This window comes from Prionailurus viverrinus, chromosome E1 (assembly GCF_022837055.1).
Source record: "Prionailurus viverrinus isolate Anna chromosome E1, UM_Priviv_1.0, whole genome shotgun sequence".
In the NCBI taxonomy this organism is placed as follows: domain Eukaryota; kingdom Metazoa; phylum Chordata; class Mammalia; order Carnivora; family Felidae; genus Prionailurus; species Prionailurus viverrinus.
In genome coordinates this window covers 41689194-41814821 of record NC_062574.1, presented here as the reverse complement: position 1 = coordinate 41814821, position 125628 = coordinate 41689194, and the positions used below count along the sequence as shown (strand labels likewise).

The 125628-nt window shown below is 42.8% G+C and overlaps 1 protein-coding gene across 6 annotated transcripts; it reads left to right on the top strand.

The window, feature by feature from the left end:
• Positions 1 to 9819: 9819 nt before the first annotated feature.
• On the top strand, positions 9820 to 96725 carry ABCA8 (ATP binding cassette subfamily A member 8). 6 transcript variants are annotated; one of them, XM_047833032.1, is made up of 41 exons: positions 9820 to 9936; positions 13486 to 13768; positions 25039 to 25302; positions 32278 to 32379; positions 33539 to 33743; positions 37038 to 37202; positions 41325 to 41431; positions 42344 to 42570; positions 44601 to 44742; positions 45047 to 45232; positions 46249 to 46396; positions 49572 to 49740; positions 51844 to 51902; positions 52883 to 52993; positions 54038 to 54213; positions 54659 to 54778; positions 55024 to 55162; positions 55964 to 56054; positions 59362 to 59501; positions 62745 to 62864; positions 66127 to 66325; positions 66811 to 66977; positions 70660 to 70793; positions 71569 to 71706; positions 74423 to 74530; positions 78618 to 78791; positions 78983 to 79096; positions 81376 to 81498; positions 82361 to 82426; positions 82877 to 82968; positions 84617 to 84737; positions 85605 to 85722; positions 86407 to 86498; positions 89579 to 89739; positions 90918 to 90993; positions 91067 to 91161; positions 91812 to 91931; positions 92131 to 92271; positions 94239 to 94318; positions 96121 to 96176; positions 96308 to 96725. In XM_047833032.1, the coding sequence occupies exons 4-41, from the start codon at positions 32284 to 32286 to the stop codon at positions 96404 to 96406; spliced, it is 4875 nt and encodes a 1624-aa protein (XP_047688988.1). In that variant the 5' UTR covers positions 9820 to 9936; positions 13486 to 13768; positions 25039 to 25302; positions 32278 to 32283; the 3' UTR covers positions 96407 to 96725. The 6 variants fall into 6 exon arrangements, 5 of the variants coding, with proteins under 5 accessions (XP_047688988.1, XP_047688991.1, XP_047688992.1 ...); XM_047833035.1 differs by lacking the exon at positions 71569 to 71706; XM_047833034.1 differs by lacking the exons at positions 9820 to 9936; positions 13486 to 13768 and having other exon boundaries at positions 24937 to 25302.
• Positions 96726 to 125628: the final 28903 nt, after the last annotated feature.

Genomic DNA, 125628 nt, shown 5'->3' with positions numbered 1-125628 from the left:
GGATGATCATAAGATAATGTATAGTTTCAAGGCCCGCCCATACTTTGGCCTGCCTCCCACCCACCCCTTTCTTTATCATTTGAATCACGTTCATTGGGCAGTTTTCCCTTACAGCCATGATCTCCTAGCACACCCATTCTAAACTCCCAAACCTGGACCCATGAGCTTCCATCTGGGAGACTGAGCACTGCCAGAGAAAATCAGTTACCTTGCTCACCAAATGCAAGAGAACAGTGTGTATACTCATTCTGCTTATGTCCCTCAACATACTGTAGACTCAATATTCTTGGGCATTCCAGACATGTAAGAAAATTGCATATTTTCATGTTGTTTTAGCGTTGAAAAAATAGACCTTAAAATCTTGTAAAAACTCCTCATGTGTACATGTTTCTCAACCAGGACTTTGATTAAAATTTGGATCTATTACTCGAATTTAAAATCTTTCTCAATACTCTAAGGTGTTCTATGTTCCTGATTAGAAGACTGATACCCTATATATATATATATATTTTTTTTTTTTTTGAGAGATAGAGAGCACGCCGTGGGGGCGGGGGGCAAAAGGAGAAGGAGAGAGAACCCGAAGCAGGCCCCATGTTCAGTGCAGAGCCTGATGTGGGGCTCAATCTCATGACCGTGAGATCATGACCTGAGCCAAAATCAAGAATTGGGCACTTAACTGACTGAGCCACCCAGGCGCCCCAGAAGACTGGTATTCTTAATGCTCAACTGAACACGTGCTACGTTTATGAACAGTAAGATAACGAAGAAATAGAAAATATGTCCCACTTCTACCCGAAGGAAGATCGAGACCATAGGGAATTTTAAGAACGCCTCTGGAGTCACATGTGCTGCAGGTCAAAGCTGTTGCTGTGGTGTCATTACTGCCACGAGATACCTAAGACAATCCACTCAAAGGCAGTAACTGAAACTGACTACAGATCAATACTTTCCGAAATACCAAAACATGTTATGAGAGGTTGCAGAAATGTTAAATCTATAAAAGCTTCTAAAGCATACTCTCACATCCTTTGCTATTTTGACCTTGAGTAGTATCGCCTAAGTGCATGACATACAGTGCTTGAGGACGGTGTCTATAGCAAAAAGCACCCCTCATCAAGGAAGATTATAAAGGAGCATACATACCTTAGTCTGGCTCATATCATACCTACGTCCCCAGTCTTGCTACTAACCAAGACTCCAAAATAGTAAATAACATTTCTCCCCACATCCAGTTTCTCCTGCCCAAGCATGCTCAACTCGATTATCTTTAGTATGCCTTCCAGACTCAGATTATAATCACTCACTTTATAACCACGCCATTGTGATTCTCCCAGATGATCAAAGACAGGAAGCTTCAGGAGACAGATCAACAGGTCTTGGGTATTGAATCCAGCTAAAACGTGTCTAAATCTCAATTTCAGGGGGAGAATTCCCATTCCCTCAAGTATATCACGGCCTTCCCATGGCCACCGGTGACGTCCATTCTGATCATCAACTCAGCTTCTGATTTTAACAAGCCATCTCCTCTTGTGTATTATAAACAGAAAAGGTGGGACTCAAATTCCATGCAGCAATAGCACGGATGACGGTGATTGGAACTTCCACAAAGAGTTAAGGTATGTTGGAGTTGCTTTCTTATACAAGATGACAAAGACAGTAAGTCATGTCAGGCTTTGATAGAACAAGTTACAGGTGTGAAGGAACATTCCAAAATGTCAGGATTAAACACTGAAGGAATGAGATGATTCATTACTGAAATGTTGCTAAGATTTTTCTTGTCGAAGAAGCTTTCTGAGATGTTAAGATTTGGAAGATGTGGAAAGGTATATTAGGACAAGTTTGGCTGCGATATCGGATCAACCCAGAAGAGTAGAATGGCTCAAACAAACGAGATTATTCTTCCTCACAAAAGAATCCCAGGTGGCTATTTCTGGCCCATGGATATCTCTGCTGCAGGGGTGATTTCAAGAAGCAGCCCCGCCCACCTGTTGGCTCAGTCATCTGCTGTGGTATCCAGGAAAACCAGGTGAATCGGGCAAACCCCATTCGTAAAAGGTTGACTCAAAACTGGGTCCTGGGTGGATTTTTCCTTTGTTGTGGAAAAAGCTGCCACGGTTTTTGGATTTCAAACTGCTTGTGGCATCTGTGTTTAAAACACGGGATTATTTTCCTTTAAGCTCTGGATGATTGTTCTCAGAAAGATACCATTGTTTGCCTGGCACCTGAATTCTCTTAAAAATGTTCTTCAGGATAAGGCACAGTAAGAAAAACCATTACAGAGCCCAGTGGGAAAGATAGCCTTTGTTATACTTTGTTTCTTAAGAAAAGCTTCCTTCAGCTGTTTTTAATTTTTCCGTTTAAAAAAAATGTTTTTTTAACGTTTATTTTTGAGAGAGACAGAGCGTGAGCAGGGGACGGGCAGAGAGAGAGAGGGAGACACAGAATCCGAAGCAGGTTCCAGGCTCTAAGCTGTCAGCACAGAGCTCAACGCAGGGCTCGAACTCATGGACCGTGAGACTGTGACCTGAGCCAAAGTCAGAGGCACAGCTGACTGAGCCACCCAGGTGCCCCTGCTTTGGTGTTTTTAAAGTAGATTCTTCCCACCCGCCAATCAAGGAGCTTAGCTTTGAGGTGAGAAAGCAAGGTTAATCTCCCTTTTTTAAACATAAAAATATTTTCAAAATTATGAATATTTATCATTTTGGAATAAAATACCATTAAACTCTAAAAGAATAAGAAATTTTATAAAAGTGAAAGTTTAGATGAGTTTTCCAAACTTTTTTAACAAGTGAGAACAATTATCTCGCACTGTGTTTTCACGCAGGTGCGGGGAAAGCTCTGGGGGTTCAAAATCACCTCACTGGACAGTGATGAGGTTATGGGGCTTATAGACGATATAACCGAAGGCAGCTAATGAACACACAGAGTTGGTGCTAAGGACAAAGTGATTAATTCCTAAAGCACATATATGTTGTGTTTTTTCAAAGCACGTCCCTAAAAATCACCCCTTCGTACGATGTGCTTGTCATTTACGGACACTGGTCATTCTTGCCAGCTGCCTGCAAAGGAGCATACCGACCAGAACGATATTTTCCAGCACCGGAAGATATTTCTTGTCGCTTCCACTTTTGGCTAGAAATTTCCTCTGCGAGTTAAGGTCCTTGAACAAAGAGCTCCACGCTCTCAGAAGCTACTGCGATCTCTCCTGTAATGTGCAAGCTGGTCACCGACTATTTCTTTCCCAGGGAACATTGTCTCCTCCACTAGGGACCTAGTTACCCTGGACACCAAAACCACAAGCTTTCTTTTAAAAGAAACCATGGAAACCACAGCCTTTCGACTTCACTAACGCAATTGACTCCCTAATGGTCAGTACTGCCGTTAAAAAACTAAATTCAGTGGGTAAATGTGAAAGTCTAATTGGCCTTATTAAACCGTGAATTGGAATCATCGAACAAGTGGGGGGGGGGGAGGAGGCTTCTGCTGAGCTAAAAGAAAGAAAGCTTTCAAAGGCAGAGAGGGGACATCAAGAAAAGAAAGAAAAGAAGGAAGGAAGGAAGAAAAAAACAAACAAAGGAATTTAGTAGCAAGGAATGCCTTGCTTAGGAGAGGCTGCCCTCTTAAGGAGAGGGGAAGGGGCCTGTCAGTAAATTTCCGAGCCCTGACCAAGAAATTCTACGTTGACTGCTTAAAGGTTACATTCCGGGGAAGTTGAAACTGCAGGTAGGTTATGGATTAAGTCTGGTTTACTGGGAGACAAACCATCAGAGACTCTTAAATACGGAGAACAAAATGCGGGCTGCTGGAGGGGAGGTGGGGGTGGGTGGGGGGAGGGATGAGCTAAATGGGGGATGGGCATTCGGGAGGGCACTTGTTGGGCTGAGCACTGGGTGTTGCGAGTAAGTGATGAATCGCTGAATTCTATTCCTGAAATCGTGATTACGCTATACGTTAACTCGGATTTAAATTAAAAAATTAATTAAGAGAAAAAGCCTGGTTTTCTGTACATGCCCTAAGGGGCACTATGTGGGGCCTGTGGTTTTCTTCTTAGCACTGTTCACGAGGAAATTGCCTTGAGGCCTTGCGAGTACGTGCTGAAATGTTGACCAACCGTTACAAGAAGAAAGAGCCTATTTTGCTGACTTCTGCCTTCCTCCGTTCAACAAAGCTGGCTTTGCAAATGTGGCTGTCATTCCCCAAGTGTGCAAACTTGGGAAAGTAATCCTAACCCTGAGAGCTTCTGTCCCCGAATCTGTAAAGAAGGGATCATACGGGCGCCTGGGTGACTTAGTTTGTTAAGCATCTGACTCTTGATCTTGGGGTTGTGAGTTTGAGTCCCGCATTGGGCTCCATGCTGGGCATGAAGCCTACTTAAAATAAGTAGTAAATAAGGAAAGAAAGAAGGAGAGAGAGAGAGAGAGAGAGAGAGAGAGAGAAAAGAAGGAAGGATCGGAATCTTACCTCTCAGCTTGACAACTATATGAGATACTATATATAAAGCACGTAACATAGCTCTTGCCACATACTGAGACTTCTAATCTTTCCATTATCATTAATATATTTTTTCCAGGTGAGCTTTTAGGGTTATTAGGACATAACAGAGCCAGTAAAAGCACATCCATTAGAATGTTAACTGGAGACACAAACCAAGTGCAGGACAGGTAGATGGATGAGATAAATAATATGTAATCTAACATCACCCAGGATAAGTTTATAAGATATGGCACTCTAAAACAATGTTGCCACTCGGGCACCTGGGTGGCTTAGTCGGTTGAGCGTCTGACTTTGGCTCAGGTCATGATCTCACGGCTTGTGAGTTCGAGCCCGGCGTCGGGCTCTGTGCTGACAGCTCAGAGCCTGGAACCTGCTTCGGATTCTGTGTCTCCCTCTCTCGCTCTGCCCCTCCCCCGCTCATGTTCTGTCTCCCCCTCTGTCTCCGTCTCTCTCAAAAATAAGTAAAAAACATTAAAATAATAAAACTTAAAATTAAAATAAAATGTAAAAATGTTGCCACTCATTAGATGCTTAAAGCAATTTGGACAATTGATTGCTGAATACATAGAAAAATTCTTACTTGAAAGACACGAATATTAGTCACTCAATGGGAATACTTAGTAACTCTTTTTTCCCTGTAAGTAAATTAAGAGGGATTGTGGTTTATCCAGGACAAGACTAAGAATAATTATCAAAATCATGATAAATCCTATATATCGGGCCACACAATTCATAAAGTATAATTTTCAATGAGCAGTATCATTGGAGTTTAATCTTGAGTAGAATTGTATAAAAGATAAAATCTCTCACTGGCTTTCAAGAAATGCTGTTATTAGTACATGGATCTTTGAGCATATACAATCTTACTAGAAGCTTTTCTGGTACAAATGGATAAGGTGCTTCTTTGATTGACAGGACATTGAGGAACCAGGGTTTTGCCACCTTCATTGCCCACATCAGAAGCGAGGAGTCCAGGGGCGCCTGGGTGGCTCAGTCAGTTAATTGTCAGACTTCGGTTCAGGTCATGATCTTACGTTTCAAGGGTTCGAGCCCCACGTCCAGGCTCAGGGCGTGGAGCCTGCTTCGGATTCTGTGTCTCCCTCTCTCTCTGCCCCTCCCCCACTCTTTCTCTCTCTCCCTCTCCCTCTCTCTCTCTCTCTCTCTCTCTCTCAAAATAAATAAACATAAAAAGAAAAAAAGGCAATGAGGCCAAACCATCAGAAAGCTCAGGGTTGCCAGAGGGACAGAGATCACAGGATAGAGACAACGTATTTTCCCCTTGTTAAAAAACAAAATGCAAGGGTAAATTTGGAGATGTAATTGGCTTTACTGGGCCGCATCCCATCCGGCGGGAAGAGAGATACTCTTCCCACCTCTGGGGACAGTATCTGTGGTCGCTGTGACACCATTGTCTTCTCCAGACTGAGCACCCCAACTTTCTGGGCCATGTGGTCATTCACAGCGCTCCCCAGATCGACGCTGAGACCACTCTTGGCCTGGGACATGTGGCGGCACATTTCCAATCTGCTGGGCTCCTAGAGGGACCGTACCTGCACTTCCCTGTCTATTTTGTTAAACTCCAAGGATATTTTCAACTCGATTAGAGGCAAGTTGTAATGGCTTTTGGGAAAAAAAAAAAAAAAAGCCCGAGAGCCATCTATCTGTTCCTTCGATAGCCATAGCGGTCTTTTATAAACTTATTTATTTATGTATGTATTTATTTATTTTTAATGTTGATTTTTGAGAAAGATAGAGTGTGAGTGGGGGAGGGGGAGGGGCAGAGACAGGGAGACACAGAATCCGAAGCAGGCTCTGCACAGAGCCCGACGCAGGGCTCAAACTCACCGACCACAAGATCACGACCTGAACCAAAGCCGGAGGCTCAACCGACTGAGCCACCCTCTCTGCAATCTTCTGACGCTTCCCTTTTCTACGTGTCGTTTCCTCCCTTCCTTCCTTCTGGTGCCGAGTCAGCTCTGCTAAGCACTGGCTCACGTGCAGGGACGGAAACCTTGGGGCTGTTTCCCCCCTCAGAGATCTCAAAAAGTGGGCACCACGCAAGCGTAACCCAAGTGCCTTCCATCCCCCAGACCTAAGCAGACGTGTGTCTGTTAGCTAGAAGATGTGCTCACTACCGGGGTATGTGGGTGGCTCCATTGGCTAAGCAAATCAGCATGCTCTTGATTTCGGCTCAGGGCACTATCTCACGGGTCCATGGGTTCAAGCCCCGCGCCGGGCCCTGCACTGACAGTGTGGAGCCTGCTTGGGATTCTCTCTCTCCCTCTCTCTCTCTCCCCCACCTGCGCCCTCTCTGTCTCTCTCAAAATACAAACTTTAAAAAAAAAAAAAAAAGCAAATACATTGAAAACAGTAAACTTTGAAAGATGGGGCCGGTCGCTTCACCTCATTTAAGATTTGCCCGTATTTTCTGTTTGTGTCCTAAGGTGATGTAGTAACCACCCAGCTTTAAAATATACGAACTCCTAAAGCGTGCCCACCCTCCCGCAGTTAAACGGAGCTTCAGCCTGGAGGAGTATGGCCTCTCACAGCCCACCCTGGAGCAGGTGGGTCGGTCTCCGTGATTTTATTTACTTATTAATTTTTAAGCATTTAGTTTTATTTTGGGGAGCGTGCATGCAGGGGAGGGGCAGAAAGAGAGGGTCAGAGGATCCGAGGCGAGCTCTGCACTGACTGTCTGAGAGCAGCGAGCCCAACACAAGGCTCAAACTCATGAACCTCGAGATCGTGACCTGAGCCCAAGTTGAACGCTCAACTGACTGAGCCACCCACGTGCCCCAGGATCTGTGATTTTATATCAGCCGTGAATATAAAAGTACCATCTGTGAGTAGACACTGCACTCAGTCCAGAGCTACTGGAGGCCGTGTGGCCTCCTTCTATTCTATTCGTTTCCAGAAGAGGTTTTCTTGGACCTCTCCAAAGAGCAGGAACTGGATGATTTTGAGGAGGAACTTCAGCCCTCAGCCAAGTGCAAGCTTCTGCTGGAACAGCCCGGAAGCCTCAAATACCCTCTGTTTCTAAAAAAGAATTATGCTGTTTTAACTTACTGAAAATGTTTTGGAATGATAAAGCTGCAATATTATAATTATAATGTTATAAGTTCTCCGAGAAGCACAGCATAGTTCTTCCTGTAGTGGAGAGGCAGAGCAAGGGCTGGGCAATGGCAGTGACCACGTGAACAGAGGCACATGGCTGAGCCCGCCCCAGGGTCACAGCCTCTGTGTTGTGTCTCTGCACATCATATTTTTCCTTTTTTTTTTTTTAACTCAACATTATCTGTGAAATCGGCATGGCAATGGGTCACTTTTATTTGTTGTCGTGTGGTATTCCACTGTATAAATACACCATAATTTATGTACCCATTCAGGCTATTATGAATAAACCTGCTGTGACCATCCTTTTATAGGTCTTTCGATGGACGTTAGCACTCATTTCTAGGTATCTATGCCTACACTCCCAAGTGCTGGTCTTAGAGTGGACACTTACCTACCTGTAGTAGATACTATCAAACAGTTATGAAAAGTGGTCATACAAATTTACAGTCATATCAATAGTATGTGAGAATTCTGAGCCGCCCACATTGTTCTCGGTTTAATAACAGGCATTCTGGTGTGTGTACATGATTTTAATTTACGTTTCCAGACGACTAATGACGTTAAACATCTTTTCATACGTATTGGCCATTTGGAAGTTCTTTTGCTTGAATACCTATTGAGATCTTTTACCCATTAAAAAAATCAAATTGTATGCTTTTCGTTTATTGACTTGTGCTATTTCATGTATATTATTAATATGAATCCTTTGCTGAATAGATAGATCTACGGTGGAAGTACACAATGGGTGTGTTCTCTTATTTTGTGATTTTTAGTTTCTCACTCTTCCTTTTCACAAATGGAATTTCATTCGTGGATAGTCCTGCTTTATTTTTTTAAATGTTTTATTTTTGAGAGACAACACAAGAAGGGGAGGGGCGGGGGGGGGGGGGCGGGAGACAGAGGATCCGAAGTGGGCTCTGTGCCGACAGCAGCAAGCCCAACGCGGGGCTCGAACTCACAAACTGTGAGATCATGACCTGAGCCCGAGTCGGACGCTCAACTGACTGGACCACCCAGGCACCCTTGGATGGTCCTGCTTGAAAAATACTTTGTTGTTCCCAAGGTTATGAAAATATTCCTCTGAATAAGTTTTAACTTTTCCCTTCTAAAAATTATGACTTCGGGGCGCCTGGGTGGCGCAGTCGGTTAAGCGTCCGACTTCAGCCAGGTCACGATCTCGCGGTCCGGGAGTTCGAGCCCCGCGTCGGGCTCTGGGCTGACGGCTCGGAGCCTGGAGCCTGTTTCCGATTCTGTGTCTCCCTCTCTCTCTGCCCCTCCCCTGTTCATGCTCTGTCTCTCTCTGTCCCAAAAATAAATAAAAGTTGAAAAAAAAATTTTTTTTAATTATGACTTCTAAGTCATTTTTCTCCATTTGTGAACTGCTAAGACAACAATGCTGAATACCGATACTGATTGTGGACATCCTTCTTTTTCCCACTCACAGAGGTAAAGCATTCTCTATTTCACCATGAAGAGCGATATTAGCTGTGTTTTTTTTTTTAAATCCTTCATCGTATGGAAAGATTCCCTTCTTTTCTTAATCTGCAGATAGTTTTTATTATGAATGCGTAGGTAACGTTACGAAATGATTTTTTTCTTCTAGTGAAATCATCATTCATCATTAGTGGTTATGATGATTAATTAAATGGTTGGATTTTGGAATGCTAGCCAGCCTTGCCTTCTCGGACCAGTTCATGGCCAGTTAAGCCATGGTTACCGGGATTTGATTTGGTAACATTTGGTTAGGACTTTGCATCCATGCTGACGAGGCATGTTGCTCTATCATTTTCATTTCTTGACATGCCCTTGTCCGACTTTGGTATGCAAATAGTGCTGGCCTCCTAAAACACGTCGGAAACTTGGGTGGATCACACCAGGTCAGATGTCGGAAGGGACACTCAGACTCCTCACATAAGCTTTTAAAGGTAAAGGATATGCTAGATCAGAGAAAAGCATAGGCAAGCATTGGGCTCTGGAAATAGTGCCCTAGGCTTCTTTCTCAATCACATGGAATATGCTTCTTTGCCTGAAGATCCACCAAGATGTGTGCAAGAAATGTGACATCAGGGAAGTCTGGGAAAAAGTTTCCAGCAAGATCGTCTATACCTCACTGCTCATGACACCAAGCTGTCTTCAGGAGTTGGGCCAAGAGACCCTGGCCCTCCCATCGGTCCGGATCATAATTCTCTCCTTTGTCTCCCACCATATCAGGTGACTCTGGCTTTGCAGGAACTGTAGATTCCTCCTTTGAGTGCTCATCAAATATTTAAAAAGTCCCTGATGGCAGCATAAAGAGGAACCTTCACCAGTTCAGTTGCAGCTCTACAGGTTGGTGGAACATATGGATCATCTACTCTCTTTAGTTTTCCATTAAAATGTTAGCAATTACTCTATTCATTTCTTCCACTTTCAAGTCATTTTTAATTAAGCTTCTACACGGTCGACGGCTGAAGGAGTCTTCCATTTCCTATGTATGACTGGCGTTGTACAATTCTTTTTTCGTTATGCGTTATACAACCCCACATTTACCCTGGCTAATAAGCTGGGGATGCGGAGTCTGTCCCTTTATACAAATCTCTGCAAAAGCTGCTGCGACCTGAGGGTCTGATTGAGACCCTAACCTTCCCTTCCACTTGGGTGTATCTTTGACATTCATGTGTAAAATCTGCTTCAGTAGAGGGTCCAGGGAGTTCCTTGGGGCCCCTGGGTGGCTCAGTTGGTTAAGCATCTGACTCTTGGTTTCAGCTCAGGTCATGATCTCACACTTCGGGGGACTGAGCTCTGCATCGGGCTCTGTGCTGATGGCACAGAGCCTGCTTGGGATTCTCTCTCCCTCCCTCTGTCTCTGCCTCTTCAGTGTTCATGCTCTCTTTCTCTAAATAAATAAATGTAAATAAGTAAACAAATAAATAAAAAGAGGGAGTTCCTTAAGATCGTTCACAGAACACCCTAACTCTTTGACCACATCTCCCCATGTTTGGGTAGTCTTTATTGTCCTCCAACCGCCTGCTACCTATATAATCTTTTTGGTGATCATTGATGGGACAGGGACCCAAGCCATCAAAACAGATTTCCCCCAAACTCCTTACGATGTTATGTCCCTTTCTTACAGACTGAATCGCCAGCCGTAACTCAGCAATTCTGGCGGCCCACACTATTTCTTAGTTACTTTCATTTTTGGTGAATGAACCCAAAGCAACCAGGGTACCATTTTCTTGGCTGACCTCAGCCAGAATTTCTTTTGTAATGTACTTGTAATTCATAGAGATATACCAACACCAAAACCCCAGATAAACTTTTCCTTTTGTCCATGGCTACGGTGCTTTAGCGACAACCCCCAGGGATGGTTACAAAACCCAGCTGGCAACGGGAGTTCTTCAACAGGTCTTTCTTCTGCAAACTTTTGTATTTGTCTCTCTCCCAAACAGAGCCACGGCCATTATTAAAACCGTGGAGCCAGAGAGACTTTAAAAAATCTTCTACCACGGTGCTAATTCCATAAATTGTATAGAGGCAGATAATTGAAAGGACTCACAAGACCCTTTGGGGTGTGTATTTCTGTAAGGTACAGCAGGAGAAAATAAAGGAGGGGCAGGGAAAGTATCGGGGGCCTGAGAAAATTCCAGAAGTAGATCCCCATCATCCTTTTTCAATCACACAGGTAACTGTTTGTATTTGAATTATCAGCCACCAAGATAATACTCCAAGGAATACTCGTTCTAGGAAAGCCCAGGTAAAAGTATATAGCCGCATGTGTACCCCACCCGCTGGTGATTTAGCCAAACCAGGCTGTGTAACTGGTTAAATTAGAGGTAAACTATCAACCCAACATCGCTATACAATGAAAACAAGGTGGCCCCAGGTACTGGCAAGGGCGTTTCACACTTTAAGTGGCACATTGTAAACTACTAGCTGGCCCTTCTAGTGTTCTCTTGGCCAAGCGTCAGTAGTTAACTTCTTAGAAAAATTTTCCATCGAGACCTGGATGTGTCCCTCTTCTCCTCCAGGGAAAGGTTTGTGGTGATACATTCAACTCCTTACATTGTGAAAGAATGATTCAATTTTGAAAATATCTTCTTGCGTTACTTTGGGTAAGTGTACATGTGTGTGTTTTTTAAAGGATTTCTCATTTAATCCAAATTTTCAAATTTATTAAGACATGGTAGTTTATAACACCCCTGTTCCTTTTTTTTTTTTTAACGGAGTTTGTTTATTTGTTTTGAGAGAGAGACAGACAGTGCAAGTGGGTGAGGGGCAGAGAGAGGGAGAGAGAGAATCTCGAGCTGACTGGACACTGTCAGTGCAGAACCCCATTCGGGGCTCGAACTCACGAACCGTGAGGTCATGACCTGAGCCAAAATGGAGAGTCAGATGCTTAACCAACTGAGCCATTGGGCGCCCCCTTGTTCCTTTTCTTTTTTTTCAAATTTTTTTTTTTCAACGTTTATTTATTTTTGGGACAGAGAGAGACAGAGCATGAACGGGGGAGGGGCAGAGAGAGAGGGAGTCACAGAATCGGAAACAGGCTCCAGGCTCTGAGCCATCAGCCCAGAGCCCGACGCGGGGCTCGAACTCACGGACCGCGAGATCGTGACCTGGCTGAAGTCGGACGCTTAACCGACTGCGCCACCCAGGCGCCCCCCCTTGTTCCTTTTCTATATTAGCAGGATTGATAAAGAAACTTTCCTTTTGATTCCTGATAAGTAATTTGTCTCTTATTTTCTTAGTCGACCTAGTAGATTATAAAATTTTATTATTATTTTTCAAGAATCAAATGCTGACTTTGTCGGTCTTTCTCTTTGGGGCAACTAAACTTCTCTGTCGGGTTGAACTTCCTGTTGTATTTCTGGCTTCTTAAGACTGAAGCTTCAATCACTGATTTTCAAACTTTTTCTTTTCTAATATATCCACTTAGAGCTACAAATTGCCCCCTAATCATTACTTAGGATATAGTCACAAGTGGATATAGTCACAAGTCTGATATGTTGTATTTTCATTATCATTAAGAAATAATGTTGGGGCACCTGGGTGGCTCAGTCAGTTAAACATTCAACTTCAGCTCAGGTCATGATCTCGTGGTTTGTGGGTTTGAGCCCCGCCTCAGGCTCTTTGCTGAGAGTTCAGAGCCTGGAGCCTGCCTCAGATTCTGTGTCTCCCTCTCTCTCTCTCTGCCCCTCCCCCACTTGTGCTCTGTCTCTGTCTCTCAAAAATAAATAAACATTAAAAAATTTTTTAAAGAAATAATGTTTTCTAATTTTTCATTTTGATATCTTTTTTAGTAGCACTTTGATTTTTTTTTTTTTGGTACCATTTCTTATTTAGAATTGCATTACATTTGTGCAAACACATACATGTACATATACACATGTGCACGCATTACTATTATATTTTAGAAAATATTCATTTTAATCTATATTTTCTTTCAGGCCCCCCCAAATAATTAAGTTAGTTAGTGGTTTACATCTTTAAAAAAATTTTTTTTAATGTTTTTATTTTTGAGAGAGAGACAGAGCGTGAGCGGGGCAGGGGCAGAGAGAGAGGGAGACACAGAATCTGAGGCAGGCTCCAGGCTCTGAGCTGTCAGCCCAGAGCCCCAAGCAGGGGTAGAACCCATGAACCGGGAGATCATGACCTGAGCGGAAGTCAGACACTCAACCAACTGAGCCACCCAGGAGCCCCAACATATTTTTAAATATTTATTTATTTAAAAGTTTCGGTTCATTAGTGAGATCTGTCTTCCTGTTGTGCACTTATTAATTTTTACTTTTGTTTTTTTGGCTCTTTGATTTGGCTTTCTTTTTCATTTGTTTTGTTGTTATTTTTTCTGACTTTCTGTGCTGGACATTAAATTTGTATTTTTTTTTTTTTTTTTTTCAGATAGGAATATTTGTTGGAGGGGGCTATCAGGAAGACCCCGGGGTTGGCCGAAGCAGTCAGAGGCTGCTCGCCCCTCCCCTGTCCCTGGAACGTAGGCCCCATCCACCACGCCCACCACGGGAGCCATTTTGAAGGTCACAACCTTGAGAGAGCAATGTGCTGCTGAGACCATTTGGAGGGTTTACGTGATCGAACCCCGTTAAGGACTCTGGGTAAACATTTAAGATTCTGGCCTGGGTGCAGACATCTACTCGTCTGGAGGTGTGGGACACAAGCCTTATAAGTAAGTCCCTTTGCTTCTTAAACCTAATATATGCCACCGATTCTGATACGTAGTGTTTTGTTATCATTTCATTTTATAAAATGTTTAACTTCAATTTTTATTTCCCTTTCCACTCAAGAGATGTTTAATAAAAGGTTGGGCAGTTTCCATGTGGAATGCCTTTTAAATTCTGCTGCTAATTCTTAGTTTTATCACATCGCTTTTCGAGAATGTTGTTTATATAATATTTCTATTTGATAGAGAACTCGGTGACTGATTTTTGTGACCCAGTGGAGGATCACTGTACGTGACTGGTTCCTGTGCATGAGAGGTGAAGCTGTATTCTCTGTAATCAGGGCGTAAAGTTACTTATATTGACGTAGGATACATTTTGACATTAATTCAGATTTATGGAAAGGTTGCAGGAATATTTTCACACATGCAAAATACACAAACACAGGCCCAGCCATACATACGTACGTACATAGTACATGAAGTAACTTGTTCATTGTGATCTTTAAAACAGATAGAACTTTGTATAGGAATGACTATAGTTTTATGCATTGATATCTATATATCAATATAGAATGTGTATTTCTTTTTGAGAGAGAGAGAGTGGGGGAGGGGCTGAGAGAGGGGGTCAGAGGAGCAAAGCGGGCTCTGTACTGGCAACAGTAAGCCCGATGCGGGGCTCCAATTCACGAACCAGGAGATCATGACCTGAGCCAAAGTCCAGTCTCAAGCGACTCAGCCACCCAGGCGCCCCTATATATAGTACCTTTTTAATTATGGTGTTCCCATCTTCTGGATCCTTCCTATGTTTTGTCCATTTCCTCTGTCTTGTGCTCAAGGTGGTGTGTTAAAGTATTCTACTATTGTGATGCCCTGTTTCTGTCTCCTTGCATCTCTGTAATTTTTATTTTATAAAATTGGTTGCTGGGTTTTTGGTGAATAAATATCATAATTATTATACAGGGCATCCGAGTGGCTCAGTCAGTTAAGCGTCCGACTTAAACTCAGGTCATGATCCCGCTGTTCCGTGAGTTCAAGCCCCACATCGGGCTCACTGCTGTCAGCCTGTCAGCCCATTGCCCACTTCCGATCCTATGTCCCTCTCTCTCTCTGCCCCTCACCTGTTGGCACTCTCCCAAAAATAAATATTTTTTAAAAATCATAATTATTACAAATTAATTGTCATGTTCAGTTTTTTTTCTTTGAGTTGTATTTTGCTTGATATCAGTATTCCTACATAGGATTTCTTAATAATTTTTTTAATGTTTATTTGGGGGAGATAGAGTGGGGGAGTGGTAGAGAGAGAGGGAGACATAGAACCTGAAGCAGACTCCATCCAGGCTCTGAGCTGTCAGCACAGAGCCCTATGCTGGACTGGAGCCCACAAAGTACAGGATCACGACCTGGGTCAAAGTCAGACACTCAACCGACTGAGCCACCCAGGTGCCCACCTACATAGGATTTCTTATTACTAATCACCTGGTGTATTTTTGCCAATCTTTCATTCCTGCTAGTGACAATTTGCGTGTTTGTGTGTTTATTAATGGTTAGGTTAGCTAGCGCTCAACGATGTTATCAGTCTTCGCAAAGACTACAAATTCTAGTTTCATTGAATTTCTTTATTATTTTCCTATTTTATTCTAGTCACCAAAACTATAAATTGTCCTCTAAGTACTGTTTTAGCTGCTTCTCACAAATTTTGATACATTGCATTTCATTTTTATCTCTTCAAAATATTTTTCTTTTTAATATATTCTTTGAAAAATTCATTATTATAAGTATGTTGTTTAATTTCCAATTATTTGGGGATTTTCCAGGTATATTGCTATTATTATTTTCAATTTAATTCCCTTTTGGTCAAAGTGCACTTGTAAGATATTTTTAATTTATTAAGCTTATTGAGATTTTTTTTGTGTTTAATATATATCTACTATGATGAATAGTCGATGTGCATTTATTTTTTTTTTAAGTGTTCTGGGGGCACCTGGGTGGCTCAGTCAGTTAAGCATCCCACTTCGGCTTAGGTCATGATCTCATAGTTCGTGGGTTTGAACCCCACATCAGGCTCTGTGCTGATAGCTCAGAGCCTGGAACCTGCTTTGGATTCTGTGTCTCCCTCTTTCTCTGCCCCACCTCTGCTCGCTCTCAGTCTCTCTCTCTCTTAAAAATGAATAAAACGATAAAAAAAAAAAATCTTTTTTTAAAATCTGTTCTTTTTTTTTTTTTTTTTTTTTTTTTTTGCCTGGAGTGTTCAATAGGAGTCAGTTAGTTTAAGAAGCTTGGTTGTATTCAGATTTCCTATATAGTTACTTTTTATCTAATGATTTTTTCAGCTACTGAGCTACAGCTGTTGAAATCTGCAGCTTTAACTGTGGGCTTGTTTGTTGGCCTTTTCTGTTCTGTTTTTTTTCTTTTCTTCTTTTTTTCTCTTTCCACTCATTTTTTTATTAAATAAATATGGCTGCTAGTAGTCCTGTTTTTTTTTTTCATTCATGAGTTTTCAAGCTCTGCTCTTAGGTCTATATACACTTAGTTTTTCATGTCTTCTAATGAATTGATCTCTGCATGATTAGGAAAGACCCCTCCCTCACCAGCAATAATTCTTGTCTTGAAGTTAGTAGAGCCACACCAGTTTTCCGTGATGAGTCTTCCCAAGGTGTTTCTTTCCCAATGTTTGAGTTTTCATCTTTGGGTCTTTAAAGTGTGTTTTCGTTCCTTGCGGATTGCATGTATTTATGGCAGACTTTTCAAATTAAGTTCGGAAAGCTCTCTTATAATTGGAATGTTTTCATAATTTGTATTTGGTGTCATTATTGACATTGGTTGAATTCAAGCTACCATGATTTTGTATTTCCTATCTCCTCACTGATGTGGTTTTGGGGTGATGATGGGAATTTGGAGCCGAAGGCCAAGAAAGAATTCTTGAGACGTCTTGGGTGCAAAAAGATGGCTTTAGTAAAGCACGGGGACAAGGACCCGTGGCCAGAAAGAGCTGCCCGGGGAATTGTGAGAAGTTACTGATTATATACTTGGGAGTTGGGGTAGTTTCCAAAAAGATTTTCACGTGCTAAAGAAGACTCCCAGGATCCTGGAGGCCCAGCTGTTGTCAAGCCAAGGTTGTTTTTCCCTCCAGCAAAGCATTAATATTAAGACAGTAGGGAGTTCCTAGAGAAAAGTTATACTCGGCCTGCCCCAAGTATTTGTCAATGGGCTGCAGGTTATAAGGAAATTTAATTTTCTTTTGTTTTTATTTTTGCAGTTTTTAATGTTTATTTATTTTTGAGAGAGAATGAGAGAGACAGAGCATGAGCAGGGGAGGGGCAAAGAGAGGGGGACACACAGAATCCAAAGAAGGCTCCGGGCCCTGACCTGTCAGCACAGAGCCCACAACACAGGGCTCGAACCCCTGAGCCACAAGATCGTGACCTGAGCCAAAGTCAGATGCTTAACTGACTGAGCCACCCAGGCGCCCCAGGAAATTTGATTTTCTACCATTTCCTTCTGTCTTTGTTTTCCACATCAGTCACTATGTCCATTTGTTACTACTACTACTTTTTTTTTTTTTTTTACTGATTTTATACTGTTAGTATTCCACTTTCTCTACACAGTTGTCGTATTAGTTATATTTATCTATTTATTTTTAGTGGCTATTCTAGGGCTGACATTATGTACTTTTCATTTTTGTTTTGCAATGGTTGCATGGTTTCGGATAAGAAATTAACCTGCCTTTTTTGCAGAGTTGTAGTAGAAACAGTTCTCCGACACAGTCTCCTGCTTCCTGTCTAAAATCGGATGGGTCCAGCAAACTTCTGCTTGAAGTTCGTGAGCCCATGAGTATTTGCAAAAGGGCACAGGACTCAGAACTGAGTGGCTCGATCACCTGTAAATCATTCACGCATGAGAAAGGAAGGAATCAAAACAAACGAATAGTGGCATATGCTATTTGTGTGATCTCTGAAAATTTAATTGTAGCAAAGAATGAAAACACGGAGGAGTCATGTGGTCAGCTGGAGCTACTCCATGAACAGCTGCAGAAGGCTCTCCTTTCAATAGTTTAGCCAGAAAAAGAATTATTGAAAAGTTATCAGGTGTTTACTGTGAGATAATGCACCTGATTTTAGTAGCCTGATTTTTTTTTTAATTTTTTAAAATTGTTTTATTTATTCTTGAGAGAGAGAGAGACAGCCCGAGCAGGGGAGGGGCAGAGCGAGAGAGGGACCCAGAATCAGAAGCAGGCTCCAGGCTCCCAGCTGTCAACACGGAGCCCGCCACGGGGTCATGACCTGAGCCGAAGTTGGACACTTTACCGACGGAGCCACCCAGGCGCCCCCTTTGGTAGCCCGATTAAATACAAACTCCTCACCTAAGGGTTAAGAGTGCATTTTAGCCAGTGCTAGAATATAGTCATTGTATACAGACCTGAAATTGTCCGTAGACGTTATACCATCATTGGCTAACTTTACACGTGAAGAAACTTACCTGCATGTGTGAGAACAGGGAGACCTTTATTACAGGCGTGGGCTCTTGTGTGTAATTGAAGCGTCTTGGGGCTTCCAGGCCTGGTTTCCAGTTGTGTATTGCTGGGCCCCAGCTCTGGTGCGTTAACGGTGTTTAGCGATAGCCACCCGATATCGTCATTCTCATATTTACTTGCTGAGACACCATAGTCTCAAATGCCTCATAGATATGTACTTGCTAGTGCCTTCATTTCCACCGGTGCATTTCTTTTCTGGGACCGTTTCTGCTCTTAAATGTTAGACTCTCTGGTGCACGACATTGGAATTTTGAGGGCAAGATAATAAGAGACGAATATCTCTTAGAAGAAAGAGGGTGGGAGTGGTGATGTAAGAGTGAGAAAGCCTCAGGCAACCTGGTGGAGAGCTCTAGACGAGTTCTGCCATCCAGGGTTGTCCATATCAGGTTGGGACAGTTGGGCTTTGTATCCTAGCCTCACTCAGTTGCCACTGGATGCAAGTGGCCCTGAGGAAGAAGGTGACCTTGTGCAGCGAAAGCAGATCCAGAAGGAACTGACAGCCGAAGGAGCTCAGAGCCCGCTTTAGATTATCTGTCTCCTTCTCTGTCTGCCCCTGTCCCACCCATCCTCTCTCTCTTTCTCTCCCTCTCTCTCAAACATAAATAAACATTAAAAAAAATATATATACAAGTAATGGAATGTTGAAATTAGACTTTGGGAAGCAGAGAATTTCAAGCATTAAAATAATCCATGTATATGATCTATTGGATTTGGCCATCATATGGCAAATGTTAAAACCTCGAATTGAGGGGTGCCTGGGTGGCTCAGTTGGTTGCGTGTCCGACTTCGGCTCAGGTCATGGTCTCGCGGTTCGTGAGTTTGAGCCCCGCGTCAGGGCTGTCTTGACAGCTCAGAGCCTGGAGCCTGCTTCAGATTCTGTGTCTCCCTCTGTCTCTGCCCCTCCCCCTCTCACACCCTGTCTCTCGGTCTCCGTCTCTCTCCCTCTCTCAAAAACAGATAAACATTTAAAAAAAAAAAAACAATCTTAAATTGAAATTCAAGAGCGTGAATCAAGGAGGTGAGGTATTCTGTTCACCCATGTGTACGTTGTCGTTGGGATGGCTTTGTCTCTTGCTTTGTGCTTTTTGTTTTTGAATTTGATTTTTCATTGTTTTGTGTATTTTTTTGGTCCAAGATAAGACAAAACCCAATTACATACCTGTATGTATTTTTGTCAGAGGAGATTATCTTTTTTAGAGCATAGACACACACACATTAAGGACAAAATATAAGATACATCCCTTTGTTCCCAATATTATTTTATTGGTTTACACTATGGATTAAGAAACAGGCCATTCATCTAAGTGTGAATAACACATTCTCCTTTGGTTGGTCGCACTTTACATCTGGACATCCTGCATCATTCCCTCCAGCTCAGTCTTCTGCTTTTTTGTGTTTCTTGCTCCTCGAGCTCACGAGCTTTGCTGTTCACGACTTCCTCCTTGTGCTGTTTTCCTTCTCGTTGTTCGGTGGAATCCTTGCTTGTCACCTATTCCAAGGAAAATGTTCAGGTTTCCTGGTCCTGGGAGACTCTGATGACGCCTGTTGACAGCAGCTGGGGTCACAGTGACACATCTTGTCTTCATTCTTTAATTAAGCTGAGCACCTCGACTTTCTCAGTGACGTGGTCATTGGTCACTCTCCGACTGGCACTGTGGCTAGGACTGGCCCACCACTGTTGGTGGTGTATTTGGGGTCTGTTGGGCTCCACTTTGGGTTCTCACTGCCCTACCGAGCCAATATTTTGGTCAACAACAAGAGCATTTAACCCAACTTAGGGCAGTGGTTTCTCGAAAGAGAAGGGTATCTGTTCCCTAGAAAACCACAGATATCCAGCTGTATGATCTTCTGATGTAAACTTTTCCAAATGTCCCTTCCTCCTGCTTCCTACTGTTTCCTGCTGCTGTGCTGAATGTGTTAAAAACACTGGGTCGTGTACAGGGAAGGAGCTCCCTAAGCAGTATTTCCTTCCCTTGATGTGCAGTGGGTAAGCATTTATTATTTTCTCAAACGTAAGCAAACGCGTTCTACATGTCAACCCTGGGACAAACTCAGTCCGTGAATGTTTATTACTTTATCTTGTTCCTTGACTTTGTTACTTGTACTTGGTCGATTTTTCAGACCATCTGGATATAAGAATGTACCAAGACGTACAATAATTCTACCCTTTTGGAGTTAGAAATTCAACCTGGAAGAGGACAGCAGGGACAGAGCTCTCCACATAGCAGGACTTGGCTAATTTTGATGAGGAAGTTGATTGCTTGGTGAAGGGGAAGCTCCCGTAGGAAGACCCATAAAGCCCATGTACCCTATGGTTTTGTTTAAGTCTCTGCCATTTTCTAGGAGAGTTGTTTTCGTAGCTTTAATATTATGCCTTAATGTTTAACAGTCATACCAATTATTTGGTATAAACTATCGTGGAACTCATGTTAGAATTTTACATGGAAATGCTGGAATGAGTCTTCATGGCAGAAGAAGAGCAAGTCCAGAAGTAAAGTCAGTGATGACATTGAGAAGATTTCCGGGGCATAGCCAAGATGGATAGACATGGATGGGTGGGGAGAGAGAGAAAGAGAGCTAACAGACAGACAGATAACAGATAGTTATCTTTCATAACATGTTAAACTGGGAAATGCATAGGGACTGGACTGTAAAAGCATTGCACCTCTCATTTAGGCCAATGTTGGGTCTTGGCCTGATTGTTATACTCCGTGCCAAATATAAAAACTAAACACCAATTCTGGTTATTTCCTGGACACCCTTTTGGTTTATGATAAAAGCAAAAATAAAATAAAATGAACGGTGATCAGTTTTGAGTACAACGCTCAGTGATCTATTTGCTAATGCAGAAGATTAAGCATCTAATATGCCTTTGTGTCATTTGGGAAAGAGGTTGGAATTTGGAATCCCAGGTCATCTGAGACTGCATTGGCTTCTCCGGAGATGCGTGGTTGAGAGTAAATCCCGTAACCTTACTGAGCCTAGGGGCCTCTTAGTCCTGTTTACACGCTAGGTTGTATGGAAGTCAAATGGGAAGCTGCAGGTGGGAGCTTTTATAAACCCATAAAGCTCTTTATGCAAATTATCTACAGAAGCAGAATGCACGTTCATACAATGTGTGAAGTTGACTGAGCAAAATGATTTCCACTGACTCCTAAAATCTTCATTGGTAAAGAGGTCACAGACTGGTAAGTCTCTGATGTATTCCCCAAGGACCGGAAGCCCACACAATGGAACTTTCTCATTTTAACAGAATTCTCCCGCCCTTGACCCCTCTCCTACCATAGGGCCTGTAGATCACGTGACAGAATGGCAACGATTTGCAGGACACTACGTGCCTGCTGGAAAGTCCATTCCCACTCCAGCCCTCACTCAAAGATGGCATCCTTCCCTGTCAGGCAGTGTATGGGCCAGAGAAGTATTACTAGGTGTTGAATGTGTTGCCTCCAGAATCCAAAGAGACATACTAGGTGCTGGTCTTCTATCGGTAGGGGATACAAGATATGTCAAATTGTCTTTTACTTTGGAGGAGATATGTAGAGCGCCCCTGATCACTGGAGCCATCAAGCCTTCAAGTGATGGGTCATGGGTGATGGGTTCCTTATCCTCCACAGGATTTGTCCCCTACTCTCTGGAGCATTTGTGTCTTACCCATGTCATCTCTCGGCCTGATAGATCAGTTATCGATGTATCAATATGATGTTCTGTGAGACACTCTAGGTCTCTAACGACTATAACAGAAGCGAGAGAGTTAACATAGCCCTGAGGCAAAACTATAAAGGAATATTATTGTGTAATTCACCTGAGTGTGAACTCTTTTCTAATCAGAATAGAAAACAAGGCATCTGGTTAGTCACCAGCTGAATGTCATGGACCTGTTCTAGAAACAGATACCATGTCTGACAGAGCAGCTGTCACTACCTGTTTGAGTTTACAACAATCTGGTTGTTGTCCAGGACCCATCTGGTTTCTGGAGGGATGAGACTGGCAAATTAAATGAAGATAGATACACTCTCTTTGTATTCTTTTTTTTGGGGGGGGGGGGGGACAAGTGAGCGAAAGTCAGAGAAAGAGAGGAAGAGAGAGAGGGATAGAGAGAGAGAGAGAGAGAGAAGCGGGACTCACTGGAAGCAAGTCTCATGGAACTTGAACTCACAAACTGTGAGATCATGACCTGAGCAGATGCTTAACGACTGAGCCACCCAGAAGCCCTCTTTGTATCCTTTATGTCATTAATGGTCTCTACTTTCTCCCTCCTCAAGATACAGTATTGTTCTTGATTCAGTGTCTTGGCTGGGAGTGGGGTTGAAGGAATTGTCAGAAGTATCCACTTTCTCTACCCCATTATGAGACTTCTTACCCATAGGCCAAGGACCCAACATGGGGATTATTCCAAATACCAAGTATATTAGTTCGGATGCTATGCCTGGTGTTAGAGAACTGGCCACTGGGTGTGTTTGTGTTCATAGACTCAGTGGGACCCCATAAAGCTGGGTTTTAACCACAACTCCATGGATTACCTTAATTTCATGCACCCATTCTAACAATGGGGCCATAGTGACATTTTGGTTTTCTAGGTATCAATGTCCATTTAGGTCCTATGCCCAGTAGCTCTTGAAATGTCTGAGGATTTTTCTTTCTCCAGTGCACAGTCATCCAAGTAAATGGCTCTAGGTCCCTTTGAGTAAGGCCCAGGGGAAATCATCAGAGTATATACTTGTCAAGATGTTTGGGGATTCTTCTGACTGCTTCTTCAGACAATAGATTCTGGACCTTAAGACTAGCTCAGAGCCGGCAACTACACAAGTGATAAGAACTTTTTACTGGGGTGATAGTGACTGCCCTTAGCCTCTTACTCTCCATTCTTGACTCCTGGTTTTAGCTATTAAGCAACACCCTGTTGGCTGCGTACCTGTTTTGCCCCTATGTGATGGTAAGACTTCTATATTCTACTTAAAGTGGTAAAATATTGCTTCTTCTAAGTAGACTGTGTAAAGTTAAATGTGTCTTTTTTTTAATTTTTTTTTTTAACATTTATTTATTTTTGAGACAGAGAGAGACAGAGCATGAACAGGGGAGGGGCAGAGAGAGAGGGAGACACAGAATCGGAAACAGGCTCCAGGCTCTGAGCTGTCAGCACAGAGCCCGACGCGGGGCTCGAACTCACGGACCGTGAGATCGTGACCTGAGCTGAAGTCGGATGCTTAACCAACCAAGCCACCCAGGCGCCCCTAAATGTGTCTTTTATAATCCCTAGGGCAATCACTGAAATAAGTATACAAATATATGTAGTTTGCCATCGCAGTGGGTAAATTGGAAAACTAAAAATGTTCAGAGAAGACAAAAGAAGGCAGGAAATGGGAAACAGAAGGATGAAAGTCAGAGAAAACAAATAACAAAACGGGAGACCTGAATCCTAAAATAGTGTAGTCAGATGAAATGTAACTGCTCTAAAGACACCCATTAAAAGACATATATTATCAGGTTGGAATTAAACAAATAAATGAACAAAAAGGACCTCACTTGAGCTGTCTAAAAGAAGGTCACTTCAAATATAATGATATAGATAATTGAAAATTAAAAAATGGGAAAAATATACCATGGAAACACTAATCAAAAGGAAGTGGGAATGGTCCTATTAAAAGCAGGCAAGGTAGACTTGAGAACACGGAAAGTCACCAGGAATGAAGGTGGGCATTATTACATAATGATAAAAAGCCAATTTGCAAGGAAGACATACCAGTCCTCACTATGTAGGCACCAAACGACAGCTTCAAAGTACATGACACAAGACTAGTTAGACCTGAAAGGAAAAACGGAAGAGTCCACGATTGTTGTTAAAATCTTCAATACTCCTCTCTCAGTAATCAACAGACCAACTGTTGGTAAACAGAAAACCAACAAAAATATAGAAAAACTGAAAAACACCATCGACCTACTAGATCTCATAGATATTTATGTAATACCCCACTCAACAGTAGAACGCACCTCTCTTCAAGTGCATAAGGAATATTCACCAAGATAAATCATATCCTGGGTCATAAAACAAGTCCTAACAAATTTGACATACGCAGTAAATTTTCTGACCGCAGTAGACTTAAACTGGAAATCAGGGTGCCTGCATGGCTCAGTCGGTTATGCGTCTGACTTCAGTTCAAGTCATGACCTCACAGGTTGTCAGTTCGAGCCCCGCGTCGGGCTCTGTGCTGACAGCTCAGAGCCTGGAGCCTGCTTCGGATTCTATGTCTCCCTCTCTCTCTCTGCCCCTCCCCACTCCTGCGCTCTCTCTCTCTCTCTCTCTCTCAAAAATAAACATTAAAAAAAATTTAGAAACAAAAAAAGAATGAAACTAGAAATCAGTAACCAAAAGATAATAGGAACATCTCCAGGCATTTGGAAATTAAACAACACACTTTGAGATGATTCACAGGTCAAAGAGTAAGTCGTCAGGGAGACGAGAAATATTCTGAACCGAATAAAAATGAGGCACAGAGAAATGAAAACCCCGATTATCCAAGTGATGATGTCAATCAGGCAGCATAGAGCCGTGTAGAGAGGAGCTTTTCTCTGATTAAACGGTTGACTTTCCCTTCAAAGGCACTGCTTTAGATTTTGATATTAGTCCACAGTTATCTTGGCCATACCAGACGAAAGCTTAGAAATATCGGACCTCCTTGATAAGATTGCTCTTCATAATATGATACGTCCAGGAAACAGAGTGTAAATGTTACTCACTGCTCTACAGGAACTGGCTGAAAAGAAGTGAAAACATCCCAACAGTCCAAGAGAGATCATGTGAATGTGAGGTTTGGCAGGACCTGCGGGACTGAGGTCAGAACTTCTGAAGGCTGTCTTCGCAGGAACTTTTCACAGAAGTCAAACAGTTAAAGCAAATTGCGGAGAGGTGGTAGAGACCGGGGAGGAACATGTGAACTGTTTTCTTCTAAACAAGGATCCACGTCAGTGGATAAAGTGTGATTCTGGATTCCTTGCTTCAGATTTCTCGAGAGTAAGTTTGTTTTATTTTTTCTGGTCTGTGACTTGTGTTTCGGGGTTTTCTTTCTTTCTTTTTCCTTTTCTCCTTATCACACATTTATAAATTTGGACGCTACCCCTCTGTGGAGAAATTATTTTGAAAATTAATGGGCTGTTTTGATGTTTTGAGTACTCCGTGTTTAACATGATGAAAGCGACGGCATTGAGTTAAAATACAAAGTTGTAAAAATCATACAACTCTTAGTATGATTTTTAACCAGAAACTGAGTGTGGAAATAAGCTGAACTTTGCTTAACATGTTGATCGGGAAGAAGTAGGGATCTTGAGAACGGATTTGTTAACCTGAATTGTTTTTGAAGCGATGGTTCTTTGCTTTTATTGCGTAATAATTTGGGGCTATTGTGGATAAACTGTTCCATGACTTTTAGACTGTTGACCAAAAGCATTTACAGAAATATTTTTACTGTCTCTGGCTCTCTTACGCTGTGAGAATTTTGGAAGCGGAAGATGCTTTCTGTGCACACGGTGTGTTGAATCAAAATTGACTGTAGCATTTCCTTATCACAGTATTATTTCAAATGTGCGTTACTTCTATAAACAGAGATTTCAAGCTGCTCTGGTATAAGCGTTTTGCCCTGAATTTAACAACCATATAAAAGGAGGAAAATTAGAGCCCTTACAAAATGAAACTATCTACTGCATGTATAATGAGGAATTCATGTTATTGTTAGTCTTTTGATAAACTACAGAACATACGTGAATCAGGGCGGGGTGGGGGGGGGGGGGCGGAGGGAAGTAGGCAATACTAATTTCCAATGGAAAATCTAAGGGATGGGAGCCACACTGACGTTTCCAGGCTGAATTGGGCTGCAGCTGATTCCACAGCGAGATCACTTTTTGCCAGCTTACCCTCCTACGCAGCCATGCACAGTCCCCTTAAAAGTGTCCACACTGAATTCTCTGCACTAGGGACAGCCTATGGGATCCTCACTGGATACCTGACCTAATGCTTCCTCCAGCCCCCACCCCCCCCACCCCCGGAACTGTCTTCCTCCCATCACCTGCCATTCCCTGGGCTTTCTAACCTCTTCACCCAACCTGCTTCCACCTAGACTAGCCCCTCAGGCTCATTAGCCTGATGTGTAGGGTTTAACCCCGGAGCTCTCTGAGGCTTTCTTGGCCTCCCATTGGAACTGGCTTCTGGACATCTTCTATGAGTTTGGTCTCTAGGAAATAGCACAGCCTTAAGCGTCATCCCATGGCATGAATGGAATGACAGCTTCAGGCAAAGGCACAACCATTCCTCATCACTGCGGAGAAGTTCATGGCAACCGTGTGGTTTCTGTCCCTGGCCGGCATGAGATGCACGTGGGAGGAGGACAATGCTTGCACCAAATTCAGGACTTAAGAGCCAAATTCAAGGTGGAGCTGCTGACTCTGTGTTCTCAAAAGTCTCGACTCATTCTCCCAAGTCACGTCCCTGGCATGCTTTCCAGAAAACTGATGATCATTCCAGAATATCTTTACTCTCTTTAATCCAGCTTAGATAATACTGCTTGCTCCTACAGTGAGGACCTTTTGAAAGCCCTCAGTTTCCACGGTTTTCGGGAGAACCTCAGCAAATCGTATTTGTGTAGTATTGGCTGATTAGGGCTCTGGAACGATGTGGTATTACTATTATGCACTGAGAAGCTTCCTTCTGGGACGTATTTTGGGTCACTGCAAAAAAAAAAAAAAAAGCATAAATTTCCCTGCCTAATCCTCACCACCACCACTAGCTCTCACATATGCACACAGGTGCACACACACGTACACGTTCGTATATGCTCTTTGCCCAGGGGAACGGCCTGGTGTAATGCTATACTGTTCTCTGGTTGCTGATAGGGTATGTCGGGAAGAATACTGCCCTCTGCAGGCAGTTTTAGGTAGAGTCCATGGGCTGTTTTCAGAGTGAACTAGCCCACGTACAAGTCAGAGTCCTGGGTTCTTAATCTGGCTAAAGTCTATCCAAGCCTCGTTCAGGTGGAGTTTCTATCCCCCACCTCAAGAATAAGTTCAAATACATCACAGCCTTCCCATAGTAACCTTATGCAATCCATTGGCAGCTTTAATTAACTCTGGGCGGCTAAACTCAATCCACTTTATGTATCCTTTAAATTATATGTATTCTTTATATTAAAAATTGAACCAAATCTCTATAGCAGTAACCAGAATGATAGGGTTTGAAATTCAGCTGAGAGATAATTGTCTGGAAAGTCTCTGTTTGTAAGAGGGTCGTGATAATAAATGATGTGGAGTTTCCACTTGAAAAAGAAAGATATTTTCCTAAGAAAGTCCAAAAATTAGTAGTCATCATTAAAAGAATATAAATATCTTTTATATCTTTGGGACAGGAAAGGAAACATGGTGGGGGGGGGGCGTACCTTGATAAACTTCAATAGAAGGTTATTGAGACAGGACTAGAAGCAGACAATAAAACACAATGGAAGATCATCCACAACAAACATTCATACATGACTAAATTCACCTCTTAAAAATATAGTATCTATGAGTTTGAATTTCTAAAAAAAATGATGAATCTTTCCTACCTTAATCACACATCTTAAAATTTGGCAAAAGGCTAAAATAAAGAGAAGGATAAAGCGACATGAGGCAAAATATTAAGCTAAAGAAACTTCATGTCCCTATGCTGCTGTCAGAAGTAAAAACAACCTACCATTAAAATAAGAGTAGGGGCACCTGGGGGGCTCGGTTGAGCGTCTGACTTCAGCCCAGGTCACGATTTCACGGTTCGTGAGTTTAAGCCCCGCGTCGGGCTCTGTGCAGACAGCTCGGAGCCTGGAGCCTGCTTCGGATTCTGGGTCTCCCTCTCTCTCAGCCCCACCCCTGCTCATGCTCTGTCTCTCGAAAATAAATAAACAAAAAAAATTAAAAAAATAAAAAGATCAATAGAGCAAGGTTTTATGCACCTAACCACTTAGCCTTTAAATGCACTGACCAGGGGCACCTCGGTGGTTCAGTCAGTTGAGCATCTGTCTGACTTGATTTTGACTCAGGTCATGATGCCAGGGCCAGGGAATTGAGCCCTGGGTCGGGCTCCACGTTCAGCGCAGAGCCTGCTCAAGATTCTCTCTCTCTCTCTCTCTCTCTCTCTCTCTCTCCCTCTCTCTCTCTCCCTCTCCCTCCCTCCTTCTCCCCTCCCCCTGTCCCTCTCCCCCACTCACACTTGCTCTCTCTTGCTCTCTAAAATACTAAATAAATAGGGGCGCCTGAGTGGCTCAGTCAATTAAAAATTGGACTTCGGTTCAGGTCATGACCCAACAGTCTGTGTATTTGAGCCCCAGTTTGTATATTTGAGCCTGGGCTTTGTGCTGACAGCTCAGAACCTGGAGCCTGCTTTCAATTTCAATTCTGTCTCCCTCTCTTTTTTTCTTAAACTTTTTAAAATATTTATTATATATTTTTAAGAGAGAGAGAGACAGAGCATGAGCTGGGTAGGGGCAGGAGAGAGGGAGACACAGAATGTGAAGCAGGCTTCAGGCTCTGAGCTGTCAGCACAGAGCCCGATGCAGGGCTTGAACTCATGAATGATGAGATCATGACCTGAGCTAAAGTCACACGCTTAACTGACTGACTCACCCAGGCACCCCTGTCTCCCTCTGTTTCTCTCTGACCCTCCCTGCTTGTCCTCTCTCTCAAAAAAATAAATAAATAGGGGCGCCTGGGTGGCTCAGTCGGTTAAGCGTCTGACTTCAGCTCAGGTCACGATCTCGCGGTCCATGAGTTCGAGCCCCACGTCGGGCTCTGGGCTGATGGCTCAGAGCCTGGAGCCTGCTTCCGATTCTGTGTCTCCCTCTCTCTCTGCCCCTCCCCCGTTCATGCTCTGTCTCTCTCTGTCTCAAAAATAAATAAAACGTTAAAAAAAATTTTTTTAATAAATAAATAAATAAAAATAAACAATTTTTTAAAAGTTTAATAAACAAAATAATAAATAAATACACACAGTAAAAAGTAACAGAGGGGCACCTGGGTGGCTCAGTCAATTAAGCATCCAACTTCAGCTCAGGTCATGATCTCACGGTTCATGAGTTTGAGCCCCACATCAGGCTCTCTGCTATCAGCACAAAGCCTGCTTTGGATACTCTGTCTCCTTCTCTCTCTGCCCCTCCCCTGCTCGCTCTCTCTCTCTCTCTCTCTCTCTCTCTCTCAAAAATAAGTAAACATTAAAAAAAATTTTTTTAATGTAACAGAGACACAATAAAAAATTGGCAAGTCCATGATCGGTGGAAAAATTTAATAGAATTCTATCATAAAATGATTGCTCTAGCAAATAACATTCAAAAGGATGCTGAAGGTTCGAAGAACACAATTATGAAAGATACGTACAAAACAAACTAAAGGGTGACATATGACTATTTCAAGCATACATGGAGTATTTCCAAATATTAAAATATGCTGAACCACCAAGGAAGTCTCAAGGAATTTCAATGAAACAATATCTTACAGAGCAGCACTTCCTCAGACTACAGCATGATCAAGTTAGAGACCAAATATTAAAAAACCACTAAAACCAAAGAAATGCAATATTGTAGGGGCTAAGTAGGGGATCCTAAGTAACATATCTTGTCTGTAACTGTATTTACATTTCATAGCAAAACTAAAAAAAAAAAAGGCAACAACACACATCAATAAACATTTACGGCTGGGATGTGTGGGGTAGTTTTTAGGTGGTTCTGCTGATCTTGGATAAGCTTGCTCAGATCTCTGGGGTCTGGCTGGCCGTCCTCTGATGTTGGCTACTCTATACTCAGATGACTGGGATGAGTCCCTGTTTCATGTGCTTTTCATCCCAGAGGCTAGCCCAGGTACGCTCTGATAGCAATGGCAGAGCCACAGGAACAAGAAGATAGATTCAAGGTCTCGTAAGGTCTAGGCTCAGAACTGGCACAATTCTGGTAACAGAGTGCTCCCATCCCTCTCTACAGTCAAAGTTACCGTCTGCCTTCAAGGAAGGAACTCCAGAGTTCTCAGACAAAAGGTATGGACAAAAGTAGAGGTGAAGAATTGGAACTTCTATGTTGAATAGGAGTGGTAGGAGTGAGTGCCCTTGTCTTGTTCCTGATCTTAGAGGGAAAGCTTTCAACCTTTCACCATTGAGTTTGACGGCAGCCATGGGCTTGTGGTATATGGCCTTTATCATGCCGAGGTTTATTCTTTCTATGCTTGCTTTTTTGAAAGTTTTTATCATGAAAGGATGCGTATTCTGTGAAATGCTTTGCATCTGTTGAGATGACCATATGATTTTTACCATTCTACTCGTGTGCTGTATTACATTTATTGATTTGCATATATTGAACCATCCTTGCATCTCGGGGGTGAATCCCATTTGGTTGTGGTGTATGATCTTTTTAATGTGTGGTTGTGTTCAGTTTGCTAAAATCTCGTTGAGGGTTTTTACATCTATGTTCCTTAGGGATATTGGTCTGTAATTTTCTCTTCTTATAGTATCCATATCTGGCATTGGCCTTGGGGTAATGCTGACCTCATAGAATGATTCCGCAAGTATACCCTCCCCTTCAGGTTTTTGAAGTCTTTGAGAAGGACTGGCATTCATTCTTTTTTGAATGTTTGGTAGAATTCAGTGAAGCTGTGTGGTCCTGGGCATTTCTTTTTGGGGAGGTTGTTTAATTTTAATTTTTTATTTTTTTATTTGAGGGAGAGAGGGAGAGTGTGTGCACATGAGCGAGTCAGGGGCAGAGGGAGAGAGAGAGAGAGAGAGAGAGAGAGAGAGAATCTCAAGTAGGCCCCATGCTCAGTGCAGAGCCCACTGTGGGGCTTGATCCCACAATCGTGGGATCATGACCTAAGCCAAAATTAAGAGTTAGATGCTTAACCAACGGAGCCACGAAGGCACCCCTGTTGGGAGGTTTTTGATCACTGATTCAAAGTCCTTCCAGCTTTTCTTTTGTTACTCATTTCTAGTTTCCTATTCTCATGGTCAGAAAAGAAACTTAGTATAATTTCAGTTTGTTGAGACTTGGTTTGTTGCCTGTTGTATGATCTATCCTTGTATCTGTTGGGAGGTCTTGGATATGTGAAAGCATCCTCTGTCCTCCTTGGATGATAGCCTGTCTCTGCTTTGTATCAGTGCTGGATTCCCAAGCAAACCTCAGCAATAACTCACCTTTGCTTAAGAACGGGGGCAGAGAGGTTTCCCACCGCATTCTTAATGGTAGATGGCCATTGCTAACTCCATGCAAGGGTCATGTTGTGTCAAATAAGGTGTGTTTGGATGGATGTTGTTGCAGCCCACGGGATGACAGGGAAGCCTGAATGTCAAGCTATGGGCACAGGGACTGGAGTGCTGTGTCTTTGCAGTAGGAGAGCAGAAGGAAACAAAAGTCTGGGGGAAAGGCTCCAGCTGTCTCAGGCTCCCAGATGCATTACTGCTCTGTGGTCAAGAGCTGTTGGAAACACACAGTGAAACCTGTACCATCCAGATGCTTTGCGCTGGAGCAAATCATTTCCTCTGAGCGGGGGGGGGGGGGGGAATACATTCTGTAAGAACCAGGAAAATGAACCCCTCTGACACCAAAAAGAAGAGTCTCTTCTTCCCGAAATGCCTCTTCAGTCCTTTCTCCTGACAGTTTTACATCATGGCGGCTGGCAAAGGAAAATATGTCTAGGGCCCACATCCACTTTCACAGAGCGGGCTGCAAAGGATGACTTTTGAGCTGAGAGGCAAGAAAATGATGATGGACACAATGCATGATGAACAAATGAGGGAGTAAAGCGTTTGGACGTGGGAGGAAAAGAAAGCCAGGGCGGCGGGTTATGAAAAGCTAACTTTGGAACTCTCAATTCCTAGTGCTCATGTCTAGCGCTGCAACGATCAGCCTGCTCTGTTTTGATTGTTTGTTTGTGGGGAGATTTCTTCTCATTAAGGCCATTGCATTTACGTGATTGTCTTGTCTTTCTTATTAAACAGGGCAAAATGATTAAGAGGGAGATAAGCGTGTGTCAACAAACATGCGCATTATTATGCAAGAACCTTCTTAAAAAATGGAGAATGAAGAGAGAGCCCTTAATGGTATGCCTGTCCCTTCATATTTACAGGACGAAAATGTATATTCTTTGGGAAATAGCTATACTTTATCTCCCCTTCCAAAAACAAAACACAACCACCTTTCTGTTGCAGACGAAGCTGTTCCTCAAACTGCAATCTGTCTGCAGACATTTCTCTTGACATAGACCCTAAATCGAGGTCTTAAAGCACTGAAGCTGGCCAACAATAGAAAATCCAATAAGTGTTTTAGAAGGCAATGGTCACGGGGCACCTGGGTGGCTCAGTCGGTCGAGCGTCCGACTTCGGCTCAGGTCATGCATGATCTCGCGGTCGGTGGGTTCGAGCCCCGCGTCGGGCTCTGTGCGGACTGCTCGGAGCCTGGAGCCTGCTTTGCATTCTGGGTCTCCCTCTTTCTCTGCCCTTCCCCCACTCATGCTGTCTGTCTCAAAAAAACTTAAAAAAATTTTTTAAGTCAGTGGTCACATTTTTGCTAGCGTTCCTAGTCATGAGTCGTCAGGTCCAGATGCTGCGATTCTGAAGGCACGGTAAATCAACCCCCGGAAGTAGCTGGCGGGTATTTTCGGTTTTGAATCTCTTTCTCTTTTTAAAAGTACATTATTCTCTTCAAACAAGTGGAAAACTTGGAAATGCCATTAGTGCCAAGAACAAAATTAGTATCAGCCCCTATAATTCTACCATACAACAAAAATCCTGGTTAAACTCCAGGGTCTTTTTAAAATCAGGTAGTTACAGCTTCTCCGGTTGCCTGAATCGTATGGAGTTTCCAATACCAGACTCTTGCCTTGTAGCCAATGTATTATTGCTAAGGAAGAGGTGCCCTCGAACCGTCTCATGTAACGCTAGGCTTTGAGCAGAATCAGATACAGCGTGAGTAGTTCCTGCCCACTGGTAAAAATGTATGCTGGGTCGCCACTGTTGTGTCTCATACATCCATGATCAGTGCATGCTTTAGACTGGTGCTGTGGATCAATACATTTGAATTCCTACGAATAACTCAATGGAATTAGACTGCTGAAATTTGTAAGGTACATATTTTAAACAGTTCCTAATGTGGCATACATTGAGATCAGAAAGATGAATGAGACAAACTGTATGCCCAAATGATTGTGGATAACTGATTCAAACTCATAATTTTCTTTATTCTTTGTCTTGGATTGTGTAGGAATGGCTAAGCTCATTGCTCCTACTGCTTTTTTTGTATGAATATCCTATTTATCATGAAGCTCATGATTTTTCTTCACTGCCCTCCATGGAGCTGGGACCAGTAGGTTCATTCAATGATACTACATTTGCTATTGCATTCACACCGGTCACCAACGTAACCCAGCAGATCATGGACAAAGTAGCCTTAGCCTCCTTCATGAAAGGTGAGTTTTCTGGCAACCAAAGAGAAATGTTTCTGATGGCAATATTTGGTTCAAGTGACTTTAGATGCGTGCATTTAATTTGCATTTCAGTGGATAAACCACGTTACTTGTCAGATTTTCTAGATTATGTGAAATTGGAGTGCACAGTCTCTCAAGAGAGAACTCTTGATCTTGCATAGGATTTGGGGAAGCATGGAATATAGAGTTTGGCAGACTTTGAAAAGCCGGAGTGTTAAGGAAATCGTTGACATTGCCGTGGAAGCATTATTACTAAAATGAGGCTCTCCCTCCAGCGTTTGCTTGTGATGAGTGACAAAAACAGCTAGTCTTTCCTTGAGTTTGATTATAGGAATTCTTTCTCCACCTTTTTACTACCAAAAAACAGCTTTACTATATTTGAGGATTCTATGGAGGAGTGAGTATTCATTGTGTGTTTCAGATTTCCACGCTTCCGTGTTAAGATACTTATCGATGAAAAATAAGAGTAAATATGTGGATCCTGAGAAACTTAACAGAAACCCATGGGGGAGGGGAAGGAAAAAAAAAAGAGGTTAGAGTGGGAGACAGCCAAAGCATAAGAGACTCTTAAAAACTGAGAACAAACTGAGGGTTGATGGGGGGTAAGAGGGAGGGGAGGGGAGGTGATGGGTATTGAAGAGGGCATCTTTTGGGATGAGCACTGGGTGTTGTATGGAAACCAATTTGGCGATAAATTTCGTATATTAAAAAAAGAAAAAAGAAAAATAAGAGTATTATTACTGTCAGGATCACTTCCCTGAAAACTAATTTTTTTAAATCAGAGGAGAAGCAGCCTGGTGCAGAGGCAAGAGCACTAGTCTTAGAGTCAAAGAACGCTTGACTAAAAGTGTTTCTATGACTGGGTTTGCATTGCGTTTTGCAAGTCATCAACTTCTCTGAGCCACATTATCACCATAGTCAAGATACGATAAACAATGCTATGGTTTTCATGACTATTTCAGTTGAGAACGAGAGAATCCCAATTCAGCTTGTCTCAAAAAAAGGGGGGGTGCTAGACGCTTAAAGGAAAAGAGTACGGATAGAGATGTGTCAACAACAAAGGAAGAAATACGTCTCCAATTCTTAGGTCTGTAGTATTGTGTGCTGGCCTCATTCTCAGGTTGGCTCCCCCCAAACAGAAGCTGACTTAGTCTGTAGAATCTCCAGATTTAAGCCCTACCACAAACAACCCCTGTGAAAAGCGTACAGAACAGTTCAAAATAATTTCAGAGATTAGACCCGTTGGAAAAATGGTTACTGTGGATTAATGTTGGTCTCGGTCCACCAAGAACTAATCTCATTGGATAGAAGAATATACTATTGTCATTGCCCGTTGGCTGGCTTCCTACGTCACTTTGCAAACCACATCCAAACCACGTGGTATGTGAGTGGGAGAGTGGCAGTATCCCAGATGAATTTTGGAGTGTTTACTAGAAGGGGGACTGAATGTCAGGCAACTAAAAACAATTCTTTGCAAATATAAATGCATACCTCCAAGGGGAATCTATGGTGATTGCCTTATAATTGTGAGTTGAGTTATAATTTAAAAATGGATCAGAGCTTGCACAACTTTGTGAATATGCTAGAAATCATGAAGTTGTACAGTTTAAAGGATGAATTTTGTGTTCTATGAATTATATCTCAATTTTTAAAAAGAACATAAAAATCTGCCATGGAAGGTACTTCATGTTAATTTTGAACACCATAACTCTCCACCACAAGTATTACTGTGAGGAGAACTTTTGGGTCTTTTTCTGCCCAGTCCCTGGAAATCCATAAAATGTCTCTTCTCTTTGTCACCTTATGTCCATGATGCTGGTACAGCTTATGTAACCATTAATTTTGTGCTTGGATTCTGACTCCTTAACTGTATTGAGTATCCAGAAGTCCACCTGTCTGTAATCTATATTTGGAGGTTCTGTGGTCACAGTTCCCAAATTATGTTGGGCTTTTCCTTCCTGTCCATGCTTCGCTGCGCACTTCCAGGACAGGTGGATGGTTTACAGCCAAACTTGTTTTCCCATCACGCTTCACCAACCACCTCCGCCTTACTTCCCTCCAAATTGGAATGTTTACACTGTGCATCTCGCCTGCAAACACTGACCCCACTTCTGATTCAAGATCATAGCCTGATCGCTCTCCACCTAAGGTGTAGTCTCCTTGTCTATCCCAACACATGTTTGCCTTGGTTCACAGATGTCCTCCTAGGAAGTCACAACGCTATGAATTTGTGCCTCTCAGCAACACCCTGGTTCAAAGTCCCCTGCAACAGTTAATAAATATTCATTAAATGACTACTGCGCACAGGGTCTTTACATCAAGTTTATCTTTACAATGAACGCATTATCTTTGTGTCATAGTGTAACTAAAATTGTAAATATTCATTAAATGCTATCGTGTGCTAGATTTTTATAGAGACTTTATTCTGTAGTAATAGAATATGATTCTATCATATTGTTATTATGTATTTTACTTTTTTATACTCTAGTAATATTCTGTACTACTAAAAATAGATATTATTATGTTTATTTTACAAACAGTGGAGATTGAGTAATAAAGGTTATGTGACTTGCTCAGGATCACATGAGTTTAAGGAATAGATTCCAGAGAAAAAAAAGTAGTTTTATCAAAATACATGCTGCCTTCTTTTTTGACTTCATCTTCAACACTCCCATCCAACCCAGGACTCTCTTTGTATTCCTTCTCATCTTTTCAGTCTTAATGAGACATCTGTATGGTGTTGAATACACTATCTGCAGCAAAGAGGGATTCTTTTAGTGATGTCAACATAGTCGACATATTTTTTTAAATTTCTCACTCTTGTTTTTAGTCTATTTAGCATACTGTCAGGATTATTAAAGGAAAAAGAATTTTTATAATCATTTCTACCTGCTGTAAACCAGAGACTAAGCCAGAGACTAACTGTGATTTAAAAAAAAGATATATGCATGTGTTTACTACCATTGGAGATTTATTGCAAAGCTAATTCTTATGTGAATAGTTTAATTGGAATGGAGTAATATTGTACGTGATTGAAATTGGTTCAAGAACTACAAATGAAAATAAAATAACTAATTTTCATGGAGTCCTTCCGAATGTGTCTAGATGAACGTTAGCAATGTCTGTTCCCAAATTTTACTCCTCCTGACTTACTCAACGGTGATATTTGATTTTGTTTTATTTCCGGTGAAAGCTCTAATAAGCAATTTAACTTGGCCTCCTAAAGTTGATCTCTTGTAATTTACTAATCAATATATTCCTTTCTTGTAATGGCAGATAGAGAAGTCTTGGGACTGTCCAGTGAAGAAGATATTCAAGAATTAAGGACACATTATCTTGCAGAAATAATACAAGTCAGCTTTTCTAATACATTCTCGTATCATTTGAAATTCTCGCTGGGATACAGAATCCCAACAATCAAGGAACACAGGGAACATACAGGTAACTAGCTAGCTACCCAGTTCCACTGCTCTCGATTACAATTATGTTATAGGCTGTACATGGGAACATATGTTAGCACAGCAAATTTAAAAACCCCTGCCTGTGATGTGATGTCAGTAGGATAATCAACACATTTTAAAAATGTATAGTGGTTTTGGTGTTTATTAATGTCCTGTATTAGATGGTTATTATATATGGTTATACATATGTACATATATTTATACATGTATTGTACACGTGTATTATATGTACATGTATTATACACGTGTGTTATACGCGTGTATTATATGTACATATACCCATATGTACATATACATATATGTACATTATATACACGTGTATTATATGTACATATATAATATATTTACACAGATACGTGTATATGTATACACATGCATGTATATGTATACATATCTATTATATGTAATATGCAGTTGTAATATATTAATTTCAAAGGAAAGTATATTTGTTTATGGATAAAACAGAATAAACTTCTCTTCAAGTGTCTGAGTAAGTTTATTCTTGAGGGCCCAAAATGAAGAAGTCACCAAATCCAAACTGATTGATTATTATTAATACTGTATGGTTTTGCCAGTCTCAGTAACGAAGAGATTTAGGTTTTAGCTGCATGAGGAGAGGTGAGAAGATCTGGGGTTTAAATGAGATGAAAATTTCTATATTAATGTGGAACTTGAGGAGACTCTATACTCAGTGAAGAAGTGGACAAGAAAAAAAGCCAAGATGGTCTTTAAAAGAGTGAAATTATAAGTAATTAACACAGAATGCTATTGCCATAGTAAAAGACCAATGAAACAGAAGGAAACCTGGAAAAGTCTCACCTAAACATGAAAACTAACATATGACTGAGAAGACATTGTGATCAGTGCTGGGAAAATTCTCTCTCCATAAAGAATAAAATGAAATTATCTCATACTTAACAGTCAATTCCAAGTACAGAACTCAATGGAAAACAAATTACTATAAACTGTCTAGAAGTCAATATAGGAGAGTATATTTATAACTGTTGGATAAAATAGAATTCTTAAAGCAAAAAATGCATCAACTACAAAAGAAAAGACGGCTAAATTCAACTAGATAAAAATTAAAGAATTACCTTCACCAAAAGACCTCAGAGAGAGAGTGAAAAGTAAAGGCAAAACTTGTGATGAAATGTTTATACAAATAAAACTAACAATGGGGCACCTGGGTGGCTCCGTCGGTTAAGCATCTGACTTCGGCTCAGGTCATGATCTGTGGTTTTTGAGTTCGAGCCCCGTGTCGGGCTCTGTGCTGACAGCTCGGAGCCTAGAGCCTGCTTCAGATTCTGTGTCTCCCTCTCTCTCTGCCCCTCCCCTGCTCACGCTCTGTGTCTATCTCTCAATAATAAATAAAACGTTTAAAAAAAAATTTTTTTTAAACAAATAAAACTAACAAAAGGTCAATAACCAGAATATAGAAAGATTTTCTTTGGATGAATAAGGGGGAAAACACGTAGAAATAGGAAAGAAGTGAAAGATATAAATAGGAACTTTGTAGAAGGAGAAACACAGATCCAGAATAAACACATGGACAGATGTTTACCTGCATTAGCATTCAGGCAAATGCATTGTGAAACCACGTTTAACCAGATTGGCAAAGAACAGTAAATAGAACAATACAAAGTATTGACAAGGATCTGTAACAAAGAAAATCCAATTGTTATAAAGTATTTTAATTCCACAAAAATTGAGAACTTTAATTATTACTTTGAAGATGTGTATCACCCGTAACCCAGCATCATAGGAATTTTATTAGGGAAAATCTCATGCCTATTGAAGATTTGCAGCCTATTCTCCTCTCCTTCCTGAGGGCATAGAATAATTGTTTTTAGCTATAATTAGATACCTAGACTCAAAGCATTGAAAAGCAGATGTGAGTTCTCTACAACCTTTCCTCACATACTTCTGCAAGCTAGATAGAAACCCTGTCACCTTGGGACCCTTAGATGTGAAACAGAGGACCTTGCACCCCTCCTTCCAAAGATCTGTGCTGAATCTATAGCCTGAGAAGTAAACTTTTGCTGTGAAAAGACATTGAGATCTGAGGGTTGTTTGTTACTAGGCATATTGTAGACTATCCTGACTGATACACACATATTATGAGAAGACATATATAAGGACTTTCATAACAGTAACCTTTTTTTTTCTTTGCAATAGTAAAAAGAAAAAAAAAACCTAACCAAATTATCAATAAGAGAATGGATAAATACATTGAATTATTTTCTTTCAATGTGGTTCTACACAATCATAAGAAGAAAAAATAAGGCCATAAATTTCAAAATCATAATATAGAATAAATGAAACAAAATACAGAACGATCACTGTAATGAGATGCAAGATATAAATAATTTTTAAAAAATTAATATTTATTTATTTTTTTGAGAGAGAGAGAGACAGATTGCTAGTAGGGGAGGGGCAGAGAGAGAGAGGGGGAGACCCAGAATCGGAAGCAGGCTCCAGCCTCTGGCTGCCAGCATAGAGCCCAATGCAGGGCTTGAACTCACGGGCCATGAGATCATGACCTGAGCAGAAGTCAGACATTGAACCGACTGTGCCACCCAGATGCCCCAAAAGTTTTAAATTACATGTATAGTTTTGAGATACATTGTAAAAGCTTAAAGCCATACGTGAACACAAAGTTCAGGAAAGCAGTGAGCCAATTAGGAACTCGGTGCTGGGAAAAGCAATTAGATCCTAGGCAATATACTGGGGTTTGCAATTGTATTTGTAATGATTTGTTTATTTTTAAAATTTGGCCACGGGTACCTATGTGTTCATCACTTTAGGCCTGAACTATTTTGAAATGATTTTTAAACGGTTAAAATTTTAATGAAACTCACACATAATTCCAATATTCAATTTTAATTTTTCATATTAAATAATGTCTCTTTTTTTAAGGGTTTATTTAGTTTTGACACAGAAAGAGAGACACAAAATCCAAAGTAGGCTCCAGGCTCCAGGCTCTAAGCTGTCAGCGCAGAACCCAATGCAGGGTTCAAACTCACAAACTGTGAGATCATGACCCAAGCCGAAGTCAGACGCTTAAGTGACTAAGCCACCCAGGTGCCCCATAAATAGTGTCTCTTTAATGCAGTTTCATACTCAATGGACTGATCGGCTTTTTTTTCTTTTTCTTTTTCTTTTTTTTTTTTTTTTTTGGTAAGAGTTTTTTCTTCAAAAGATGTTCCGATTGACATGATTTAAACATAGTAGGTCATGCCCTCCAAACTCCCAGTTGCTCATTACTGCCTGTGGTGTATTTAACGCTAGGCAAAGCTTTAGTTCTCAATCCGTATGAGACCTACTAATCTTCGGAAACACAAAAGATTTTGTTTTGACAATACAAAATCGTGAAGAGAAGAGCTCAACAAGATTCTTTTTTTTTTTAATTTTTTAATGTTTAGTTTTGAGAGAGAGAGAGAGAGAGCACAGGGGAGGGGCAGAGAGACAGAGGGAGACACAGAATCTGAAACAGGCTCAAGGCTCTGAGATGTCAGTATAGAGCTGATGCAGGGCTTGAACTCACAAACCACGAGATCGTGACCTGAGCTGAAGTCAGACACTTAAGTGACTTGGCCACCCAGGTACCCCCTCAACAAGATTCTCGATGGGTGAAGAAGCACGGAAGGTAGTGGAAGAAAGCATGGTGAATTCTCATTTAATGCAGAATGTTCCCTACAAGGACTCTACCTGCCCTGCTTTGAGAATCATTACTCCCATTTATATTTTCTTTTTTTTTTTATTTTTTTTATTCTTTATTTTTGACAGAGAGAGACAGTGAGACAGAGTATGAGTGGGAGAGGAACAGAGAGAGAGGGAGGGAGATACAGAATCCGAAGCGGGATCCAGGCTCTGAGCTGTCAGCACAGAGCCCAATGCGGGGCTTGAAATCACAAGTTGCGAGATCATGACCTGAGCCGAAGTCAGACACTTAATCGACTGAGCCACCCAGGCGCCCCCCCCCCCCCCATTTATATTTTCTTAGGCCTTGAGTCAAAATAACATTTGGAATCTGTAGCCATTGTAAAGTGCACTGTCTCCTGCGATCCGAGCTGAAACCATCCATCATCTTTTTTCTTTAAAGGTCATTGTTTTGAAATGAGTACTGAAGAGGTTAGCTGCCAAGTTTCACAATACTGGGAAAAAGGTTTTCTGGCTCTTCAAGCCGCTATCAATGCTGCTATTATAGAAGTGAGTACAAATGTTCCCAGCTAACTAACGTTCCATGCAGATCAACGGTATGAGAAGCCTCAAAAGTTTCATGGAAGAATACAGAAATGGGTAGCCTTATTCTTTCGCTTGATCACTGGTTTCGTTTTCTTTTCTTTTTTTTTTTTTCCTAAGTTTTATTTATTTATTTTTGAGACAGAATATGTGTGTGCAAGCGGGGGGAGGGGCAGAGAGACAGTGAGACAGAGAGAATCCCGAGAAACCCAGGAGGGAATCCCACACTAACAGCATGGAGCCCAATGAGGGACTCGAACCCGCAAGCTGTGAGATCATGACCTGAGCCGAAATCAAGAGCCTGATGCTCAACTGACTGAGCCACCCAGGTGCTCTGATCACTGGTTTCTTTAGATCGAAGTGTATTTAAGTTGATATGCCATGGGGGCAATAGACATACATGGAAGAGAAATTTTCTCTCCCAAGGACTCAACCTTGTCAGGAAGCCAGGCATTTAATAAGAATCTTAGTAGAATGGGAGAAGGAGATATGAAGAAAGTAAACAAGTAAGTAAACAAGCAAAACTTCTCAGCCTAGAATGCCATGGAAGAATTCCTAATCGAAGTAACATTAAAACTGAAGCTTAAGGTAAGATTTGCCAGGTACGTAAGGTCATAAAGGCACTTCAAGCACGTTGTAGGGCAGTGTTAGGCGGGGTGGTGATAAAACACACAGTAAATTTGGAGAACTGTGAGAACCTCAGAATGCCTGGAATCAAGGCTCCAAGTGGGCCAGTGGTGGAAGAAGGGAGTAAAAAGTTAGGCTAGCGTCACAGCCAGACCGACCAGTTACGTATTCAGAGGAAAACAGACGATTGAAAAGGAAATGAACGTGCTATCCATTAAAATACAAATTTTGTTTACTGATGTATTTCCTCAGACCACAACAAATCATTCAGTAATGGAGGAATTGATGTCTGTCACTGGAAAAAATATGAAGATACATCCTTTTGTTTATCAAGGAGGTGTTGCCACTGATTTCTTCATTTTCTTCTGCATCATTTCCTTTTCCTCGTTCATTTATTATGCATCTATTAACGTCACAAGGGAGAGGAAGAAGATGAAGGGCTTGATGAGAATGATGGGTCTTCGAGATTCGGCATTCTGGTGAGTAAAGTGTAGCACAAATGAGTGAATGTCGGGATTCGGGGAAAGTGGGCTTCTTCAAAGCATCAGCACTCAAACTTAATGATTTTCCAGCTCTTCCCTATGAATGGGGTAAATTCTCCTTGATGTAATGCTTGTCAGGATAAGGCTGTGGATTACTAGGCTTTTTGGACTGAAGAAGAAACATCAGGGTTGGGTTTGTGAGGTGTCTGTGAGGTAGAAATAGTGAGGGACGGCCGTTGAGTCTACTGGTAAGAGACTCAAGGTAGAAATGGTACATTTGGGTATCTAAGCCAGGCGGCCGTGGAAGTCAAGCCAGGATGATACTGAAAGGGGAAAAAAGAAGTCAAGGATTAGAGCTCTCTTGAGACTGAAGATCTAGCATGATGGATATATTTGAGGGAACAAGTCAGCTGTATGAGATGGCGAATAGGGGCTGTGTAGTTTGAATTTAAAATCTTGGAAGCTGGGTAATTGCAAGGATGGACAAAGCCCTGTGTTGAGAGAGAACCTGAGCATGACTGAAAAAGCATAGACGTGATGTTCATCACGAGGGGAAGGTAAAATAACAGAGACACTAGGAGGCCAGGCGGAATATGGGAAGGGCGACAAATTTGGAATCTGGAAGAAAACCCTATGGATTAATATTGAACTCTTTTTTAAGTAAGTTTGTTTATTTTGAGAGAAAGAGAGCATGCGAGCAAGGGAGGAGGAGAGAGAGAGAGATCCTGATGCCGGGCTTGAACTCCATACCGTGAGATCATGACCTGAGCCGAAACCAAGAGTCTGATGCTTAACCGAGCCACCCAGGCACCCCTATTGAACTCTTCATTGAGTTAATATTGGAGGGAAGTATGGCCAAGCAGTGAAATCTAATGACTCTAGAGCGCGATGCCTGGACTTGAAACATAGTTACTTGACATCTTTGTTCAGTAGGTTCTTTGTGTATAAAATGAAGGAAATAATGGTGTTTCTGCGTAGAGCTGTGGTGGGCATAACGTGATTCGATATTTGCTAAGTTTGTAAAACACGGTCCAGCATGGAGTAATTGCTATATGTGTGGGCTATTATTTTGTTGGTTTTGCTGCTATCTTTGTCTTTTATTATTTCATTATATCCTTCAAAGAATATTAATCCACATGAGAAAAGAATTGAAGAAAGGAAAGTGAACTATCCTAGCTTAACAGTAAATGGATGGAGTTAGAGACCAAGTATGTAGACTTTTTGGTGTACGCATCCAGAGAAAGAAGAAAGCTTCCGCAAAAAGAGAAAGTGACAGCACTACACAGAAGGAGGAATTTTTTTTAACTCTGAGGAAATTCATAAAGCTCCTCACCCCTAGACAGGCCCCAGAGAGTAGAAAAGATCTGAGATTCAGGGCGCCTGGGTGGCTCAGTCAGTTAAGCATCCAGCTCCTGATTTCGGGTCAGGTCATGATCTCACAGTTCATGAGTTCAAGCCCCGTGTTGGGTTCTGTGCTGACAGCGCGGAGCCTGCTTGGGATTCTGTCTCTCCCTCTCTTTCTCAAAGTAAATAAATAAACTAAACCAAAAAAAAAAAAAAAAAGATCTGAGATGCATGGAGGGGTTACTCTGTACTAGGACAGGGTCCTGCCTAGACATGACTTCATTGATCTAATACTGTAATATTACTCCTATTGTCCAGAGCAGTAACAAAACAATGAGGGGTAACAAAGTTTGCCCGAGGTCACAGAGTATGACTACAGCAGAGAAAAATGTTTGAACCAAAATCAATCAGACTGGAAGACTATTTTCTCCTTTTCTCCACAATGCTACGTGTGTGTGCATGTATTTATGGGTGTGTATTTATGAAATTAATTTTAGGAAGACGAATATTCCTAATTGCTAAAGAATTCTTCCCAACACATTTTCCTTGTATTTACATACCCTAAAATTCAATAAATATCTACCAAAAGGATGAGTGAACCCATGAATAATGTTCGCATCGATCCCAGGTCCTCCTTTCAATGAAACGGGAAATACTAAAATAAAATCTTGTTTCCACATTAGGCTCTCCTGGGGTTTACTCTATGCCGTCTTCGTCTTCATTATGGCCCTTTTATCGGCACTTGTTATAAAATCTGTCCAGTTTGTCATTCTGACTGGCTTCGTGGCGATCTTTATCCTTTTTTTCCTCTATGGACTGTCTCTGGTGAGTTGGTGAACTAAATTGCTTTCCATTCAGCTCTGACCCTAAGGATCAAGTGTTGGTTTCCAATTAGGTTAATTATTCTCCATGTCCCTTTTCATCACTGTCTGCTATTTGCCTGAGAACATCTATATGTGTGACCTATAGTGTTTCGTAATGCCGGCTTATAGTGCAATTTGTAGAGAATAGTTTTGTATTATAGATAAAAAAGATGTAACTCTAATTTTGTGTATTAAATCCTTTATTTTGTTATGCTAATGATAATCCTTAGAGAAATGTCAAGCAAATGGATCTTCTCTCATTTTAGATAGCTTTGGCTTTTCTCATGAGCGTCTTGGTAAAGAAATCTTTCCTCACTGGTCTGGTCGTGTTCCTTCTTACCGTCTTTTGGGGGAGTTTGGGATTTACGGCATTGTACAGGCACCTTCCTACATCCTTGGAGTGGATTTTAAGTTTTCTGAGCCCCTTTGCCTTCACGCTTGGAATGGCCCAGGTGAGAAACAGTCTGATTGTTTATTGATGGCATTTCCTAAGCATCTTTCCCCTCTGGAATTCAGTTGTCTATCGTCTCTATGATGAGCATTGTAAGATTTAAAGCCCCAGTGCACAACACTTGGAAATTGCAAAGGTGAACTTGTAAAGCTTTGGATACACTGAGCTCAGCAAAATAAGCCATTTGGTGAGTGAAAAAATGGAAGATCAATATATAATTCATTAGAGACAATCTAAAGCATTTCCTTTGACTATTAATTAAATATGTACCTGATGCTGCAAATCTAAGTCTAAATCGTTATTCCAGTTTGTACTTTGACTTAGTAATTGAATGGCTTAGTGATTGATGGTCCAAAGCACCATGTAAAAGAAAATTAAAAGTTAAAAAACCTCTTGAAAATACATGAATTGACCAGTGAATTACGTTTCTGCTCATCAAATGTCCTTTGTCTTTATCTGATTCTCACCGTGAACTCACTTTGCTGTCCCTCCAATTAAATGGCAATGTTGATCATTACATACATAATTCTTAAGGAAAGGATTATTAATTATAGAAGACCCATTAACTTGAACATTATAGACAAGCCCACTTTTTCCACTGGTTCTCCTTAAACACACCAATTTTTTTGTGTGGGTTTCTTTTTTTTTTCCCCCCCAAGAGCATGAACTCCTTCTCCTGTAGTAATTTTCGAGCAGGACCATACCTTTGTCCTATTTGGCAAAAATTTATCTAAGGTTAAGCTCAAATGTCATTTTTCCCCATACTTCCCTTCCTCCTCCTAATGCTCCATTTTCACTTGGTACATAGTTGAATCACAGTAATTACTAAATTTCGTTATACTTGGTCACACGCCTATGCCTTCCAAAGGTTTGAGAATTTTAACGTATGCAGTTTCATTCAACTTTGTACTCCCAGGATAGGGCAAAAAGTAGCTATTTTATATTTCTGCCAAACTGAACTGTTCAAAATTTATCATCAACCTAAGTTCCTTAAATTAATTTCTTTTTAATTTTCAGCTCTTACGTTTGGAGAATGACTTGAATTCTAATGCATTTCCTGATCCATCAGACTATTCAAATCTGATCGTAGCAACAAATTTCATGTTGGCTTTTGATCTTTTCCTCTATATGGCACTGACGATTTATTTTGAGAAAATTTTGCCAAGTGAGTAGTGACACAACGAACATTGTTTCCTAAAACAAATCTCCTAACACACGTGTTATTTATATTTGAAAAACTATTTGGGGCATCAACAGGAAGGAAATAAACAAGGTCATTGCCAATGGCCCAATTAGTTATTTCTTGCTACTTGACTGGTCAGAACTACAGCTTAAATTTTGTTTATAGGATCACTGATCTTTGAACTCCACTATGGTTTAAGCTTATAGTTTGTTTCTTTTTAAAGACTTGCTTAGAAAGCTATTTCCTAAATGGGTCTGGCATGATACTCACTTAGCTCAGCAGTTCTTAGCCCTGGCTGTATGTAAAAAGGACCTTGAGAACTTAAAAAATACCAAGCACAATTCAACTCTGAGAGATTCTGATTCAGTTCACCAGTGGTGGGACCAGGACATCTATATTTTTAAAAATCTGCCCAGAGTGTCACAATAGGGAAGTCACTGGGTCGTAAATTTTTATTTTTATCACCTTGCAAGTTAAAAGAACATGAGTTCATAAAAGCAATGATCTGTGTTATTCACAGAGGCAGCAAAGCACCCACCCCAGTATCTGACGCACACAAGGGACTCATAAATAGTTGGGGTCGAAATGCTAGCTCATTTTCTTCTCCCTCCTTTTATAGTCAGTCACAGGCGGGGTTTGTGTCTTGCACCTGTGCATCTGCTGTTCAAAACTGAATGCCAAGGCTTTCTTCACCCCACATAATCCAGCATTCCCACTTGTGGTTGCATATCCAAAGGAAAGAAAATCACTCTCTGCACTCCTGCGCACATTGCGGCCATTATTCACAGTAACCAAGATATGGGAACAACCTAAGTATCCACCAGCGGGGGAATGGATAAAGAAAATGTGAGATATAGGGAATCTTACTTAGTCTTTAGGAAAGAAGGAAATTCTGCCATTTGCAGCAACGTGGATGAACCTTATGGAGGACATTATGCTCGGTGAAAGAAAGCAGACACAGAAAGACAAACACTGCATGATCTAATTTATACGTGACATCTAAAGAAGTCAAAAGAATGGTACCAGAGAATAAAATGATGGTTACCGAGGGCTGGGGGAGTAGGAGGAATGGGAGATGATAGTCACGGGGTACAAACTCTCAGGTATAACATGACTAAGTTCTGGACACCTAACATACACTGTGGTGACTGTAGTTAATAATAATGTATTGTATGCTTGGAATTTGCTAAGATAATAGGTCTCAAGTATTTTCAGGACACACACACACACACACACACACAAGCACGCAGAAAAAATGATAACCATGTGACGTGATGATATGTTAATTAGCTCGATGGTGGTAATACCTCACAATGTATGCACATATCAAAACATCACATTGTATATGTATGCAATTTTTATTTGTCAATCATACTTCAATAAAGCTGCAAAAATTATGAAAGTTACTAATGAGATCAACACATCGAATAGGTTTTTAAAAAGTCAAGGGGGTTGCCTGGGAGGCTCAGTAAGTGAAGCGTCCAACTCTTAATTTGGGCTCAGGTCATGATCTCGTGGTTTCATGGGTTTGAGCCCCATGTCGGGCTCTGCACTAACAGTGAGGGGCCTGCTTGGGATTCTCTCTCTCCCTCTCTGCCCCTCCCCCGCATGCACTGTCTCTCTCTTTTATTTTATTTATTTATTTATTTATTTATTTATTTTTTAACGTTTATTTGTTTTTTGAGACAGAGAGAGACAGAGCATGAATGGGGGAGGGTCAGACAGAGGGAGACACAGAATCGGAAGCAGGCTCCAGGCTCTGAGCCATCAGCCCAGAGCCCAACGCGGGGCTTGAACTCACGGACCGTGAGATCGTGACCTGAGCTGAAGTCGGACACTTAACCGCCTGAGCCACCCAGGCGCCCCTGTCTCTCTCTTTTAAAAAGTCCAGGATTAACCACTTGTACAAAGGGACAAAGGGGAAAGAATGAGGGCAAAGGTGCAGAGAAACATCTGGAGGCAGTGAATTGATCATGTTGTTGCTCTTGGATAATCCCTTAATAACAATAACTGTCTCTGCCCTTTAGAAGAGTCCAGAGGAGTAGATGCCAGGATCTACAATTTTGGCTGAAACATTTGTTAGATGGTTAGAATTATTTGCATCATCATTCATTAAGCCTGAATGTCAGCCTGAATCCAAATGGTGGCTTTGTTCAAAATTCTTTTAAAGATAAGAAATATGAAGGAGAGAAAGGAAAACTAACTGGCTAAAATGACAGAATTCTGTAATGGTAAATCTGGTGTAGAACAAACCCAGTACAGCTACGTGCTTTCGTTGGTTAGATTTCCTAATCAAAGGAAAGAGGTACGATTAATTATATATCAAATGGCAGGTGAATAGAGAGTGTTCGGTCAATAGTGAATGAACGAATGAATGACAACACGCGAAAAGTACACATAATTTGAAAGCCCATCATCATTACACTGGAGGTCCCTTGCAGAATATTAGGGAAATACAATTTTTGTATTTCATAATGTCTCCTAACACGTAGGCAACCGGAGGTGATAATTAAATGCAAATACACTGTGGATTCATTTCCAGAAAGAGGTTCGTGAATAGTAAATTTGCTTCAGAGGAAAGTTATTATCTGGGGATGAAATAGAGGATAAACCCGAAGTAGCTTTTTGAAAAATTCCACTCTTAAATTTCAATAAATTGTTTTGCCCCTTTTCTCGCCCTTTCTTACAGTGTGTCCCTTATTTTCGTTAATTCCTATAATCCTGTTCTGTTTTCTCTTGGAATATTTGTATCCAGTAGTGGCTTCCGAGTCTCTTCTCCCTTTGTGGGGGGCGTGGGGGGCACGATACTGGACTCCTAACATAGCATTCAGGATGCTTAGCATATCTCGCATTTGTATTCTAGTATCTGGCTTTCTGGGGATTAAGAAAAGTCCTCACATTTACTTAAATTCCTCCTGGACTTTTTCAAATCCCAGTTTCATTTTCTCTGATGGGAACAATTATCATAATAGAGACATCTTTGTGATTTTTTTCTCCTGACCAAACTACACATGTCAAGGAAAATATGTTCATTACCTGTGTTGATGACACGTTCAGGTTTATGGGCAAAGGGGTCCTATTGCTCTGCTTTATTAGGGTGACTCTTTCCCTTAAACTGATGACTGACCCAATATTTAATTGTCTCCTGGCCATGTAGATAAATATGGACATCAATATCCCCCCTTGTTTTTCCTGAAGTCTTCCTACTGGTCACGGCAACCAAAAGCTGATTGTGTGGCCCTTGAAGATGAAATACATTCTGATCCTTCATCTAATGACTCTTTTGAGCCAGTGTCTCCAGAATTCCATGGCAAAGAAGCCATCAGGTAACAAGGATGCAAATGAACAGGGCCAAGACGAAGATACTAACAGCACCTGAAGCAAGCACAGTTCTCTTTTGTGCCCTCTAGACGGCTCCGACCTAACCTCCATGCTACCTTCGTCATTTCCCAGTTCACGTTTAAAGAAAAATTCCTTTAACCCTTTTTATCTCATATCGTTGGCTTTTACATTAAATACTAACTTAGGGGGTGCCTGGGTGGCTCAGTTGGTTAAGCGTCCGACTCTTGATTTCGGCCCAGGTCATGATCTCACGGTTCCTCAGTTCAAGCCTCGCGTTGGGCTCCGTGCTGAGCGTGGAACCTGCTTGGGATTCTCTCTCTCCCTCTCTCTGCCCCCCCTACACTCATGCTAGTGTGCATGCACACTCTCTCTCTCTCTCTCTCTCTCAAAAAATAAGTAAATAAACTTAAAAAATTAATAAATTCGAATTTAGATTGCACCAACAAAGATAATTCAACGAAAACCCTGCCTGTATTCTCCATCTTTTATCTGTTGTTTCTCCCCTCCATCCGTAGCCTCTCTCATTTCTTTGCCCGGTCTCATTTATTCACACTTTGCCCTACCTCATTTTTTATACTCCTTATGTTTTTCTCTGTTCTTTTTTCTTGTTTAAACTTCTTTCCTCGTCTACGTATTGCCTTTTCAAAGAGAATGAAAGAGTAGGGGAGAGGTAGGGAGAAAGGATCTGGAGATAGACCCAAGGAGATTGAGGAAGATGTGCCTTAGAGTGTCCTGCACGTCTTCATTCCAAATGTGTGTTTTGCTTGGTGCTAGCAACTTTTCTTTCCAAATAAGAAAATAGGAAGAGAGTCCTCCAGATCCCTGACTGTTCACATCTTACTCGTCCGTCAGTGACCCCCCACCTGTCAGTCCTTTGTGAATGGTCTCAGATGACCTCAGCCTACAGAGCTTCTAGAACCCGTTCCAGTTTTTGTTTCAGCCTGTTCCATTTTTATCTTCTATCCTTACATCTGTCCTATGGTTTAAGCTGGGTTGAACTTCCAGCAGAGCGGCTGGGAGGGAGCAGAGCAATGGCTTTATTTAATCTGCTTAATTTAATCTGTTTTCTATTTGTTTAATCTTTCTTCAATTTCTTTTTGTATTTCTTCTATCTCTTTAGCATCTCACCCAACTAGAAGTGCTGTGGAGTGATAGTAAGTGGAGTGAAAATAGAGATGAGGAAGCTAATCAAACAATTCAATATGAATGGAACCTGAGTCACTTGAAGAATAGTAGATGATACAATAAGAAACATAAATTTGATTTAGTTGATGGATTATATATTTACTACCCAATAGAATAAAACAGATAAAGTGCCTAGCGTTCCAGATCTGTAATAGCACCCAGAATATGTTGATTCTATTCCTTCCTATTATCATAATCAACATAATCTAACCAATATCATTTTATGCTTATTGACCGTTTACCATGAACCAAGCACAATGCATGCAAGATGAACTATGTTACTCAACCTCCACCACAACCCTAAAACACTCAAAAGTTTGAGGTTGCAAAAGCTGAAACTTACCTGGGACAAGTACGTTGACTAAGGCAACAGCTACTAAATTCTGTATAAGACTGTAAAACCCATGCCATCACTGTTACGATCTTTGCCTGTCTTCCTTCCTCCACCCTTGTGCCTCTTAACCTACTCCTGGAGACCTTGACTCAAGATAACCAAAGATACCTGTAACCTGTGCCAGTATTGCATAATGACCCTTTCAGTATCAGATGCCCATGTTACCTGTCGGTCTAGCTTCCTTGGCTTTGCAGTTTAGAGATGATCCCTGTTTTCAGTACTAATGTCAGGCCATACCCTAATCTTTGAAATCAGAAGGACTGGTGATGGGATCCAAGCATAGGTAAATGTGTAAAACTGCTCAGGTGAGGCTCATGTGCAGCCCGGACTGGGAAGCAGTATTCTAGCCGATTCTCTCTCACACAAGCATGACTTTATGAGGGTGAAATCTCATACCTTCCTGTACCCTGAAGATAAGATTCATCCAGTCCCGGCAACCAAACCAAGAATGACAAGCTGAAGAAAATTGTCACACCTTGAAATTTCTTTTCTTTTTTGTTTTTTCCAGAATCAGAAATGTTACCAAAGAATATAAAGGAAAGTCGGGTAAAATAGAGGCTTTGAAGGGTAAGAAAAGAAGAACGCTTCGTTATAATGTTGATTCTGATTTCCTCCTTTTAATTCAATTTTGTTGGTTGTGGTGGTGGTGGTGGGCAATCACTGGTGGCATTTCAGATTTGAAATGAGTCATTTGAGGGGCGCCCGGGGTGGCTCAGTCGGTTAAGCAACTGACTTCGGCTCAGGTCACGATCTCACGGTTCATGGGTTCGAGCCCTGCGTCGGGCTCTGTGCTGACAGCTCGGAGCCTGGAGCCTGCTTCGGATTCTGTGTCTCCCTCTCTCTGCCCCTCCCTCACTCGCGCTCTGTCTCTCTCTGTCTCAAAAATAAATAAAATGTAAAAAAAAAAAAAATGTAATGAGTCACTTGAGCCACACGATAAAATTTCCCTTCTAACACATTACTTTGCATAAAAGTTAGAAAACAGATTGATGATACGTTAGGATATATGTACTTGAAAGATGTATTGTGTAATACTGAGGTACTGTAAGGAAATCCTGGGGTTTTTTTTTCCTACAAATCCAAACGTTTCGAATGTAATTCCAAAGCTGTTGCAGGGATTATATATTCTTCTGCTGTGCAAACAAAAAAGCAATGTATCTCAAAGGAACATTAGTCACATAGTGATCGACTGAACGATTAATCTGTTGTTTAGTCCATAAATATTCACATCCACCTACTTTATGCCAGGCCATGTCAATAAACCTAGGAGTATGAGACATGTTTCCTGCTGTGAAACCAAGTAATTTCAAAATTTCAGAACAGGGTAGACCTATGACCTTCCAAATGCGTATTTTATTGTTTTTATTTTGAATGTGACAACCCAGAGCATTCCTATTTAGAAAACATGGCCATTCAAGGCAATAAAAAGGCCGTCCATTAGTTCCATAATATAGTTTTGTTTGTAATTTTATCGTCCTTCCTGTCGACCTACTTTTTTCCCTTCCTTCCTTTCCCCCATTCTTTTTTCCTTTCTTTTTTCTATCTAGGTCTGGTATTAGACATATATGAAGGCCAGATCACTGCAATACTTGGTCACAGTGGAGCCGGGAAATCAACACTGTTAAACATTCTTAGTGGGCTCTCAGTTCCCACCAAAGGTAAGAGGTTTTTCCCCAAGTCAGGTCGACGTATATATATAGATATCAGCTCTTACTATAAAGTCCTTCTGATCGTTAATCACAAACACAAATAACTGTGGACAAATGGAGGTTAGTTCATAGTGTTAGTCTACAGAGGTATGCGATACTGGATCGATACATATATGAAATTTGAGTCTTTCGTGAGAATCAGTTTCTTGATCATAAGTTACCCTTTGGCATTCGAACTTGTACCTGTTAGCTTTTGCTGCATAACAAGCATCCTCAAAATGAATGGCTTAATATAAAGATGTTTTATCATTTCTCACGATTCAGTGGGTTGACTGGCTCATGTTTCCACCTGGACTGAGTTGTTGCTGGATGTTTTGGCATAGCCTCACTCACGTATGTGGGGCTTCAGTTAAGAATGCTGCTCTTCTCTGTTTACACGGACTTTCATCTTCCAGGAGTCTGGTCAGGATTCTTCAGCCGGGGGTCCATGAGCCCAGAAGCCAAGAGAGGGCAAATACATCCCAGGGTGGAGGCAAATTCACAGCCTCTGCCTGGATCACATTTCCTAAGATCATTGATTATATCACCAAGCCTAAATGTGAAGGGTGGAAAAATAGATAACATCTTGATAATAAAGCTGCAGATGGGACTGTTTTCTTCCAGTATACCACACGACCAAAACAGAAGTTCATAATGCCTACGTTATATAAACCTTGGAGAGAAAATCGTGTATCTAAAATGTAATTGATAAATATATAGTGATTTTTCATCTAGATAGATCTTTCTTTTCTTAAGTTTTTGTTTCATTTCCAGTTAGTTCACATACAGTGTAAAGTGAGTTTCAGGTATACAATATAGTGATTCGACACTTCATACAACACCCAGTACTCCTTACAACAGCTGCACCCCTGAATCCCCATCACCTGTTTCACCCATGCCCCCCACCCACCTCCCCTCTGGTAACCATCAGTTTGTTCTCTATAATTAAGAGTCTGTCTAGAAAGATCTCAATTCAAGCATTCCTCTGATATTAACTCTTAGCCTTTATTATAGGTTCAGTCACCATTTATAATAATAAGCTTTCAGAAATGGCTGACCTCGATAACATCAGCAAGCTCACTGGGATTTGTCCGCAATCCAACGTGCACTTTGATTTCCTCACCGTGAAAGAAAATCTCAGGCTGTTTGCTAAAATAAAAGGCATTCGGCCGCATGAACTGGACAAAGAGGTACAGAAACATGTCAGAATTAACGTATGGGTCAAAAAGAGATTGTGAACTCTATTTGTACTGAGCCCTTTATGCTTTCATTAAATTATATTGGTGCAAGTCACGTATAAGTGTTCGACAAAATCGAACTTAGATAACATCTAACATTTATGTGTAACTTACAGTGTGCCAAGCAGTATCCTTAACTTCAAAGAGAATAATTGGCCAATTCCTCACAACCACTCTAAGAAATAAGTACTGTTACCATCCCCACTTTATACATGTGGAAACTGAGGTTCAGGATCAAGATTATGCAGCTAGTTAAAGTGGAGTGGTATTCAAATCCAGGCAGCCTGCCTCAGGTTCCATGCGTTGAGCCATTACACCTTACAGCCTTGCGTTTTCAAATTTAACAAGAAAAGAAACAAAATCTTGATTTGTGACATAAAGCTTCTTATTCGGTTAGATACAAAGAGTTTTGCTGGAGTTGGAGATGAAAAACATCCAGAACGTCCTTGCTCAAAACTTAAGTGGCGGACAGAAAAGAAAACTCAGCTTTGCGATTGCCATTTTAGGAGATCCTCAGGTAAGTAAGTCAGACTAAATTTGGAGATGAATTCAAAAGTTCAAAAATGAAACTTTGGTAGTGGTCCAAACCTTTTATTTGCAAAGGACATCTGTGCCAAGGGATTGATGATAGAACGTGAAATATAAGAACAAAATCTTAACTACCGTATCCTTTTAAATATGTAAGTAATGTGGTTTCTGCGTGTTTTCTGGAAGAACTGTGCTTTACTGGAAACACACTTTATATACATCCCTCCTCGGTAGGTTTTCCTATTGGACGAACCAACTGCGGGACTGGATCCCTTTTCAAGGCACCTTGTGTGGAACCTCCTGAAGGAGTGGAAAGCAGACCGTGTGGTCCTCTTTAGTACCCAGTTCATGGATGAGGCTGACATCCTGGCTGGTAACTGCCGATTTCCTTTAAGTGTCATCATGAGGTCTTTATGAGACTTGGGAAATATGGATTTGTATCCTGAGCAGCTGTATTTTATAATCTGGTCATCTAGCTGTACCTAGCACTCCGAACAGCTGGTAATGATATGAACTGGGCCCGACGAGTCTCACTCCCAACCTTTTCCATGTGTCTCCTAGAATTTTCTATCATTTGATGTTACAAGGGCATAATCTGCCAGGAAACTCAATTATTGTGAAGTGAGAGTCTGTATTCTAATACATTAATCCTTTTACTCAAAGTTAAGGTACACTGACTTGACATATTCGAATAATGGTTTGGTCCATTAAAATAGTGCAACAACAGTCTATATTAAAAGACATATTCACATAACCTCCCGGAGTGGTTAGATGGCAAAACAATAGGCTAAAGTCTACAAGTAAGATTAAAGTGTGCCTGTTTCAATGAGTTTTTATGAAGCGCTGTATTTGAAAATGCAGGGGTGCCTGGGTGGCTCAGTCTGTTAAGCGTCCGACTCTTGATTTCAGTGCAGGTCATGATCTCATGGTTCATGAGGTCAAACGCTGCTTCAGGCTCTGCTCTAACAGCGTGGAACCTGCTTGGGATTCTCTCCCTCTCTTGCTGTCACTCCCATGCTCTCTAAACCAACAAACCAACAAACAAATAAACAAATAAATACACTTCAAACACACACAATAAAGAAAATGTGGAAGCTCCTAAATTAGAGTAGAATCATAGAGTAGGAAAGAGTGGATGACTTCTTACGAAACTTCTTTGCTTCTTCCTTTTCAGATCGGAAAGTGTTTCTCTCCGGCGGGAAGCTGAAGTGTGCAGGCTCGTCTCTGTTCCTCAAGAAGAAATGGGGCATTGGATATCACTTAAGGTAGAGCCACATGAGGAGGCTGGGAAACTGAGAAAGGCACATGATGTAAGCACGATGTTTGATGGAATGAATACATTACAGCACAGGTGAAACTCTTTATTTGTCCCACACCGATATTTGCATGTGCATATGTGGAGATATTTACACACATATATGGAATTGGTCTGTATATAGGAGAGAGGTTGAGGGGTAGATTTTAGAGACTGAAAATACAAGATAACAAAAAAGCCGAGATAAATGTGATAGAAAATCCATCCACAGCACGCTGTTAAGGAAGGTTTGGATTGAAGGAACTTTCACGGCTGACACGTGGTATTATCCACCCCTCTCCCCGCTCACCCACGTGTTAACATCGTTTCTTGAGTAGGCTCCTTGCTTCTACTTGATCTCTCAACGGGGCTGTTCGTGTGCTTCCTCTTCTCTCCGCCCTCTTCATTTTATTTTTATCATTATTTTCAATCAACTGGGGTTGATGGAGTCATTCAGAGAGAAGATGCGTACCATCGTTGTATTTAAATCTTGAGTCTTTTGAGATAGAAACTATTGCTATTTTTATTCTACAGATAAACGTAGAGTGCCCCTGGGTTCATAAGTAAGAGAGCCAGGAATTGAATCTGGATATTTTTAACTTTGAAGGCTAATATCCAGATATGTACTTTAAATTAATGTTTATTCATGAATTAATGAATAACATGAATTAATGTTTATTCATGAATTGGTCAGTTTGTCAAAAGTATAGCTCTAACTTATGGCATCTGTAACTTAAATATATATATATTTATATATTTATATATATTTATATATTTATATATATTTATATATTTTTTTATATATTTATATATATTTATATATTTTTATATATATTTTATATATATATATTTTATATATATTTATATATATATATATATATGTATATGACACAAGAAACAAAAAAAACCATTAATGGCTCCATTTTATCTATCATAATCCAAGTTTTGTTGTCATATGAAACTGGTGTGGCCCACCCTATTGTGACTTCCATATTACTCGCCTTTAGTTAAAAATTAAATATGCAGGGCGCCTGGGTGGCTCAGCTGGTTGAGTGTCTGACTCTTTATTTTGGCTCAGACTGATCTCGCGGTCGTGGGATCGAGCCCCATGTCCGGCACGGCACTGAGGGTGGATGGAGCCTGCTTAAGATGTTCTCTCTGCCTCCCTCTGCCCCTCCCCCGCTCCTGTTCTCTCCCTGTCTCTCAAGAAAAAAAAGAAAGAAATACACATTGTTCATTGCACACGCCTGTCGTGCCCTACATTTCCCCTTGTCCGAGGTTATTTCCAGAGGCTGGCAGTTTTCTTGGGTCGACTCCCGCCTGTTTTCGTCCTATGGAGTTATTTGAATGCTGTCTCGTGTAGCTTTTGCTAATCTTCCAGCTCCGTGTATCGTCCCAGTGTTTCATTTCCCCAGGCACATTGTTTGAGTTGCTTCTTCGAAATGAATTAAGCTCTCTGCAACTCGGTTTCCTCGCTTACCAAGTGGGCATAGCAATTCCCAGTTGCAAGTAAAGGTCAGAGAAGAGCAAACGACATCGCGCCTCGTACAGAGCATCGAAACAGAACGTGTTCTCTAAGTAAAAAATGCTGGTCAGGATCCCTGCATACCCGGGTGTTTAGGTATCGCCCGTGGCCTGCTTCCACGTTGCAGCAGCAATGTTGAAGATTTGCAGTAGAGACCGACTGGCCGCAAAGCCTAAAACATTTACCACGTACTCCGTTTTCAGAAACGAGCCTACTGCCCTCCATTTCTGAGCTATAGGCTCCCCGAGGAGGGTACGTTTTCTGTTCCCTCAGTCCTCTCTGGTGCCCAGCACAAGTTGTTGTAAGTAACCAAGAAGTATCTATTAAATTGTTTTTATTTCAGGGGGCAGCAGCACCGTGGAGAACAGTTACGATTTGGAGGGTGTTATTTAGTTGTTGGGGTTTTTTTTTGTTTTTTTTTTTTTTGCTTCATTCTCTCAGTGAGTTTCACTGCCTCTAAAAATGAAAGGGATTCTCATTTGTTCTTAATACGCACCAGTAAGCCTAGTTTCGATGTAAGCGTTTGATCAAATAAAATAGCCATTTTTTTAAAAAGAAAGTTTATGTTGAGATAGAGAGAATACAGGCAGGTGAGGGGCAGAGAGGAGAAACAGAAGCCCAAGCAGACTCCGTGACGTCAGCACAGAACTTGGTGCGGGGCTCAAACCCACCAACCGTGAGACCGTGACCTGAGCCGAAATCAAGAGTTGGATGCTCAACCGACTGAGCCACCAAGGTGCCCCTAAAAAAGCCTTGTTTAACGGACTTACTAAGTACAGACATCACTATTACCCAGTTCTTCGGACAGCCTTAAACGTCAGGAATCGTTATTCCATTTTGCTAATGAGCAGACTGTCCAGATAGGGCAAGCAGCACACTTCAAACGGCAAAACTGAGTTTAGAAGCCAAGTCACTACTGGTATTTGTCTATTGTATACTTGAAAGCCTGGATTAATAAATACGTTTTTGTTTGTTTTTCTACATTACGGAAATACCCTTGGTATTTTTTAATGGGTAGACTGTTCCTCTCTATGATTCTGTGTTCTTGGTCAAAGTTCTGGGGTTAACACTGCAAAGAGAGCAAAAATTAGTGATCTCAGCGACTCACACCCACATTCATCCACAATTCATTTCTGTCTGTGCCCCATTTCCTTCAGAGCGTTTACTCCTACTGCATTTACTACTAATCATTTATTTTTCTGTTTGTTTACTTGTTTTCTCCCTGTCTCCCCACCCGACAGTAAACTTCCGTAAGAACAGGGCAGCGCTTTTATTCACCGCTGTACCCTCAGCATTTAGGGAAGTTTTTGTCACATACTAAGAACTTAATAAATTTGTATGGAAGAGCCCGTTGAAGAACGGAAACTGTGTTGTCCCTGCCTATCAAAATCCCCTTCTGTTTTCCCAATACAGTAATCCTATTCGGCCAAATTAAACTCCCTTTGAAAAATCTTCACCATTTTCCACTTTGTGTAGTCCTGCCGTGTCCCTGCTGTCTCTACTCTGCCGCTGTTCTCCTTTTAAGGACTTGAGTCAATATTAACTTGCTCTGGGCATCATCTCTAAATAACCTGACCAGTGGTTCTGATGAGCTCCCTCTGCCTTCTCCTATTACATTTATACGATCTGAGATTTTTCGCCCCTTTATTTCATGTTTGAATGGCCTATCTCTTGCATAGAAGTCATTTTCTTCATGCTATTGAAGACTGTGTCAAATAACATATATCTTTCTTTTTTATTTTTCAAACACCAGTTTGCAGTTGAATGAAATGTGTGCTCAGGAAAAAATAACATCGCTGGTTAAACAGCACATCCCCGATGCCAAATTATCAGCGGAAAGTGAAGGAAAACTTGTCTACACATTGCCCTTGGAAAGAACAAGTAAATTTCCAGGTAAGCACACTGTGAAATGAAATGTGTAGATAATATTTATAATCAGAATGATAATTCTTACGGCATATATTGAGAGCTTACAATGTGTTCAGGCATTTGAAACATGATGCAAAGAATAAGACAGTGGTTGGATGATTTTATCGATTGTAGGAAATATTATATTTCAGTAGTTGCATTGCAATGTCTGGGCCTTTTAGGGAACTCTTTAAGTCATTCATTCCCTCTGTGGTGCATAGCAGAATCTTCTAGGGTTCGTAACTGTGAATGAGCACAAGTGGTTGAAAACGTCTGGCTTAGCCATTACGTTAAACAGCCCCGTGATTGGTCCTTTTCGTTCTCGACGGGATTTTTGTGATAGCTTTGGGGTTTTTGTGCCAATACATAAAAGTTTACTTTAGGACCGCCATTTTGAATTCTTTGTCGGGTAAATCATAAAGCTTCATTTACGAAGGTCTGTTTCTGGAAGTTTGCCTTGTTTCTTTGTTGGGAGCATCTCCCACTGATGTCTCCTCCTCCTTCACACTCTGTGTGGATGTCTGCACATTACGTAAAGCGGGCACCTCTCCCAGGCTTCACAGGCTGGCTTTCTGCAGGAAAGGGGACACCGGCGATCGTCCTGGTCAGAGATTCGGAGGGCTGCCATCAACTCTTTTGAAGCAGGCAGCTGTGGTTTTTGTCTGTGCTGAGCCAGAGAGTGAGTAATGGCACCACGTAAACTATAATAATCAGGTTTGTGTGATATCGGCGGAGTGATAGACACGTAGACAGAACGGAATAGAGAATCCAGAAACAGGCCCACAGAGATACGCCAGGCCAATTTTCGACAGAAGTGGAAAAGCAATTCAATGGAGGAAAGATAACCTTTTCAACAAATGGAGCACGTGGACCCACAGGCATAAATGTGAACCTTTATCTAAATCTTCTACCTTAGGTAGAAATCAGCTTAATATAAATCGTGGACTTAAAAGGAAAATGTAAAACCATAAAATGTTTTAAAAATAAGAGAAAAATCTTCTAGCCATGAAAACATATGCACACAGAACCCCTGTACGTGAATGTTTATAGCAGCTTCATCTGGAACAGACAGCAGCCGAAACCACCCAGATGCCCTTTAACAAGTAAAGGGTTCAATTCCAGAACTGTCGTGACATTGCATTGCCACTCAGCAGTAAAAAGGAACAAGCCACAGACTGGCATATGCAACAACCTGGATGAATATTCAGACAACCATCCTCAGTGGAAATAGCCAATCCTAAAAGAAAACATACTATGACTCAGTTTGTAGAACATTCTTGAAATGGCAGAATTATAAAAATGGAGGAAGGATTAATAGTTGCCATAGGGTTGGGAAAAGATGGAATGAGGAGAGATGGTTGTGACTGTAAATGGGTAGCATGATCCTTGTGGGGATGGGAATATTCTGTATCTTTTTCTTAAATGTCTATTTATTTTGAGAGGGAGAGATATCGAGCATGAGCAGGGGAGGGGCAGAGAGAGAGTGGGGGGGAGAGAGAGAAGCCCAAGCAGGCTCTGCACCGTCAGTGCAGACAGGGCCTGACGTGCGGCTCAAATCCGCGAACCGTGAGATCATGACCTGAGCCAAAACCGAGAGTTGGACACTTAACCAACAGAGCCCCCCAGGCACCCTGGAAATGTGCTGTATCTTGATTGTATTTTCACTAGGGTGGTTGTGATCATTGTACTGTGGCTTTTTAAGGTATTACCGTTGGGGGACCCAGAGTGAAGGGTACAGATCTCTCTGTATTATTTTTTTTTACAACTGCTTGGGAATCTAAAATGAGCTCAACATAACAAGTTGAATTAAAAGAGAAAGAAAAAGTGCATTTATTATATGTCATTCAGAAAACCTGCTCCCTGGTAGAGAGGCCCTCTAGGAGGGCCACACTGGATGGTGGAAGAAATTAACTGGGCCATACGTGTGGTTAACAGACACATAGATTAACCCCACGAAGTCATTCACATATACATTTTATGGCAACAGCACAGACGTTCCTAAGAGCCATGGGGCGAGATGTTAAATCCCGATTAATGTGTTTTCACAGTCGTTACAATTTGGAGGAGGTTTGTCCAATTTTAGGGAAAGTGAAGAATGACACAAACCACTCATTAGCAGTTTGAATCTCACCTCTTTCCTGCCCTTCCATACATAGGACTCTGATCAAGACAGAAAGCTTTTAACTTCTCCTTTTGCCCGGGGAGAAAACGATAGGTGGAAGGCTCAGGACTTCTGTAATCCTGCTAGGATTTAAAATTAGGTTTCAATTCAGGCTTCATTTGATTAGCTGCTATTATTCAGATCCAGACAGGCAGAGACAGTGTTCATTATATTAAGAACAGTGGCTGATGCAAAAGTGGCTTTGGTCAACGAACTAAAGGGGGCAGGGACAGAGCATCGCTGGAGGCGACACCAACCTCCAGTTTCCCACTATGACAAGATGCCCTGAGTCCATTCTGCGTTCTTGATGACATCTTGTGAATTGTTTCTTCCACAGTCAAAAGCAGAAATAAAAAAAATTATAAAAAAAATAAAATATTTATTATTCATGTCCTTCCTTTAATATAGTTTTTTGGAACTGAAGAAGGTTCTGTACCATCGTACCAATCCTCAAATAATTAGTTCTCTCCGTTTTGTTGGCTAAAGCACAAATGGCCCTGAAAAGAGTCTTCAGTTAATTAGAGTTGAAAAAAACCGAAGTTCCCCTGTTCATTAAATGTTAAAAGTTACCATAATTAAGTTAAAAACAAACTTAAAAATTTTTTTTAATTTTTTAAATGTTTATTTAATTTTGAGAGAGAAAGAGAAAGAGAGGCAGAGCATGAACAGCGGAGGGGCAGAGAGAGAGGGAGACACAGGATCTGAAGCAGGCTTCATCCAGGCTCTGAGCTGTCAGCACAGAGCCCGACGCCGGGGCTCGAACTCAAAAACCACGAGATCACGACCTGAGCCAAAGTCAGCTCAACTGACCAACCTGGGCACCCCTAAAATGAAATTTTAACATAAATATAAATGACTATAAATTATTATTTGATCAAAGGAGGTTAATATATGAGCTGTCACAATATACATTTTAAAATACAGTATTTGAAGAGTAAGTACGTACTATGAAATGTTAGCTTTTAAAATGTATACTTTTATTTCATACCTTTGTGCTTTGTCGCATGAAAAGTTGTCTTCACTTGTGATTTTCATAGTTTTGATTTGCTACTGTACGTGTTCTTTAGCACTTTATGAGGATCTGGATAGGTGTCCTGGCCTTGGAATCGAGAATTACGGTGTTTCCATGACAACCTTGAACGAAGTGTTCCTGAAACTAGAAGGAAAATCAGCTGTGGATGAATCGGGTAAATAAAATGCGTGACTGATCGTGTCAAGGTATTCACAGCACCTAGTGCAGTATATATTTCCGTAAAACACTGTTACATAGATGGGATTACGAAATGTGGGGTTCCGTGATGATCAAGGCCTTTCCTAGACGAGGATAAATGGAGCCAGACTGCATTCCTGTCACATTTTAGCTTTCCTGTCAATATTGCCTTGTTATTAAAGCTGGCCCATTTTCTTCTATCCCAGGCTCATTCATCCTTCATCCCATTTCCCAAGAGCAATTTCAGACAAAACATGTATTATTTTTTAAAACTTTGTTTTCAATGTTTTTTTACATTTTTTTTTTACATTTATTTATTTCTGAGAGACAGAGAGAGATGGAGCGTGAGTGGGGGGAGGGCAGAGAGAGAGGGAGACACAGAATCCGAAACAGGCTCCAGGCTCCAAGCTGCCAGCACAGAGCCTGATGCGGGGCTCGAACTCACAAACCGCGAGATCATACCCTGAGCCGAAGTCAGACGCTTAACCGACTGAGCCACCCAGGTGCCCCAATGTTTATTTATTTTTGAGAGAGAAAGAGAGACACAGCATCAGCAGGGGAGGAGCAGAGAGAGGGAGACACAGAATCCGAAGCAGGCTCCAGCCTCTGAGCTGTCAGCACATTTATTTTATTTTAAATTTATTAAATTTATTTTAAATGTAATTATGTGAAATCCCTCTCTTCAAGCATTCTGAATATGGCCTCCCTGGTTTCTGATGAGAAGCCAGCTTTATATTTTACAGAGAATATCTTGTGGGCGATAACTTGTTTTTTCCCCCTGCTGCTTTCAAGATCCTTTTTTTTTTTCTTTTTTTTTTTTTTGGCCTTGGCTTTTGACACCTTGACTCTGATGTCTTTAGGTGTCGATCTCACATTTATCCCACTGGGAGTCTAGTGAGTTTCTTATATGTGTAGTGAATGTTTTTCATCCAGTGTGGGAAGTTGTTAGCCATTATTTTTTCAACTATAATTTCTGACCCTTTTTCTCTAAACTCTGCGTCTGGAACTCCCATTAACCCAGTATATGTGGTCGTGCATGTTAGAATGCTTGATCGTGTCTCCCATTTCTCTGAGACTTTTTTTTTTCATTATGTTTTCTTTCTGTTCTTTAAATTATCTCACTTTTGGGTCATGTTCACTGATTTCTTTCTTCCGCCGAAAGAAATCTGTGGAGCTTTTATTTTTTTCAGTGAACTTTTTTTTTTTAATGGTTGTTTATTTTTGAGACAGAGAGAGACGGAGCATGAACGGGGGAGGGTCAGAGAGAGAGAGGGAGACACAGAATCCGAAGCAAGCTCCAGGCTCTGAGCTGTCAGCACAGAGCCCGACGTGGGGCTCGAACTCACAAACTGTGAGATCACGGCCTGAGCCGAAGTCGGAAGCTTAACCTACTGAGCCACCCCGGGGCCCCTTCAGTGAACTTTTAAAATCGGTTCATGCACTTTTCAACTCAAATCTCTATTTGGTTATCTTAAATAATTTTTACATCTCTAATTATATCCCCTATTTGATGAGACATTATTGAAATACAGTAAAACTTTGGTTTGTGAGCATAATTTGTTTCGGTAACGTACTTGTAATCCAAAGCACTCATCTATCAAAGCGAATTTCAGGAACCATTGGCTCAGTTGTGATCATGTGACGCTTGGCACCACATTGTATTCGTACTGCAAGGCACCACTCATGTATCAAGTTAAAATTTATTGGAAACGTGTGCTTGCCTCACTAAACAAGTTACTTGCAATCCAAGGTTTTCCTGTACGTCATTCGATGTACGAACATTTGTGGATTTCCTAGATGTTATTGCTGTTGACACATAAATCATATTCCAGCACAGGCAAAATTCTAGAGCTCCCTCTGTTATACAGCCCCAAATTTCTCAACAAGAAATGATATCTGCCTGATTTTCAGCTTGCTGTCACTTTTTGTTTACTTGTTTTGGGGGGGTTTCGGCTTTTCTGCCACTGGGGAGTCAACCTGACTCTCCATCCTTGACCATGGCTTACCATGCCTTGGGAGATCTCTCCACCTTTCCACCCTACACCCAGATGTCAGCATGCCAGTGTATTGTACCCAGCCAAGATCCATTCTACCTCAGTATACCTCTTTCTGCTCGTGTGTCCTGTAGCCAGCCCCTGGTGGATTTCCTTCACGGAGGAAGGCCCCATGTACCTTGACGATGTCTTCCACAAGTAAAGAGTCTCTGCCCTTCAGCGTGGATCTTTCTCAGCTTTTCCTTCCCATCTCCAGCCTTGGGTGTGCTGTTCCCACGTATTTGGTGAAGTCCTCATGGGAAAGGATTGGTAAATGATGTAAATTCATTTTGGGACTTGAGTACCACGTGACTCTCGCCTGTCCTACCAGCCCATATGTGACCATAAGAGTTTGTTCAATGCCCTCTCCTTATTCATATCTAAAGTGGTTCTTTCCTTTTCCCATGCCCCTAGGATGAAAGGAGCCATGGGTATCATCTCCCTCGGAATGAGTCTTCCCTTTATGGAAAAAAAAATGTTGTTTTTTTTTTTTTTTACTTTCTTTATGCTCTTGTCTGATGGGTTAAAAATAACTGGTATATTCTCTTGGTAAGAGAGGTGACAGTCTCTTGGAAGCAGGAGATCCCTGAATTATTCTTTTAATATACTGTTGCCCCCTACCTTGTATAAGATCTTTACATCTTCTTCAATAGTAACTGGAATGGTGTGTTTTTGTCTGTGGTTGGACATTTATGGGTGTGTGCTTTCTGAGGTTGGGTATCAGGCTTGTTTTAACACCATACAATGGACAGCATCCTGAGTCTCCAAAGACTGTAGAGCATATACAAGAGTGCAGCCTCCAGTGGTGCGAACAGATTTGAAATCCCACCAGTGCCAACAATTAACGGTTAATCCCGTTTGTAGCATGTCAATTCATAGGTTGTTTCTCTAGGCGAACCCCTGAGATTATTTTTCCCTTGCAAGTGACACCTATAGGCACGCTACGATCTCGCGTATTTGCCCTGACCTCTTGAATGTGTTGTCTGTAGCCAAATGATCTAAGATCTCCTTTCTACTCCTTTTGTTCAAGGCATCCAACTTCATTCATGTTTCTCGCTCATGGCGGCTGCCAGTAGCACCACACAACGCCCACAGTTACGCAGAAGACCCTAGCAGTGTGGACAACACAAGCTCCTACATGCAGTAGGCTCCATAACGTCCAACCAGAGCCCAGTTTTATGAATTGCGTTTTTTCGTATTTTGCAGATATTGCCGCGTGGGGAGAAGCCCCGTCAGAAAGAGCTGGAGATACAGAGAGGCTTGTTGAGACAGAGCAAGTTCTCAGTTCGCTTAATGAGATAAGCCAGACCATAGGCCAAATGGCTCTTTGGAGACAGCAAATCTTTGCGATCGCAAGGGTTCGCTTCTTGAAATTAAAGCATGAAAGGAAAGCTCTTTTATCACTGTGAGTGTCAGAGTGCCACGGGGTTTTTTTCAGTCGCTACATTAAGAAAACAAATCTAAGATGTAAAAGCGAGAGAAGACCATCCAAAAATAAAAATAAGGTGGGAGGGGCGCCTGGGTGGCGCAGTCGGTTAAGGGTCCGACTTTGGCTCAGGTCACCATCTCACGGTTTGTGGGTTCGAGCCTCACTTCAGGCTCTGTGCTGACAGCTCAGAGCCTGGAGCCTGCTTTGGATTCTGGGTCTCCCTCTCGCTCTGCCCCTCCGCCACTCACGCTTTGTCTCTCTCTGTCTCTGAAAAATGAATAAACCTTTAAAAAAATGTAGTTTTAGGGGTAGGCAAAGGGCAAAATACTCAAGAAAAGAGTCCGAGAGCTCTGTGTTGAATTTCCATAAGTTCTTGATGGTATCACGTTCTGATCTGCTCAGGCAGCTTTAAAGGTTAAGAAATGACTGTGCATTCACACTGGCACTTTTCTTCTGGGTAGGCTCTTGATTCTCGGATTTGGAGTTTGCCCTCTTCTCACGGAGATCATCACCATGAAAGTGTATCAACAGAGCTACACTTGGGAACTTTCTCCTCGTTTGTACTTCCTGGCTCCTGGACAACAGCCACGTGATCCTCTCACCGCATTACTGATCATCAACAAAACAGGTAATAATGTGGCGAATACTCCATTCCCAAGTGCATTCACGGTTAAGAGAAACATAAAGCATGCGAGAGAGAAAAAGAAACTTGACTTCCTTACTTCCTCCGTATAAAACTGTTTATGAGGCTTGAGGAGGGTGAATGCCAAGTCCAGGAAGGTAAAGGGACTAGGAAAGGACTTGTCAAGGAGACATAAACTTTCTGGTGGCTGTGGGCAAAATGAAAGCATTTGTATCAAAAAAACACACTTGTGGGGCGCCTGGATGGCTCAGTCAGTTAAGCATCCAACTCTTGATTTCAGCTCCGGTCATGATCTCACAGTTCATGAGTTCAAGCCCCGTGTTGGGTTCTGTGCTGACAGCGCGGAGCCTGCTTGGGATTCTCTATTTCTGTTTCTCTCTCTCTCTCTCTCTCTCTCTCTCTCTGCCCCTCCCCTGCTCAACCTTTATCTTTCTCTCTCAGAATAAATAAATAAACATTAAAAAAGACACATTTGTAACAGCTGGAGCTAGAATTCATGTGCTATTCCATTTATTCCAAGGATACAGTCTAGTGGTTTTCAGTGTATTTCACAGAATTGTGTAACTCTCAGTACAATTCATTTTTTTTGGAATATTTTTATATCAAAACTTTTTTAAAAAAAATTTTAAAGAATATTTTTATCTCGAAAAGAAATCCCATGCTCATGAGTATTCATTGCCACTTACTCTTCCCCAGCTCTGAGAAACCACAAAATTTCTGTTTCTACAGATCTCTGTTACCCTGGACATTTAATATAAGTAGAATTACACAACATATGATCTTTTATGACCGACTTCGTTCGCTTAGCGTGATGTTTTCCAGGTTCATCTATGTTGTAGTATGTTTCAGCATTTTTTTAATTGTGGAAGAATTCCATTGTGGGAATATGCTACATTTTATTTTTCATCAGATGATGGATAGTTTCTCCAAATTATTGGTTATTACGAGTCATGCTGCTATAAATGTCCATGTACAGGTTTTTGTATGAACATACATATTTTTTTCACTTCTTTGGGGTATAAAACCCAGAAATGGAATTGTTGGGTCATATGGTGGCTATATTTAACCTTTTGAGGAAAGGCCAAAGTTCTTTGAACGGGCTGCCCCAATTTACGTTTATGCCAGCAATTTGTGAGGGTTCCAGTTTCTACACATTGTCACCGAAACTTGTTATTTCCTGACTTTTTTTTTTGTCACACTCATCTTCGTATGAATCAAGCAGTATCTTGTAGTTTGATTTGCATTTTGCTAATAGCTACTGACCTTAGGCATCTGCCCATGTGCTTACTGGCCAGTTGTACATCTGTCTTTGCAGAAGTGCCTTTTTTCTTCCTATGTAAGCAATGAATCATATGTCCTTTTTATTGAATCCTAAGTGTTCTTTATATATTCTAGATACAAGTCTTTTATCGCATGCAATAGATCCTCATCATTCACAGGTTATGTACTTGCAGACTTCTCTAGTCAGTAAAACTTATTTGTGACCCCAAAACCAATATTCATGGCTCTTTTGTAATCATTCACACACATGCTCAGATCAGTGGACAGTTTGAGTCACCTGATACACACTTTCCAGCTGAGATGATACGCTGTTCCCTTGTTCAGCTCTTATACTGTAACTAAATATCCTTTCTGTAGTCTATTGAATGCTATGTTTTCCACCCAAGTAGAGTGCACAAGTGCTTTCTAGTGTCCCTGAGTCAAGAAGGCCATGAGATACCTTCCAGAGGAAATATGTGTGTTAAATAAGCTTCGTTCAGATATACATTAGTGTCGTTGGCTTTGAGATCACTGTTACAAGTCAGCAATATATATACCAAAACATATATAAGATATGGCAATCTCTTGATTGGTCAAAGAAATTGTTGCAACCAGAGGCTCACAGGAACCTAAGCCATAATTAAGAATTCACTTGGGGCGCCTGGGTGGCTCAGTCGTCTGAGTGTCCAACTTTGGCTCAGGTCATGATCTCGTGGTTCATGAGTTTGAGCCCCGCATCGGGCTCTGTTGCTGACAGCTCAGAGCCCGGAGCCTGCTTCAGATTCTGTGTCCCCCTTTCTCTCTGCCCCACCTCTGCTTGCGCTCTGCCTCTCTCTGTCTTTCAAAAATGAATAAACATAAAAAAAAAATTTTTTTAAATAAAGAATTCACTAATTCAGTGTTTGTGGTGACTTTATAGAATATATGTACCATGAATAATAAGAATCAGTTGCAAGTTTTCTGCAAATATTTTGCTTCGTCCTGTAGATTGCCTTTTCATTTTCTCATTAGTGTCCTTTGAAGCATAATGTTTTAATTTTTTTAAGTTCTTTTTTTTTTTTTCTGAGACAAAGGCAGTGTGAGTGGTGGAGGGGCAGAGAGAGGGAGAGAGAGAATCCCAAGCAGACTTCGCACTGTCAGCGTAGAGCCCGTTGTGGGCCTTGAACTCACCAACCATTGAGATCGTGACCTGAGCCGAAATCAAGAGTTGGATGCTCAACCAACTGAGCCACCCAGACGCTCTATAATGTTTTCATCCTTACAAGGTCCAACTTATTTTTTTTTCCCCCTGGCTTGTGCTTTTGGTCTCATATCTAGGTAAGCTTTACGTAACCCAAGATCACAAGGATTTACTTCTATATTTTCTTCTAAGGTGTTTTTACTCTTAGTTCTTCCATGTAGGTCTGTGATCCAGTTTGAGTAATTTTTGTGTATGGTGTGAGGAAGGGACACAACTTCAATGGCTATTCAGTTCTCTTCAGGGGACTGAGTGGCCACCAACCTTTCTTATTCCTTTCAGTCCCATGTTGCATAAACTCCATCCCCCCAGGGAGTGAGAGGACTGGAGTCCCGGTCCATCCACTCCCTACTTATGAGATGAAAGCTCTATCATAGTCATGTGAGGCCAAAAATAAGGCCAAATCATCCTTATCCCAGTTCTTCCCAAGAAGATACTGTAGCCCTAGACGTGGCTTGATGAAGGATTCTTGAGTTCTTGGCTATATCCAGAGTGAAGCTTCTATCAAGCTAATTGAGGATAGGGACTAACGGTATGGATTTTTAGCTCAAATGCCAGTTTTTTAGTGTTCTTACCCAAACTTACCAGATTTTCTTAAATTTTTTTTGCACGTTCTGTGTGCCATTAAGACAATCAAGAGATTTTTAACTTGTTGGATTTTTAGTAATTTTTACAATCCGGTTGCTTTTCTGGGAGAAGGTGCATGAAGCTCTTCCTACCCTCATTCAAACAGCTGTTATTGAGACACATTTTGAAAGTCAATTAATAATCTCGCAGTAGTGAAGTGAGATTTAGCGATTTTTGTAGTTGATTAGTAGTGATTATCCGTGTCATTAAACCCTTAATGTTTAATGACAATGTTAATGGCCACTGATGGCAATATTCTAGATAAAAACATCATTCCAAATGCCATATGGTGCTCAAAAAAAGACTTTCACCTTTCACATTAGCAGTAATCAGAAGCAAATAAATATATTATGAACTAAACGCCATCACAGGTGAATAGATTTTTAATTCACAGTAACAAGTATGTTCTTACGTGGAAAGCTATCCTGATAGTCCATATGATGGTAAGGATCACATAATGACATTAATTAAAATTTTATTGTACAACTTGACATTGATTTTCTTAGTTTTATGACACACCTAATATATTTAACTGCAACACAGGGGCAAGCATTGATGACTTTATACATTCTGTGGACCATCAAAACATAGCTTTGGAAGTGGATGCATTTGGAACCAAAAATGCCCTAGATGACCCATCTTATAATGGAGCCATCATAGTGTCTGGTAATGAAAAGGTATGTTGGTCTCTGTTTCATAATTTTTCCCCAAGATGTGGAAAACCAATACGATATCGATGTACTCAGCTTTCCACTTCAGGAAATGAAATGAAAAACAAAGAATGCTTGCATTCATTACTCAGTGAATTGTAGTCATTAATATGATGAATAATTCATATTTTAATCATTGTCTACCAACACAAGCTGTGTGTATTAGCAAAATAAACACTATATAATACCCCCTGTCAAGTGCATATTTAAGTCCAAAGAACTCAGATTTCCTCTCAAGGATTTTAGAATACATATTTTCTGAAACTTCTGTTTTATTCTTAAACAATAATACTTGATGCTAGCCTTCCCCCAGATGTCTGGTGTCCTGAAAATTAGATTCAGTCTATATACTTGTTCTGTTTTACTTACACAGTGTTTTGCTTTATTTGACACCATTTAAAAAAATTTTTTTTTTTTACATTTATTTATTTTTGTTAGAGAGAGATAGAGCACAAGTGAGGGAGGGGCAGAGAGAGAGGGAGACACAGAATCGGAAACAGGCTCCAGGCTCTGAGCTGTCAGCACAGAGCCCGACGTGGGGCTCGAACTCACAAACCACAAGATCATACATAACCTGAGCCGAAGTCGGACGCTTCACCGACTGAGCCACCCAGGCGCCCCTATTTGGCACCATTTTAAAAACAGGATTTTTAAAATTTTAGATATTGAATTTTGACCTCTTTAGCAAACAAAAAAAAAAAAAGACCTTTGAGAATTTATAATTTTGCTTTTTATATTTTAGTGTTACAGATTTTCATTAGTATGCAATACCAAAAGACTAAATTGCTTCCCAGTTCTCATGGATATTATTAGTAATGCACTACTTGGAATGGTTAAGCCATCAGCACACATCCAAACTGATAGAAGTACATTTTCAAGGGTAAGTATACTGACTCTCTCTCCTCCGTCAGGAATCTGGTCTCTCCTGCACTAAGAATGTCCCAGGTCACTTTTTTAAGTGCTGCAATCTCGTTCTTATTGAGATTGAGTAAATGGCTGCATAATAAATCATGACTTGGTTCATGCTAGCTCTCTGGTTTTAAGAAATCAGTACACTTTTTAGAGCTTCAATGTTTTCAGTAATCTCTATACCCAGCATGGGGCTCAAATTCGCAACCCCAAGAGTCGCATGCTCTACCAACTGAGCCACCCAGGGGCCCCTGGAGCTTTATTTTTTTTTTTACTTTTTTTAATGTTTTATTTATTTTTGAGAGACAAACAGAGACAGAGAATGAGCATGGGGAGGTGCAGAGAGAGAGGGAGACACAGAATCTGAAACAGGCCCCAGGCTCTGACAGCTCAGAGCCCAATACGGGGCTCAAACTCATGAACTGCAAAATCATGACCTGATCCGACGTCGGATGCTTAAGGGACTGAGCCACCCAGGTGCCCAGAGCTTTAATTTTTTAAATGCAAAACAGAACTCTTTTTCAAAGGGAATGTGAGGTAATGAAAGTGAAGTCAGGAACCACTGAGACTAACGCAAAAATAACAAAAGTAGGAAGGAGGGAGAGAGACAGAAAGAAGAAAAGGAAAGAGAAGGGAAGGGGAGGGGAGGGGAGGGAAAGGAAGAAATTGAAGTCTTATTATTACTTTTAGAAATACTACAGAGAAAAAAATTTAGGACAAGGTTCAGACCAACATTGCAGGCTGGTTACACTAGAATTATTCCAGTTCCTTGAAATAAATATTCATTATTTGGGCCTGCCAGCTTTTTCATACCTGGGGCAAAAGAAAAAAAAAAATCCCTATTTCTAAAAAAAAGGCCCATGTGATTGGATTGTGTACAGCCTTGTAAGTTTGAAAACCAGAATACATATTAGAGTTTGTAATTGTTCCTTTTTGATGATTTCCTAAATATATTGCTTCCACTTAGAGAGTTCTTTGAACCCAGAGACCATGTATTTTTAACCCTACAGAATATTTTATACCTTGAGATAAGGCTGAGAACACGATAAGCACCAAGTAACTTATTTGTTAAATGTATAAATGAATGTCAGAGGTCAGCAAATTATCTATATTCCATTCAAATCTAGGGTTTTAGAATAATATATATATGGCTAAAGACCATTTACCCACGTGTATATAAATGGACCTTGTATCCATCATTTCCACACACTCTGTAAGATTTTGAGTTGACTTCTCACAACATACCTCATGGTACATTCAGCAAATAAAAATTCCTTTCAGTAAGGGTGTGTAAGAAGCTTAATCACTAAAGCAAAAAGTTTTAATCATTCATCAGTAACTAATTTTAGACTATGCTATGGTTCATTTAATTAACCTCCTATCCATTTTCTGGTTTCTGAGGGAGGATACCATAGTTGAGCATATTTCCATCAATAGAAACATTCCGTTTTAGCTATGATGAGTTCGATACCAACTAACTACCTTACTTGACCTTGTTTCATGTGCTCAACATCTGAACTTTAGTATCTCCAGCAACTCAGGTTATACTCTATTTGGATTTACCTGTTCGTTGCTCAGGTAAGAGTTTTTGGGAGTTTCAGACCTTGCTTCTGTCCTGCTCAAGTCAAAGGATTTACCACTGAGTACTGAACCCACCCCACATGCAGGGTGTTCTTAAAAGATTCTGTCAATAACCTTAAATCTCACCTTTCTGTCTTGAGAAAGGGTGTCTCTGATGGCCAAGCTGAAGATAACCAGACTCTGGTTATAAATTTTTTTTTTTTTAATTTCTTTTAACGTTTATTTCTGAGAGAGAGAGAGAGAGAGAGAGCGTGAGCATGGGAAGGGCAGAGAGAGAGGGAGACACAGAACTCGAAGCAGGCTCCAGGCTCCAAGCTGTCAGCACGGAGCCCTATGCGGGGCTCGAACTCACAGACTCATGGACCATGAGATCATGACCTGAGCCTAAGTTGGCCGCCCAACCAGCTGAGCCACCCAGACACCCCTGGTTATAACTTTTCTCAGCAATGCGTGTAACTAAACACCTTTGTGGATCACGAAAGTGATGTGGAAACTGTTTTCAGGGCAGTCAGTGCATCTTCTGTCACTAAAGACCCTTCCAAACAGGAGCGACATTGTGTGTGAGCAAGTGCCAAGGTTTTTCATGGAGATTCCACCTCCCTTTCTAGTACTGTACTTTATCTCTACTTTGGAAGCCTCAACCAATATTTTTCTGGTCTCACGGTGTACCTAGAAAGACACTTACCATCACTGTGCCCGCAGAACATCCGAGAGGATTTTTGAGTCAGGCTGTCGCATTTGACGTAATTAACTACCCGTGAAAAATGAAATGTTCCAACTGTGACTTGTCATTATTTACTGTTTTCACATCAGAATACATTTTAGAATCCTAAAATAAGAAAATGGAAAATCTCACCCCTCTTTTGTTTCCCAACGGTGTAATACTTACCAGTTCAGTCTCATGCTTGGAGTCACTTTCCTTATCCCTGTAATTGGGTATAGAGCCAAGAGTCATGCTGCATAATTGGATGGAAAATGAAAGAGTTTGGGAACCTCAGTGGGGACCTAAGGAGGGAGTACATGTCATCAGTTTAATATTTTTTTTAATGTGTTCCAGAAAGCAAATTTTGAATTTGTTACTCAGCTCGTTATATTTGCATTTTCAGGAGTCACAGAGAAATTCGTTTGTATTTTGGGAACATACCATATTATGGGCGATTTTGGCATCCTCTTGTACTCCGTATATTGCAATGAGCAGCTTCGATGATTATAAGGTAATAATGAAAACTTCATTACTTTGTATAACTAGAAGGTGAAGGTGAAAGTCCTTCCACAAGGCTTGGAAGGGTTATGTTTCTGCCCTCAAGGCTTACTACAAAGTTATAGGAGTGAAGAATGTGTTGTATTTATTTAGGATAGTCATATAAGCATAGGAAACAAAATAGACATTTCAGAGATTATCAGTTGATTTTCAGTAAAATCTGCCAGAGAATTCAGCAAATTGTACCGGAACGACTTGATAGTGGTATGAGGAAAAAAAATAGTGTTCTCAACACTCACCCCCCACCATACACAGATTTTATTTGAAATGAATCGTCGGTTTTGTGGTAAGCAATTATTTCTTGCTTAGATGGGGCAGAATGAGCATATATACCATCAAGGAAAATGAGAACTTGAAATTCGTCAAAGTTAAAACCTTTTGCTCTTTGTAAAGCACCAATAAGAAAATAAAAAGCTTCGGACTGGGAAGAAAAAATATCCACAACACTCGTACATCTAACAAAAGATTTGTATCGCACATAAACGAAAATTGGAGGGTTGCATGGTCCCTGCACAAGGAAAAGACAAAAATTTGTGAAGCATTCCATATTAAAAAAAAAAAAATTTTGTACTAAGAAGATAAAGAACTCTTACAGCTCAGTAGTAAAAGATAGCCTAAATTTTAAAAATGGGCAAAATATTTGAACAAATACTTCACTGAAGATATGTGGAAGGAAAATGCTCCCATGAAAAGATGGCTAATATCATGGGTAATCAGGAAAAGAGCCCCCAGGAGATAGCTCTACACACGAACGAAAATGAGTAAATGAACATGACCGAAAATATCACGTTTGGGAGGATATGGAGAAACTGGAACTGTAATGCGTCATCGGCAGGAACATAAAATGCACAGTCACTTTGCTGAGCCATTGGGCGCTGTCTTACAAAGTGAAAAATGCACTTATGGTGTGGCCTGGAATGTCTCTCCTAAGTATTTACCTGGGATAAAAGAAAACCTCTTTCCACATACAGACTGGTACATTCACGTTCTTGGCAGCTTTATTCATGATAGCCAACTCTCTGAAACAGCCCAGATTTCCATCAAGCTGTGAATTGATAGAAATCCTTGGGTGGCCAGACCAGGGGATGTTACTGAGCAGTACAAAAGAAGGAACAACTGATAAATGCATCAGCATGCATACGGGTCACAACCATTACACTGAGGCACTGAAGACAGGAAAGAGTAAATACTGAATGATTTCATTTATATGAAATTCTCAGAAAGGTAAAATAAATTTGCAGTGACAGAAAGGACCTGTGGTTTCTGGTAACCCTTGATAAAGGCTATTAACTCCAAAGGAGCATGGGAAATTGGGGGCGGGGGGGTAATGTAAATGGTCTATACTCTGATTATGATTGTGATACAGGAATCCATACATGTGTCAAACCCCACGCAACTGAATACTTCATAGAGACATTTTTTATGGTTTCAAAATCACATTTCAAAAAAGTTAGAGAGAGAGAATTGAAATAAAGGAACATGGTATGTTGAAAATGTGAGAACAAAAAAAATTTAATGTTTAACTGACTATACATTTCCATTCACAGACACTCTTTCGTTAATTGCCATGAATTTTTGATGTATCTACCGATATTTGTTTTTTTTTTTTAATTTTTTTTCAACGTTTTTTATTTATTTTTGGGACAGAGAGAGACAAAGCATGAACGGGGGAGGGGCAGAGAGAGAGGGAGACACAGAATCGGAAACAGGCTCCAGGCTCTGAGCCATCAGCCCAGAGCCTGACGCGGGGCTCGAACTCACGGACCGCGAGATCGTGACCTGGCTGAAGCCGGACGCTTAACCGACTGTGCCACCCAGGCGCCCCTAGAAGATTTTTGGAGCATCTTTTAAGATGAAGACTGATTCAGTAGTTCTGGAGTAGAGACAGATTTTGAGTGGCAGTCATGGGGGGATGGATTCATATGACTCATCAACCCAGGCCAACTCACGTTAGCTTTACTTGCAAATCTCAATAGAATGTCTTTTAGTGTCTCCATTTTTGTAACTTGACTGCACAGAGTGACCCTGCATAAGGATCTTGATCTGTTCCTCTCCAAAGTGATTCTGTTGTCCGAGGGAAGGGAGCGCTGTCTGTCCTGTTCTCTTCCTAGTGTAGAACGTCTGGGGAATCTTGGGAAACACCATTTGCTGGCCTGAGGTAACTGTCAGGCATCTCGTAGTTAACACTGTCCTAACTTAAAATGACTCCCAGGGGCACCTGGGTGGCTCAGTCAGTTAAGCCTCAGACTCTTGGTATCGGCTCAGGTCCTGATCTCCCGTTTCGTGGGATGGAGCCCCACATCGGGCTCTGCCCTGAACAGAGCCTGCTTGGGACTCATTCCCTTTCTCTCTCTCTCTCTCTCTCTCCCTCTCAAAATAAATAAATAAACTTAAAAAAAAAAAAATGCCTCCCGTAGGAAACGCGGACATTTTCTTTCTCTGGTCTGTGAAACGCCTCAATCCCACCATGTTCCTCCCAACCCTTTGGCCACTGTCTGTCTCCTTTGGAACTCCCCATTCTTCTCCATTGTCTCTAAACTCTGAACTCCTTACATCTCAGTCCTAGGCTCTCTCATCATTCTTGATGTCATTCTGTCCTAGGCAAACTCATCTAACCTTATGGCTTCAAACCCCTTTTACCTACCCATCACTCAACAGACTTGATCTCTAATTTCTTTCTTCTTTTTTTTTTTTATTTTATTTTGAGAGAGAGAGAGAGAGAAAGAGTGTGCCTATGCGGGGGTGGGGGAAGGGGACAGAGAGAAGAGAGAGAATCCCAAGCAGGCCCAGTGCTATCAGCACGGAGCCCAGTGCAGGGCCAGTCCCGCCGCCGTAGGATCATGACCGGAGCCGAAATCAAGAGTCAGACGCTTAACTGACGGGGTCACCCAGGCGCCCCAAGATCTCTAATTTCTCATGTTACCTCCAGTGCGGATCCAAACTCCCTTCTCCGGGGTTGTCACTGGGAGAATCACAGACTCTCCAACTTAACCACATCTCCAAAGCTGAATTCATGATGTTGTTGAACGGGTACCCCCTTTCCGCATTTCCTGCCCTCCAGAGCTGGCAGTGCGGGGCACTCACTCGGTCAGTAACCTAAAACCACCATTCACCCCTCTCCGGGCTTCACCACAGATCCGTCCATCGCCAAATCCTTTTCAGTCGTGCCAACTGACTGGGCCGGTGCTCAGAGATTTTGACACGCATCCTTAGGTCAAATTCCATCTCTGACAGGGGCCTATTTTAGCCAACCAGAGACCATCAGCAAGTGAACTATTTTTGAAAGAAAAGAAACGTATTCAAAATTGCTTAACGGTTTATTGTGATTGCTTCATTGGTGCCCAACCCCTCATCACTTGATAAGTAGTTTTAAAATATGTAATTTAGTATGCTTCTTCAGAGACGGGCAGGAATGCAAGACACGTAGTATTTACGAATGTAATAATATTCATGTACGTGTGCATAAATATTTGGATGGGTAATAAATATTTGAATGTGTGCTATGCCAAAACTACCCTAATGTATCCTTTAGTTAGAATGAAAGGAATAAAGCCATTTCGTATGTATATAAGGTACATATCGTGTTATGTATTTATGTATAATAGTAAATAAAACATAATATTTTATGTATAACCTTTATATGTATATAGACACGTGTAGAGAGAGACAGCACAAGACTTCACAGTGAGTCAAAGCAGAATCACCCTGATGGAAGGCCAGCTGCTTAAATAAACCACCCTGTTCCCATAGATTGTTAATCACTGTTTTGTTTACTGCAGTGTTAATACCTCAATTACACTGAGACCTTCTTACACGTATTTCCACTGGGTGCGTGACGAACATCAATATTGTTAATGAAAGCAACAAATTGACCATCTGTGTTTGGAACTGTCCGTATCCCTTGGTCCCCATAATGCTTCTGGCCATGATGCAGAATTATTACAAAGGAAAATTCTGATCAAATGTTTTCTTACATAATCCACGTTTTCTGAAAGCTCCAACTGAACTAGCACTTTGTGTCTTTGCTGTTTTGTAATCAGAACAAAGCTCAGTCCCAGCTCCGGATTTCAGGCCTCTTCCCTTCTGCTTACTGGTTTGGGCAGGCGCTGGTGGATGTCCCAATGTACTTCCTGATCTTACTGCTTATGTATTTATTAGACTACGGCTTAAACTTCCAAGAGTCTGCGTTTGTAACTACAAATCCGACTATACAAGTAAGTGACGATATTCATAGAACAAATATCGTTGAATGATTTCATGAAAAAAATTGAAGATGCGAATGATATTTGTATTGTCATAAATTAAATCGCTGTAAAACTCTGTGCTACAGCAGTCTTTTGGCTCCTGATGTGTTTCTCGGGTTGCATTTGCCTTTGACTGAACGTCACATTCCTGTTGATTTCAGATCCTCTGTTCTATTGGCTATGCCTTCTCACTTATCTTCTTGACATACGTGATTTCGTTCATTTTTCGCAAGGGGAGGAAAAATAGTGGCATCTGGTCTTTTTCCTTCTTTATGGTAAGTATATTTTTTGTGTACAATTCTAAGCCAGTACTTAAAGTTTGCCCTCAGTAGAATGATAAATTAATATCATAATCTAAAATATTTTGTTATCTTTATGCATGATCCTTTTCAAACTCTGCATGTTTTTCTCTTCCTCATTTCTACCCTTGTCTCTCTCTCTCTCTCTCTCTCTCTCTCTCTCTCTCTCTCTTTTTAATGTTTATTTATTTTTGAGAGAGAGCAGGGGGAGGGCGGCAGAGAGAGAGGGAGACACAGAATCCAAAGCAGACACCAGGCTCCACGCCGTCAGCACAAAGCCCAACACGGGGCTCGAACTCACAAACCGTGAGATCGTGACCTGAGCCGAAGTCAAGACGCTTAACCAACTGAGCCACGCAGGCACCCCTACCCGCAGGCACCCCTACCCTCCTCTCTTTTAAAAGTAGCCAAATTGTTTCTAGAACCATAAAGTATTTGCTAGAAGGAAACCAGGAAACCATTTGTATCTTCTTTACTGAAAAACAAAGAAGCCCATAGACCTCCACGAGATTACGAATGTTGTTGCTACGAATGTTGTTGCTAGCCTGGTTAAAACTAGAAACCACTTCTCTAGATTCTACTAGAATTAATGCCACAAAAGCAACACTTATTTTATCTAAACTAGGAAGGAAAAGTACATGTTATCTCCTATTACCTATTCTAATTTCCTGTCATTCTGGCTGCCAAAAAGTAAATTATTAATTCAACAAATACTAGTTGACTTCAGGACACCTGGGTAGCTCAGTCAGTTAAGCGTCCTATTCTTGATTTCGGCTCAGGTCATGATCTCACAGTTCGTGAATTTGAGCCCAATGTCAGGCTCTGCACTAAGAGTGCAGAGCCTGCTTAGGATTCTCTGTCTCTCTTTCTCTCTCTGCCGCTCCCCTGCTCACTCTCTCTATCTCAAAATAAATAAATCAGCTTTAAAAAAAAATGTGTATTAGTTGCCTTCCAACAATATGTCAAAAAGTAAGACTGATAATAAATAAAAAATAGTTTCAACCCTGAAAGGGCACTCAGAGGGTAAAAGAGAAGTAAACAGCCACTTACGAGAACAAAGTGACAAGGAAAAAGATGATCTCTTTTTTTTTTAATTTACAGATTTTTATTTATTGCCTTTTTTTAGGGTTTTCGTAATAACCACTTTTGACAAAATTCCAAGGTATTTTAAAGGAATTCGTATTTTTGTCTATTTCATGATGGGCATAGGTCTGTTAAATGAGCACTAAAATCCTTGGCATTAGCTAAAATCAAATGACAAATAGCAGCTCAGACTTCTTTTACTATACTAAAGATGATCTCTTTTTAAAAGATTGCCTCTATGAAAACCAGAGAACGGAAAGATTAACTCATGAAAATGAGAGCAGAAATTTCCTTTAGGAATTGAAACCTGGAGAATAAGATTTTACTAGCTGAAGAAGAATGATGCAGTGAAGAAAGAGAAACCCAGAGGGGAGAAAGTCCAGGCTTATCCTAAGAACTGGTAATAATCTGGCTTAGGGAAGGGAAGAAAACACCGTGCAGCATGGGCGTGGCCTTAGTTATGGTAAAAACATTGGTTGGAATCATGCTGGCCTTTGGTGACGTGCTCCAGAATTGATTCTACAGGCTGTGGGAAGCTATGGAAGCTTCTAGTGTAGACATGAAATGTGATCCGAAATATACTTTTAGGAGGAACATGCCCAGTGCCATAAAAATGGTAGCTTGTAACACAAAGAAGCCGGAAGTACAAAAACTTTTAGGGAACTTTTATCATTGCGGTGTTTGAGAAGAGAAAGTCTGAATGTCTCTGTTGCACCTCTCGCCATCTCTTATCCCTGAATTCTACTGAATTCTCCTGAAGCCACACTGGGTTTTTCTGTGCCTCTGTTTCTCCATCAGTATAACTAACAGAAGTCTCTCTCTCTCTCTCTCTGTTGTTGTTATGTCATTCCTACTAGATATCAGTTTGTGTTCCCCATGATCATTGCTTTTCTACCTGTTTTACCTCCGAAAAGAAGGCCAACTTTCTTCCTTTTCCGTAACGAAAATATTCCATACGTTAGATTTACCCAGTCGTGTCTCACTCATGATACTCTAGGTGAAAGGAATTTGGCTAAGTCACTAAGAGAACAGGTCAGCAGCAATAATGCTGATTTCAGTTGGCTTTCTGAAGCTGGGGCTGAAATTAGGATTATCTTCAAGATGAGCCATCTCAGTTTGGAATATATGTTGAAATTCGAAGTGTTAATATGCATGTCTGTTATCTTCTTTAGATCACCACCTTCTCTTTGTTTTTATTTATGCTATTGGATTACTTTGGATATGGTGTGCCGTATTACATCACCTTTTTAATACCACAAGCCACCTTAATTGGCTGCATGTTCTTGTTTCTTTACGTAAGTAGTGCCACCATCTGCCCCAGTGTCCTAGAACTCTTGGCCAATTGTGAATGCTATGCTGGAGGTTGGGGTTCTACATCATGTTGAGTATACATGACATTGAAATATTTCTACCGCATGGATACCAGCTGAATTCCTCCCAGATAGGCCCATGTGCTCCAGCTGAACTGCATTAGAAAACCTGCCCCTGGTCCGTGCATGGGGAGGGGGGGTAACAGGTGGTGGGAAACAGAGCAGTCTCTATGTACTTGTAGGCATGCTCAGCTTTAGAAGAAGGCAAATGAAATACCCCCGATCTTTGGGATCTTGCGATTCTCGAGAGGCACTCCATAGGAGTAAAATCCTTTTCTTCTAGCTAATCGACTTCTACAAAAGGAAGAAAGATACAGTGCATGCGTGAAGATGGGGAAAGGGAAGGGAAGAGAATGGGAGGGGAGGAGAAGGGAGGGGAAGGGGGGGGGAGGGGAGGGGAGGGGAGGGGAAGGGAAGGGAGGGGAGGGGAGGGGCTTATGAAGGATCAACGGGCACAAGAAGGTGTGTGAAGCTCTGCGGGATAAAGATAAACCCTGTTTCTCTCTCCTTCCTTGGAGAGGCTAACACATGCCCAAGTTCCTCTCACCAGGTGGTGAGTACTTGCTAAATCCTATTGCTTCAAATAAAAACACAGTGCCTCTTAGACCTTGGGAGGAAGGAATACAACCCTTTGATACACATTTTGGAAGGGACACCTACCCAATACTCATGGCGAAATCAGGGGACATACCAGTAGGGCTGTTCAGTGGGCCAATTCACGTTTATATGGATAAAAATGCACAAAACCGAAAAACTTCCTATGTAACCATTCTTTTTCCTTTTGCAGCAAGTCCAGTCTTCTCTTTGGACTCAAGAACCAACAAGTACAGAGCCATTTCTGGTATTCTTAATTGTAAGAACACACCTGTCTTTCAAAATTGTTGTCTTTTCCTATACGAACCATTTTAATTCCTGTATACAGGGTGAAGCTTTTTATTAAGGTAGATATATGGGTATGTGTAGCCCATGGAGATAAAATATTAGTAAAATATGGAACAAATTTTTCTATAAAGACTCACTGGTTAGATAATATGCTTCCCAAATTTTGAAAACACTATACCAGTATTTAGACGAAATGACATAAAGTAATGGTATTACTTAATTGTATTTGCTTCTAATGTTTCCATAAACAAGATTGAAAATGAACTTGATAGTGGCACGATTTGACAAATAGATTATTGGAAATTTGAAATGGTTTTTCCAACCATACCTTTGGAGAAGTCCGACCATTCCTAGTTCACTTCTGATGTGAAACATTTCTCTTTGAGTGCTTCTAACCATGCATCTCTCTCTTTATTCCTAGCCTTTCCTTCATTTTATCATCTTCCTTTTTATTCTTCGGTGTCTGGAATGGAAGTTCGGAAAGACGTCAATGAGGAAAGATCCTTTCTTTAGGTTGGGAGAAATCAAATTGGATTCTTTCATTTCAGTTATCAGTGGTTAATTTTTTTCATGCATAAAGTAACGATTTAGCAAAGAACGGCCAAGTCCTGGAACAGGCTGGGGTCGCAGCTATATTCCAAGACAAAATATAGAGATCTGAGTACCTAAATCAGAGGATTATAAGTAGAGGAGGAAAAGAGATCTGAAACACTCACTGTTAAGGGCTCTGTCTGACATGATGTGAAGTAGAGAGGGTGGGAAAAGTTATATGCTGCTAGTTCAGGTTTTTTTGTTTGCTTTTTAATGTTTATTTCTTTATTTTGAGAGAGAGAGACAGAGAGACAGAGACAACGAGCAGGGGAGGGGCAGAGGGTGAGAGGGAGAGAGAACCCCAAGTAGGATCTGCACTGTCAGCACAGAGCTCAATGCAGGATTCAAACTCATGAACCAGCGAGATCATGACCTGAACTGAAATCAGAAGCCAGGTGCTTAACCACCCGAGCCACCCAGGGGCTCCGCCGCTGGTTCAGTTTAAACAACAATCGGTTTAAATAGATTGGTAGTTGAAGGAATGCTACCAGTCTAGGGAGGAAGACTAGAATGATGAATAAGCCAAAGACCGCAATAATTATGCTCTTTTCCTGTGGTGCCGAGAAGCCCAGCCGGTAGATGACAGACTGGTCCGGTCATAATGGGACTTAGAAGCTGAGATTGTCTTTTTGTGGCATACAAGGACACGTCCATAAGCATCTTATTCCCTGTCTTCCATGCCACCTTGGTTTCATCTTTAACTATGACAGACAGTTGAGTGGGTGACTCACAAGGTAAAAGATGACCTTTAGGAAATCTAAGGTCAAGGCACCTGGGTGGCCCTGTCAATTAAGCATCCCACTTTGCTTTGGCTCAGGTCACGATCTCATGGTTCATGAGTTCGAGCCCCGACTCGGGCTCTGCACAGATAACATGGAGCCTGCTTGGGATTCTGTCTCTCCCTCTCTCTGCCCCTCCCCCGCTCATGCTCGCTCTCAAAATAAATAATAAATAAATATATTTTAAACAAAAAAGAAATCTAAGATCGGTATGTGGGATTAGGGCAGAGGTAAGAGAGACTAAAATGACATAACTAGCTAGCTAGCTGGCTAGCTACGAAGGACCAGACTTAAAATAGAGGAGAAAGTGAATCTGGCATATATTCCCAAAAAATGGCCAGGCTCAGTAGGAGACCCAGCATCGAACTTGTACTTTCTGAGACCATCCTGACTCCAGATATGCCAACTCATCCTCCCCATGGAAATGCAATAATGCCAACATGGAGGTGGTGGCAAAGATAGGGTTTCTAGAAAAATTGCATCACTAAACTAGGATACTAAAGTCCTATGTTAGACAATAGATACTAAGTTGCCCAGCGATAATGAAAAAATAACGTCCCATAGGTAAGTAGAGCGAAAGACACAGGAGAAGCAATGGTCACTAAATATAGCAGTACCACGGACAGGAATAAGGTGAGGAAGGGCGGAGGAGGCATGGTACTAAAAGGAGAGTGTGACAATTTATTACGTACCCAGCCTACTACTCAAAGCATCAGGTTTAAAGAATGCAGTATTCTGAATACAAGAATGAAGCTGCCAATCAGTGATTAATGGGTGGCTTTCGACTCTAGAATTTCTCCAAGAAGCAACAACGTGTATCAAAATCCAGAAGATCCAGAAGGGGAGGATGAAGATGTCCAAATGGAAAGAGTGAGAACAGCAGATGCCTTGAATTCCTCGAACTTTGATGAGGTAAAACATACGTGGTAATGATTCCGTCGAAACCACAAACATTTGTCAGTCAAAGTGGTCAGGCTACGAGTCTAATGCTCATAGAATTTTGAGTGTCTCTAATACATACAGGCAAAGACCACAACTCCAGCTTAGGAAGTGGTCATATGATTACATCTCAAGAAGCAGATTAAGAGTCATGTCACCTCAGTTTGTCATTCACGGTTTAAATTTTTTTTTTCAACGTCTTTTATTTTATTTTTTGGGACAGAGAGAGACAGAGCATGAACGGGGGAGGGGCAGAGAGAGAGGGAGACACAGAATCGGAAACAGGCTCCAGGCTCCGAGCCATCAGCCCAGAGCCTGACGCGGGGCTCGAACTCACGGACCGTGAGATCGTGACCTGGCTGAAGTCGGACACTTAACCGACTGCGCCACCCAGGCGCCCCTGTCATTCACGGTTTAAAGAACAAGTAGAGAACAATTAAAATTGCAAAAGCCAAGAAAGACCTAGTGAACTTTAGAACCGGAATAAAGCGATAGGGTGGCATTGCTTCTTGGAGAAAGTGCACGGTGCGGACTTCAAGGCAAAGTCTGGTCCACAGCTTGTTGTTTTGGATGCTTAAGGACGACTCAGTACTTCTCCAAGTTTCTTTGCTCCTGTTCTGCACAAAATAACGTGCTGCTGAGTAACTGCCTTTGTCAGGGGTTAACGTGACCGAAAACAAGGACTAGGATTGGAGAATGGCCAGTAAACGTGTCACCTAGGAGAAGGTCTTCTGTGATGCGTGGCTTGTGCCATGAGGCACCAACCCAGCGGGAAGACACAGTTTCTTCAAAGTTAACGGAGAGAATTAAGGTCTGATGTGATTTATTTGTTATTTACAGAGACCAGTCATTATTGCCAGCTGTCTACGCAAGGAGTATGCAGAGAAGAGGAAGCACTGCTTTTCCAAGAGGAAGAAGAAAATAGCCACGAGAAATGTCTCTTTCTGTGTTAGAAAAGGTTTGCTCCCAATGGCTCATCCCCTGTTGGCTTGGGGTCCTCATTAGCCTTATGGTTCCTGATGAGAATCTGATGCATCACCTCTTGGTTTCACACACAGACTCATCAGCAGGTGACTGTGACAGCTCCTTTGACCTGTTCCATTTCTAAGTGAAATCAATTAACTCACCCCACGGATGGGGCACAGTCACATCTACATGGAAACCATGAGCAGTCTATTAAAATGAACCACTGGAGCTGTGACATTTCTATGTAATGAACATGATTGATTTCCTAGTGTTCTTCTTCACAAGAGAACTAACTGGGGTTGTACCCATCCAGTCAGAAGATTTGACCAGCAGCTGTCAGATGACCTCATTTTGTGTCATTATCCTGGAGTGCTTAGGGTCGCAGGAGACAAGAGTATGACACGCTGGTTTCCAGGAGTGGCTTTACCCCTTCCTATCAGTGTGACCGTGGGCAGCTAACCTAATCTCTGGGAGCCGGCCCCAGATACGTAAGAAGGGATTATGGTAACAACTTCTCAGGGTTGACAAGTCCATGAGATACTGTGTATAAAGCACATAGCACGATACTTGTCACATAGCAAGACTTCAGACTCTGTTACATTTTTTTTTAATTTTTTTGTTTATTTATTTATTTTGAGAGAGAAAGTCAATATTAAGTGTAACCATTTTTTTTCAGGTGAGGTTTTAGGATTATTAGGACACAATGGAGCTGGTAAAAGTACATCCATTAAGGTGATAACTGGAGACACAAAACCAACTGCTGGACAGGTAAGTGAATTAGGCTAATAATTTACATTAATTTTAATACATATTATAGTTATGATATACTTTAATGTATCATATTTTAATATAATTAAATGGTTATATATCACATATAATTATAATGTATTATATCTTATATAATTATAATATGTTATAATTATAATATAATTATGCTAATAAATTTATAAGATGTTGGGGCGTGTGGATGGCTCAGTGGATTAAGTATCCGACTTTGGCTCGGGTCACGATCTCGTGAGTTCGAGCCCCGCATCACGCTCCGTGCTGACGGCTCAGAGCCTGGAGCCTGCTGTAGATTCTGTGTCTCCCTCTCTGTCTGCCCTCCCCCTGCTTGCCTTCTGTCTCTCTCTCCCAAAAATAAAATTTTTTTTAATTTATAAGATGTTAAAACTTTGTAAACAGCAAATATCATTTAATTTTGATTTTAATTTTTTTTAATTTATAAGATGTTAAAGCTTTGTAAACAGCAAATATCATTTAATCATTAGATGATTGAAGTAAAGTAGCAGAATAATACATTCACAAATTAACGTGTTCATACACAGAAAAATTAATCGCTGCCAGGGAGCAATTACTTATGCCTTCAAAGACATTTAGAGGGACTGTTCGGTATCCGATCAGAAATCAATATCAGAATCCGTACAAGTCTTATTTACAATATCATAAGACACACGCATTTGCACTTTGTTTTTCTTGACAAACTGTTTGCTTCCATTTACTAACAGTGAGTGCAGTGTAACGCGTTACTTTTTTGTTTTAGAGTTTTAAAACTTTTATGTATTTATTTTTCATGTTTTATTTCTTTTTGAGAGAGCACGAGCAGGGGAGGGGCAGAGAGAGGGGGACAGAGGATCCCAAGAGGGCTCTGCGCTGACAGCAGTGAGCCCGATGTGGGGCTTGAACCCACAAACCGCGAGATCATGACCTTAGCCCAAGTCAGATGCCCAACTGGCTGAGCCATCCGAAGTGCCCCTGTTTTAGACTTTTTTAAATTGAAATATAGTAGACATACAGGATTTACACATTCAATGAACATTGTTTTCCCTGCATGTAATGCTTTAACATCGAATTAAAATGTTAAAAAAAAAAACACCTTTATTAAGTAATTATATTCATCGTCCTACACAACGTGCTTGGACACTGGAACGTATATTTTTGTACAGATCCACTATTTCTTGGGAGTATTTGTAAGGAATGGCTCAAAGTTGAGGGATATGAAGTCAACTTGAATCGTACATGCAATTGAACCGTATAAAGTGGTCTGAAAAAACAAAGGGGCTCAGATTTATCAAAGAGAGAGACAACATGACGTATAGAGAAAACATTTCCCCCCAAACTCCTTGGCAGAAAAAAAGAAAACTTTAAGAGCTCGCTCCTTTGGAAAGTATGTCCGGGGTTGTGGAGAACAGAATATAACGCAGAGGTCTAGGGGATTGCACCGTGGGAAAGGGGTTGGTGGTCAGCCTGGAGGGAAAAGACCTCCTGTAAAGTGATTGACAACCCACTAAAGACGGAAGAGAAAACATATCCACAATCCCTCTGAAGCCGAGCTGAGAGCAGGTGTCTGTGAAGGGGGCCACTCAGGGAGGTTGGTGGCTTGGTCAACTCTAACTGGACTCCTTCAGTTGAGACCACGCTTCAATTCAGTCACCACCTGGACCCTAAATCATTATTTTATTTCTCATCACACATGAGTACAAAAGGAGGAAGTAACTGTTCATAGATACATGGCGATGAAATATTTTCAAAGGTAGGTACATTCTGGGGCACCTGGCTGGCTCCGTCGGTAGAGCGTGCAACTCTTGATCTCAGGTTGTGAGTTCGAGCCCCACGTTGGGTGTAGAGATTACTTAAAAAGGATAGGGGCGCCTGGGTGGCTCAGTTAAGCATCCGACTCTTGATTTCAGCTCAGGTCATGATCTCGCGGTTCATGGGTTCGAGCTCCGCATCAGGCTCTGTGCTGACAGTGCGGAACCTGCCTGGGATTCTTTCTCCCTCTCTCTCTGCCCCTTCCCTGCTCTCGCTCTCCCGCGCTCTCCAAATAAATAGATAAACTTTAAAAAGTATAATAAAATAAAATCCTGAGAATAAAACATACTAAGCATTTTTGTAAAAGTAAGATCTGAGTTACAAAGTCAGCTATTTGGGTGTCATGAAACTAGCTGTCATCAGATCAGCCAGTGTGATCTTTATAAACCATGTCATTGTCCTACTTAAATATTTTCAACAACCTCTTACTGCACTAAGGCTGAAGGACCCCCCCACCCCCACCCCGGACCCCCCACCTGCTGGCAGCTGCAGGGACCGATTACCATGTTCCTTCTCCATTCGCCTTTCTTTCCTTTCTCACTCGGCCCCAGGCTCCCAGCTTTGTCTAGGGTCGAAGAACATATCAAGCTTCATTACGGTGCAGGGCTTTGCTCTGGCTCTTTCCTCTGCTCCAGATTCCTTGCCTCTGGGCTTTTCCATGGCAGGTGCCCTCTTGCTCTCCCCCCACAATGGCCGCTCAGCAAACAGGCTTTCTCTGATGACCCTACCTACTCATCTCCGCTGGTATTCCCCAACCCAGCTTCCGGACTGCTCCCACTACGGTACCCCTTATGAGCTGCCTGTATTCCATCCATTCATTTTGCTACTTTATTGCCCGATTCACTCGGTAGAAGGAAAACCCCCAAAATAAGAGGGGTGCTGGCTGTTACATGGGTGGCTCTCAAAAAACATTGGATCACGGATCCAATAGTGAGTAATTAAATTCACCAATTCATATACTTTCTTCCTGACTGCGACGAGGAAATTGTATATAAACTCTTGGCCACGATGGCAAGACGGTCCCGTTGGTGAGATTTTTGATTTTTCGGCTTCAGTTAGGTGGGGCGCTCACTTGTTTCCATGGGCTTGCTCTCTGACGACCTTTCTTCAATGCAGATTGATGACAGATTGGTCAACCCGATTAGGACTTGGAGAGTCTCTAGTTTTTCTAGGTTTGTAAGAGAAAGATGCCATTGAAATATGCAGGGGAAGCAAACAAACCCAGAGGGCAGGCTCTGAGCGTGAACTTTCCTCTGCAGGTGCTACTAAAAGGGAGCCGTGAAGAGGACTCCCTGGGTTTCCTAGGGTACTGTCCTCAGGAGAACGTGCTGTGGCCCAACCTGACCACGAAGGAGCACTTGGAGGTGTTCGCTGCTGTGAAAGGGCTCAGGAAAGCCGATGCGGCAGTCACCATCACAAGGTAGGCGGGAGCCACAGGTGTTCTATGCCTGAGGGTGCGGGACAGTTGGGAGTGATGAGCTTCACTGTCATTCTGGACGGAAGACTCCTCTCTCGAGAGGAAGAGAGAGAGAGGGAGAGCGAGAGGGAGAGCGAGCGATCAACCCCTGACCACACTGGGTAGATTCCCCACTAGAAACCCGTTTCCTGTATTTCAAAGTGTTCATTTTCCTCTCATACTGAATATGAAAATTAAAAAGTAACCATCCGTGAAAGTTACCAGAAATACTAAAATTGAAGCATAGGGCACCTGCCTCAGTTAAGCGCCCAACTTCGGCTCAGATCATGATCTCATGGTTCGTGACTTCGAGCTTTGTATCAGTCTCTGCTGACAGCACGGATCCTGCTTAGGCTTCTCTCTCTTTCTCTCTCTCTCTCTCTCTCTCAAAAATAAATAAACATTTTTGGGGGGCACCTGGGTGGCTCAGTTGGTTGAGCGTCCGACTTCAGCTCAGGTAATGATCTCCCAGCTCGTGGGTTCGAGCCCCGCATCAGGCTCTGTGCTGACAGCTCGGAGCCGGGACCCTGCTTTGGATTCTGTGCCTCACTCTCTCTGCCCCAACCCACTCGCATTCTGTCTCTCTCAAAAATAGATAAACATTAAAAAAAATTTTTTTAATAAATATTTTTTAAAAAGCAAAATATAAGTACAATTCAGTATAAAGTATTTATTTTGGCACAACTATTTAGAAATCATGAAATGTGCTTCTATTCTTTTAAAAGAGAAAACTATCTCTCTGAGGGGATCAGACCAACCAGTTTAAAATTGCCTGGCACGTAGGGCCGCCTGAGTGGCTCAGTCGGTTGGGCATCCGACTTCGGCTCAGGTCATGATCTCGAGGTCTGTGAGTTCGAGCCCTGCGTCGGGCTCTGTGCTGATGGCTCAGAGCCTGGAGCCTGCTTTCGGATTCTGTGTCTCCCTCTCTCTCTCTGCCTATCCCCCTGCTCACACTCTGGGCCTCTCTCTCTCTCTCAAAAATAAATAAAAATACTTTTTAAAAATTAAAAAAAAAAGAAAAGATCGCCTGGCGTCTATTTTCAGAACCGCGTTTCTGAGCTCCGCTCTGCATCCTTGGGCTGCGGGTCTGCCCTCCTTCCAACTTCCTCACTGTGATGCCCCATCGTGTTTCCCTCCTTCAGGCTGGTGGATGCACTCAAGCTTCAGGACCAGCTGAAGCTGCCCGTGAGGACCTTATCCGAGGGAATAAAGAGGAAGGTAAGAGGGGGGCTCAGCGTTCCTCTGCACACCCCACCTGTCGGCCCCAGACATGCTGTTCCTCTCATTCCAGCTGTGCTTCGCGCTGAGCATCCTGGGAAACCCATCGGTGGTGCTTCTGGACGAGCCGTCCACGGGGATGGACCCCGAGGGGCAGCAGCACATGTGGTGAGGGGGCACGACCCCGTCGGGGCCAGCTCCGGTGCCCCGTAGGAAATCTGTGAATTGCTTTCCTGCTGTAAGAATGGCCCCTTAAACTGTCTCTTAAAGGAGACACCTCTCAGGATCGTTAGGGCCACCGATATTTGGCAAACCAAAAAGGAAACCTCTCCCCGATGGTAGTCCATCGCTGAAGAAAGAGGAGGCATCGTTGATCGCCGCGGTGATAACCACGCCAGGCTGGTGTTTTAGAGCCAGGGCCCAGTATTAGGTTGTCGAGGTGGGATCGGGTCCTCCGTGTCACCTTGTATATTTCTTAGGAATGTATTTTCTCCTACGAGGTTGTGACACCTCTGTTGCTGGATTCTCCCTGCTCCTTCGCGCAGCCTTTTCGTAACGAGTCTCCTGCTCAGCATTTCTCTTTCAGTGCCACCTCGTGATCGACACGGTATTCTGTGCCCGCTCCTCTTCCAACGCCTGGCTCCCCCCCCTCCTCCCACCTGCCTCCCCACCCCACCCCCCCCCGTACGGGTCCCTCCCTTGCTTAAGCTCTTTTTGCAAATGACTCAACTTTCGTGCCAGTTACAAATTCTTCTCTCTGCCCACTTACGATTAACGAGAAGCCTTTCGCAATTGCACATGGTCCTTTGACGATTCAGGCAGGCAATCCGGGCCACCTTTAAGAACACGGAGAGAGGCGCCCTCCTGACGACCCACTACATGGCAGAGGCGGAGGCCGTGTGTGACCGCGTGGCCATCATGGTGTCCGGAAGGCTGAGGTGGGTGCCCGTCCACCCCCACGCTGGGCGCCCAGGTGCACGGCCGGAGGAGTCTGTGGACAGAGGGAGGTCTCCGTGCGGCTGTAGCCGCTGCATCTGGGTCCACCAGTGAGGTCCTTTGGACACCAAGGGTCTCAAGCATGGTGTTTTCTGTCCCGTTCCTCTGTCTCTTACGACCTCATCCTCCTCCCACCTCCAGGTGTATCGGTTCCATCCAGCACCTGAAGAGCAAATTTGGCAAGAATTACCTGCTGGAGATGAAAGTGAAGGCCCTCGAGCAAAGGGAAAGCCTCCACCTCGAAATCCTCAGGGTTTTCCCCCAGGCTGCTCGGCAGGAAAGGTAAAGCTGGGTGCTTGCTGGTTTCGATCTGATACCAAACTTTTCCTTGCCGGTTTCATTGATTTATGGCCCTCGGAGTCCACAGTGAGCCCCAAAGGAAACCTCAGAGAAGTTATTTGCTGGACACCCAAGAACCTAAATTGGAGAAGAGAAGAGCTGGTGTAAAATCAGAGGGACTAAGTGCTAAGTGCCCGGTACTGTCCTGATCTTGCATTATTCTACTTCATCCTCCCCGAGACTTGCCAAGGAAGACACCGTTTTTCCGTTTTTCCTGGGATGGTTTCAAAAGAGCATTGTGAGAGTCTGGCCACTACAAGGACCTTAATGAGTGGAATTGATTGTTACCTTTAAGAATAGGAAACTGAGGGGCGCCTGGGTGGCTCAGGGTTAAGCATCCGACTTCGACTCGGCTCATGATCTCACCGTCCATGGGTTCGAGCCCCATGTCGGGTTTTGCGCTGACAGCTCGGAGCCTGGAGCCTGCTTCGGATTCTGTGTCTCCCTCTGTCTCTGCCCCTCCCCTGCTTTCTCTCTCTCTCTCTCTCTCTCTCTCTCTCTGTCTTTCAAAAATAAATGCACATTAAAAAAAAAAAAGAATAGGGGTGCCTGGGTGGCACAGTCGGTTAAGCGTCCGACATCAGCCAGGTCACGATCTCGCTGTCCGTGAGTTCGAGCCCCGCGTCAGGCTCTGGGCTGATGGCTCGGAGCCTGGAGCCTGTTTCCGATTCTGTGTCTCCCTCTCTCTCTGCCCCACCCCCGTTCATGCTCTGTCTCTCTCTGTCCCAAAAATAAATAAAAAATGTTGAAAAAAAAAATTAAAAAAAAAAAATAGGAAACTGATAAGTGAGGTCACATGACGGCTAACAAGTGGCACAAGAATATAAACCTAATTATTTCACTTCAAATCTATTTTATAAACAGTCTAGTAATGGCACAGTTCTCAGGAGCATAATACAGTAAAAATCAAGAGATTAATTTTAGGGGCATTTTTGTCAGCTAGACTTGATGACAGAAGACAGATGATTTAGGAGTTGGGGGAGAAAACAGGAAAGGGTGATAAGTCACAACAATACGGTGGGAAAATACTATTTCTACGTGGAGTATAAGTATCACAGCAATGCTGTACCTTGTGTGCAGCCCACAACTGAATAGAAATAGGTCATGAGGTCACAAGGAATGAGAATAGATGAGAACGATTGCCCCATAAAGCAAGCTAATAGCATCTTTTTAAAAATGTTTAAATGTTTATTTATTTTGAGAGAGAGAGAGAGAGAGGGAAACACAGAATCCGAAGCAGGCTCCAGGCTCCGAGCTGTCAGCACAGAGCCCCACGCAGGGCTCGAACTCGCGAACCGTGAGATCATGCCCTGAGCCGAGGTCGGACGCTCAACCGACTGAGCCACCCAGGCGCCCCGCGCAAATAGTATCTTAACAAAATGAAATCTAAATCCTCCTGATTTTCAAATGGCAAAAAGACAAGTGTTCGTCTGAGAAACAAATTATTTTTAAAACATGCGATTCAATTCAATTTCAGTTATATTTTCAGTTTTATATTCAGGATTCCATTATATTATCCCAAATTAGGAGAGCATGGGGCAAGGTCAGACAGAGATGAGTTCTCTGGAGAAAAGACCCAGAGTCCCCACGTGAATTGGGTGATGTCAAGCAACTACCAGGCGTCAGTCCCTGGCTGGAAGGTGATGTTTGAGGAGCCAGTGTTCAGCTGAAAAGATAAGGTGACAGGTGACTCTGACACATGTCCACCGTTTACCTGCACTGCACCTCTTATCTCAGAAGCCAAGGGCACGATCCCCTCCTGCCTCCCAGTTGTCCTTGTGGACGGCCTCAGCCTGGGCATTTCGCTGGCCCAAACTGACTCTTAGGAGGACAGCGACCGGAGAGAGGGTCGCAGCCAGCTTGCACCTGCGCGGGTGGTACCGGCCTCAGCCCCGCCCCTCTCCCCCCAGGTTCTCTTCGGTGATGGTCTATAAAGTGCCAGTGGAAGATGTTCGACCTTTGGCACGAGCTTTCTTCATGTTAGAGAAGGGTAAGAGCGACACACTTTGAAATAAGATCCCCCGGAAAGCAGGTAATTCCAAATCCTAGATGAATCCATCGGCACGACCAGAACGGAATGTGACCTAAGGTGTTAGTTTTCAAAGTTCAAATCTCCAGTTGAATCTTATGGGCACGGGATCAAAGAGGTGGACAGACTCTGTGTGTGTTGGGTGTTGGAGGAGGGGCAGGGGGTTAATGGGAGTGATTTTACCTTTGGTGGGGTTTTTCTGTGTGTGTATACACACACACACACACACACACACGCACACACACACACACACACAGGAACAACCTAAGGCAAAATTCAGTTGTGTATGCATTCAAGGAGGATGTTTTCTTTGGGAACATTGATGCACGCATATTTACAATTCAATTTTTATATGGACTTGCATCTTATTTTATTGCCTTAGGCTGGGTATTAAGAAACTGGCTCCTGTCTGGTCATTAGAACAATCTTCCCTTGTCTGTTGCACTTCGAAAGTGACCATGCTGCGTCTGTCATCACCGCCCCATGTTTTTCTTGCCATCAGAGCTCATTAGCTCTGCTTCTCAGAACTGTGCTAGCCGAAACTCCCTCCCTCTGCTTTTTCCATTGTCACGGCTCAGTGATCTTTTTGCTGGCTTGCCACCTTCCCTAGGGAAGACATTTAAGGCTCCTGGTTCGAGAAGACTTTTTTTACTCCTGCCGATAACATTCATGGTCACGGCAGTGCCCCCTTTCCATTCTCCGAGCCGAGGACCCCAACTCTCTGGACCATGTGTTCGTGCAGTCACTTCCAGATCGACACTGTGGCCAGTACTGGCCTGGAGGTTCTGCTGGTGACCTATGTCCAGTCTACTGCCCTCCCATCGGGGCTGGGACTAGTCCCATTTTGGTTAAGGACAAGGGTTTTCAACTCAATTAGGCACAAGCTGTCACTGGAGAGAGAGGCCCACAAAAGATATCTGCTCCCCAGAAACCCTCAAACATCTTTCCATATCATCTTTTGATGCTTCCCTTTGCCAAATGTGTCTTCCTTCCACTTCTTCCTGTGCTGAGTGTGCAAAAGCCTTGGATCACACACAGGGAAGGAGGCCTTTGCAGCACCGTTTGCTCCATTAAACAGACAATTGCGAACACTGTGCTAAATGAGCATTGCGTGAGCACTTTTCTCCCCAGACCCAAGTGAATGCATTGGTGTATTTTATTTTCAATTTTTTTTTAATGTTTATTTTTGAGAGAGAGAGAGTGCGAGTGGGGGAGGAGCGGAGAGAGAGAGGGAGACACAGAATCCGAAGCAGGCTCCAGGCTCCGAGCTGTCGGCACAGAGCCTGACGCGGGGCTCGAACCCACGAGCCACCAAATCATGACCTGAGCTGAAGTCGGACGCTCAGCCGACTGAGCCACCCAGGCGCCCCGGCATTGGCGTATTTTTAACTGAATGCAATCCTTAAACTAGGAACATTGTCATTGAAACTTTTTTATTCAACAAGTTTTTAAAAGTTGTTGTTTGTACTGGATGCTGAACTGTCCGGATATAAAAATATATGAACTCCTGGGGCGCCTTGGGTGGCTCAGTCAGTTAAGTGATCAACTTCAGCTCAGGTCATGATCTCGCAGCTCGTGAGTACGAGCCCCGCGTCGGGCTCTGTGCGGACAGCTCGGAGCCTGGAGCCTGCTTTGGATTCTGTGGCTCCCTCTCTCTCTCTGCCCCTCCCCTGCTCAGACTCTGTCTCTCTGTTTCTCTCCAAAATAAGTAAACATTAAAATATGTATCTGTGAACTCCTCATGTGCACCCATCTTTCTGCAGTTAAACAGAGCTTCGACCTGGAGGAGTACAGCCTCTCGCAGTCCACCCTGGAGCAGGTGGGTCCGTTTTAGGGACTTTGTTGCATCCGCGGGACAGAAGTGTACAAGCTGTGCCCGTGCTGTGCACTCGCTCGGAGCTGCGGGAGGCAGCGTGACCTCCCCGTCTCTTCATTTCTTGCTCCTCTCAGGTGTTCCTGGAGCTCTCCAAGGAGCAGGAGCTGGATGACTTTGACGAAGAACTCGACCCCTCAGTTAGATGGAAGCTCCTCCCCCAGGAGGACCCTTGATGCGCCAAAACCTCTATTTCCTTTCAAGCCTGCAGTTGCGTTTTTTTGAGACATTTATTTTTATAGCTTCAATGTCAGATTTCTAGAAACGATATTGTAAACACAACATGATTCTTCCTGTGGTGGAGAGAAGGAGCAAGCGCTGGGCAATTGCAGTGACCGCGTGGACAGAGGCACATGGCTGAGCCCGCCTCCTGGTCACAGCCTCTGTGTCTCTGCAGGTGGCCCTGATTCCCTATTTCTGCATAATACTGAATAAGCAAACTCACTCTTACGAGACTGTTTCATTTTCTGAGTACAATAAACACATTGGGTTCAATTGTTTGTTTGTTTATCAAAACCTTAAAATACCCTCTCACGTAGACTTTGTGAAGCTGATATTTTAATAAGAATTTAAGTGACCATGTCAAAGGTGTCATACTTTTTGAAATGCATTTTTTTTTGTATATTCTTATGGCTAAAAATATGACGGCATCATTCGTTCTAATATCTGATACCAATATATTTGAAAACACATCCCCTGGTAATGCTATGAGTTGCATACACACGTACTTGTGATTAGGAGTTTACTGAACTTTTTACATCCCGGTAAACCATTTAAGTCCCGTTTCCACTGTATTTTAAAATCGAGGCTTCAGAGTTGCCCGTTTTGCCACAGATCGTTCGTGGATATTTGCCGCCTGGTCTAAGAAAGTTGATAAATGACCAAGTTGGTGGAAAATGTAAAATAAATCTCATATGTGCCGTTTTGAATTTTTTTAATTAATTTATTTTTTTAATTTATTTTTTGAGAGAGCACGAGCAAGGGAGGGGCAGAGAGAGAAAGGGACAGAGGATCCGAAGCAGGCTGTCGGCAGCGAGCCCAACGCAGGGCTCGAAGTCACCAACCGTGAGATCAGGACCTGAGCCGAAGTCGGACGCTCAAGTGACTGAGCCACCCAGGTGCCCTGAAATATGTTTTCTACTTCAAGGATTCTCGCGTGTCTCCTTCTTGACTAAGTGGCTTATTTATAAATTCATTGAAATCAAATTGAAAAAAAATTCTAACGTAAGAGCTGGTGTGCTATAATCAACATGTTGCTAAATGCAAAGAAAGAAAAAACACACCGTGGTTAAGGAAGTAAAGGGTGGTGGCAAACATCTCCTAGAACAATCTTTTTTAAAAATCCCGGGTATGGTGGGCGCCTGGGTGGCTCAGTCGGTTGAGCGTCCGACTTCGGCTCAGGTCACGATCTCACAGTCCGTGAGTTCAAGCCCTGCGTCGGGCTCTGTACTGATGGCTCAGAGCCCGGAGCCTGCTTGGGATTCTGTGTCTCCCTCTCTCTCTGCCCCTCCCCCACGCTTGCTCTGTCTCTCTCTGTCTCAAAAATGAATAAGCGTTAAAAAAAATTAAAATCCCAGGTATGGCTACCATGCATAACATGTAGTTAAACAAGATTTTTCTGAGCTGTGGAGACACTTCCCTGAGATTTCCCTGACAGTTCTCTCTGCCTTATCTTTTCTTCCCTCAGGAAGCCCTGACCCTCCCAGACTCAGATCCTTTTTAGCAGTCCAGAAAGTTCTGTTCCAGGCGGCACCCCTCCCCTCCCTTCCCAAGGTCCGTTTGTTCATCTTGTTCTGGTGTGCAGGATGTGCTGGAAGGCCGGTCGGTGCAAACACACCCCAAATCCCCTGCCAGTCACTGTCTTGAGAAGGCAGGGCTCGCATTCCCCCTCTGCATTCCCATCAAGCAAGATAACGTAAAGAAAACGTGCTGCTCAGCGTTCGGGGTCAGGGGCTCTGGGGGAGGCCAACCTGGAGCGCATCCTTTGTAACCATGAAGGTCCACGTGACAGGCCCGGATCTCCTTGGACCGCTGGCCGTGCGAGAAAGGGGAGAGGCGGGGCGCCTGGGTGGCTCAGTCGGTTGAGCGTCTGACTTCGGTTCAGGTCACGATCTCACGGTCCGTGAGTTCGAGCCCCGCATCGGGCTCTGTGCTGACCGCTCAGAGCCTGGAGCCTGTTTCAGATTCTGAGTCTCCCTCTCTCTCTGACCCTCCCCCATTCATGCTCTGTCTCTCTCTGTCTCAAAAATAAATAAACGTTAAAAAAAAAATTAAATAAAAAAAAAAGAAAGGGGAGAGGCTAGGGTAGTCACCAGCCCGGTTGCTACTCTGTCCACCTGCTGCGTGTGGAGCCCCGCACGCAGGGGGGATCCGGTCCCCACTCCTGGACGCCTGGTACGTAAGTTCCCCCAACCAACCACCTCCACCGCTGTCTCCGGTCAATTCTTCGGCCTCGCTGGGCCCTCTCCCACCCTCCGCTTAGAGTCTACAGAGCCACAGCTGGGAGCCACTGGGTGAACGCAACTCCACGCCTGCCTTCAGCAACCCGTTGCTGCGTGTCCAGACCACTAGTCTGGAGCTTGGCCTAAGTTCAATGTGGGGTCTACCATTTACTGTCCGCGCGCCCCTCGCTTCGAGACAGCAGAGCCCACCTCCGAGGGTTGCCATGACCACCAAAAGTCAACAACAGTCCCGAGCTGCTGGCTGTGACCAGCATCCGGTGCACTCCAGGGGGCTCCCTCTTGTTTTTGTCCCCTCGGTTCTCCGGGGCACATCAGCCTGCTCCTGTGTCACCTCGTTTCCTAAGGGCCAGCCGAGGCGTCTGTAAATAATCCCTGAACAGACTTCTTGGCACGGAGGACTTCACGCTGCAGCCCAGAGGAGTAACGCAGGGGCGCCTGGTTGGGGGGGGGCTCAGTCAGTTAAGCGTCCGCCATCCGCTCGGGGCATGATCTCGCAGTTCGTGGGTTCGAGCCCGCGTCGGGGTCTTGTCTGTGCTGACAGCTGGGAGCCTGGACTCTGCTTCGGATTCTGCCAGGAAAAGCCTGCCCGCTCTTCACGTGGCTTCATGTGGGACCCACGTGTGGCATTGGCTTCCCCTGGTCCATCTGCAGAGGAAACCCAACGTATGGCCAGCAGGGTGCTGCCCGGCACCTGGTGAACTGTGAAGGGTCTGATGACCACGTGGCAGATGTTGACATTTCGGAGGCCATCGAGGGAACCTAAAGTCACAGACTAGCTCTGCGCATTTTACCCCCAACCTGTAACAGCCCCTTACATCCACAGGCCCCGGAGGACATGGAGCATTGCTGTGCTAAAAATAATTCTCTTTGTTTCCTACGGTCAGTCTTACCCTACCCATCCTTTTTCTAATCTCATTAGTATCCTCTAATAGTCTTCCAACCTCCTTTGGTTTGGGTTTGGGGGTTTGGGGTTTTTTGCCTCTCTTTTGGTTGTGTAGAGATCCTACGAAATCATATTCAAGGGAGAAACATTCAGTTCAAGGAAATTGATTGGCACGGTGGAAACAATACCCCAGCTGATGGACCAATATCGCTATTTTCCAATCAGATGTACGAGGTCGAGGGGACATGGCTCCCTGCCCCAGGCTCTCTCTTAGTCCAGTTTCCATGCTTGATTGCTTTCCTGCTCACTTGTTGGTTTCCTCTCCTTCTATCCAGGTCTATGCCTACTTATTTATTTATTTATTTAATATATTTTCCTGCATCCACGCCTCCTCTAGTGATCTGCAGGGTCTTCCGCACCTGTTTTCTTTTAAGTTTGTTTGTTTATTTTGAGAGAGACAGAGAAAGAGCGCAAGCAGGAGAGGGGCAGAGAGAGAGGAGGACAGAGGATCTGAGGCAGGCTCCGTGCCAACAGCAGACAGCCCAATGCAGGGCTCGAACTCACAAACTGTGAGATCATGACCTGGGCCAACGTCAGACGCTTGACTGAGCCACCCAGGTGCCTCAGATCTATGCCACTTTCAAAGCCTTTCCTGAGATGTTGAAGTAAAACTGGGAGGGGGGAGAATTTTTCCCACTATTGAAAAAAAAAAAATGTACAGTCTTCCAAGATCCCAGAGAGGACAAGTGATACATTATGTTGAGCAACAAATGATAAAGGCGTCAGGAAAAATAGACGATGACTTGAAGATGGTGGGAACCAAGTGTCTCAGGAGACATCCTTTGTCTACTTGACCCGTGGAGAACACACACAGCTGTGAAAGGGTTGGAGGGATAGACTAATGCAGAATCATCACGTCACACACAGGAAATGGCAACATTTTGAAGGGGGGGAACCTTCATATTCTTCTTACAAATTCCAAAATGTCCTTGTTTTTCCGGTGATTTACAATTCGTGTCTTCATCCTACGCTTCACATCCAAGAAAAGAAATAAGACCTCAATTAAATAGAGATTCTAGAGTTGAGGTCTTAACCCGTGGAAGCCCGAGTGATCTCAGTCTCGCTTTGGAGGTTGAGAGAGGTAGCTTGTACCCGGGTTCTAAATAGGTCGATGCTGCTGTGTTGTCAGAGAACTCATGAGGACAGAGCATACAAATGGCCCAAATTTCTTATTGTCCTAATTAGTTGAAATCGGACTCCCTGCACTGGTCAGGGTGGCCCTGAAGGGAAGGTCAAGGGGCCATAGCAGTTTAGATCTCCAGCCTTTACGATACTGGAATGTGCCCAGGAAGGAGAGTGAGGTCGATGTTGGAATCCAGTCTATCAAATGCAATGAAACGCTCCAATGTCTCCACCCACACCTTTCCTTTGAGAACTTATAAACATACGAACCAGTTGAGTGTCCAGTTGGAAACTCAAAATGTGTCCAAAACAGAACTCCTAGCATTTCCCTTGGACTTCTCCATCTCAATAGTAGCAACATCCCAGTTGCCAACCTAGAGGGCCACCCTTGACTGCTCTGTGTCCTCCTTCGGGTCAGTTGAGCTGGTGGTTCTATTGACTCTAGCCCCAAGTTGCACCCCAGTCCATCCTCTTCTTTCCTTGTGCTGCTACACCCACTGCACGAGCTGCCATTGCCTCTCGCCCAGCGTTCTGCATCGGCCTCCGGTTGTCGTTCCCGCATCTGGCCTTGCGTCCCATATCTCATTTTCTGCACAGTGGCTACAAATTCTATCGTGTCCCCGTCTTTTATAACCCACCACCGCACTCAAATAAAATTCAGACTCCCCGTTCAGACCTACAGATCCTCGTATGACATGGCCTCTGCCCACCACTCTGAGACTCCAGCCACATGGAGACTTTCTGTTCCATATACACATCGAGATTACAGTGGGGCTCGGGACAGATGTGTCCTCTTCCCCGAATGGGCCACATCGGAATGTGGATTGTTTTGAACTGGAGGCGCTTGCGTCCCCATGGGCTCAAGAGAAATTTTGTCTCCCCTTAACCACACAGAATCTAAACTGGGGGTCTTTCCAAGAACAAGGGTTATTAACAGAGATAAATTTCATCTGAGTGACCCATCTGTTTGGCAGGACAAATGTCTAATTACCAAACATCTGGTCTTCTTATTGTCCTGTGAGGTGCATTTCTTTCCTCCGAAGTCCCAGCCCCCTACCCACCTTCTCCCCAGTTCAGAATGACCTATATACCTCATTTTGCTGGCCTGTCTTTGGAATTTCCATGTCTATGTTTGCCTATTAAATTCCATTTTCTCCTCTTACTCTGCCTCGTGTCAGTTCGATTCTTACTCTAGCTATAAACACCTTTGAAGGGACAAGAATTCTGCTCCCCCAACAATTGTTCCTACTTCAGGACCTTTGCATCTACTTTTTCCTCTGCCAAAACTTCCTTCCCCCAGATATTCACCTGCTTGGCTCATGACTGTCCTTCGGGCCTCAGCTCAAATGTCTCCTCTTCTAAAATATCACCCTGATCACCCAATCTAAAGTAGCTCCCAGTCACTGTCACTACTTGCCCTGCTCTATTCTCCAGAAATTAGGTAGCTTATTTATTTATTTGTAGATGACCCGCACCCTTCCTCCCTACCCTCCTCCCACCAATTAAAGACAATCTGCGTAAGTGTCGGCATCTGTCTTGTTAACCCTTGTTTCCCCGTGGACTGGAACCGTGCTTATGCCATAATAAGCCACCACTAAACAATTATTGGGTTCGTTAACTAAATAGAGGTCCCATTTCTCTGTTCTAGCATTTACTACTGTGAAATGCGATCATCGGTCACAACTTTTTTTTCCATCAAACTATCACTTTTTGAGGTGGGGGGGAAGAAAAATAATTTTTCCTCTACCTTTCTAGGTTCTTGGCTGAGACCCCTCTGTAATAAAAAGACAGATTCATGAGAGAAAAATAAACATAACATCTGTATCATATTAAAGAGAGAGAGAGAGAGAAATACCCAGAAAAACTGAGTAACTCCCTGAAATGGCCCAAGCCATCACCCTAAGTGCCATTTCCAGCTAAAAACAAAAGATGTTGGGTGGTGAGGGAGAGCCAGGTATGGGAGATTTTCAGGAAAAGCACAGTAAAGAAGGTTGGAGTTGTGTAGCTTTAAGCCCATGTCTTCTCCACTGACAACAGTTTCTATAGATTTAGAGTACCTTCCTGGTACAGCAAGGGAGACACCCTTACACATGGAAATGTCCCTTATAAATGTAAATTTCCCTTATGAAAGGCGAACTTCTTAGTTTTCAGAGATCTTTCTGTGTCAGCTCTTTCTTAAAAATGAGCAGCTCTAAATAATCCCTACATTACAAAGGCATATTTTGGGGTAGTTTATTTTGCTCCCTGACAAAGGGGAAGGGCCACGTCTCGTTTGTCATGGTATCCCCAGTTCCTGATACATAGTGGATGCTCAGTAAATGTCAGATGAGTACTCCAAGAACAGAGAATATCTGAGAGAGGAAGAGAAAGATTATTGGAGACAAAGTGTTCCTACTTCAGAATAAGATATGTGGCTGAAAATAACCTGAACGTTGCTGGACCCAAGGGCTATGGACATTTGAGCAATAGTCACTGATTCTTTTCGTTATTTATGACCTGTGAGCTTCTGAGACCCAAACCACTTGAAAACTGAATAACAAATGAAAATTACAAAATTACTGGCCAGGAAAATAGATCAAAGTTGAGATGAGTGGTTTGCTTCTGTCAAGATGAAAAATACACGGCTTACAATCTATTCTCATAGAGAGGTCTGAGTCATGTCTCCAATGCTGGATAATTATGAGCACCTTATGTGCCGAACACCGACTGACACACTTACAGGAAAAGCAAAATAAGTAAAATACCATCAGGAAAGGGAAGAAAGAGGATTTATATTAATCATCTTTCCTATGCCAGACATTCAGGCTACAATCTTCTTTTTGTTTTGTTTTGTTTTGTTTTGTTTGTTTCAGGCTACAATCTTAAGAGGCTGATTATTACTGTTTTACAGTAAGGAAACTGATCGGCAGTGGGAGTAAATCACCTATAATCACACGATTTGGTAGAGCTGGAATTTGGACCCAAGTTTTTCTGGTTCCAAAGCCCCCGTTCCAGTGTGTCTAGAATGCAAACAGAATCCGACAGACGCCATGCAAACATAATTACTGAAAACCAGAATGGTAGCAGAGGGGGGTAATTGACTCTTGGGCCTTCCTGGTAGTGAGTTTAAAGTTGGAAGCAAAGAAAACTTCAAGGTTTCCTTGAAGTGAGGTCCTAATGGATGAGGAGGTAGGTCTATGCCAAGTTTCAAGGGGGAGGATAAAAAGCAGGTGGAGTGGTAGGGAGTCATGAAGGTGACTCATCCAGGTGCCATTCCAATTTGTAGAAGACCAAGCCCAATAACCTGTAAGATAATTGTTTTGGTGCCTAGAGAATTGAAGGAGGGCAATCGAGAAGGGGAGACCAAAACAGTTCTGAGAGCCACTTTTTTCAGACCTGAGCCCTGAACCCAAGGTCCTTTTGACCATTTTTTGTATCATGGCCATGGCCATGGTCTGTGGCCATTCAATGTATTTTCTGCCTGCCAACTGCAGCAGCTGGGCGTTTTGTGATAGCTGTCTAAGCAGTGACACATTGACTCTGTGCTTGTTGGGGACTCTGTAGATCCCCTTATAAATGGCCATTTCCTTTATTTTCTCTGAAGATTCTCAAGTACAAGATTGGGGCCCTGGGTGGCTCAGTCGGTTAAGCGTCCAACTTTGACTCAGGTCATGATCTCACGGTTCGTGAGTTCAAGCCCCACGTCGGGCTCTGTGCTGACAGCTCGGAGCCTGGAGCTTGCTTCACATTCTGTGTCTCCCTTTCTCTCTGCCCTTCCCCTGCTCATGTCTCTGCTCTGTCTCTCTCTCAAAAATGAATAAACATTTTTTTTTTAATTTTTAAAAAAAAAGACTAGTGAGAAACAGCAATTAACACAAATATCCTCATTCAAGATAAAACTATGTTAGCATTATTTTCATACTCAAAGCCACTTTGCAAGCTACCTCTGACTACCAGAACTTCAAAAATAACACTGCTTTTGTTTTTATTTTTATCAAATACTGCTCAGTTGTATGCTCTAAACTTCTGGGCAAGAATTTTAGAAGGGCTTGGTCAGATACTGTTCCCGTACCTTCTGGTTGCAGTAAGAGGTGATTATACAGTTAATAGTAATAATGTCACAGGTCATTTGAGCAGGTGGGGATCTGGGCTGTCTGCCCTTCCCCACGGATTCATGTTACATTTAGACCTTTGATGCTATGAAGTTAATTGGCTAATTTTTTTTTTCCTCAGAGCATCTAATTACATTTGTGAATTAAAATAGAAGTTGAGAAGTGTTCTAACAGAATATTAAAACTCTATCTCCTCCACTGGGGTTCAAAGATATTTAACCTGGTAGACAGATGTATCCTCAAATTAGACAAGATTTTTTTTTAATTTTTTTGGTAACACTTATTTATTTTTGAGACAGAGACAGAGAGTGAGAGTGGAGAAGGAGCAGAGAGACAGGGAGACACAGAATCCGAAGCAGGCTTCAGTTGGTTAAGTGTCCAACTCTTGATTTTGGCTCAGGTCATGATCCCAAGGTCATGGGATTGAGCCCTGAGTAGGTCTCTGTACTGACAGCGTGGAGCCTGCTTGGGATTCTCTCTCTCTCTTTCTGTCTCTCAATAAATAAATAAACATTAAAAAAAAAGAGGGGAACTTGGTTTTAAAAGACTCTGAAAGACAGGTTATTCCTTGTCAGTGATATGTGCTGTTGAGATTTTAGTTCGTATCAGATGCAGGAAGCATAATGCCCGTATTTAACACATTTTAGTTACCCGTGTAATGAATGTGCCTCTTAAATGTCCAAAACTTTTAGAAGAAAACGATTGAATTGTTGAATATCATATTCTCAAGCATTATTACTTATTTTTCACACCATCTCACACCGATAAAAGGAGTTGAGATTGCTCACACTAAACAAAATGCAATCAGACTATTAGGACAAGGGTAAAAGAACAGAAAAGCTAGAACAACAACCAAGAAAACCCAGAATACCAAGAAAATACACAGTAGGAGAAGGAAACGGAAGGATAAAAATGGAGGCACACATAAAATGATACACCATTTCTGCAAATGGGCTTACAAGGGAACGGAACAATTTTTCATCATTAAAAATGGCTGCAGCTGTATCTCAAAGGAATTCATCTAATCTGGCCAGCCAGATTTCACAACAAAGGAACACTTGAAAATACTGCAGCTGCAAAAGACCTCTGGGAGAGTGAGCTGTATCAGCCTGGAACATTCCACAAAACAAAGGGGAAAATAAAATTGCCCTTGTAGATAGGTAAGAAAATACTTCCATAATGACGACATTCTATTAAGAAACTTTATGTTTTCTGTCCAAAGCGTCGACAGTGGCATATGAGAGCTTGAAGTCACACGGAAATTCATTTGTCCTGTTTCATAAGCCAAAGAACGACTGTAAGTTACTTCCAATAAAAGCTTCACAGATCAGATAATTCTCCTTCACAGAAAACAAGTATAAAACTGGATAAAATTGCTCAAAACAACGATTTTAAGTGAAAATGATGGTGAAGGCAACAAATTATGAAGATTTGCCTCCTGGAGAAGTGCTCCTGTACCTGCTAGAACAACGGTGAATGTGGCATTCTTGCCCAGAGGCGTTCCCATCACTGACTGATCTGTACAATGATTCGTGGATAAGTACATACCTAGCTTTGTGTCGTCAACAGCAACTCAAGAAGGATCCCACTCACACAAGCCAAAACTTCATTCAAAGAATTGTTTTGTAGATTACAAAGCAGCCTTGGCTGACATAGTAGAAGTCAAATCTGGCGGCGGTAAAATCCTTTACCGTAAAGATATTGGTGAACTCACCGAAATGCCGGAAACGCTAAACACCTAGTCTCAGAAAGTAGTCAGGAACCAGAAGTTAGGCGGTAGGAAAACACAAAGAATATCCCATTTCGGGGCAACCTGGTTCAAGGTCACGGTACCAGCGCCATCACCGCGAGACGGCTGATGCCAACAGCAATGGTCACAGCCACTGAATTCTTGATGTTGTCACTGCAGCTGGACTCCCAGCACTGCCTCTGGGAAGACTGTCTCTACTATGCCTATCTTTCTTTTTCTTTTTAGTTTATTTGTTTATTTTGAGAGAGTGAGCAGGGGAGGGACAGAGCGTGAGAGAGAATCCCAAGCAGGCTCTGCACTGGCAGCACGGAACCCGACGCAGGGCTCAAATTCATGAACCATGAGATCACGACCTGAGCCAACCCAAGAGTCGATGCTTAACTGACTGAGCGCTCCAGGCACCGCTCTACTATCCCTGTTCTTTACCTTGGTTCCCCTGGGTTCAAAGACTCAAGCAGGAGCATTTTACTGAATGCACTGAGAGGGAAGATTGGTCCATTTGGCATCCATAGTGGACAGCCAAATTCTGCCTTCCACCAAAGCTTAACCTTTATCAATTTTCGTGTTTGGAAGAGATGTCCTAAATTTAAGAAAGGTTGCAGAAGGATTAGAAAAATGGCTTTCTCTGAGCAAGTAATGCTTCAGGGAAAGGAAAAGACTGACTTTTCATGGAACGAACACGTATCCCTTAAAAGATAGAGCTTCATAGGAGAGAACATCTGGAAGATCAGCAGCTGTGAAAGCAGGAGAGGAGAAACATCACTCAAGGATGCACAGAAAGCATTAGATTTGTTACAGAACTTTCTTCATCTATTCTTTCTTGTGGTTTTGTTGTTGTTGTTGTCTGTCAACTCCTCCAGGATCTCTGTACTTTTCTAGATACTCATCAATTATTGTCCATCTTCCATTTAAATATTTCGAATATTTGGGCTTCATATGAGATTTTCTTCCATACCCAAATAAAATATCCTGGACCAAAAGAAATTCACCATACATAGGCTCATGATCTCAGAAAATTTACGAGGTCAATACATTTGTGTATGTCTTCGTATGACAGAGACAAGAATAATAAAAACTTGTCAGTGGTTGGTTCCTTAGGTGAACTGACAATCCCCAACACGATGATCGAAGGACCTCAGCGAGGGGTGGGTTCTATCAGCTCTGTTGTTGTTGTAAACCACTATCTGGTTGCTCTTGAAGCATCCTCAAAATTTCAAGTCATTTGCTGCATGTTGACAAGATTGGTGACCGCTTTGTTCTGGTTCCGATTCACTCTTTGATGGCACAGTGACAATAGAGTTGAGACTTTCCAGAATCCCCCCAAATTGTATTGGATTCCACCTTGCTACTGAAACCGTACTCTGGGGCATTCCCGCCTTCTTTTCTCAAGTCCAAACTTGCAGTGCCTGTATATTTTTGAGCCAAACATGAAGATCTTCCTCCAAACAAGGGATGTTCTACAATTTGGATAGTTTGCCAAGAGACAGCTATTCAAGGTCAAGAGAGAAACCTAAGATTTCACACACTTTGGAGTCATTAAAAGCAGCAAAGGAAAATCGTTCTGCTACGGTTTTGCTTTGAAACTAACCGAGAAACTCTGTAGTCATATCATGAAAAACTGAGTCTGACTGTTGTGCCTTTTACAGTCAGAAAAATAGGCTGGAACGAAAACAACCCATTGGGGCTCTTACATAAATTAGCTCTCAAAAAGTCAACTAAAATCAAGTGCATTTTATCCCTTTTCTTGAGACTTTGGTGCAGAGTAAATCCAGTTTTCAATATCCCATCTTGTGAGAACTTGAACTCACTCCTCACACACACACGCAGTCAAGGTTTTGCTTGAACAGGAGGACAACATAGCCTCTCAGTACTTTCAACAGTCAGTTCCTCCAACTGTTCAGTGAAGTCTTTATGTAGAGCAATATGCCCGCTCTTTCTGAAATACACTAGAAGGTGGGGAGTGTGTTTGAAGGGGAGGGGAGAACGGGAGGAGGCTGATGCTTGGTGCCCTTGATATTTGCTATCTCAATCTTAAATGGAAGATTTCTGTTTCAAGATAAACGACGACATGCTTCCCTCCCACTCCAAATCCGCAGAGATGATGGGTAAAGGCATCCAAACGTGAGTATGGAAAAAGAGAGACATCTGGTAAACCAGCAACTGTGACGAAATCCTGGAAAAAACAAAAGCTACCAAAAGCACATTGGAAAAAGGAAACTTACCCCAAAATGCAGATCAGAGAAGAGTATAAGAAGCAGTGAGCGAGCTACCAAGAGTAACAGGAGCCCGAGGCCAAAGAGCAGATGATTTTCTAGAAAAGCCCCGCATGACAACCTCTTTTGGGGTCAGGAGAGTTCAGGCCACGTGGCTGCAGAACATTAGAGAGAAGAGGGCAATGGGAGACCACACAAGACCGAGGGGTAGGGATGGATTTGGATTCGTTCTGCATTTCGAACAGGCCGGTCCCGATTCCATCTTCCTGCGAGCTTTTTGCCTCATTTGGTACTTAAATGGAGTCACATCTGTTCTCCATATGAGCAGGTTGTTTATGCGACATTAGAGATAAATTCTTCCCCACTGAAGTCATTAAGCTTTGTCATTAATTCTTTCCCCAGCTTGATTCTCCCTCCTGTTAGCCACACCAGTCCTGTTTTGTCGAGGGTGGCTCGGTCTCTCAGGGATGTTCCGGCCTTGATTTCTCTGAAGAAGCAACTCAGGACCCATCACCTCCTAAGCTGGGTATGTCGATGTGGTACGTTACCCATCTTTGCCTGTGAGTGTCTCTTGCCCTGGCGTCCCCAGTGGCTCACACTCTCTGCCATGTGTCTACAGCTGCCTTTTCCTCCCAAAGTACAAGTTCTCAGGGAATTTCCTGTTATTGGAATTCTTCATGCCTCGGGGACACAAGGACACAGATTTGAACAGAGCATCTATTGGGAACGTACAGACAGGAGAGAAATGAGCCAGGAAGACCAGTAATGAGTGTTTCCTGTTAACGGTGGCAATAGATTTGAAAGCTGTTTGTAGTAACAAAACAAAACAAAAACACCATATATCAGACATGGTATTTCCATCACATATGGTCACTTTTGTTAGTATGTCAATTGGAAAATTGACATCCAATCTATGAAAAATAGATTGGAATTAGGGGTCGCTGGGTGGCTCAGTTGGCTAAGTATCTGACCCTTAGTTTCGGCTCAGGTCATGATCTCACTGTTCATGAGTTTGAGCCCCACATCGGGCTCTGCGCTGATGGCATGAAGCCTGCTTGGGATTCTCTCTCTCCCTCTCTCTCTGCCCCTCCTTCTCTGGTGCTCTCTCTGTCTCTCTCAAAAATCAATCAATCAATCAATCAATCAATTTCAGGAGGTTCTTAACAAATCTGGGAATGGAAAACCACATCACGTGAAGTAGCCTTAGTCTTTATACAATGTATAAATTCAACTTTGGCTATTTTTTGCAAAATCACAACACAATTTTAAAAGTCTTCATGTTGGACCATTAAGGTGGCTCAGTTGGTTAAGCATCCAACTCTTGATTTCGGCTCAGGTTATGATCTCGCGGTTGCGAGATCAAGCCCCGTATCAGTCTCTTTGCTGAGAATGGAGCCTACTTAGGATTCTCTCTCCCCCTCACTCTGTCCCTCCCCGACTTGTGTGCATGAGTGTGTGTGTGTGTGTGTGTGTGCACGCACGCTCTCTCTCAAGATAAAAAATAAAAATAAATAAAAGCCTTCGTAGGGGCGCCTGGGTGGCTCAGTCCGTTGACTGTCTGACTCCAGCTCAGGTCACGATCCCCCAGTTTGTGGGTTCAAGCCCCACATCAGGCTCTGTGCTGACAGCTCAGAGGCTGGAGCCTGCTTCAGATTCTGTGTCTCCCTCTCTCTCTGTCCATCCCTCCTCATTCTCTCTCTCTCTCTCTCTCAAAAATAAATAAACATTAAAAAAAAATTTTAAAGCCTTCATAATATATTGAGCAATTTTTATGAGTTTCTTATTCACTGAAATTGTGGCTCTATTTATGCTTAGATGTACATATACTATTACTTCTTCAATATTTCAACCATTCACTTAATTAATTTGTATTGTGCCACTAACATACTAAATTTTGGAGACATGAAGGTGAGTAAGACTACCCTCTGCACTCAAGAAGCTCAACTGAATGGGGCAAATGGGAAAAAACTAGATGACTCCAATAAAATACTTTAGTTACTATAATTAATGTGTCTCACGTGTTGTGGAAGCAAAGAAGGGGCTAATAGTTCTTCCTGGGGGCCTCTCCCCCTCCACCCTCCACCCTCCACCCTCCACCCTCCACCGTCCACTACCTCTCTCCTTACTGGCCATACTACTGAAGGTGAGTATGGATCTCATCACACGCTCTCTTATGAAATACAATTCTTGAATGCTCGACCTAAGTTAAAAGAAAAAAATTGCATTTAAAAGTTATGTTTTGTTTAGACAAGTATGTGTGAGAACTCATAGCCTCGCATTAAAAAAAAATTCCCCAAACATTCAGGGGTAGGTCAAGTAACATAATCTTACTACCAGACATGATCAGCCTTAAATTTTATCTCCAGCTTTTGCCCGACAAGTTACCTCCCAGCTGCCATAAAATACTCTTATTTCAATTATTATAAGACAGTTAAAATACCAATTTTATTCATTTTCTTCTTCTTCTTTCTTCTACTCACATTCTTTCTCCTTTGTGTCTCTAAGCTAATACCACCTGATACTTTGTTGTACGGGAAATACCTACAACTCACGCAATCCACGGTTAAGATTCTCCGTCAAAATTTGAACCCAGTTAGAGTTGAGATCTGGCGTATGATTAACTGCTTGCTCAGGAGAAGGAGGAATGAGAACACAAGATTCCACGGCTGTCTCATTGGGTTCAGAAATCAATTATGATTTTAATACGGTATTAAATGGGGCGCCTGGGTGGCGCAGTCGGTTGAGCGTCCGACTTCAGCCAGGTCACAATCTCGCGGTCCGGGAGTTCGAGCCCCGCGTCGGGCTCTGGGCTGATGGCTCAGAGCCTGGAGCCTGTTTCCGATTCTGTGTCTCCCTCTCTCTCTGCCCCTCCCCCGTTCATGTTCTGTCTCTCTCTGTCCCGAAAATAAATAAACGTTGAAAAAAAAAATTTTTTTTTTTAAATTCTCCAGGGGCGCCTGGGTGGCGCAGTCGGTTAAGCGTCTGACTTCAGCCAGGTCACGATCTCGCGGTCCGTGAGTTCGAGCCCCGCGTCGGGCTCTGGGCTGATGGCTCAGAGCCTGGAGCCTGTTTCCGATTCTGTGTCTCCCTCTCTCTCTGCCCCTCCCCCGTTCATGCTCTGTCTCTCTCTGTCCCAAAAATAAATAAATAAATAAAAATAAAAATAAACGTTGAAAAAAAAAATACAGTATTAAATGAACCACTTGGCCTCTGACACCTGACTAAAATGGCAGGCAACCCTCAACTTCTGAATCGCTTTGGAAGGAAGAAGCTGGCGTCTCCTTTGATTCCTGTGGCTGGAATCAGAGAACATCCTGTTCGTCTCTCTCTGCTGATGTGGCAATTTACTGTTGCAGTCACCCTGGAAAGATGGAATATTTTTGATGTCTCCCATTAAGTTGTTGACTCCGTGCAGCTACGGAAAAATGTGTCGTTAACAGCAGCTAGCAACATCAGAGGTCTGGCCTTCTCGTTAATATTTTGCCTCACAGTGCGGAGGTGATAAGTCAATCCACATCTCCCGCTGACGTGGGCAATTTGGAAGCTCGCAAATCCAAATTTGCATCACTCTCACTAAATGGGGCAGCTGAACAAAACAACCATCCCGTTTTGCCTCACAACTAAGAAAGGTTTGCTTTGCGGATGAGAAAATACGGCCTATCAGGCCATCTGACTATCGAGGAACGTAGGCACAAAATTAAAAGGTCTGAAGGACTTGATACAAGTAGGTCTTATTCAAGCCCTCGGGTTATGCACTCAAGGCTCACTGGAGCATCCCTTAAGGAAAAGTATTTCATTTGCAGTTTGCTACTCTTTGTTCTACAGTGTCCACCACCAACCTTCCTGGTATCATCATCCTCTGCGCCTACCGCCCCCTACCTACCTTTGACAGTTCGATGTCCTTCCATACGCAGCACTCATGAATTTTGTTTTCAGTAACGAACTTCACTGACTCCTTGAAACGTGTGCGGCCTGGGTGCAAGCCAGCTGAAGTTGTGGCTATGGCTCGTTTGTCTTTGTGTCTCAAGCAGATGTTCACGAATATTAAATACTGCTGGAGGAGACACTTGCCTGAGCAGACATGGCCGTCACAACTCTCTTGAAGGATGGACACCCGGCAAGACATACAGGAGAAAGGACTGCAAACCACCTGAGTAAAGGGGGCACTGAAAATGATACGGTACAAAATCATTACGAGTTCCGCCATATTGTTGCCACGGCCATGACCGCTTGCTGCTCTGTAATGTCTCTCAGGTCCCGCCCCAGGTCACACTCAAGCTCTGACTGCCCTTTTCTTATGCGGAGCATGGGCTTCCTAGGTCAGCAAACCCAAGACACTTTGGAAGTCTTTCCTTATTTGAAACCCTGAGTGTCATCCCGGTGGCTGTGGTAGAAGGGTGGAGGCAAGAAAGGCAGAAAGGTGTCATCCATCTTGGGGACGACTCGAGACCGCATTATTCCCATAGTTAAGTTTAGAAGGTTATTCTAGGATCTTTTTTCTTTTTTCAGCAGGGTGCAACTAAATAATGGGCTTCATTTGTCCAAGAAATATATTCAGTGACGTAATGGGATCCTGAGTTGCTTCTTAAAGACCATGTTTTTCTTTCCTTACTTGGATTAAAACCTCATTATCATCGGGGGCACCCGGGTGGCTCAGTCGGCTGGGCGTCCGACGTCGGCTCAGGTCATGATCTCGCGGTCCGTGGGTTCGAGCCCCGCGTCGGGCTCTGCGCGGACCACTCGGCGCCTGGAGCCTGCTTCCGATTCTGTGTCTCCCTCTCTCTCCGCCCCTCTCCCACTCCCTCTCTTTCAAAAATAAGTAAACATTAAAATAATTTTTAAAACAATTAAAAAATAACCTTATTTCCACAATAACCAGGTGTTCTGCTCTAGCTTTGTTGCAGCCTCAAACAACATTCCCTACTATTCCTGCAGATTTATCACCAGCTCTTACTCTCTTTGACTTCTCCTTAACTAGATATTCTTTGTTTTCTTCAAAATTGTACATTTTCTCCAAAGTCAAGCTCAAGGGTGTAACTTCCCATAAAAAGCTTTGTCAGTTCTGCCTAGCGCACGATGGATTTTTCTTCCTTAAATTCTCATTGATGGCACACTTGTTGGTCCTGGGAGGGGACACTTCTGATGGTTTGCTATGCTGCTCTCTTCCTTGGATTGCATTGAGTATCTGCGATTTGTCTTCTTTACAAAATTATGAGGAAAGCAAAGAGAAGGCCCAGGTTTCCTAGGTCCACTCTCCCCTCACTCAGGGTTTGGCGAGTGTTCGGGCAGCTCGGGGTAGCAGGGAGACCGCCAGCTTGATGATAGGCCAATCTGGGTTTTCATCCCGGCTGGGCTCGTTAGCAGTTATATGATCTCTGTCAACACATTAACCTTCTCTGAATATTGATTTGATATCCTGGAAAAATCATTGAATCAACCAGTCAATCAGGGTCTGAAATCTCTGCAGGCACAGTGAGCTGTGACCTGTTTGACAGTGAAGTTTAGCTTCTGGTAGACAAGGCCTTGGTTTGGTCCCTTTCAGACCCTGCACACAGCTGCATACGCCTTCGGCTTCTACAAACACTGAGGGTAGAGAAGATTCGGATTCAGGAGAGCACCTGCTGCAGCCCTTTGGGTTCTGGGGCAACCCAGCAGGTGAATGGATAGGAACGAAAAGCGAGATTTGGCAAGGTTGTGGGGTCACGAAGCTAGAAAGAAGCCACTCTCCGGTCGCCTGGGATCCAAATCCCCTCGACTGACTGAGACCGGCAGAGGACGAATGGGAGGTGTTTCACGGGCACAGAACTTCACTTTTGCAAGATGAACGATTCGTTGCGGATACGGAAGGCATTGATGCCTGCACAGCAACATGGGAATCTCTGAACTGTATGTGTAAAAAGGGTTAAGGCGGCAAATTTTATGTTACGGGGCTCCCGGGTGGCTCCGTTCGTTAAGCATCCAACTCTTGATTTCAGCTCGGGTCATGATCTCACAGTCGGGAGACAGAGCCCCACGTGGAGCTCTGCACCGAGCGTGAACCCTGCCTGGGATGGTCTCTCTCCCCTCTCTCTTTGCCCCTCCCCCTCTCACTCCCTCTCTCGCTCAAAAATAAATAATAAACTTTAAAATCAGGGGCGCCTGGGTGGCGCAGTCGGTTGAGCGTCCGACTTCAGCCAGGTCAGATCTCGCGGTCTGGGAGTTCGAGCCCCGCGTCAGGCTCCGGGCTGATGGCTCAGAGCCTGGAGCCTGTTTCCGATTCTGTGTCTCCCTCTCTCTCTGCCCCTCCCCCATTCATGCTCTGTCTCTCTCTGTCCCAAAAATAAATTAAAAAAAAAAAATTAAAATTAAAAAAAAAAAAAAGGCTGAGTGACGCCCAGGCCATATCTACGGGTGTTTTACATTCAGGGAGGAGCTTGCTAACTTCCTGGGTGTTTTAGAGGCCGTTGGTGCTAGCTGCTCAGACTTTTATATCAGCCCATTAGATGTTAAGCCACCATACGCCAGGGCTGAGCCCTACATATTTCATAGGGTCAGGGGACAGAGTGTGACAGCAGCGAGATCTGCAGCCACAGAGGGAGTGCAGACCTTGGCTGCCACCGCCACCGTGAGGAGTCCTGACCTCCCCAGCAAGGGTGCCGCTATCCGACAGGTTAGGGCTTCGAGTCTTGGCATTGCCATAAACACAGTGCTCAGGAAAGGGGAGTCTCGTGTCTTCCTTCAAAGCGCACCGGCCAGCACCTTTATCCGGTAGCCCACATTTGGGCAGGAGCTGTCATCATATGTCCCAGGCGTTAACTAAGATGCAAGGAGATCTTACGAAAATGTTAGCCAATTCACCTGGCAGCAGCAGTGGGGTCAGTGCTTAGCGTCTGCGAATATATCCGAAAGCTAACACCCGTGGTGGGGACTCATCCTCCATGGGGCATTAACAGGCAGAAGACACAGCCATGTCCCCTCAAACCAGCTCCTAGAAGCAGTGCCCCAATCTGAGGCCAGATTGGTGGACTCAGACCAAAAGGGTGGGATTTTGTTAAGCTCCAAGGTGTCTCATCTAAGGGTTGTCCAAAGGGCAACCTGGGAGGCAGGAGAGGCAGTTGATCACAAGATCTGTTGGGAAATCATATTTAGGAACTCATATCTGCAGGGCGCCTGGGTGGCTCAGTCGGTTAAGCGCCCAACTCTTGATATGGGCTCAGGTCAAGATCTTGTGGTTCGTGAGTTCCAGGCTCGAGTGCTGCACAGAGCCTGGTTGGGATTCCCTGTCTCTGCTCCTCTCTGCTCATGCTCTCTCTCTCTGTCTCTCTCTCTCTCTCAAAATAAATAAGTCAACATTAATTTAAAAATGGAACTCACATTTGCTTCTGAGTCTGCGGGCCATTCCCCAGGACATTGGCTTGCAGGAGGGGGCCAGTGTGGCTGCTTGGCCAAACAAAATCAATGCCAAGGCAGCAATGCCACAGAGGAGCTTGGCCAGACCCACAACAGGAAGCAAGGGAGGTAGGGCAGAGAAGAGGAGGAAACTAAGCAAGGAGTGGTCTGGGCTGGAGAATAGTTGTCAGCCTCTTCCACGAGGGGCTCTGGAGAATGAATTGCACAAGAGTTGGTTCATTGGAGGCCAGTGTGTCGGTGCCTCTCATTGATTGTTGGCAGCCCCAGGGGGTGGAGAGGTGGCTCCCACGTGGCCAACGGCAGGCAATTCTTGGGAGGAAAGAGTAGCTGTGAGCCAGTAGCAAGCAAATCCACTGGGAGGCGAGCGCCACGTCTCAGGGAAGGAGACCGAGCTGCGTCCCCTCGGCAGCCGCTGCACAGGGTTTGTAAGAGCAGAGCCAGGATTCCAGCCCAGGACAGGCCGGTCCCAAAGTCCCTGCTGGTTGCACAGGCTACATGTTGCCTCATGTGACCGCAGAGGACGGATCATGCTGATCTCTTAATTTTTAAAAATTATGATACCATAGCATTATCTCTAAGTTCACTTTCAGTTCAAAGCTAGATGATGATTTTGGATCTTGGACCAAAATACACTCGCTTGCTTAATGTTGAGAGTCACCGTTCTCTCCAGCTCCCACCCTTAGGTTCTGTTTTCCATAACAAAGAGATCCTGGCCACTCAGGAACCGCCTTTCCTGTTCCTCTGTTGTGGAAAACCCTTTGGATCCTTGTGCCATCTTGTAAACAGTCAAGAAGAACGAACTTCAAAAATGGTTATCCCATGGCCTAAAAATATTACTTCCAATGGAATGAACAATAATTATTGCTAGCATTTTTGCATGATTTCGGTCCATGAGTAATCACAGTAAAGGACAACTAGATGGGGATGTGACTGCTGGGGAAACATGAAGGGGAGGAAGAGGGAGAGAGAATGAACGCTTTCTTTTTAATGTTTATTTATGTATTATTTTGAAAGAGAGAGCAGGCACAAGTGGGGGAGGGACAGAGAGAGAGAGAGAGAGAGAGAAGGAGAATCCCAAGCAAGCTCATGTTGTCAGCACCTAGCACCTCGCGGGGATCGAACTCATGAACCGTGAGATCAAGACCTGCGCCGAAGTCAAGAGTCGGATACTCAACCAGCTGAGCCACCCAGGCGCCCCAATCGCTCTTTCCACTAGAGAGGTTTGGGTAGCTCTCATCCGGCGTGATCTGGGCCAAGACTTGAAGACGGTGAGGAAGGTAAGCATAATGGAAAAGTCTTCCCGGCAGAAAGATCAAGGGCAGGGCGAGGGTGCGGGGGTGGGAGGCTGCCTGGCAGGTGCGAGGAACAGAAGGCAGCCGGAGGGGCTGAAACGAGGGAGCAGCGGAGGCAGAGGTGAAGAGCTAAGGTCAGGACAATGACAGGAGGAGGCAGGAGTCTGCAGTGCTCCCACTTGCACCCAGAGCGGGAAGCAAACTCGCCCGGGGAGTCCCAGCCCTGAGACAGCGTGCGGGGTAGATTTTGACAGGAGCTCCCTCCCCGTGGAGTGGGCATAACTTCAAGTCTCAGAATGGACAACTGAATTTCTTTGAGATCGGAGTCAAATTACTTTGAAATCATTAGACAATAGCTAAAGACTCAGAAAATTGCCTGATACTCATGGGAAAGAAAAGAACGTATTCCCCGCCCAATCCTATTCGACAATAAACCCTGGTAAAGTATGGACGTGAAATGATCTTGTGGTCACGCTCTAACCGTCCCACCTTGAGCCAGACAAGAGCCTAAGAAGTTCCTGCCTCTGTGCAAGCCTCCAGGCATCTTACAGAACCTATAAAGCATTCCTGAACCCCAGAGAATTCCTCCAAGCTCCGCCTTCCATTCTTACCCATTGAACTCTATCTTTTGTCTCATAACTGCATTTCCCTTCCCATCCTTGTCTTTGGAGATCAATAACTAGGTTGGACCATCTGCCTGACTTTCCTTTTCGGTCTCTTCTTAAGATAACTTACCATCTCCACAACATGCGCTTCAGGCCATGAACAAATGTTTCTTTGCTCCCTGGCGACAAACCACATTCATTTGGGAAAATCGTGTTAATTTTTAACCGGGACTGATAAAAATAAAGATGTCATTTCAAAAAAAAAAAAAAAAAAGATCCCATTTTTTTCCCCTCGCTCAAGCCCATGGACCCCCGAATTGTATCCCTGAACTCTTTGGTTCCATGGACCTCTGACTAAGTATCTCTGTGCTAAGTGGAAGGTGCCTTAATCCCTGAGTGTTAAATCAATGTGATTTGGGTATCTGTATTATAATCACCAGCCTGCCCTCATTAATATATCCCCTCCACTGTAAATGCGTTGAAATCCTTTCTCCAACTTACTGATCTCAACTTTCTAACTCCTAGTATACTAGCTGGTGGTAGGAAGTAGATGGGGGAACACACGGGCCTTCAAGACCAGCAGGGAGAAGTTGGCAATCACCCCTATTTATCTACCTTTGCAGATCACTGCCACCCTAGTTTACCTCCAACCCCGACAGAGCACGTAGCTACTGGTGGCATCTAAAATCACGAAATCTTGTATAAAGAGCCCCTCCCCCCCCATCTCAAATACAATTAGGCAAGTCCCTAGCCCCCAAAGTAGCATTTCAGAGTTCCTGGATCCAACTTTTTGTCCAAGCTTGATCTCTTCCCGAATAGTGAAAAGTACATCCGTACTTGTGGATTGAAACAGTGGTTAAACAGCGGGGCTTGCAATCGGCATATAATTAACACATGATACATCAAAATCGATGGATAGACCTGCAAACTATTTTCCAACACTGTGATAGCAACTAACCTTGTAGTGCTCAAGTGAAGTTTTATCGCACTAAAAAGTCATTAAAAACATCTGGAACTTCTTACAAAGGTCAATGTCTATCAACTGAGATGAGAACAGCATTAATACAAAATACTTTCAAAACCCATGGGATGAGAATACAAGTATAAACAGGCTTTTTTTTAATTTTTTTTTAATGTGTATTTATTTTTTGAGAGAGACAGAGACAGAATGCGAGTGGGTTAGGGGGAGAGAGAGAGGGAGACACAGAATCCGAAGCAGGCTCCAGGCTCCGAGCCATCAGCACAGAGCCCGACACGGGGCTCGAACCCACGAGCTGTGAGATCATGACCTGAGCCGAAGGCGGACGTTCAACCGACTGAGCCACCCAGGCGCCCCAACAGGCTTTTTGATTATAAAACAGATCAAGAATTCTGATCAAGTTTTAGCACATATTTTTTTTTTTTGAAAGAGAAGGTGCCAGTGAGCAAGGGGCAGATAGAAGGAAAGAGAGAGAGAGAATCCCATGAGGGACAGAGAGAGAGAGAGAGGGAGGGAGAAAGAGAGAGAGAAGCTGGACTCATGCTCACCCAAAGCAGGGCTTGAGCTCACCAAAGCACGACTTGAACTCACAAACCGTGAGATCAGGACACGAGCTAAAGTTGGGTGCTTAACCGACTGAGCCACCCAGGCAACCAGTAAGCACGTATTTCTAATAAGATCCCTTTTAATAAGATTTAGCTCAGCAAGTCAAACCATCAGTCAAACCAAAATTAAACCATTTAATTTTTGAATTTTATTGAATTTCATCCATGTTGTTGCTTGTTTTGGCCATCAGATCATCTCATCCCAGTGTCTATACTGGGACTTGACCTACTTTTACTAGGCTATGTAGGATGTGGGGGGGGGGGCAGGGGGGGCGTTGAGAGTGTCTTAGTGCTCAGATGCTGGGAATGCACAGATTTCATCAGAAATCTTACTAGCACTTGTTGGCAGGTGCTATAGGGCACAACCGTCTAGAACTCTTAAGAAAAAGCTATGAACATTGGAGAGGAGCCATGGAGAATGACACCAAACCTTTCCGCTTTGTGGTGGTAGTTACGGGAGAAAAGATTGAATAAAGCGAGGCCAGGATAAGGTCTTGTGGAAATTAAACTGACACATCCGCATGGACTCTGCACCCCCACGTGCAGAATAATGGTTGCATGAGGACAGATGGAAGTAGGGAGGGGAGGCAGAAAATCACAGAGCAAATTCAAGAACTTTTGTGGTCTGGTATGGCAGGAACAATTTGCCTAGAGGGCAGAGGCGTGTTCCAAGAACATAGCAAATGAACAGTAGATCCTTGTTGTATCCAGAAAGACCTATCCATATCATCCACTTACGTTTGTGAATACATACTCTACGGAAAAGAAATGATACTGAAAGTATTTCCTACGATTAAGAATTGCATAGAACAGGGGCGCCTGGGTGGCTCCGTCGGTTAAGCATCCGACTTCGGCTCAGGTCACGATCTCGCAGTTCATGAATTCCAGCCCCGTGTCAGGCTCTGTGCAGGCAGCTCAGAGCCCGGAGCCTGCTTGGTATTCTGTGTCTCCCTCTCTCTCCCTGCACCTCCCCCGCTCACGCTCTGTCTCTCTTTCTCTCAAAAATAAATAAACACGAAAAAAAAAATGTTTTTAATACATTAATTTTAAAAAATTGAGTAGAACAAATCCAATCTTTAGGAATCAAGGAAACACACCCAGCCCTAAGAAAAGCTGCCAAGAAGGCAATGTTTTCTCTTGGCAACTGCCTGTCTTTCTCTAAGTATTTCCCACCCGTATGTCTCCGCACGAGGTGCTCTGGAGGTTAGTGCCTTCCCCATAGCGCTTTCTTGCTCACCAAAAAAATCACCACGCTCCCCAGAGTTACCACTTTTTCTCCTCTTCTAGCTAATGAACTAAAACCCACTTCTACTTAGTGTAACATTACTACTTTGGGGGGAATGCCTCATAAAAAAGAACTGAAGAAAAGATATTCCCACACATTACAACTTCCAACCATAGCAGGAGTTTAATTAAATTCCTACTATGGGAAGAACTAATTAACCTTAATGCCAGTGTAGCAGGATTCTCGCACAGAGGGTCAAGACACCCAGGCTTTTCTTTCCAGGATGCAACTTTACTCATGCCGGCAAGCTCAGTTGGGTTGGTAACCAAGGAACTGAGCCCCGAACACCATGTGGAGCAGTTTTTTAAATGTATTTTCTTCTTCTTTGGCTCCCATATACGGTAACACACACAAACAAGCAGTCTGATTAAGTGGTCTCAGGTTACAAGGTCAAGAGGGAGGTTGTTACCTACGCGCATAGCCAGGTTGGTTTGTTTTTTGTTTGTTTTTTCTTTTCTTAAGGGGGGGACCCTACCACACTAGGTATTAGAAAGTCAATTCGCTACACCTACATGTAACATCGGTGCAGAAAGGCTCATGGCTTAGAGCCTTATTTTACTTCCTGCCTCTTTAGCCGGTAGCTATTATTACTTAGTAGAAAAAAAAACAAAAAAAAAGAATGAAAAGAAAAAGAAAAAAAAAAAAAAAAGCCTGAGACTCCATCCTGTTATTTACATCAACAAAAAAAGCTTTGTTGGCGCTTTCTTTAGAACATTGTAACATGTCTCCGACTTTCCCAGAAAAATACATGAGATGCCTGTGCCAACTTTTCAAAACTGAAAACGGTTTAACAACAACAAAAATCCCTCAAACCATCATCAAGATGCTATTTAAGGTCATTAATAAAATGTTCTTTTCTCTGCCTTACGTTTCTGAAATTGACATAAATACTTCTTGTATTTTTTTTTTTCTTCTCATTTACCAAGCTAAATTTTCAAAGGGTGCCATCTTTTGGTACTTTTTTGAAATATCCACAGACTCCCCATTGCAAAATGCTTCCTGAAGCTTACTGTTCAGCGGCCCTGCACTAATAGAGAAATATTTGCTTTCTATTTCCAGCCACCTGGGTGGCATCATATGTCTCCGTCTTCCGAGAATCTGACCCAAACTTCTTGGCAAGCACTGGCTGGAGATGCATTCCAACGGATGAGGATTGCAAAAATGTTATGCCTGCAGATTTGAAGGCAGCTTTTAAGCATCAACATATGTTTCACAAATGCACTTAGACTCTGGGCCGGGGACAGCTTGCCGCCCTGTATTGTTCTTTACTGCTAAAGGAACCAGAAGAATCATGTGCTTTCTAGCCCCTCATACATATTCAAAATGGCATCAACCCTGAAATCTGAAGCTAACGCCAACCCCAAATCCTATCATTCTACTCATTTATTAGAATCACTAAATAATTTATCATGTCAACTTTTAAAGTCCTGCCTTACTCTTCTGAGTGCGATGTATAACGTAACGCAAATCCTTATCCATGTCAGTTGCAATCAGGACAGAAGAGTTTTGCCAAAGTAACTCTCCTGACGATAATAACAAAGTTATGAAACTTGGAGGGGTGGGGGTGATATTCAAAGGCGGTGGACAACAATTAAAGCATACAAGGGGCGCCTGGGTGGCGCAGTCGGTTAAGCGTCCGACTTCAGCCAGGTCACGATCTCGCGGTCCGTGAGTTCGAGCCCCGCGTCGGGCTCTGGGCTGATGGCTCGGAGCCTGGAGCCTGTTTCCAATTCTGTGTCTCCCTCTCTCTCTGCCCCTTCCCCATTCATGCTCTGTCTCTCTCTGTCCCAAAAATAAATAAAAAACGTTGAAAAAAAAAAAATTAAAAAAAAAAAAAAAAAAAGCATACAAAAACTGCATAGGATGTGACCCTTAAAAAAAGGGACAAACATGAGACAAGCTCCACTATCTAGCCAGCTCTTCCCCTCAGGGAAATTTCCAATACTTTCCAATTCTAGGAACGGAGCCTGAGCAGAAAGTAACAGTCATATTGAATGTAGGGGACAGAAACCAGAATCCATGGCTGTGAGAGTGACTGAAAATTAATCCCGGAGAGGAAGGAACTCACCCAAAGGGTGAGCCCCAAATTCTACACACAAATAGTCCTGAGATAGGGGGTGGGTACCTTAACTGCTGTGTATAGACGGACACTCCAAGAAATCTAGTGGGGAACGGCAGAAGTCGACTAAATTCCTAATGGATTTCAGCCGCGACGCCCTCTTTGCCAAGTCTGGCGAGGCAGAGGGTCTTGTAAACCACCTCTGTTAGCGAATTAGGGAACTCACAGACAAGTCATCTGAAAATACCCAAACGAAAGCACAGGAAGAGAAGAAGAAAGGAAAAATGGAACAGAGCACAAGAAGTAGGTGTAAGGTAGTCAAATGGCTTAACATACATAGGATTGGAATTCCCAGAAGGCAAGGAGGGACCGAATAGGACAGAACCACTATTTGAACAAAGACAAACAGAGATTTCTCCCAAAGTGACTAAAGTGTTAAGCTACAGAGTCAAGATCCTCCGCGAGGCCAAAGCGGCACACGTACCACGAAAACACATCGAGGTCGTGACGGACATTTCAATCAAGGTCCGTCTTTTATTACCGCAAACGCAACCCTTCCGAACTTTCGCTTCACGCGCACATTTCTACACAAATGAGAGCACTTGGCTTGTGGGAACAAAATACTATGGTTGATAAATGGTGCTGGGAAAATGGTCTGGAGCCAGAGTTTCATTCCAAACGGTGCTGAGAAAGTAAAAACCGATCCCCCACCTGGTATTTTTCAGGATAAAAACCCCGCATTCGTTACAAAGCTAGACGCACACACAAAACCCCCACAAATGATGAGTCTATTAGAAGAGAGAACGTTGGGGGGGGCGCCTAGGTGGCTCAGTGGGTTAAGCGTCTGACTCCCATATCGGCTCAGGTCATGATCTCATGGTTTTGTGAGTCTGAGCCCCGCATCGGGCTCTCTGTTGACGGCACAGAGCCTGTTTAGGATTCTCTCTCTCTCTCTCTCTCTCTCTCTCTCAGAACAGCCTAACAGCTCCCAAAACCTAAGACAAAATCATCACCTAATCAATATTTGTCCAACTGCTGACTTAATCATCAGGTAAGATACTTCTGGGCAGAACAACCGAGATGCAAATGAATAAAATACTTAACTTGCTTTAGAAAATTAATTGCTCTCCCCGCCTCGGCTCCTGCTTTACAAACCACTAGAATGTAGTGTTGGGAGGAAGACTTCCTCTGCCCCATGGTCCTTTGAGCTGAACGTAGAATCAGACTGACGTGAGACAGACTAACAGAGAAAATCCAATGTAATAGGCCTGCCTGCGGGGAATCCGCACAGGCTGGAAATTCCAAAGGCAATGAGGCAACGCGAAGCTTCTATGAGCTCAGGAGAGGGGTAGGGCCTGAGGATACAAAGGAGAGGAAGGCCATTAGCAGGAGGGAGAAAGGAGATGTCTGAAAACCAGGGTTGCCCTATTTCGCTGGTAAGTTTCCTAAGTAAAGGGGAGTCTCTGTTAACAGCTCTCTTCCTGGCACAGTCTCTCCTTTCCAATGCAGATTTCAGCGGTTGAGGGGGAGGCAGAGAGCCTTTCCTGCACCTGCTGGGTTTTGATTACTTTTAGTTTGAAAGTATGGCCAAGTGGCCCATCTTGGGGCAGCCTGCTTTGGCGCCCTTCAGGAAATTTGTCAGAATATAGGTGGCAAAAGTCTGAAATCACACCAGAAAAAATCCTATGACGTTTTACGTCGGCGAAAGTCAGGTCCTCGGGCTCCAATACCCGCTCCGGCTCTTCCCAGTTGAGTAAATGGTGATAACGATAATACCTATTTACGGTATTTCGTTAACGTTAAACAGATTAACGTAGACATTTTTAGGATGGTGCTTGACACATGGTTGTTCTCAATAGATACTAGGTTGGGATTATCACGATAAGAGCAAAAAATCAAATACAACAAGACAAGGGAAGATAAAGAAGTATGGGCACTAGGTGTTCCTGGGACTCTGTTGGTCACACATTCTTTCTGTAAAGGATCAGATCATAAATATTCTAGGCTTTGCAGGCCACATGAGGTCTCAGTTCCACCTTCTTTCTTTTTTGCTACCGCTTTTAAAAATATAAAAATCATTCTTAGCTCACGGGCCATACAAAAACCGGCCAGATTTGTCACGGGCCACGATGGCGTCTTCATTGTACTATTTACCAGGAGAAAGTTAATCACCGTAATAACCACACCGGTTCAGATCGGTTTGTGACACGGGGTGCCTGGGTGGTTCAGTTGGTTAGGCATCCAACTTCAGCTCAGGTCATGATCTTACTGTTCAGGTTCATGAGTTCGAGCCCTGCATGGGAGTTTCTGCTGTCGAAGCAGAACCCCCTTTGGGTCCTCTGTCTCTCTCTCTCCCTCTCTCTCTCTTCCTCTCAAAAATAAATAAACATAAAAAAAATTAGTTTGTGACGCATACAACCACTCTACACAGAATTGCCAATTGTGTAGATCAAAAAGTCGAATATTGGCAGTTTCGTGTGGCGGGACCTGACGGGAAATGCGTGTGACCTAACACTCGGATTCCTCATCATTTTGTTATTTTCCCTTCGTGTTTGCATCTGTAGCATTAAAATAACTTGTCCTGATGGAAAAACAAAGTCCCT

Coding starts and splice junctions, on each gene's coding strand:
- ABCA8 (XM_047833032.1), top strand. CDS start 32,284: ATGATTAAGAGGGAGATAAGCGTGTGTCAACAAACATGCGCATTATTA. Junction 79,097..81,375: donor GGTCTTTTTCCTTCTTTATG/GTAAGTATATTT, acceptor TATCTTCTTTAG/ATCACCACCTTCTCTTTGTT. Junction 91,932..92,130: donor ATGGTGTCCGGAAGGCTGAG/GTGGGTGCCCGT, acceptor TCCCACCTCCAG/GTGTATCGGTTCCATCCAGC.